This window comes from Oryctolagus cuniculus, chromosome 5 (assembly GCF_051225735.1).
Source record: "Oryctolagus cuniculus isolate XC-2025 breed Fujian yellow rabbit chromosome 5, ASM5122573v1, whole genome shotgun sequence".
Taxonomy (NCBI): Eukaryota; Metazoa; Chordata; class Mammalia; order Lagomorpha; family Leporidae; genus Oryctolagus; species Oryctolagus cuniculus.
This window is the reverse complement of record NC_142871.1, coordinates 139,606,308-139,739,650: the sequence shown is the minus strand read 5'-3', so window position 1 is coordinate 139,739,650 and position 133,343 is coordinate 139,606,308. Positions and strand designations below refer to the sequence as shown.

At 55.7% G+C, this 133,343-nt stretch overlaps 6 protein-coding genes, 1 long non-coding RNA gene, 1 other non-coding gene and 1 pseudogene across 25 annotated transcripts; 7 read left to right on the top strand and 2 right to left on the bottom strand.

Moving 5' to 3' along the window:
* Positions 1-15,486: 15,486 nt before the first annotated feature.
* Positions 15,487-15,647, top strand: LOC127493392 (U2 spliceosomal RNA; annotated as a pseudogene).
* Positions 15,648-20,318: 4,671 nt separating this feature from the next.
* LOC138849819 (uncharacterized) lies at positions 20,319-22,591 on the bottom strand. 2 transcript variants are annotated; one of them, XR_016234707.1, is made up of 3 exons: positions 22,374-22,571; positions 22,034-22,176; positions 20,319-20,688 (listed from the first exon to the last, which is right to left on the bottom strand). It is a non-coding gene; the product is annotated as an uncharacterized LOC138849819 (long non-coding RNA). The 2 variants fall into 2 exon arrangements; XR_011389034.2 differs by lacking the exon at positions 22,034-22,176 and having other exon boundaries at positions 22,374-22,591.
* Positions 22,592-23,729: 1,138 nt separating this feature from the next.
* DDR1 (discoidin domain receptor tyrosine kinase 1) lies at positions 23,730-40,737 on the top strand. Of its 11 annotated transcripts, none has more exons than XM_008262692.5 (20): positions 25,746-26,087; positions 26,657-26,822; positions 27,318-27,396; positions 30,416-30,545; positions 30,639-30,741; positions 30,903-31,131; positions 33,100-33,247; positions 33,381-33,480; positions 33,849-34,035; positions 34,128-34,374; positions 34,817-34,912; positions 35,044-35,195; positions 35,794-35,959; positions 36,589-36,699; positions 37,690-37,934; positions 38,021-38,148; positions 38,278-38,496; positions 38,917-39,151; positions 39,579-39,728; positions 39,839-40,737. In XM_008262692.5, the coding sequence occupies exons 3-20, from the start codon at positions 27,340-27,342 to the stop codon at positions 39,977-39,979; spliced, it is 2,844 nt and encodes a 947-aa protein (XP_008260914.4). In that variant the 5' UTR covers positions 25,746-26,087; positions 26,657-26,822; positions 27,318-27,339; the 3' UTR covers positions 39,980-40,737. The 11 variants fall into 11 exon arrangements, with proteins under 11 accessions (XP_051710843.3, XP_051710839.3, XP_008260914.4 ...); XM_051854881.3 differs by having other exon boundaries at positions 27,301-27,396; XM_070074823.2 differs by lacking the exon at positions 27,318-27,396.
* A 6,204-nt stretch (positions 40,738-46,941) lies between these two features.
* Positions 46,942-52,413, top strand: GTF2H4 (general transcription factor IIH subunit 4). 6 transcript variants are annotated; one of them, XM_051854876.3, is made up of 14 exons: positions 46,942-47,160; positions 47,830-47,916; positions 48,216-48,320; positions 48,944-49,075; positions 49,384-49,480; positions 49,582-49,670; positions 49,885-49,996; positions 50,120-50,188; positions 50,371-50,454; positions 50,673-50,805; positions 50,975-51,105; positions 51,632-51,679; positions 51,798-51,876; positions 52,138-52,413. In XM_051854876.3, the coding sequence occupies exons 3-14, from the start codon at positions 48,247-48,249 to the stop codon at positions 52,308-52,310; spliced, it is 1,221 nt and encodes a 406-aa protein (XP_051710836.1). In that variant the 5' UTR covers positions 46,942-47,160; positions 47,830-47,916; positions 48,216-48,246; the 3' UTR covers positions 52,311-52,413. The 6 variants fall into 6 exon arrangements, with proteins under 6 accessions (XP_051710836.1, XP_089190449.1, XP_089190447.1 ...); XM_089334323.1 differs by having other exon boundaries at positions 48,216-48,417; XM_089334321.1 differs by having other exon boundaries at positions 47,774-47,916; positions 48,944-49,071.
* Positions 52,414-52,518: 105 nt separating this feature from the next.
* On the top strand, positions 52,519-63,057 carry VARS2 (valyl-tRNA synthetase 2, mitochondrial). The gene is made up of 30 exons (XM_051854872.3): positions 52,519-52,671; positions 53,114-53,345; positions 53,448-53,529; positions 53,626-53,726; positions 53,989-54,110; positions 54,192-54,258; positions 54,347-54,444; positions 55,007-55,088; positions 55,224-55,343; positions 55,707-55,818; positions 56,211-56,299; positions 57,100-57,190; positions 57,411-57,538; positions 57,648-57,751; positions 57,874-57,955; positions 58,193-58,269; positions 58,358-58,433; positions 58,677-58,782; positions 58,912-58,982; positions 59,107-59,232; positions 59,389-59,493; positions 59,620-59,688; positions 59,770-59,848; positions 59,989-60,116; positions 60,231-60,383; positions 61,105-61,311; positions 61,998-62,109; positions 62,208-62,383; positions 62,537-62,665; positions 62,751-63,057. The coding sequence occupies exons 2-30, from the start codon at positions 53,142-53,144 to the stop codon at positions 62,850-62,852; spliced, it is 3,198 nt and encodes a 1,065-aa protein (XP_051710832.3). The 5' UTR covers positions 52,519-52,671; positions 53,114-53,141; the 3' UTR covers positions 62,853-63,057.
* Positions 63,058-66,140: 3,083 nt separating this feature from the next.
* On the bottom strand, positions 66,141-67,040 carry SFTA2 (surfactant associated 2). Its single transcript, XM_008262695.5, has 3 exons — positions 66,811-67,040; positions 66,472-66,560; positions 66,141-66,359 (listed from the first exon to the last, which is right to left on the bottom strand). Exons 1-3 carry the CDS (start codon positions 66,995-66,997, stop codon positions 66,273-66,275), a joined length of 363 nt encoding a protein of 120 aa, XP_008260917.4. The 5' UTR covers positions 66,998-67,040; the 3' UTR covers positions 66,141-66,272.
* A 2,649-nt stretch (positions 67,041-69,689) lies between these two features.
* On the top strand, positions 69,690-73,622 carry LOC108177416 (uncharacterized). The gene is made up of 4 exons (XR_016234706.1): positions 69,690-69,892; positions 70,544-70,666; positions 71,947-72,047; positions 73,131-73,622. It is a non-coding gene; the product is annotated as an uncharacterized LOC108177416 (transcript).
* A 2,428-nt stretch (positions 73,623-76,050) lies between these two features.
* Positions 76,051-86,452, top strand: MUCL3 (mucin like 3). The gene is made up of 3 exons (XM_089334319.1): positions 76,051-76,171; positions 83,187-85,687; positions 86,306-86,452. The coding sequence occupies exons 1-3, from the start codon at positions 76,090-76,092 to the stop codon at positions 86,450-86,452; spliced, it is 2,730 nt and encodes a 909-aa protein (XP_089190445.1). The 5' UTR covers positions 76,051-76,089.
* Positions 86,453-99,017: 12,565 nt separating this feature from the next.
* MUC21 (mucin 21, cell surface associated) lies at positions 99,018-103,889 on the top strand. Of its 2 annotated transcripts, none has more exons than XM_070074818.2 (3): positions 99,018-99,485; positions 101,211-102,958; positions 103,541-103,889. In XM_070074818.2, exons 1-3 carry the CDS (start codon positions 99,416-99,418, stop codon positions 103,556-103,558), a joined length of 1,836 nt encoding a protein of 611 aa, XP_069930919.2. In that variant the 5' UTR covers positions 99,018-99,415; the 3' UTR covers positions 103,559-103,889. The 2 variants fall into 2 exon arrangements, with proteins under 2 accessions (XP_069930919.2, XP_069930918.2); XM_070074817.2 differs by having other exon boundaries at positions 99,066-99,485; positions 103,230-103,889.
* The last annotated feature ends 29,454 nt before the right edge of the window (positions 103,890-133,343 follow it).

Genomic DNA, 133,343 nt, shown 5'->3' with positions numbered 1-133,343 from the left:
CCCACCTGCTGGTTCATCCCCTAAATGCACACAATAGCTGGGTCTGGGCCAGGGCAGAAGCTGGGAACCCAGAGGCAGCAACTCAATCCAGGTCTCCCATGGGAGTGGCAGGGACTTGAGCCATTGCCCTTGCTTCCCAAGGCCTGCATTATCAGCAGGAAGCTGGGAACAGGAGCCACGAGGAGGTGCTGACCCCGGCCTCTGATCTGTGACCTGACACCAGACGCCTCCCTCGCGCCCTTTGAATCATCTCCAGTTTCCCACCACGCGGAGTGCGCCGTAACTGCTCTGTAAACGGTAGTTATCCTGCCTCGTCTCGGAAATAATCACAAGGAGAAAGGTCTCGGCGTGTTCCGTCCAGACGCGTTTTCCCCTTTGAGTATGGTCTGGGGTTTGTGGGATCCACACCCGAGGGTCCCGGAGGGCTGAGTGCATTTCCCAGGAGTTGGCTCATGCGGTTCCTGAGGCCAAGAAGTCGCCGAGCTGCCGCTTGCAGGCTGGGAAGCAGCAAAGCCGGTGGTGTCTGAAGGCCTGAGGCCCGAGGGAGGGACAGGGAGGACCCGGCCCCTCTGTTTCTCTCAGCCCTCAGCTGGAGGGCGCCCACCCACAGAGGGGAGGGCGGGCTGCTTTCCTCAGCCCACAGATTCTGCTGCACGAATCTTCCAGAAACACCCTCGCGGGTCACCCTCACATAAATGGTGCTTTATCGGGCAACCTTGCGCTTCACAGGGAGTAACAGCCGGGTGTGAAACCCACCAGATGGAAGGACATGGGTGAGGACGCTGGGTCATCCTTGGTGCTGACAAACCGCGGCTGGGGGTCCTACTTAACGCATAGTGTAGTGCGTGTGTGTTTAAAGATTTATTTATTTACTCATTTGTAGGCAGTTATAGTATCTGGCCTCAACAGCGGGGGCTGGGCTGGCTCAAAACCGGCAGCCAGAGCTGCATCTGATCTCCCCTGGGACTCAAGCACTTGCTCCATCACCCGCTGCTTCCCAGGTGCGTTCGCAGGGAGCTGGGTTGGAAGTGGAGCAGCCAGGACTCAGACTGGCGCTTCAGTAAGGGATGCAGGCCGCTAGGAAAATGGCACAGTGTTATCTGTGGCGCGATCTACACCCTGACTCCATCCTAGGCTCTAGCCCCCACTGCCATTGCTGGAAGCCAGGTGGCCACATGGCCCAACCACCGGTGTCAAGCTCCACCCACCGGTGTCAAGCTCCACCCACATCCTAATGGGATTCGCTGCTCCTGCTTCCCAGCCCGCCCTCTGGCAAAGTTTTAAAAGGACCTGTTCCTGAACACATGGCTCTCTCTCCCTTCCTCTCTCTTGCTCGCTCTCCCCTCTCTCTAGTCTTGCACACTCTCTTCTCTCTGCTCTCTGCTCTCTCTCCTCTCCTCTATCTCTCTCTCTTACTCTCTCTTTTTCCTTCCTCGCCCCTTCCCCCTGGCCTGCTGGGTTTTCCCCAGTAAACCCTTTCCCTTACTCCGGTGTTTGGTGTGTTTTGTGACGATCTTACACAGGTCTCCCAAATGGTGGCTTAGCCCCCTGCTCTGCAACGCCTGGTATGCAGTGAACAATAAAGAGGAAAATCAGAATACGGTTGTAAGATAAGAGTTAACAATAACAAACCCAATAATAGATCCAAGATATGGTCGGGCCGGCGCCGCTGCTCAATAGGCTAATCCTCTGCCTTGCGGCACCGGCACACCGGGTTCTAGTCCCAGTTGGGGCGCCGGATTCTGTCCCGGTTGCCCCTCTTCCAGGCCAGTTCTCTGCTGTGGCCAGGGAGTGCAGTAGAGGATGGCCCAAGTGCTTGGGCCCTGCACCCCATGGGAGACCAGGAGAAGCACCTGGCTCCTGCCATCGGATCAGTGCGGTGCGCCGGCTGCAGCAGCCATTGGAGGGTGAACCAACGGCAAAGAAAGGCCTTTCTCTCTGTCTCTCTCTCTCACTGTCCACTCTGCCTGTCCAAAAAAAAAAAAAAAAAGGATATGGTCGTAAGATAACAGTGAAGACACATTTCGGTCAACCTAGTTCCTGGGAATTTGGGCCCACATAGTTTCACAAGATACACCCTTAGTCGTTAGCAAGCAAAGCTAATATGTGCAGAAGCAAGAGGTCTGCAATTAGCTTTTAGCCACACTCACTCCATTTTGATTTTGATTCTACAGGACCCTGCACCCACATGGAAGACCTGGAAGAAGCTCCAGGCTCCTGGCTTTGGATCGGCTCAGTTCCAGCTATTGCAGCCATTTGGGGAGTGAACCAGGAGATGGAGGACCTCTCTCTCTCTCTCTCTCTCTCTCTGCCTCTCAAATTTTGTTTGGGTCTGGTGGGCAGCTTTTCTGGGATGAGTTGGTGGGTCCAGGAGGGAACAGGACGGCCAGCAAATAGAAGAGATGCAGGAGGCGGGCTGGGTGCCAGTGCGGCACCAGCGCCCATCTCTGCAGTCCTGGGAGCAGGCTCTCGGTGAGTTCCTGTCAGCAGGATCCCTTTGGAGCGAATCCCAGGATGTGAACGGATGCTTCCCTTCCCCGCTAACGGCGACCCGGCATCTCCAAATTGGCTCAGAAGGACACTTACCAAGGCTGGCCCTTTTTCGTCGAAGACCCCATAAAATCAGATGAGGCGGCTACAACTCCTCTCCGAGAGCTGGAGGTAGCAATCGCTTTGCTCCCAAATGAGCTGAAATGCGGTTGGAAATGTGGCTGAGAAGCGCGCGGTGGGTGGCAAATGCCTCCCTGCACAGCATCCTGGAGCCAAGGAGCCAGCTGTCAACCAGAGCCTGCAAAGGGTTCTGGGAGGCCCAGGTGGAGGCTGTGTTGAGAAGGAAGTGTCCCAGGCCGTGACCCACACTGAGAATGAGCAGGCAAGACAGAATGTTCCAGAAACACAGGGACCCTCGCTGCAAGGAGAAGCCCATGGGTGCGTGGGCAGCTCGAGGCATTTGCAGCTCAGGTGTCCCCTAGCACAAAAAGAACTGTCCTCCCCACTCCCCAGGCTAGGGCACCCGCCCAACAAGACTGTCCTTGGTTCAGATCTCAGCCCCCCTGCATCGGGGTCCTCAGACCACTTGCTCCTCTGACCAACTGGCTACAGATGCGGGAGGGGTTCCCAGGGCCTGCTCGGGTTCAGTCATTAGCTTGCTGATGACTCATAGGACTCAAGAGAGCACGGTATGAGTACCTGCGATTGCAGGGTATCAATGAGGAAGGCCAGCCAAAGGGAGACACCTGTAGAGTGAGGTCCAGGGGGGCTGCAAACACAGAGCTCGCACCTCCTCTCGCTCTGGAGTCAGCGTGTCACCCAGGTGTGTTCACCAACAAGGAGGTGCCAGCAGCCCTCGGCGTCCAGTCGGCCACTTGCCACCTCACTGACTCCGTCTCCAGACCCCCAACGCCCCCTGGAGGCTGGGCTGCACAGAGCCCCAAGCCTTTCCTCACAAGCTTGGTCTTTCCAGTGACGGCCCCTGTCCTGGCTCAGCGTCCCCCAAGGCGTGACGGAAGGGGCCTGAGAAACACAGATGTCAGGAAACCCCAAGGCGTTAGTGTCGCTGTCCTAGCTCAGGGGCAGAGGCCGGCAAGTTCATTACGATGCACCCCAGGGACACAATAACACCACACTCCAGGGACATGATAACGCCACACCCCAGGGACACCATGCCGCCATGCCGTTGCTGGGGCTTGGAAATCCACACCCTGCGTGAAGGCCTTGGAAGCTCTCCTCTCTGCTGCCTCCCAGCTCGCACTGTCCCCCAACGCAGGGTGCAAATACTTAATTCCTCTTCCCCAAGGCGGGTCCCACAAAGCAGAGCCTGTGTCTCCCCAAGTCAGCCCCAAAACCTGAGTACACACACGTGTATTCAGAGAGACAGAGATCTTCCATCTGTTGGTTTATCCTCCAAATGACACAACCAGGGCTAGGCTAGGCTAAAGCCAGGAGCCAGGAACTCCATCCAGGCCTTGCCCCTGGCACATTAGCAGGAAGCTGGATCAGAAGTGGAGTAGCTGGGACTCCACCCAGCACTCAGATATGGGATGCATCACACTTGGCTGCTGAACCCACTGCACCACACCGCCCCAAAGCCTAGAAATATTACTCTAATTTGCCCCCTTATTTCTGTGTAAAAAAATTAAGATCCTCATTCTGGAAAGGTCTTGGAAGAAACACTGCACAGGGAGGCCAAGAAGAAGCTGGACAGGGGGCCGGCGCTGTGGCATAGCAGATAAAGCCACTGCCTGCAGTGCAGGCATCGCATATGGGCGCTGGTTCGAGTCCCAGCTGCTCCACTTCCGATCCAGCTCTCTGCTGTGGTCTGGGAAAGCAGTGGAAGATGGCCCAAGTGCTTGGGTCCCTGCGCCCGCGTGGGAAACCCGGAAGAACCTCCTGGCTCCTGGTTTTGGATCAGCCCAGCTCTGGCCATTTGCCAGAGAGATGGGAGATGTGTCCGTGTCTTGAGCAGCCTAAGCCAAGAGCCTGACAGAAGTCACACCCCGGTACCTAGTGCTGGGACACTGAAGGAAATCAGCCATACACGGCACACGGGGTGGGGGGTGGGGGTGCGGGCAGGGGACTAGGGAAGGTGTGAGGCTGGAAGGATGGCCCCAGTTTGCTTCTTTTCTGCTTTCTCTTAGGGAGGGATGAGGTCAAAGGTCAAGCCAGGAAGTGAATCTTGAAGTCCTCTTCCTCCCCAGTTCTATCCACATGTAAATTTTTCCATGCTCATATTCTTTTGGGATTGATGTTGGGTGTAGAGAAATAAGTCTACTCATTAATGGTTCAAAAATGATTAGCCAGGGGCTGGTGCTGTGGTGTAGCAGGTAAGGCCGCCGCCTGTAGTGCCGGCATCTCATATGGGCGCTGGTTCAAGTCCCAATTGCTCCACTTCTGATCCAGCTCTCTGCTATGGCCTGGGGAAGCAGTGGAAGATGGCCCAAGTCCTTGGGCCCCTGCACCTGTGTGGGAGACCTGGAAGAAGCTCCTGGCTCCTGGCTTCGGATCGGCACAGCTCTAGCCATTGTGGCCAACTGGGGAGTGAACCAGCGGAGGGAAGACCTCTCTCTGCCTCTGCCTCTCCTTCTCTCTGTGTGTAACTCTGCCTTTCAAATAAATAAATAAGTCTTTAAATAAAAACGGTCAGCCGGGATAAGCATCAGGCACAGTGGCTGAGATGCCAGTTTGGATGCCGGCGTCCCGTACTGGGGTGCATAGGCTCAGGCCCCAGCTCTGTTTTCTGTGCCAGCTTCCTCCTACTGTGACCCTGAACGGCAGCACTCAGGCTCCTGCCGCCCACGTGGGAGACCTGGACTGAGTCCTCAGCTCCTGGCTTTGGCCTGGCCCAGCCCCAGCTGTTATGGGCATTTGGAGAGTGGGCCAGCAGATGGAAGACTCTCTCTCGATTTCTCTCATCTCTGCTTTTCAAACAAATAAAAAACAAGAAAACGGTTTACAAAGTGGTTAGCTGATTGAACTAATACCATTCATTTATTTTTTAGACGATTTTTTATTTTTATTTAAAGATTTATTTTATTAAAATAAATATTAATTAAAATAAATAAAATATTACAGAGAGAGGTGGAAACAAAAAGAGAGGTCTTCCATCCGCTGGTTCACTCCCCAGATAGCCGCAATGGCTGGAACTGCGCCGATCCAAAACAAGGAGCCAGGAGCTTCTTCTGGGTCTCCCACATGTGTGCAGGGGCCCAGAAACTTGGGCCATCCTCTACTGTTTTCCCAGGCCATAGCAGAGGATCAGAAGAGGAACAGCCGGGATTAGAACCAACGCCCTTATGGGATGCCGGCATTGCAGGCCAGGGTTTAACCTGCTACACCACAGCGCCGGGCCCAACTAATAGCATTTATATAATAAAGCATTCTTTTCCCAGTGGTTTGTGATGCACATTTTACTATATGGCAGACTCTTACACATTAGGTCTGTTTGAGGGTTTTATGTTTTGTTTCACTGATGCAGTTCTTAAATCGGTAGCGCATGACTGTAATTATTGGGACTTTCCAATAAAATTGTAAAAGATAATTTTAGAGGCAGAGAGACAGAGAAAGACAGACTGAGAGGGAGCGAGCTGCTATCTGCTGGTTCACTCCCCAGATGCCGGCAAGAGTCCCAGGGTGGGTCCAAAGCTGAGATCCAGGAACGTAATCCAGGTTTCCACAGAGTGGCAGGGCCCAGCTACTTCAGTCATCAGTGCTGCCTTCTGGGGTCTGCAACAGCAGCAATCGGGAGCAGAGCCAGGAGTGACCCGGGCACTCTGATAAGGGACACGAGTGTGCTTTCTTTCTTTCTTTCTTTTTATTTTTAAATATTTATTTATTTGAAAGGCAGAGGTACAGAAAGAGAGGGAGAGAAAGAGGAACAGAGAGAGAGAGAGAGAGAGAGAGAGAGAGAGAGAGAGAGTCTTTCATCTGCTGGTTCACTCCCCAAACAGCCGGAGCTGGGCCCATCTGAAGCCAGGAGCCAGGAGCTTCTTCTGGGTCTCTCAGGTAGGTGCAGGGGCCCAAGAACTAGGGCCACTTTCCACTGCTTTCCCAGGCCATGAGCAGGAAGAAGATGTCAGAAGAGGAGCAGCTAGGACTCGAACCAGCACCCATAGGGGTTGCTGGCATTGCAGGCAGAGGCTTAGCCCACTATGCCACAGCACCAGCCCCTCTGGAAATATTTTAAAACAAATTCTAGATACAATACCATTTTATCCATAAATTATTCAGCATTCCATTCAATTATTTTTTGAGAGGCAGAGACAGAGACAGACAGACAGACAGACAGAAGGCTCCCGTTTGCTGATTTGCTCTCCAAGGACACACAATGGCCAAGTGACAGTGAAAGGGGAGACAGAAAGAGAGAGAAGGAGGGACAAATCTTATATCTGCTGGTTCACTCCCCAAATGCCACGGTGAGGCCAGGCTGAGCCAGGAGCCAAGAACTTCATCAGGGTCTCTTATGTGGGTGTCAGGGACGCAAGTATTTAGCCATCTTCTGTTGCTTTCCCAGGAGCATTAGCAGGGATCTGGATCAAAAGTGGAGCAGCCAGGACTCTGATAAGGTGTGCCAGCATGACCTGCTACACCAGGACACTCCCCTCAAATACAATTCCGTTTAAATTTTTATTAATTTACTTGAGAGATAGAGTTACAGACAGAGAGGGAGAGACACAGAGAGAGGTCTTCCGTCTGCTGGTTCACTCCCCAAATGGCTGCAACAGCCAGAGCTGCGTTGAACTGAAGCCAGTAGCCAGGAGCTTCTTCTGGGTCTCCCATGTGGGTGCAGGGGCCCAAGCACTTGGGCCGTCTTCTACTGCTTTCCCAGGCCTTAGCAGAGGGCTGGATTGGAAGTAGAGCCGCAGGGACTTGAACCAGCACCCATATGGATGCCGGCCGCAAATGGAGGCTTAGCCTACTACACCACAGCACCCGCCCCTCAAATCCAATTCTTACTGAGTTCCTAGGAGCTGAGAGCATAGCACCAAAGCGTAGTTGCTGTAAGGGATTCCTTAGAGGTTTAAACAGCAACCCAGGGCACAGCAGGTTAAGCTGCCTCATGTGATCCCATATGGGTGCTGTTGTGGCCATCTGGGGAGTGAAGCAGCATGGGGGATCTCTCTCTCTGTCTCTCCCTCTCTTTCACTAACCCTGCTTTTCAAATAAATAAATATATCTTAAAAAAAAAAAGCAAACCACAGCCCCAATTCACAGCGATGTGAATGCCTGTGACAGCATATGCAGAGAGCCAGAGGGACTGGAGTCCTCTGAGTTCTGCTTCCCCTGCACTGAGTTTTGCTAAGAATGGGGATGGGGGGTGGGGAGGAACTGAGATTCACGATTATATCTTTGGTAAAAAAAATTAAGAGTACAAATTATTCTTCTTTCTGATTAAGAGAGACCCATGAACCAGGCAGTAAACTTGGCATCCTTGGAGGAAAATGAAACGGCTCAGCAAGAATTCGTGACGCCCAGTTGCTGCAGAGGCCAGCAGAGCCAGCTAAGGGCAGGACCACCCCCCCAGCTCCCCCCCCCGACCCCCGCAGCTCTCTTGAAAGAAGACAGCCAGCGTGGAAGAAGGGAAGAAGCCAGCCAACATGAGTTCACTTAGATGAAACCCGAGAGAATGCAAACTCATCTACAAGGGCAGGAAGCAGCTCAGGCAGGGGAGGGGGAGGGAGGATAAGAGGGAGGAAATTGCCAAGGGCAGGAGAAATCCCTTGCGGGTGGTGGATGTGCTCCTCACCTTCACTGTGATGATGTTCTTGTGGGATGCGCGGCTGACAAACCCACCCCGGCACAGGCTTTAACTCTGTCTGGTTTGTTGTTGCATCTCCAGGTGTCAGCTTTGCACTACAGTGAAGCACCTGAGGCAACCACTAACCTCAGAAAGAGAACAGGTTGACTTAACTCACAGTTTTGGAAGGTCAAGTCCAAGATCCAGTGGTCTCATTGGCTTGGCCCCTGGTGAGGGTGGCAGATGGCAATGGCAGAGCATGAGCAGAGGAAGGTGAGCCTGGAAACAGAGAAAGAGAGAGAGAGAGAGAGAGAGAGAGAGAGAGAAGCAGAGAGATCTTCCAGCTGCTGATTTACTCCCTGAATGGCTGCCATGGCCAGGATTGGGCCAGGCCAAAGCCAGGAGCTAGGAGCTTCTTCCAGGTCTCCCACACGGGTACAGGGGCCCAAACACTTGGGCCATCTGCTGCTACTTTTTCTAGGCCATTAGCAGGAGGCAGGACCAGAAGTGGAGCAGCTGGGACACAGGAGTGCACAAATCCCTGGGTGTGGAGTCCTAGCCACTGGCTGGCTGAAACCTCAAAGCCAGCCTAGCCTAACCTAAGCGGTAGAAGGTGGCATCTATGTTGGGGTCTTAAGCCTGAGACTGTCCCTTGACCAGCAGGAGACAGTACAAGCACTCCCCGACAAGCTGAACAGGAGAGGTAAGGTTGACGGGTCAAGCAAACCGCAGCAAGCACCCGTGAGTTCTGTCGAAGCAGGAACTACTTTATTGAGGAAGTGTACAGGCTTATAGAGCTTACGAAGGACATCCCTGCAGGTGATCAGATCTTACGTGGTTTAACCGCAGTGGCCATAGACACGCCCCCCGAACATCCACCAGGCACCATGTTGTTAGGGACTATTTTAGGCAATGCCCTAAAAAGGTGGAATCTCCTTCTTCTTCTCCTTCTTCTTCTCCTTCCTCTTCCTTCTCCTCCTCCTCTTCCTCCTTTTCCTCCTCCTCCCCCTTCCTTCTCCTCCTCCCCCTTCTTCCTCCTCCTCTTCCTCTTCTCCTTCTTCTTTTAAAGATGTATTATTTATTTGAGAGGCAGAGTTACAGACAGAGAGGGAGAGACAGAAAGGTCTTCCATCTGCTGGTTCTGTTAGTAAAATGGCGCAGTCTTATCTACGCCCTGGACACCATCCTAGGCTCTAGCCCCCCCCTCCCCCACCCCCGCGATTGCTGGAAGCCAGGTGACACCAAGGCCCAACCACAGGTGTGAGCTCCACCCCCACCCTAATGGGATTCACTGCTCCTGCTTCCCTGCCTGCTCCGCCCCACCCCCACCCCCAAAGGTTTAACAGGAGCTGTTCTGGAACACATGCTCTCTCTCTCTCTAGATCTCTCTCTTCCTTCTTTACGCTCTCTCTTGTTGATCTTTCTCTCTCAACACCCCCCCCCCACCTTCTTCGCCCCTTCCCTCCGATCTGATTTCCCCTGTCAATAATCTCTTTTCCTTACTCCGGTGTTTGGTGTGTTTTGTGGCAGCCTTACAGGTTTACTCCCCCAGTGGACGCAATGGCCAGAGCTGATTGGATCTGAAGACAGGAGCCAGGAGCTTTTTCGGGGTCTCCCATGTGGGTACAGGGGCCCAAACACTTGGGCCATCTTCCACTGCTTTCCCAGATTTAGCAGGGATCTGGATTGGAAGTGGAGCAACTGGGACTTGAACCGGGGCCCACTTGGGATGCCGGCACTGCAGGTGGATGCTTAACCTACTATGCCAAATACCAACCCCCCTGAAACTATTTTTTAAAATGTAATTATAGGTCGGCGTTGCGGCTCAATAGGCTAATCCTCTGCCTGCAGCGCCGGCACCCCGGGTTCTATTCCCGGACAGGGCGCCGGATTCTGTCCCGGTTGCCCCTCTTCCAGGCCAGCTCTCTGCTGTGGCCCGGGAGTGTAGTGAAGTCCTTGGGCCCTGCACCCGCATGGGAGACCAGGAGAGGCACCTGGCTCCTGCCTTCAGATCAACAAGGTGCACCAGCCACAGTGGCCATTGGAGGAAGCCCTTTCTCTCTGTCTCTCTCACAGTTCACTTTGCCTGTCAAAAAAAATGTAATTATAATAGTTTATTTTTTCAGCAACTGCTTTTACATATGGTTGTCATTTTAAAAAAAAGGTGTGTTTATTTATTTGAAAGGCAGAGTAACAGAGAGGGGAAGAGAGAGAGATATCTTTTTATTTTTTTAAGATTTTATTTGTTTATTTGAGATAGAAAGAGAGGCAGAGAGAGAGAGAGAGAGAGAGAGAAAGGTCTTCCATTTGCTGCTTCATTCCCCAAATGGCTGCAACAGCCAGAGCTGGGCTGATCCGATGCCAGGAGCCAGGAGCCAGGAGCTTCTTCCGGGTCTCCCACGTGGGTGCAGGGGCCCAAGCACTTGGTACATCTGCTTCTGAAAGTATTACATGATTAATAAATTAACTTTCTTAAAAACAGTCTTTCTCGTGGCACTTGAACCTGTATACTAACTTTACAAGTGCATTTTGTAATACGTGATTCTATTCTTTCTCCATCGTCTTGCTAACTCAGACGCTGGACTGCCCCAGGGCTGGAGCAGTGAGAGGCTGCGGCTACAGTGAGATGGCATGAGCGCTGCCTGCGTGGAGAGGCACAGCGGTCTTCCTGCCCTTAGCCCCGTGGTGATGTTCCCGAGATAAAGCCCTAGCTTCGCTAGGATTTCTCATCTCTGGTTCCTTGCTGTGGGCCGATGCGTTTTTTTGGGCTGGCCAACTATGTTTGTTTCTCTCTGCAGCTTTGAAGCATCTGGCAACTGACGCCTTGGATAGGATCACCAAACCCCTCCCGTGCCCTTGTGAGCAGGATCCAACACAAGCCTGCGGCAGCTCGCTCTCACGCTGACCTGAAAGCAAACATTGTGAATTAGTGCTTGCTCCAGTCTGGCCGGGTCGGCTCCCTGCTCCACTGTTGGGGCAGCTAACCAGCCTCTTGTTCGTCCATTTATGCGACCTAGCCAGCTGCCAGCTCGGATGCCCTCCAGATGAAAGTGGACACACAGGAAACTGCCCCTGGGGTGTCCCTGAGCGCCCCACCACCACGGTCGGGGGCCCCGCTGTGAGATTCCCTCCTCTTTAGCTGGGTACCTCCCCTTCCGGCTCCAGGGGGATGGTCCCTCCTGGGACACTCCTGCGCCGGGGAGTGTGTGAGCGGGAAGGGGTGGGGGGCTTTAGGGAAACAGCCCAGGTTCCAGTGGCTTTCCTCAACCCCTGCCAAGGCCCCTTCTCGGAGACCTGGGCTGCAGGCTGCACTCCATCTCCCGCGGCTGAACATCGCTCCTGACCATGGAGGCCTGCAGGTCGCAGCTCTGCACTGGGCGGGAAGCGGCGGCGCCTGCCCTCCAGTCTGTGCCCTGCCCAGGCGCGGGCCTTGCTCCCGGCACTGGCAGGGCCTGTGCAGGCACAGCTTTCCCGCGGGCCTGTGGCCGTCTCCAGGCTTACTGCAGAGGCAGGCCTGGACTCGACGCGGGACAAGCCCTGCGCCCTTCTCTGCCGCGCGGCCAAGGCTTCCCGAGTTCCTCATTCCCGTTAGCCACACGGTGCATGGGATAAACGTGGTCTCTGTTCCCTCGGAGTTTACAGTCTGGGGCAAGGCTGGAAAGCAACACACACACACACACACACACACACACAGGCACTTAGGATTTAAGGTCCAGGACTCTGTTACTGGGTCAAGTTCATCATGCCTGGCTGCTTCTTCCGCTTGGGTGAGTTTTGAGCGAGCAGCCTGTGGACTCTCAGGCAAATGGAGCCTGACAGTGGGCCCTGGGGCTGCAGGCTGCCCCTGCCCACCCACTGCTCTGGGTGCCTGGGGCCTGGGGTGGGAGATTAACTCTTGCTGTGCTGTGCGGAGTGTGGAGTATCGGATATGTTTCATTTCTCCTGTCTCCCACAGGGCTTCCTTCTTCCCCGCCCCACACCATGGGTTCCAGACTGTCTGTGCCCAGCCCCATAAGTGGGTGATGAAGAGACTGGCCCAGCCCCCTGATAACTTCACACACGTGAGGGGGTCTGTGATTTGCTAATCTTGGGGGGGTGGGGGGGCACTCAGCGCAGGAACAGGAGGAGGTGGGTGAGGCCGTCCAGTGGGGCTGAGTCCGTGGGTCCTGCAGACACAGGTAGGATGTCCTTCACAAGCGGGCTGTCAGCGGTGGCTGGAAAGCCTGTCTCCAGACCCACCGGCCTCTCCCCCACTGACAGCTTCTTGTGCTGCTTGTGTGGCCTCGCGGCTTTAAATCACACCCCAGGGTGGCTGCCATCTTTCAGCCAGAGCTGGCAGGGGATGGGGCTGAGCCCTTGGGGAGAGTCAGACTGGTCCCAGAGATCCAGGCGAACTTGCGTGACTTGCAGCCTTCAATCACACCTTCAGGGTGGCTGCACTCTTTCACATAGAGCTGGGCAGGGGAGGCTGAGCCCCTAAGGAGACGGACAGTTCCCAGGAGACCCCCACTATCTCCATGAGCCCCAAGCCAATCAACATATGTATGTGAACCCCCCTGTCCAGTGGGCACCCCCAATAGGATGACCCAATGAACAGACAGTAACGCCTGAAAAACCCGGGATACTTCCTTAAAGCAGTGCCCCTCTTGGGCACTCCAGCTGGTCTCGTCTTGGACTAGACGCTTCCTCTGTCACTTTCTCTGTTGCTCTTTGCAAATTCTTGGCTGGCTTTTTATTTCTATACTAAGCTAAGGAAAAGAACCCATGAAAGTCGCTCCAGCAACCGCCCTCCCCAGGTCTCCCTTGAGGGTCGTGGCGGGTGTAGTGACAGCAGAAGGGGGGACCCAGGTAGTTCAGAACTTGGTGTGTGGGCTGCCAGAACAGCAGGTGACCCTGGTCCCTGGGTGGGGGCAGGGCATCGTGGAGGCCTTGCTAATGGTCTCCTGCAGGCTAGGCGAGAAGTTCATATGACACCCTTGGGCACCTGCACCACGCCCAGCTGTGTTCCAAAGACAACATCAGGCCAGCAGCAGTCTTGGGTTGAGACTTGAAAGGGACACAGAGATCTGTTGGGGAACAGCTCTGTGGGAGCCTCCTTTGATTGACGGGTTGTCAGCCCCCTCCCACCCCGACCTCTGAAACGTCAAGATCCCCCCCACACTGCCCTCCACCACCTGGCATCTCTGGATTCCCGGCAGGCGCAAGGAGGCCGTTGTGTGTGGTTGGGTCAGCACCACCCACGGCTCCACAGCGGTGAGGGTCGCGGTGGAGGGGCAGTTACCGCTGCTCCTGCAATCCAGCAGGCGTAGCAGTTACCCATCTGCCTGCCAATTCTGGTTTCCTAGCAGGCCTATGCTGTAGAATTACTTAAGAAACAACCTTTTTCCTGGCACCCCGCCTCTAATCTCACTTTCCCTTCATATCAGCCTTTATAGCATTAAGTAAATCTGATCATGCCCAGGCTCAATTTTTTTTTTAAGGCCTTCCAGAACCTACTGGATAAGATCCAAACACCTTGGCAGGGCAGACAAGTCACTGGAAGAAAAAAAGCCTGTCCAATCCCATGCAAGCATTTTGCTGAAGATGCATTTAGAACTGGCAAAACTGCCAGCCCCAGCTTCCTGCTGGCAAGGCCATCACACATTTTGTTTCTTTATTGTTTCTTTACTGGGCACCCACACACTCGGAGAAGGGAGTCCCTCCACGGCCCAGGAGGCGGGCGTGCTGCTCTGCTGAGACTGGTGGAAGCCTGCTGTGCCATTTTTCATTCCTGCTGCCATGGCAGGCTGGCGGGGCGGCCGGGAGGGGCTCCAGGCATCGAGGTTTTGTGTCAGGGAAAGTGTGCAGCTGCTGCCCCCAACTCAGGTCTACAAAAGCAAATATGGACACGTGGAGGGAAGCACTGGAAGGTGGGGAGCAGCTGGGTCCCTGCTGTAGTTTGCATGGTGTTTGGATGTGTTCCCCAAGGACATGTGTGTTGGAGGCCGGCCCCCTGGGTTGATGTTGCTGAGGGGCAGTGGGGCCTCACAGGGTGGGAGGTGTTTGCTTGTTGTTGGGGCCTGGGTCCTTGGAAGGGATTAATGTAGTTCTCAGGGGCTCCACTTCCTGTCTGCAGAGTAGTTACAAAATAGCAGGACTGCTCTGCTCTGTGCTCCCTGCCTCAGGAGGCGGGCTCTCCCTTCCCTGTGCACTCCCATCGTGATCCCACTGTTCTGTGTCAGCCGATGGAGCCCTCAGCCCTCTCCAGAGGCTGAACACATGGGGCTGCTCCCATTTTGGATTTTCAACCTTCAAAACTGCGAGAGGCCAACACTGTGGCCCAGGCATCCCACATCAGAGGGCTGGTTGGAAGCCTGGTTGCTCAGCTTCCAATCCAGCTCCCTGCTAATGTGCCTGGGAAAGAAGCAGAGGATGGCCCAAGTGCTTGGGCCCCTGCCACCTACATGGAAGACCAAGATGGAGTTCTAGGCTCCTGGCTTTGGCTTGGCCCAGCCCAGGCCGTTGCAGCCATGTGAGGAGTCAACCAGCAAGTGCAAGATATCAAGATATCTCTGTCTCTGCCTCTGCCTCTCTCTCTCTCCCTGTCTCTGCCTGCAAATATATATATATATATATATATATATATATATATAAATATATATAAATAAAAGAATTTCCAACCTTATCTTATCAAAACCCATTTCTCTCCAAACCTCTTTTCACTAATCTATTTAATGGGCAAATTCTAGGGATTTATTATTTTGGGGGACAGATGAGCTTGTCAAATACTTAAAATTTTTCATTGAAAAGCCTTTCTAGTATGGAAAATTTCAAACATACTTTAAAAGGGAGGGGATGTGGGAATACCAGCTGGAGTTCATGACCCTAGGGCTGTTGGGGGCTCCTCCATTCTCAGCCCCACCTGCTCTGTTGCCTTGGGGGAACCTCAAACATGATGTCATTTCATCCATTAGTGTTTTACTCTGGATCGCTAAGTGTAGTCTCTCTCCCCCTCCCTCCTTTTAAAAATGGAGCTGCAATGTCATTATCACACTCAAAAAAAAAAAAAAAAAGCAACAAGAATCCATTCATAATATCCTTACATGTCCAAGGTTAAAGGATTAATTCTCTTCTGCTTTCTCTCTCTCACATACCCGCCCTCCCTATGAAGTTTCTTAAAAAGAAAATCAGCATCCAAGTAAGAGCTGTCCATTGCCACTCACTGACATGTCTCTTAAGGCCCTTTTCAAAATCATGTTTAAAAACCCTTGTGAATCGCTTCTCGGCCTTTTGGCTAAGATCAAGTGTAGTATCTGTTCTTATCAGTTCAAAAATCCTTGTGCTCCACTTTGCACTATGCTTTCTCCTTTAGTAGAATGCTTTCTTCCCAGTGTTCCTGATGGGTTCAGAAGTGGAAGGAGAGGTCCCACACTTGCCCAAACTGGGGTGAGGTGGGGGTGGGGAATACAGGGGGTGGGCTGCTGTGGCCCTGATCTAAGGATGGTGGTCAGGAAAAGCCTCTCTCGTGGAGCAAGCGGCAAGCAGCTCCATAGTTCTGCACACACCAAAGGGTGCTTTTGGTCTTCCTAGTGGCAGTACCTCTGACTGTACCTTAGTTTCTCACCTTAATTTCTCCAGACTACTTATGGGGGCAAATGCTGTCTATCAAAAGCTAGACCAAGAAGACCCTTCTGCATTATGGCATTGAGTATATGTTGGTTCCACTTCCGTGGAAGGCAACTGGCCAATCCATGAAAATTACCAATGCCCTTGAACTCAGCAAGCCTACCTCTATGAATTTTTCCTGCAGGCAAGCTCACTGTGTGCAACATGAACCCCAAGCAAGGCGATTTGCTGCAGTATTGTTTGTGCACAAGTTTGGAATGAATTCAAATAGGCGTTAACGAGGAGGCTGGTTAGATAAAATCATTTCTGTGTGATGGAGCACTATGCAGCTATAAAAAGGCAAGCATGATCTTTATATACAGATATCAAACAATGCCCAAATTACTCTGATAAATGCAAATAGTGAGGAAAAAGATAGCATATATAGAGGCCAGTGCTGTGTCACAGCAGGTTAAACCATCACTTGTATATGCCAGCATCCCATATGGGAGTGCCAGTTTGAGTCCTGGCCACTCCACTTCCAATCCAGCTCCCTGATAATGCACCCGGGAAATAGCAGATGATGGTTCAAATACTTGGGCCCCTCCCACCCATGTAGGAGACCCAGATGGAGCTCCTGGCTCTTGGCTTCAGCTTGGCCCAACCCTAGTTGTCGCGACCATTTGGGGAGTGAACCAGTAGATGGAAGGTCTCTTTCTTTATCATCTCTCCCACTTTCTGTGTTGCTCTGCCTTTCAAATAAATAAATCATTGGAGAAAAAAAGGACAGCATATATAACTTGCTTCTTTTTGTTTAAAAAGAGAGAATGTATGTGTTTCTGTACGTGTATTATAAATTTACTTGTATATACATAGCAGGATATAAAGAATATAAGCTGATACAAAAAGCCATTTGTACCAATGCTTTGGGAGACCAGAGTGGCCTGAAGCTGAGGCGGGAGGGAAGCCATTGCCTCCCAGGTAAATACCTAAGTCCTCCAAGTAAATAAATCAATCTTTAAAAAAAAATATTTTCGGCCGGCGCCACGGCTCACTAGGCTAATCCTCCACCTTGCGGCGCCAGCACACCGGGTTCTAGTCCCGGTCGGGGCGCCGGATTCTGTCCCGGTTGCCCCTCTTCCAGCCCAGCTCTCTGCTGTGGCCAGGGAGTGCAGTGGAGGATGGCCCAAGTGCTTGGGCCCTGCACCCCATGGGAGACCAGGAAAAGCACCTGGCTCCTGGCTCCTGCCATCGGATCAGCGCGGTGTGCCGGCCGCAGCGCACCGGCCGCGGCGGCCATTGGAGGGTGAACCAACGGCAAAAGGAAGACCTTTCTCTCTGTCTCTCTCTCTCACTGTCCACTCTGCCTGTCAAAAAAAAAATTTTTTTTTTCTCGCTGCTGTTCAGATCAGATGATTGCTGTCTTCAGGTTCACTGGTTCCCCCTCTGTCCCCTCTCTGCTGCTGTTCTCACTCAGATAAATTTCAATTTTGGTGATGGTATTCTTCAGTTCTAAAATTTCTATTTGTGGTGGGTAGAAGGGGTTAAGCTGCCATTTGGAATGCCCACATCCCATGTCCTGTGCACGTTCCAGTCCTGGCTGCTCTGTGTTCCCAGTCTAGCTTCCTGCCTAACGCTCCTGGGTGAGGACTCAAGTGCTTGGGCCCCTGTCACCCAGGTGGGAGACCCAGATGGAGTTCCTGGTTCCTGGCCTTGGCCTGGTCAGGTCCTGACTGTCGTTGGCATATGGGGAGTGAACCAGTGGATGGAAGAGCTCTCTCTCTCTTCCTGATAAAATAACTAAATCTTAAAAAAAATACTTTCCATCTTTTTTTATATCTTCTATTTCTTTTCTGAGACTTCCTATCTTTTCATGTTTCAGTTGTATTTACAGCGGCTTATTGAAGCATTTTTGTAACGATGGATAATTTAGACATCTGTGTCTTCTTGGTGTGGCATCTCTTGATTGTCTTTTCTTATTCAAGTAGAGATTATCCTGATTCTTGATATGGCAAGTGATTTTCAGGCGCATCCTGAAATTTGGATTTTTTAAAATATATATTTTATTTATTTATTTGAGTGATTGAGTTATAGTTAGAAGGTGAGACAGAAAGAGAGAGAAAGAGGTCTTCCATCTGCTGGTTCACTCCCCAGATGGCCACAAGGGCCGGAGCTGGGCTGATCCCAAGTCAGGAGCCAGGAGCTTCTTCATGTGGGTGAGGGGCTCAAGCTCTTGGGCCATCTTCCACTGCTTTCCCAGGCCATAACAGAGAGCTGGATCAGAAGAGGAGCAGCCGGGACTAGAACCGGCACCCATATGGGATGCTGGCGCCGCAGGTGGAGGCTTAGTCTGCTACGTCACAGCGCCAGCCCCGGAATCTGGGTATTATGGGACTCTGGAGCCTATTGAATCTCTGGTAGCAGGCTGTCAGGAGGCAGAGGGAGGGCAAGCCCAGTGTTCCTCACTTGCTCCCTTTGGGGGAGGGGCACTGCTGGGGGAGGTGGGATTTCTGGCTTCTCTCTAGGCCACCACTGCCATCACCCTAGTTGCTGCTGGTGGTGGGGGGGGGAGGGGGAACACCACTATCCACACAGCCTGTACTGAGATGGGCATAGGGGGAGATGATGGTGTTTTAGCTTCCCACTTGGCTTCCTCTGCCTTGGGAGGACTGGGAGGTGCCTCTCGCCCCTCGCTGCTGCTGGGGAAGGGGTAGAGACCTGGGGGTCCCAGGTTACCTCTGTGCAGGGGGAGGGGCTGCCCTGGAGGTGCCTGGCTATGGGCAGGTGCTGGTGGAAGCCTAGGCTCCTCTTTCTGGGGTGGAGCTAGGTTTATTACCATGGTGTTTGATGGAAGTAGTTTTTAGCTCTGTCTCCGTTCTTCCATCCGTCCATATTTCTTTCTTCCTTTTTTTCTTTCTCCCCTCCCTCCCTTCCTTTCCTCCTTCTCTCCATCTCTCTTTTTCTTTCTTTCTGTCATCTATTTCAAACAAGGCAATGGACTCCTCTATATACATCTTTTCTGGGGGTATCTATTGGAAAAACCCAATCATCAAAGGTAGAAGGTATAGAAAGACCAAAGAAAGAGACAGACAACCCAAGTTTACACAAGTTGTAACTTATTGGGAGGAGTGATGGACAGAAGTGTATCAGGGAGCAGGGGGTGGGGAACTAATGGAGAGAAGCATGGTTTGGGCAGTTGGAAGACAATGGGTCCTTGTGCCAACCGGCAGGAGAGACAGGGTTTCGTACACCAAGGTGGCCTGTGGCTTACTGGATTGCACCTGGTGGCAGGTGATGCTAATGACTGTCTATCCTATAAGGTTTGAGATGATTGTCCTGGTTACCTCCAAGGCATAGTGGCAGCTATGTCCAAGACAGCTAGGGTCACGTCAAGCTGAATCCCCACAGGGTAGGGGTGTCAGGAAAAAGTATTATGCAAGGGGCCAGTGCTGTGGTGCAGTGGGTAAAGCTGCCACTTGCAGGGCCGGCATCCCATATGGGCACCGATTTGAGACCCTGGCTACTCTACTTCTGATCCAGCTCTCTGTTGTGGCCTGGGAAAGCAGCAGGAGATGGCACAAGTGCTTGGGCCCCTGCACCCACGTTGGAGACCTGGAAGAAGCTCCTGGCTCCTGGCTTCGGAGCTCTGGCCATTGTGGTCATTTGGGGAGTGAACCAGTGGATAGAAGACTTCTCTCTCTTTCTCTCTCTCTCTCTCCCTCCCTCTCCCTCTGTCTGTAACTCTATCTCTCAAATAAATAAATACATGAATCTTTTCAAAAATTATTATGCAAAACTAACACTTTCATAGACACCATAATTTCCATCACAATTCTGTATATAATTGGGAAAAATTCTAAACATTCTCTCTAGTTTTAATTTTATCCTATTTATTTGTTTATTTATTTGAAAGGCAGAGTTACAGAGAGGCAGAGGCAGAGAAAGAAAGGTCTTCCATTCACTGGTTCACTCCCCAGGTAGCTGCAAGGGCTGGAGCTGCACTGATCCAAAGCCAGGAGCCAGGAGCTTCCTCTGGGTCTCCCATGTGGGTGAAGGGGCCCAAGGACTAGGGCCACTTTCCATTGCTTTCCCAGGCCATTAGCAGGGAGCTGGATCAGAAGTGGAGCAGCTGGAACTTGAACTGGCCCCCATATGGGATGCTGGCGCTGCAGACCGGGGCTTTAACCCGCTGGCCACAGCACCAGCCCCTTGCCTATCCATTTCCTTGGCGTTTCCCCAGATGCCTCCCCATCGCCCCCTCACTTTGTGAATCACTCCTCTGCTCCCTCAGTCTCTAGCCCAGAAGCTCCAGCTTCTAACTTCTCTGTGCTGGATCTTGAGGATGGGGAGAGTTTTGACCTTGAACAAGGATTCCATCGGTGTGGGTTTTCCTTGGGGATTCCTGAAGCCATTTAAGGGTTTAGTTTAGCCTTGCTGTAAGGGCTAGAACTTGAGTAATGGGTGGATGGATGCTTTGGGAAAGAAAACAATTTTCAAGGACTTGACTTAAATGGTTTTTTATAACATAAATGTGTGCAAACATAACCAACTATGAATGGTTTAGGGTTCAGTACTTCAACAGTCATAAAACGAAAACAAAGTAGCGATTAGCGTAAACAAAAGTAGAAGGGACAATGTAAAAGTGGGCATTCACTGGCTGTGATGAGCAGTGTTGTTTTTCTGGAAGGAAGCTGCTGCTGGCAACATGAGCACGCTCTGTGAGTGCAGGTTCCTCTGAGCTCAGCACCGTCATCGTCCACCAAGCGCCCGGCGATGACTCAATTCTTCCCCTCCTCACGCTGGTTCCACTGCTAAGAAATCTTTGTTAGCACTTGTCTTATGGCCTCACTTTGCTATCGAAACAATGAGATCTAGAGACAGGAGAATACAAGCATGCTTATAACAGTTTTTTGAAAATTGCCAAGGAAATGAAAATACGCAATGTCATCATTTTTAACAAGGCATTCCTGGGTACCCGGGAGGCCAGGGAGTGGAGTTTGAGAGCCGCTATCCTGGCACTGATTTTCATTTCTGGTGTGACCGAGAGCAGATTGTTTCTCTACGCCCTCTGTACACGAACAAGAATGGTTTGGGGCCGTGGTGTTCCTGGCACGTGAAGGAAGTCAGAGGAATGAAAGACAATGCCCTCAGCCCTGCAAGGACTGGGAGGGAAGAGAGGGCAGCCCACAGGCGACCTCAGGAGGTGGACAACCAGTGGTGGCCGCCACTTGCCAGACCAGCTGTGGCTCCGGAGCCCGGAGCTGGTGGTTGGAATTCCAGATCTCCCAGTAACTCTGGGCTGCTGCGGCGGGGCACAGCTTCCTGACTGTGTGGATCCGGGCTTTCTGCCCCTGGACAGTGGGCATATTACAAAACGCTGTGAGCACCGAATGGGATGACCCTGGAAAGCGCTGGCAGTAGAGCCTGGCTCGCAGCAGGCTCAGTCATGCTGACAGACTGCTGAGTGAGCCACAGGCTTTTCCCGCCGCAAGGGACAGTAGGAGAAAGTGAAGATTCTAGGATTCTGTCTGCGAACGACCATCTCTCTGATATGTGGATCTTAGGGTTTTGCACCCTAATTAGCCCCACGGATACTCTCAGCTTGCATTCAGCCTCTCGCTTCTCTGTCCCTATGGGCTCCTGGGGGACCTTCCAGGCCATGGCACCCCTGGCCCTGTCCACTTTTCCTTCCTCCGTACTTGGCATTGGTGGCCTGTGCAGCAGGCGCCCCCATGTGGCCTTCCTGGTCATTGTCGCGGTTGTGAGGGCTGCAGGAGAAGCATAAGCCTTCCAAAGGCGGGACTCCCGGGGCAGGAGCTAGCTCATAGGTGTGTCCGGTCCTGTGACCCAAGGGGCCAGTCTGGATTTCCCTCCCCTCTCAGGAAGAGTGGAGGGGAAGGGAAGTAGTAGCAATGCTGGGTGGGAGCCAGCAACTTTTTACAGATCTAAAGCAAGCTGTGACCTCTCTGGATCTGGTTTTATTTTTAAACATTTAAATACATGTTAATTGTTTTCATTTGAAAAGCAGAGACTGAGAGAGACAGACATAGGGAGAGAGACAGACACACACATACACATATAGTCTTCCATCCACTGGTTCGCTCCCCAAATGCCCATAAGCTGAGGCTAGGACTGGCTGAGGCTGGGAGCTGGGAACTCGGTCCTGGGTCTCACATGTGCGTGCTGGGAGCGACCCAAGTACTTGAGCCATCTCACCTGCTGCTTCCCCAGGTGCAGATCAGCAGGCAGGGCCAGAACTTGAACCCAGGCACTCCTGTGTGGGACCCAGGCATCTCAGGCCGCGTCTTAAGTGCTGTGCCAATCCAATGCTCATCCCCTGGCTTCCTTTTTAGAGGGCCCTGAGGCACACGTGATAGATGACAATGCTGGGAAAACACCTAGTGCGGACTAGGCTTTCCAGAGGCTCCTGCCGTGCCCCCCCGCCCCCCCCCCAAGCTCTGAACTAGCTAAGAGAGCGCCTGACCCAGCGTGGCCAGGAGCCACTTGTAGAACAGAGCTCCGAGCAGCCCCCCAGAGCCGGCCTCCGCCTCCTCACCTGCAGAGCCATGCCCTGCACAGGTCCCAGATCTGCTCTCCTGGCTCGTGTCGCGGGACAGACCCTTCGCCCAGTCCCAGCTGCGTGCCTGCTTCTGGCAACATCTGAGCCTCCCTTCCTGTGTTCCTTCAGCTTCTGCAGCCAAGAGCAGCCTCGCCTAGTTGGCAAATCAGAGCCTGACCTCAGGCCCACTCCTAGCTCCAGCCTGCCTGTCCCCCTACCGCGGGCGCCCTTCCCACTCTCTCTGTGGGGGTGCAGCCCATCTTCCAGGAGCTTGCCTGACTCCGCTCTTGCTCTGGGGCTGTGAGTGCCCAGGGGCCAGGGAGTGGGTCCTAGTCCTGTGTTGCACGCAGCATGGAGGCCAGGGCCCTGCCCTGCGCAGACTCAGAGTGACTGTGTGCAGATCGGACTGGGAGGTGGAACTCGGCGCTCCCCATGACACAGGGGAGGCCATGCTGCTGGAGTTTGGTCCTTTACAGGTGACCATCCCAACAGGCCCCTGAGGGGGAGGGGGCTACCATGGTCTCCACCTCGTGACAGGGACCTGGATGGGGGCACGACTCAGCCTAGAGGACCAGCCAGTGGGTGGCAGTTACACGGAGCATGGCTGTCTCTCCCCTCCCTGACCCCATGGGAGGGGGCACCGGGCTTGCTCTCCAGTGTTGAGAGAGGCATCGCCATTCTCTCCCTCCCTGCACACCCCCCAGCCCCACCCCTGCAATTCTAATCACCTTCCATTCTGGGGAACCAGTTTGCAAACCAAGAGTTGGACCGCATTGTGTGATGATGCCACTGTGTTTGAGAGACGATGGCTCAGGGTGGTTTTTGAAGTTGGGGTTGTCCTTGAAAACTTGCCTCTTGAGAGTGCTGTTTTGGCTGTGCCCCTGTGGCCATCGGGGCAGCATCGGGGCTGGGGACTCCTCTGTGGAGTACTTAGGGAGCAGCCAACTATGATACTGGGGTTCAGGATCTTCCCAGAAGGCGGAAGTGAATTGTCAGGGACCCAGAAGGAGGTCCCCACAGGACCACTGCCGTGAACTCTAAACCCTTTTCTCCCACCTCCAGTCTCCTAGCCTTGCTCCTGGGTTCTTCCCCCTCAACAGGGCTCCCCTGCCACCGCCAACCGCCACCGCAGCCACTGCGGCTTTCTGCCTCCCTTCCTCTCCCTTTGTCTGGGGTCTCTTTGTCTGGGGTCTCCCTTTGGTTCAGTTTCACAGTTCTCAGCCAGCCCTCCCTTTCTCTCGGGCCAGGCTGTCCCCTCCCTCTCTGCGGGGGCCGGGAGGCTCGGCGAGGGGAGCGGGCTAGGTTGCCATGGCCACGTCGAAGCCAGCCGCAGCTGGCCCGGGCAGCTGCTCCTGAGCCCCGGGGCCCCGGCCGTTCGGACAAAGCCAGGCGGCGGCGGCGGCAGCCCCGGATCTGGAACCCCAGGGGCCCGAGACCGGGGAAACTGGGACCCAGGAGAACCCCAGGCTGGAGGTGAGAGGGAGGAAGCCAGCGCAGAACTGGGAAGCCAGGAGTAGGCACTGGAGCTGGGCCCTCCCCTTGTGGGGAGGGGCCGGGAGGGCCTGGCTGGAGGTTTGGAGGGAGGAGGGGAAGGATGGGGACTGGGGCTGGGGGCCTGGGGTGGCTGGGAGACCGGGCTTGAGCCCACCTCTGGGCCTCCCTCTTGCCCTCTCTGTGACACAGGTGCCCTTCCTTTCTCAGTCTCATCTCCTTAGGCCCTTACGCCTCAAGTCCCGTGCCTCAGTTTCCCCCATTTCTGTTCCATCCCACCCCCCATCTCCCTTTGTCCTCCACCCTGGTGCCCTTGGTTTGCTTGCTTCCCTCCTGGGCTCCGGGCTTTCCTCCCTTCCTGGCTGGGGGTCTTGGGCCCTCCCACTCCCTGCGGCCACTGCAGTTCCCCACCTGGCCCAGCTCTTCCTCCTTTGAGGTTCCTGTCTGCCCCTTTCCTTCACCTTGACCTCCAGATTCCCCCGCCTTGGCCTCAGACCCATCAGCATCATCCCCACGCCACCACCACTTTCCTGCCCCTTCTGTCTCCCCTTCCTTCTCCCCCAGGCCTTGGCTCCCCAATTACACTTGGTGGCATCCAGGTCCGACTCACCCCCAGGGCCTCGCGCACCCCCTCTCCCCAGCTGCTGACCCAGCCTGCCCCCCAGGGGCAGCTGCATCTCAGAGAAGGGGGCTGCAGTGTGTGCACGCGTGTGTGTAGGATATAGTCCATCTTCCTCTCCCCTGTTCCTGCTGGGTGTGCCTGCGGTGGCCAGGTGGGCGGCAAGCCCCCAAGCCACTCTCCTCTCTCCTCCGGCCTCTCCTCACATTTTTCAGCTGTTTCCCCTCCTCTCCTTCCCGGGCAGCAGGAGGCCACTGGCTAGAAGGGGAGGGAAGCCCCTAACAAGAAGGCACAGATGGGGGGAGGGGAGAAGGGCCCTTGGGGGTCCTGAGGACTGGGGGTGTGTGGGAGATGAGGGATGGGCTTTGGGAGCCGCGGACAGCAGGCCGGCACTCTTGGTGTCTGGCGATGCTCTGTGGGCCCCTGGATGGCCGGGATTTCCCTCCCTGGCCGCTGGGAATCTCGGCTCCGGCCCCGCATTCCAGCCGGCTCCAGCCCCCTTCCCGTGTCACTTGACTCCGCCCGGCCCCAGCTCCGGGCTGGGGTGAGGTGGGCATCACCAACTAGGAATTCCTCCTGGGGGAGGGGCAGAGGCTCCAGGATTCCCCCGTCTTCCTCTACTGTCCCCGGTGTCTGGCACAGCCATGCCACCTGGCCCGGGCCAGTGCGGGCCTGGGCTGTGGAATGTCCCAGCAAGGGGCTTCAGCGCGCCTTGGCTTCCCGGGGCCAGAGCTCCAGGAAGGAGGGGCCGAGAGGCGCCCAGGTGAGCTTTACTGGGGAAGCCTTGGCCACACCCCGCGCCTGGCTCCACCCCAGGCCCAGCCTGGGCAGGGCCCAAACTCCGCAGTGGCCGTCTCCGAAGGGGTAGGTGCTCTGGGGGCTCCCAGGGGCTTCGGAGGGAGGGAAGGGTGGGAAAGAGGCAGTTGGTGACCTGGGGTGAGCTGCGTGTTAGCACGCCCCTCCGCAGTTTGTGAACTTGTGCCCGTGTGGGCCTCGGCCTCTCCCAGGGGGCTGGTCTCTTCCTGGTAGTGCGCTGGTGTGCTTGCCTGGTGGGGACTTGGAGTTTCTTCCTGGGGACCGCTGGCGGCTGCACACACGGTGTGTGTCTGTGTCTATTGAAGTGCAATGGAGCGGGAGACCTTGCCGTGACACTGCGAGGTTGTCCAGGTGGTTGGCAGGTGTGGGGGGTGTGGAGAGAGGCGGGGCTGCCGGCAGCTAGGAGCTGAGCAGGCGAAACAACTCCCACTCCAGGTCCATCTGTCTCCCACCTCGGCGCCCAGCCCAGCTGTTCTGTCTGCCCAAGCGCTCCACTCTGTCTCCTGGGGGTCTCGCTCCCCTTCCGTCTTGGCTGTGCCCCTATCCTGGCCCCCCTCCAGCACCACCCACCTCTCCTGGGTCCATTTCCAGCCTCCTCTGCCAGAGGCCAGACACCCCCACCCCTCCAGGGCTAAAGCCTGCTCGGAGGCGGTCCCAAGGGAACCAGGCAACACCCGAAGAGTGCGCCGGCCTTTAGGCTCGGTGGCGACCCAGGCTGGAAAAGCAGAGAAGGGAGCCCAGACAGTACCAGGAAGGAGGTGTGAGAAGCAGGGCTGGCTAGACAGGTGAGCCCTGCTCCCTTCCCCCTCCCCGGCACCAGCGGCTGGGCCTGGCGCGGGCCTGTGGGAACCTGCTGCTCCCTCCCCTGGGCCCCGCGGCTGCTCCCCTTCGTTCCCAGCTCTCTCCAGGAACAGGGCCCCGAGGAGGGGGAGCCAGGAGGGGCGCTATCCCCTCGTGGCCCACGTGCGTGGGACGCTATCCCCTCGTGGCCCACGTGCGTGGGACGCCCCCCCCCGGGGGGGAGGTTCTCGGCTGCGGGTGGCGGCGGGGGAAGGGCTCGGCGCCTGGCGCACCGCGCGGCGGTTGCGGCGCCCGTGCGGGCACCGTGGCCCGGGAAGGACCTGGGGGAGGCGCCCGCGCGGGCACCGTGGCCCGGGAAGGACCTGGAGGAGGCGCGTGCGCGCGCGGGGCAGCGCGGGTGGGCGGGGCGCTCGGGCGTGGGAGCCGCGGGGCGGCGCGGGCGGCGCGAAGGCCGAGGGGTGGGAGCGGCTGCGGCGGCGGCGGTGGCGGCGGCGCGGGGGAGGCGGCGCCTGGGCCTGAGCCGCCCCAGCGCTGGCTCCTCTCCCCGGAACAGGCCCCCGACAGCTGCTCGCGGGAGCCGCCTCCCGACACCCGAGCCCCGCCGGCGCCTCTCGCTCCCGGCTCCTGGCTGCCTCCGCCTCCCCCTCCCCTCGCCCCGCCGCCGCGGAGGCCCCTGTGTGGGGCCGGACGCCTGGGTTTGCCGGGAAGAGCGATGAGAGGTAGGGAGAGCGCGGGAGGACGCCGGGGCTGGGGGCGAGGGCCGGCGGGGAGGCGGGACACCCGGCGGCTCGGCTCCGGCTCTACTAAGTCTGCTGGCTGAAAACGGCGAGGGCTCACCCCCGACCTCCGAGAAAGAGGACGGTCCAGCGTTGAGGAAAGATCCCTTTACTCAGAGTGGAGGCACCGAACCCCAGCGGGGACAGGTGCGCCTGGGCAGCCCGCAGGGCCGGACTCCACCCGGCCAGTCCTGGGGGGCATCTAATAACTGGGACCGCCCCCCAACGCAACTTCCAGCTGGACAGTCTGACTACAGCCCACACTCGATCTAGGAGCCCCCTCATCCCCTCCGGGTGGCCCGCTGGTCCGCGGGTTCTTCCTTGAGCTTACGTCACCGCCCAGTGAGCTCCGCCCCTTCCCCTCCCCCACGCCCTCAGCCGTCACCCCTCTGATCCCCTCTGGCTGGACCTTCTTAACCAGCACCGCCCCCCATCCAGCGGCTGGTGCCGGGACCCACTGATGCCCGGGGGCTGTAGATGTGTGCAGATCCGAGCGCTGCGGAGGAGACAGGTGGAGGTAGAGACGGGACTCTGCCCTTACCTGCCATTCTTCCCTCCCTCCCAGCTTTCCACCTGTTCCCCACCCCTTTGACTTCCCCTGGGCTCGTTGGCGCGTGGTGGTTGGATCTCTGTTCTCCTGGGGTGCTGTGCACGAGGGCCTGAGTATGTGCCTTCCACTGTCTCGGGATCACAGGAGCATGTGCTGTCTGTCATTTCATCGCACCAGCGTCTGAAGGTGGCTATTCACGAAGCGACGGGGTTGGACTTTGAATAAGGCCAAGGCGTGGGTGGGTGGAGGGTTGGGCAGCGCCTGTGTTTGCCCTGTCTCTGAAAGTCCTGCAGTGGAGGAGAGAGGTGTGTGTGTTCGGCCCCAGTGTTTACAGCGGGCTCAGCTGGTGTCTGACGGCATGTGTGCACATGTGTACATGTATGTACCAAGCCGAGCGGCTGGTGCTGACTAGGGTGGGCGGTAGGGGTTGTGAGAGGCGAGGGGTGAAGGGGCTGAAGTCGGGGGCCCTGGCCTCTGGCTTGTGTGGGTAGTGGGACAAGGGGGCGGGCGTGTCCTGGATCTGACTGTGGGGTGAGACCTGTGGAGAGAGACAGGGGGATTGGGGATGTTGGGGGACCTGTTGCCGCTTGCTGCGCCGGGTTTCTGTGCCTGGCTCTGCGCCCTGTGTTTCTGAGCCTGCTCTATTTACCTCCTGCTCTGCGTTCCCCCTGCGCCTCCCCCTGCCTGCTATCCTCTGCCTGTCTTTGTATCTCTGCCCGGGGCTCCTCTCGCTCTGTCTGGCTCCAGTGAGTCATCTGGGATAGGCATGAAGGTTACCCAGGAGAACAAGAGCCCGCTGTTTCCGAGGGAGGTGGGGGTGGAGAGTGGCACCCAGGAATTTGTGCTGGTCCCCTGCACCCGGCGCCTGGACCCCCAGGGAACCAGGTGTGCAGCCTCTCCCTTCATGACCGAGTGCCCCCCACAACTCACTCATCCACCTCAGCTGCTGCTCCGCAGCCCTGGGGTCTCAGCTGCCCCTTACATTCCTGCCCTAGAGCATTGTGGGAGCAGCTGGAGGAGGACAAAGGGATGGGGGAGTATCCCCCCACTCCTACCTCCTGGGGTGACCTGGCTTCTCTGTCTTTAGACCCGCCCCCATCTCCAAGGCAACTCAGCCTTTTCTGCAGCTCCAGGCTCTTCCTTCGGAGGCCAACCGCCCCACAGAAAGTGGGGTTGGGGGAAGGGGATGTCTGGGTCCGGCAGGGAGAGCTGCGGATGCTTTGAAGGAGGTGCTGGCAGAGGTGGCCCTGGGCCGCAGCAGGTAGCGCGCTTGGATTCCTTCCAGATTCCAGGGCCCAGAGCATTCAGTGCAGGGCGGGGGACTGGCTCAGACTGGGATAGCAGTCCTGCAGCCTGGATTCCTGGGAGATGCCAGTTGCTGTGGTTTAGGTGGGGTCAGCTACCTGGGAGGGACAGAGTTGGGATTCTTGAACTTTAGTGGGCACAGGTCACCTAGCACTGTGTGTATACGGATTCTGATCTGGCAGGGCTGAGATTCTGTGTCACCGAGGTGTTGCGTGGCTGCTGGTTCGGTGGCTACACTGAGTCCTGAGTGCCCCAGAGGGCAGTGAGGCTGGGCGGCCCTGGGGTCCCCCACTCCCTCTAGGTGGGAGGGGACCAGGACCAGCTGCTCCAGGTTTTTCTGATGTTTAATTCTATCGTAGACTCAACAAGTAGTTGCCTAACCTTTTTGGAGACACCTTTATTTTTTAAAAATAAACTGATTTTTGTATTCTTTTATATATCATGTAACTTTACACAAAGGCATGGCAGCTACCATTATTATATATTTTAGAAAAATAGTACAGTCTGCCTGTCTTTTCCTTTTCTGTTTGCTTTTCCTTCTTTCACCTCATTCACGTTGTTAATTTGTGTTTTATTGTAATACGTATCCTCTCAACACACATACAAGTACACATACAAACACCGGGATTCTTTTCCCAAAGGATGGGGTAATTTTTCATGTTTCTGTATCCAGCGGTTGCATAAAGGAATCACCCCAGCTGGAGATTTGTGTGCTGTTTTGTTACTTCTCATAGCCACACGGGAGTCCACGGACCTTCTTTTCTGGCCCCCCCCCCCCCCCCGCAGCTGGTCCCCTCTGGGCATGCACAGGGCTTGTGACCATGAATGTGGGTCCTTACAAACAGGACCACAATAAGCATCTCTGTGTTCTTCCCTCTGTGGCTTCACCCACTCCCTCTGGTTACATCATGGGGTGGGGGGGTGCTGGGTGCAGAGGATGTGTCTTCGATTAGGAGAGACCTCACTGGAATGCCTTCCCAATAGCTCCCAGCACCACGGTCCTGCCATCAACTCTGTGCCACCTTTTTTGTCTCTGCCACCTGTAAGATGCTACAGCCTTAAAAGATATGTTGCCAATCTGATATGTATTTCCCTGACGCTACTGAATGGACTATTTAAAACAAAAATGGTTTGTTAGTAATTTGGCTTTGTTTGTCTATGAAATGATTGTTCAGATCCTTTGGCTATTTTTCCATTGGGTCGTTTGTGTCTTCTCCTTGTCAGTTTGCGAGAGGCCTTAGTTTATTCTAATCATGAACCCTTTTTCTGTCCTGTGTGTTATAAGCACTCTTTGTGTGGATTTGCTATTGGTGTGAAGCCGGTGTGCATGAGGCTGTTTGCCCTTTGCTTTTCTGGGAAATGGGGCTCTAGACAAGTTATGTAACTGAGGGCTGCTGGGCCCCATGTGGGTAGTAATAGCCTCAACCTTGCAAAGTGAGTGTGGGGATAAAATTATGGATTCTGTTTAAGGGCCTGCCCTGGTGTCTGGCACCAGGGAGCTTCCTAAAAATATTGCTGCTGCTGCTGTCACAGTGACCCTCACTGTCGTTTTACTGCTCTTACTCCCAGAGCAGCCTATCCTGTCTCTGTCTATTGCTGTCGGCTGTGAGTCAGTCCTGCCCACCCCCCGCCTCCCCCCCACAATTTACTTACTGCCTGCTGTCTACTTTGTACCCTGCAGAGATGCTGCCCCCACCCCCGTAGGCCCGAGGCATCAGGAGCTATGGGGCCAGGGGCCCTGTCCTCTCTACTGGTCTTGCTGCTCCTGGTGGCGACTGGAGATGCTGACATGAAGGGCCATTTTGACCCTGGTGAGGAGACTGCCTCTCAGGGCCCTGAGGGGTGGGGACTTGGGAGGCAGAGAGCCAGGGGCGCTGACCTGTTGCACGCCTCTGTTCATGCAGCCAAGTGCCGCTACGCCCTGGGCATGCAGGACCGCACCATCCCCGACAGCGACATTTCTGTCTCCAGCTCCTGGTCTGACTCCACTGCTGCCCGCCACAGCAGGTACCCAGCACACTTGGCATTGCCCTAGGGGAACTGCCACCAGCCCTTCCGGCCCCTCTGCCCAAACCTAGAGGCTTTGGCAAGGGCTCATGCCAGTGAAACCCCCGCAGTCCGTGGGGGTGGGGGGTTAGTTGTTCCGCTGACCTCTTTCTCCCTCCCAGGCTAGAGAGCAGCGACGGGGACGGGGCGTGGTGCCCTGCAGGGCCGGTGTTCCCCAAGGAGGAGGAGTACCTGCAGGTGGACCTTCGGCGGCTGCACCTGGTGGCTCTGGTGGGCACCCAGGGGCGCCATGCCGGGGGCCTGGGCAAGGAGTTCTCCCGCAGCTACCGGTTGCGTTACTCCCGGGATGGCCACCGCTGGATGGACTGGAAGGACCGCTGGGGTCAGGAGGTGAGACTGGCAAGGGCAGTGCACGGGAAGGTTGGCTCCCCTCTCCTCCAGCTATGCCGTAGACGCCACCTGCCCCACCCCCCCGCTGTCGGCGCCACCTTGTCTCACAAGCCTGCCTGCCTCCTGCCCCTCTTCGCCTGGATGGCTGATGGGTGGCTCACCCTTGCGTTCACTTCCAGGCTGAGCTCCGTTCCCACGCCAAGTGTGCCCCTTCCCCAGCATTCCCCAGCTCAGGACGCGGCACCACTGTTGCCCAGTAGCTGGGCCGCAAGCTGCGATGACGTCACTGGTTCCTCTTTTTCTCTCGCCTCCTCTTGCGAGGCATCAGTAGGGCCAGTGTGTTCTGCCTGCATGCTGCTCTCCGAGTCCCTTCACTTTTTTTTCTTTTTAAATTTTTAAAAATTTATTTGAAAGGCAGAGTTATAGAGGCAGAGAGAGAGAGAGGTCTTCCATCTGCTGGTTCACTCCCTAAATGGCCACAGTGGCCGGAGCTGGGCCAATCCAAAGCCAGGAGCCAGGAGCTTCTTCTGGATCTCCTGTGTGGGTGCAGGGGCCCAAGGACTTGGGCCATCTCCCACTGCTTTCCCAGGCCATAGCAGAGAGCTGGATCGGAAAAGGAGCAGCCGGGACTTGAACCGGTGCCCATGTGGGATGCCAGCGATGCTGCAGGCAGAGGCTTAACCCATTATACCCCAGCAGCAGTCCTGAGTCCCTTTGCTTCCGCCCTTCCACTCTTGCGGCCCCAGCCTCTCTGCTTAGATGGAAGCGGTAGTTTCCAGACCGTCTACCTGCCCCTGCGCTTTGTGGCCTCAGCCTACAGACTGTATCTCATCTCAGACTGCATCAGATCGGTCACACCTGCGTCACCCCGCCTGCTTGCCACTCTGCGGGGGAGGGGGTGCAGGCTGCTTGGCCCGTGTGGCCCTGCTTGCCCTTTCTTCCTTGGCCACACTGCCTCCCTGGGTGTTCCTGGAACGAGCCAGGGCTCCTGGCCACACCGTCAGGATGTGTCACTCGCTGTTCTTCCCCACGCCCAGTCCTTGCTGCACTGGGCTTTCCCCTGTGACGTCGCCTTCTAGCAGAGTCTTTCCCGACCACGCCCCTCACTGCTCTGTCCCTACTTCCCGCCTCTGCTCATCACAGCTGTTTCTCCTCCTGGACTTGCCGTCCCACCAGGGCTGGGGCTGGGCCCGCCCCTGAGGACATGGCCGGCATTGGGTGGGCACCCAGCCAGCCGCTGCTGAATGAACAGAGGGAAATGGGGTGGCGCTGGGGCAGGGGTGCAGGGCTTGGGGGGGCACAGGGTGAACGACTCCTCCCAAGCGGTGGGATGTGGGGCTTGGATAGAAGAGGATGGAGCCAGCAAGGAGATGGGGGAGCCGAGACTAGAGTTTGAGAACAGACGGTCAGGACGAGTGAGGCAACCAGGGACCCTGCCACAGGCCTTCGTTTTTAGGATGCCTGGCTGCACCCACAGTGCTGTGTGCTTGGTGCCACCCGTCATGGGTCTCTTGGTGGCTGGGCCAGGTGGGGGTCTGGGCCAGGGAGTGGCTGGTGGCTAGGAAGTTAGAACTGACCTTGTGGCCGGCGCCGCGGCTCAATAGGCTAATCCTCCACCTTGCAGCACCGGCACACCAGGTTCTAGTCCCAGTCGGGGCGCCGGATTCTGTCCCGGTCGCTCCTCTTCCAGGCCAGCTCTCTGCTGTGGCCCGGGAGTACAGTAGAGGATGGCCCAAGTGCTTGGGCCCTGCACCCGCATGGGAGACCAGGAGGAAGCACCTGGCTCCTGGCTTCGGATCAGCGTGGTGCACTGGCCGCAGCGGCCATTGAGGGTGAACCAACAGTAAAGGAAGACCTTTCTCTCTGTCTCTCTCTCACTATCCACTCTGCCTGTCAAAAAAAAAAAAAAAAAAACCTGACCTTGACCTGGAGCCCCTTTGACCTCGCCCCATTTCCTGACCCCCCTAGATTATCTCAGGCAACGAGGACCCTGAAGGCGTGGTGCTGAAGGACCTAGGGCCCCCCATGGTGGCCCGGCTGGTCCGCTTCTACCCCCGGGCTGACCGGGTCATGAGCGTCTGCCTGCGGGTGGAGCTCTACGGCTGCCTCTGGAGGGGTGAGTCAGTTGGCGCCCCTTCCCCTGGGAGCCCCGTGCCTGGCCTGAGAACTGGGGCCTGGGACCCTCGCAGGCCTCGGATGCAGGGTGGGGACGGCGGCTTTGTGCCTCTGACACCCCTTCCCTATCCCAGATGGCCTCCTGTCTTACACGGCCCCTGTGGGGCAGACGATGTACTTGTCTGAGGCCGTGCACCTCAATGACTCCACCTACGATGGCTACACTGTCAGCGGGTGAGACAGTTGGGCCCGGGGCCTGGTGGTGCGGGAGGGCGAAGGGTGGGGGCTGGTAGGGGGTCGAGAGCAGGACCAGGGACGGAGGGTAGCAGGGTGACCACTGGCCCACAGGACACTGTGTGTGCGGAGTAGAAGAAGGAACCCCTTTACTAAGAATGTCTGTTGGCAATCGTCACGGTACATAGCTAGAGACTGTAGGGCCCGCCCTAGGCGCGCTGCCTTGGCGCAGTACCTGTGACTTCCTGGGGCCCAGGAGGGGAGGAGAGGCTATACGGGGTTGGAGCAGGATGGGCTGAGTGGGACAGGACCCACTGCAGGGGCAGGGGTTACTTCTGAGCCCCTTCTCTGCCACCCTTGCTCTGCAGGTTGCAGTACGGAGGCCTGGGCCAGCTGGCGGATGGCGTGGTGGGACTAGATGACTTCAGGCAGAGCCAGGAGCTGCGGGTGTGGCCAGGCTATGACTACGTGGGATGGAGCAACCAGAGCTTCCCTGGTGGCTACGTGGAGATGGAGTTTGAGTTTGACCGGCTGCGGGCCTTCCAGGCCATGCAGGTGAGGGCTCCGCAGCCAGGGTGGGGGCTGAGAGGGTGCCCCCCCCACCGGCTCTTCTGCCCTTGACCCTTGTCCCTTGTCCCCTGTCGCAGGTCCACTGTAACAACATGCACACGCTGGGAGCCCGCCTGCCAGGCGGGGTGGAATGTCGTTTCAGGCGGGGCCCTGCAGTGGCCTGGGAGGGGGAGCCGGTGCGCCACGCCCTGGGGGGCAGCCTGGGGGACCCCAGAGCCCGGGCCGTGTCCGTGCCCCTGGGCGGCCGCGTGGGGCGCTTTCTGCAGTGCCGTTTCCTCTTTGGGGGGCCGTGGCTGCTCTTCAGCGAAATCTCCTTCATCTCGGGTAAGCCCCTGGGTTCCCGGCTGACTCCGTTCCCGACCCCGCAGTGCCCTCGCGGGTCCCTTACTGGTGTGCTGTTCACCCGGGGGTACCCAGAGTCCCGGGAGCTCCACTCCCCCTTTGCGCGTGGCTGCCTCTGGCGGTGAGCAGCGTGCAGACTGGTTGTAAAACATGGCAGCCCGTCCGTGTCAGCTCAGCTTCTTCCAGAGCTTCCTGTGCCCGGGGCCCTTGGCCTGGCTTCCCCTCCTTTGCCCGTAATTCAGCAAGGGAAGAGTTAACATCCACGGCAGCCAGGGACTCCCAGGACCCTGCCAGCGGCGCCTGTCTGGTCAGCAGGCCAGTCTGAGCTTGTGTGCGCTGAGTGTCACCCTGTGTCTGTCTCCTGCACGGAGTGCTTGCCTCCCTGGGGCTCCTCTGACACCCCCCTTCCCTCCCTTCTCCCCAGATGTGGTGAATGACTCCTCCCAGGCCCTGGGAGGCACCTTCCCGCCCGCCCCCTGGTGGCCACCGGGCCCACCGCCCACCAACTTCAGCAGCCTGGGTGAGCACCACGGGCCAGATGGGCCCCGCAAACCTCCCCCGGGGGCAGGTGCTGCTCCTCCCCGGGGCCTCCCCTCTGTGGGGGTGGGGAGCCTCCCGCGCTGCTGGCACTGACCCTTCTGCCTCTGCCAGAGCTGGAGCCGCGGGGCCAGCAGCCCGTGGCCAAGGCGGAGGGGAGCCCCACCGCCATCCTCATCGGCTGCCTGGTGGCCATCATCCTGCTGCTGCTGCTCATCATCGCCCTAATGCTGTGGCGGCTGCACTGGCGCAGGCTCCTGGGCAAGGTGGGCGCGGCCTGCGGGCAGGGCCGGGGGCGGGGGCAGGGGGATCCCAGGGAGGTCGCTGGCTTCCCATCCTTAGGCCTGCAAGGAGAGGCAGGGGCAGTGGATCCCAGGAGGAGGGGCCTGGAAAGGGCAGCCTGGCAGGGACAGGGACCCCAGATGCAGCTGGTCTGGGGCTGCTGGGGGAAGGCAGGGGAAGGGCTGGGACAGTGAGCCTCCCACCCTCCCCTCTGCCAGGTCCCCTCTGGCCAGCCCCTGCTGAATCTGTTGTCGCCTGCTGAGTGTGGTGGGAGAAGGGCCAATGGGAGCCGCCTGGCGTTCCCAGGCCTGTGTGTTCTGGGCGGGGTTCAGCGCTGGCCACGGCATTAAGGCTGCTACTTAGGGCGGTCAGATTTGGGTCGGAATCGCGTCGTGAGACATCAGGGAACTTGCGTCAGTGCCCTCGAGCTTCAGTTGCTTTACCCGTGAGGTGGGAGCCCATGGGAGCTACAGCTGTAGGCTTTCTGGGGAGGACTAAACACAGGTGCAGCACTCAGCAGAGAGTCAGGAGGTGCGTGCTGAGCAGTGGCTGTGGTTGACACGTCCCGTTCCCTGTACCAAGGCCGAGCGGCGGGTGTTAGAGGAGGAGCTGACGGTCCACCTCTCAGTCCCTGGCGACACCATCCTCATCAACAACCGCCCAGGGCCTCGGGAGCCACCCCCTTACCAGGAGCCCCGGCCGCGTGGGAATCCACCCCACTCTGCCCCCTGTGTCCCCAATGGCTCTGGTAAGACCCACCTGTTCCAGTCCCAGCTCTGCCCTCCCCTCTCCTCTCCCATTCTCTTCTTTCTGTGTCTTCCCTAGTTTCAACTCCGTATTTCTGTGACCCTGGTCATCTCTGTCACTCCATGTCCCCACCACGGAGTCACCCTGTGTTACCCGTCGTCCCTAGTGGTCTCATCCTGTCTCTGTCTCCTATGTTTCTGTCTTCTCTGCTGTGCCCTCTTGTGTCTTCTCGGCCCCTCTTTTACCCAGACTCACTGTATTTATTCTGTCCGTTCCTCTGTCCATCCTCCGTCATCCATCCATCTACGCTCATATATCATCTGTCCATCTGTCCATCATCCACGCACCCATCCATCACCCGCTTACCCACGCACCCATCCACATTCCAGGCATCTACCCATTCTCCCCATCCATCCGTTTAGCACCCACTGATTCCTCCATCGGTCTACGTTTCCATCGGTCATCCATCCAGCTGCCCCCCCCTGCAGGTTCCCCTGTTATCCTGTCTTGGTCGCTGTCCCTTAGGGCATTCTTTCCATGAGCCCGGGTCTTGCCCTATCCCAGGTCTTCCTGTCTGTCTGGCCTCGAGTCTCATCCCTTCCCCGTGTCTCCCCCCCCTTCTCCCGACAGCGTTGCTGCTCTCCAATCCAGCCTACCGCCTCCTTCTGGCCACTTACGCCCGTCCCCCTCGAGGCCCGGGCCCCCCCACACCCGCCTGGGCCAAACCCACCAACACCCAGGGTAAGCCCCTCTGCCCCGGGCTCTGCCAGGCTCCCCATCCCTCTGATGGGGCCGGGAAAAGCCCGCAGCGCGCATTGCCTCTCCACTGTGGCCTCTTCTGCTCTCCCGAGCTCCGGGGCAGGAAGCTCTCGTCCCCTGAGCTCGCCACCCCCGCCTCTTGCTGCTTTGCAAGGCCTCCCTAGAAAGCTTACGGGTCTCGGCTCCGTCCTGTCCTGCCCCCTGCCCGTCTCTGCGGCCCTCCTGAGCTAGAGATGAGGCTGCCGCGTGGCCCCAGGCTCTCTCGTAACTCCCCGTTTATTCTCCCCTCTCTCTAGCGCTGCGAGGAGGAGGGCCTCCCACCCTGGGCACTTGCCCTCTCCCCCCGTGTGTCCTCTCTCTGCAGGCCCAGAGGTGAAGGCTCACGCCCCCACCCTTCTCTCTGTCCCTCCTCTCCTCTGTGTTGCCTTCTCCCCGCGGCCACTCCCCAGGGCTAAGAGGGGACGGCTCTGCTTCATTCCTGTCTGTGACCCACTTGTCGTGGGGGCCGTGAGGACCTGTTCCCCTCCCCCTCCCTGTGTGCCCTGTCTCTGCTTGTCTTTGAGCTTGGTGTGTGGGGTCGGGAGGGCCTGGGTAACTGGGGCAGATACAACCAGGATGCAGGGGCAGGGAGCAGGGGTGTGGCGGGGTGGAGGGGAGAGGTGGGTGGGGAGCGGGACAGGGGTGTGGAAGGAGGGTTGGGGATGGCTGGGCCGCACTTCTTCTGCGGTGGGGGCGGGATTCCTCCGCCAGCCAGGCTGTGCTGGGAGAGCCCGGAGAGTAAGATGTGGAAGCGTTGGCTGCACCCTTTCTGTTGCCATGAACACTTTCTCTGGCATAGCTAACTTGCTCTGTGCCAGGGCCTTCTGTGGCTCGAGGTGTTGGGGAAGAGGCAGGCGGGCCCAGCCTGCGGGTGGAGAGCTGCGCCCGGCCTCAGGGCCCGTCCTGATGCCTTCTCTCCCCTCGCTCCTGCAGCCTGCACCGGCCACTACATGGAGCCCGAGAAGCCGGGTGCCCCGCTTCTGCCCCCGCCCCCCCAGAACAGCGTCCCCCATTACGCTGAGGCCGACATCGTCACCCTGCAGGGCGTCACCGGGGGCAACACGTACGCGGTGCCCGCGCTGCCACCAGGGGCAGCTGCAGACGGGCCCCCCCGCGTGGATTTCCCCCGGTCACGGCTCCGTTTCAAGGAGAAGCTTGGCGAGGGCCAGTTTGGGGAGGTAAGGGGGACTCTGGCCCGGCCGCCGCCTGCCTGTGACCCGGTGCCCGTGCAGACCTCGTGAGCCTGGTGACCCCCGTTCCCCAGGTGCACCTCTGTGAGGTGGAGAGCCCCCAGGACCTGGTCAGTCTCGATTTCCCCCTTCACGTGCGCAAGGGGCACCCCCTGCTGGTGGCTGTCAAGATCCTCCGGCCAGATGCCACCAAGAATGCCAGGTGAGGACCCGGTGTCCGGGGAAGGAGGTGTGCGCACTGGGCCTGGGGTGCGCGGCCTTTGTGAGTGGAGTGCGGGGGGAGGTTCGGGCCAGCCCTCGGCACTGCCCCCACCATCTGACTGTTCTCTAGGAATGACTTCCTGAAGGAGGTGAAAATCATGTCTCGGCTCAAGGACCCAAACATCATCCGGCTGCTGGGCGTGTGTGTGCAGGACGACCCACTCTGCATGATAACCGACTACATGGAGAACGGGGACCTGAACCAGTTCCTCAGTGCCCACCAGCTGGAGGACAAGGCGGCCGAGGGAGCCCCCGTGGATGGGGAGGCCGCCCAGGGGCCCACCATCAGGTGCGGCCCTTTCCTGACACTACCTCCCAAGTGGACCTCCTTGCCCCTCATCCAGCCTTGGCAGGGGGTGGGGGGAGCCGGGGAGAGTCTTCCGGAAGGGGCCTGGAATAGGAACATGTGGCCACCTTGGTCCAGGAAGTCCAGGAACTCAGCCAGCAAGGTTGCAGATTCCCGTGGGGGAGGGGGACATGCCACGAATCCCTCTGCCCTCTCTCACCCTTGCTCCTGGGCCCAGGTCGATGAACTCCTTGGGGTTGGTTGGCCCAGAGGGGTTGAGTTGGGAGCCTGCCTCTGGGTTTCCCTGGTGCTCCCCCAGTCTGGGGAGCGAGCCCCCCTCGCTCTCCTAGACAGGAATCTGTGAAGCAGGGAGAAGGCTGGGCTGCTCCCAAGTGACCCTCTGTCGTCGGCTCCCTTCCCCAGCTACCCGATGCTGCTGCACGTGGCGGCCCAGATCGCCTCGGGCATGCGCTATCTGGCCACCCTCAACTTTGTGCACCGCGACCTGGCCACGCGGAACTGCCTGGTTGGGGAAAATTTCACCATCAAAATCGCCGACTTTGGCATGAGCCGGAACCTCTACGCCGGGGACTATTACCGCGTGCAGGGCCGGGCGGTGCTGCCCATCCGGTGGATGGCCTGGGAGTGCATCCTCATGGTGAGAGGGGCAGGGGCGGGGTGCATGCATGAAGGCGCTGGCGGCTACTCACGGCTCCCTGTGTCCCTCGGTCTCTGCCTGCTCTGGGCTGGGGTTTCCTATCCTGCACAACGAGTTAGTTTCCCTCTGGCTCAGGACCGGAGCAGGCGGGAGGGAAGCTGGGCCCAAGAATGGTGAGGGGCACAGAGTCAGGGTGGCAGAGAGATTAGGGGGTCGAAGGGGGCAGATGGGGAGACCGAGTCAGAACCAGAAAATGGGGGGCCGGCAGAGAGCAAGGGTGGGCCAGGGCCTGGGAGAGTGCACCGGGACTCGGGGAAAGAAGGTGGGTGGGGAGGGGAGAGGAGCAGGCTCCCCAGGGAGCTGCGGATGGGCTGGGTGGACTGGACGGGCGCTTCTCGCAGCCTGACGTTGCCTTCTCCGTGGGCAGGGCAAGTTCACGACAGCGAGTGACGTGTGGGCCTTTGGGGTGACGCTGTGGGAGGTGCTGATGCTCTGCAGGGCCCAGCCCTTCGGGCAGCTCACAGATGAGCAGGTCATCGAGAATGCGGGCGAGTTCTTCCGGGACCAGGGCCGGCAGGTGAGCCACCTGGTGTGGAGGGAGGAGGGGAGCAGGGGTGCAGGGCAGGCCGGGTGGAGACTAAAGCCCGCCCGCTCTCTGCCCCTCGGCCTTGCTGCCGCCCCATGCAGGTGTACCTGTCCCGGCCGCCTGCCTGCCCGCAGGGCCTGTACGAGCTGATGCTCCAGTGCTGGAGCCGGGAGCCCGAGCAGCGACCACCCTTTGCCCAGCTGCATCGCTTCCTGGCCGAGGATGCGCTCAACACTGTGTGAACGCGTGCGGCAACATCCAGCCGCCCCTGCCGGCAGGGCGCCGCCCCGCCCCGCCCCGCCCCGCCCCGCCTCCGAGAGGCAGTGTGGCCGCAGCGGGGCTGGGCCTGCCCTTCCCCAGCCGGCCCCTCCTTCCCTAACGGCCTCTGTCGCCCACCCAGCTGGCCCTGACCACTTCCAGCCACCGTTGGGGGAGCGGTGGGGCAGAGGTAGGGCAGACACTGGACATGGCCGTTGGAGCACCTGGGCCGCACTGGACAACACTGGTTCTGGGGAGGTGGCTGTGCCCCCCAGCTTCTCTCTTCCTGTCACACACTGGACCCCTCTGGCTGAGAATTTGGGGCAGGCGGTGAGGAGGACGAGAAGGGAAGACGATGGTCCCTTGAGCCCAATCCCGGAGGTGCCCTCGGCTCTGGCTTCTTCCTCCTCCATCCCCTGCGACACTGGAGCTGGGGGTGACCCCTGCCCCGGCCCTCAGTCCTCCCCCTTCCCACCTGCCGTGTTGTAGCTAGAACTTCCCTACGCCTGTCCGTTTCTGTGGAGTAAATATTGGGGTTAGGGGGAAAGAGGAAGCGATGGCCTGTGGCCTTTCGGGTTGGACATCTCTGTTGTAGTTGCCACATTGGTTTTTCTATAATCACTTGGGGTTTGTACATTTCTGGGGGGAGAGACACAGATTTTTACACTAATATATGAACCTAGCTGAGGCAGTTTTAATCCCCTGCACTAGGCAGGTAATAATAAAGGTTGAGTTTTCCAGAGCTGTGAGTGAATTTCTGGGACTGTTGGTAAGATCCGCCTCCTGCCCCTCCCTCCCAACGCCTATCCTTTCTTCCCTCCCCTCCCCTCCCCTCCCCTCCCCTCCCCTCCCCTCCCCTCCCCTCCCCTCCTCTCCTCTCCCCATTCCATTTCCCATGCCTGTTTTGCCCAGCAGAGGGGTCTGTTTCTACAGAAATCATACATCCTTGCAAAGGAAGCCTTTTTTTTAACAGCTTACCAAAATGATAAGAAATTATGAGAGTAACACGCTTCTGTTTAGTAGCAAGATCTTGCAGCAGGTGTAATAACTACTGACATTTTCCAGATGGTAGTGAGCACGAATGGTATTCCGAGATTCCCACAATGAGGGAAGTGGCGTGTAAAAATCGCTATGGCATTTCTTAAGGACAAGTCACAGGAACCAGGGACAATACTGGGGTTTTGCCGCTATGCATAGTAGAAGGAAATGCTGGATTTCAGGCGAAGGTTAGTAAAAACCGGGGCATGTTTTATTTTTTCTTGCCTCTCCGAGGGCCCTGGAGGCCAGGTGGAAGGTCCCTGGATCAGGCTAATTAGGTGCAGGTGACCCAAGGACTGAGGGGAGGAGGGAAGCAGACTTGGAAGGAAGAGCCCCAGCCACCACGAGAGGCTTCCACAAGTTCAGTTTGGTTGGGAAAAGCCAGCGGAAGTCTCGGCCAAGGCAGAGCTGCCTTGCTGGCAGTTCATGTGAAATGAAGACGCTGGGGTTTCCGTGGGGGAAGTCACAGCTGGAAGACGAGGGTAAGCACAGAGATCATTTAACCCGAGGCTGAATTAGTAGGCCCTCGGGGCCCAGGTCGTGGACTTGAGTCCAGCTCAAACCTCCCGAGGTCAGACCACTGCGCCCTGTGGGCGCCCACACGGGTTAGAGTCCAGAGTAGTGAGCCTGCCCCTGCCAGGTCCTGCAAGCTCTAGGCCTGTGCAAGCCCCAGAGGCTCATCTGAACCTCAGTCTTCACAGGGCCAAAGCCGCTCCTGCAGGGTCTCCTGACAGTGGCAGCAGCGTGCACCCAGCTGCACAAGCCGCCATCCACGACATCCTGCTCCCTACCCCCACTCAGCAGCACCAGCTCTGCCGATTCTCTCCCCCGGTCTCCCCAGAGCTCACCCCCCAAGCCTTCCTGGCACGTGGCCCCTGTTATGCCTGGACCACTGCAGTGTCCTAGCTGGTCACTCTGGATCTGCTCCTGCTCCTCTGGTTTGTTCTTGGCCCTGCAACCAAAGCGATTTTTAAGTTTTATTTGAAAGAGGCAACACACACACACACACACACACACACCCCCACACACACACACGCACACGCACACGGTGGGGGTTGGGGGAGTAACCTCCCATCTGGTTCACTCCCCAAATGCCTACAACAGCTGGGGCTGGGCCTCGTAGAAACCAAGAGGCCAGAAATCCATCTGGGTGTCCTATGTGCATGGCAGGGACCCAAAGACTTGAGCCATCACTTGCTGCTCCCGGGGTACCCATGAGCAGGAAGCTGGTGCCCGTGGGCGGGGGTGACTCAGGTCCAGGCGCTCCAAAGCCACATCCTAGCTGCTGTGCTACAGCCCCTGTTCCCAGAGTGATTTTTTAAAACATAGAAATCTGATCCCACTCCTTTATTGGGACCCCTTTAATAACTTCTCGGTCTTAAAGAGCAGACTCTTCCTGGCCAGGCTGGTTCCCAGGCTCCTCTCCCACATCCTCCACCCTCTCCCTCTTCGCTACACACCACTGACCTCTGAGTGACCCCCAACAGGCCTCGTGGACTGACCCCCCACTGGGAACAGTGCCCCCTGCAGTCTCCACCTGGTTAACTCCCGCTTGCCCTTCAGTCTCCCTGGTCCAGGTCCCCTCCCCCACTGATGCTCTGAGCACAACCACCGATGGCTTCTGTGTAGCTCTCACTGGGGGGCAATCGCACATCTGCTTGTCTATGCACCTTCCTCTCCCACACAAGGGCAAGTCCCTGGAACACAGGGCTCGGTAAATACTGGCTGAGAGAAGGACTGGATCAGCTGTCTGCAGGGCTAACCTAAGAGCGCCTGTGCAGAGAACTGGGATTAATGCTTGGGAGTTCCAGAAGATGGAACAAGGACTGCGCCCACCACGGGCCAGACATTGCACTGACATATCCAGTACCATGGAGCACAGCGGTACAGGAAGTAGTTCCAATTGTCAGCCATTCGCAGAGAAGAAAGCCGTGAGGCTGAGCGAAACTCGTGCGGAGCGGGCAGCTCCTGGCCCCCTGCTTCCTTCTCCAGGATGCTGCCGCAGAGAGGAGATGGGGAGCTCGCTCTCTCCCAGGAAGCTTGCAAGCACAGGTGGGACAACCTCAGGCTTCTTCCACTGCGTCAGCTCCCAGAGCCCCTCCGTAGGCAGGCTGGCCCATCCCGTGGGTTTTCTTCCTGCAGGCCGGTCCCTGGGGCTCAGCCACTGCACCCCTCACTAGCAGAGCTCTCTGGGACTCTGGCCATGGGGACAGTTGCCATCCACCCGGCCCAACAGGTAGCCGCTGGCCACCATGGCTCTTGAGCGCTCGACAGGGCTGGTGGGCTGAGGACTGGCATTAAAGGTTTTATTTGAGTGATTGTAAATATAAATGGCCACAGGCTGGCACCGGCACCGCGGCTCAATAGGCTAATCTTCCGCCTGTGGCACCGGCACCCCGGGTTCTAGTCCCGGTCGGGGCGCCAGATTCTGTCCCAGTTGCTCCTCTTCCAGTCAAGCTCTCTGCTGTGGCCCGGGAGTGCAGTGGAGGATGGCCCAAGTGCTTGGGCCCTGCACCTGCATGGGAGACCAGAAGAAGCACCTGGCTCCTAGCTTTGGATCAGCGCGGTGCGCCGGCCGCAGTGCGCCAGCCACAGCGGCCATTGGAGAGTGAACCAACGGTAAAGGAAGACGTTTCTCTCTCTGTCTCTCTGTCTCACTGTCAACTCTGCCTGTAAAAAAAAAAAAAAATGTAAATGGCCACAGGCGACCAGTGGCTGCCATCCTGGACAGTGCGGCCTTGTGGTGGATGGAGTGCAACACGGTAAGATATTGAGAAAGCGAGCGAGAGCATGTAAATAGCTTTTATTACAGTGTATTGCTATAACAGGCTATTTTATTGTTCACTTCTTATTGTGCCTAATGTACACATTACACTTTATAATAGATGTGTACATATAGGAAAACGTACACAGGGTTCGGTACTATGCAGAACAGGCAGTGCTCCCTGGATGCCTCCAGCGGGCCCTCTCAGGGTTGCCCGGTACTTTACACTGGTGCAATATTTTCTCTAGACAACCCCCAAAGATAGACATTTGAGTTGTTTCCTCTTTTTCTTTCTTTTTTTAAATATTTATTTATTTATTGGAAAGACAGAGTTACAGAGAGGCAGAGAGAGAGAGAGAGAGAGAGATCAGTCTTCCACCTGCTGGTTCACTCCTCAGATGGCCACAATGGCCGGAGCTGTGCCGATTAGAACCCTGGAGCTTCTTCTGGATCTCCCACGTGGGTGCAGGGGCCCAAGGACTTGGACCATCTTCCACTGCTTTCCTAAGTCATAGCAGAGAGCTGGATCGGAAGTGGAGCAGCTGGGACTTGAACCGGGCCCACATATGGGATGCCGGCACCGCAGGGGCAGCTTCACCCGCTATGCCACAGCCCAGCCCCTCCCCTGTTTTCATACACACTTCAGTAAGTATCTTTGCATGTGCATGTATCTCTGCCCATGTGCAGACTTTCAGTGTCACACATTCCTAAAGATGGAGTTGCTAGGTCAAATGGTAGTGCCATCAAAATGCTTGGTAGAAGGGTTCGTGCTGCGGCACAGGATGAAGCTGCCCATTGGAACGTCTGCATCCGACACTGCAGCGCTGGTTTGAGTCCTCCAATCCAGCTTCCGGCTAATGGGTCTGGGAAGACAGCAGATGATGGCCCAAAACTTTGGGTTCCTGCCACCCATGTGGGAGACCTGGATGGAGCTCCTGGTTCTTGGCTTCAGCTTGGCCCAGTCCTTTCTGTTGTGGGCATTTGGGGAGTGAAGCTGTAAATGGAACTATCTCTCTGTCTGTCTCTGTCACCCAGCCTTTCAAATAAATAAATTAAAAAAAAAAAAAAAGGCTGATGCTATCGGAGATGCTGGTACAAGTCCTGGCTCCACTTCTGATCAGGTTTCCTGCTAATGTGCCTGGGAAGGCAATGGGTCATGGCCCGAGTACCTGAGTTTTTGTCACCCACACGGGACCCTGGATGGAGTTCTTGGCTCCTGGCTGGCTGTTGCAGGTGTTTGAGAAGTGAACCGGTGAATAGACGGTGTCTCTCTGTCACTCTGCCTTTCAAATAAATAAGCAAATCTTAAAAAAAAAAAAAAAGTTGTTGTTGGTAAATACTGCCAAACTGACCTTAAATAGGTGTGCCTGTGTCACCCTCCAAGGAGAGTATGATATGCTTGTACACCTTGACAACACTGAAGCTGTCAAGTCTTAATTTCTTTAACATTTTATCATTTCTTTAATTTCTGAAGTTTTCTTTTTTAAAATTTATTTTATTTATTTGAAAGACAGAGTTACAGAGAGAGGTAGAGACAGAGACAGAGAGAGGTCTTCCATCCACTGGTTCACTCCCCAGATGGCTGCAATAGCTGGAGCTGCGCCGATCCGAAGCCAGAGAGCTGGATTGGAGGTGGAGCAGCCGGGACTAGAATCGGTGCCCATATGGGATGCCAGTGCTTCAGGTCAGGGCTTTAACCTGCTGTGCCACAGCACTGGCCCCATGTTCTGTTTCTTTGACTTTTCCTTAACTACTAGTGCGGTTCATGGTTTTCCAACTCTTCACAAGGCTTTGTATTTTTCCTGCTTATTGCTTGTGATCTCTTTTGCCAATCTTTTTTTTTTTTTGTCTTTTTGCTTTGGAAGAGCCTTTTGCATTCTGTCTACTTCATCGAACATTTCTCCCCAAGCTTTATCTTTTTATTTTTGAAGTTTAACAGGCAGAGACAGACAGATGTTCCACCCACTGTTTCATTCCCCCAAATGCTCTCAATGACCTTGGGGGGTGGGAGTTTGAAATCTGGAGTCAGGAACCCCATCCAGGTCTCCCAAGTACCTGAGCCATCACCACCTGGTCCCATGGTCTGCTTTAGCAGGAGCCAGAGAAGGGTACGGAGCTCAGGCACCTTTATATGAAACAGAGAGAGAGAGAGGGATCTTTCATCTGCTGATTCACTCCCCAAATGGCCGCAACCACCCAGGCTGGGCCAGGCCAAAGCCAGGAGCCAGGAGCCAGGAGCCAGGAGCTTCATTCAGGTCTCCCACATGCTCCCCTGCTCGCCCAGGCACATTAGCAGAGACCTGGACCGGAAGTGGAGCAGCCAGGACTGGAACTGGCGCACATATGGGATGTCGGCACTGTAGGTCGTGGCTTAACCTGCTATGTTTAAAACTATTTATTAAAGGGGCCGGCACCCCATATGGATGCCAGTTTGTGTCCCAGCTGCTTCTGGTCCAATCCAGCTCTCTGCTATGGCCTGGGAAAGCAGTGGAAGATGGTCCAAGTCCTTGGGAACCCTGTACCCATGTGGGAGACTCGGAAGAAGCTCTTGGCTCCTGGCTTTGGATTAGCATAGCTCCAGCCATTGTGGCCAACTGGGGGAGTGAACCAGCAGATGGAAGACCTCTCTCCTTATCTCTCCTTCTCTCTCTCTGTGACTCCGCTTCTCAAATAAATAAATAAATCTTAAAAAACCAGCCTATTTATTAAGGTCTTCTAACTAAACAGGGATTGGAAGCATGCTGAAAGACACTAAGACTTGTTGAATGCCCGCGAGTCAAGGCGCGTGGGGCAGTCAACTCGCGAAAGCGCTTACGCGGGGGACCTCTGAACTCAAACAATCTAGTTTTGTGCTCTCCAAGTGCCTCCCCACCCTGCCTTTTGGCGCCCTTCCACCAAAAAGCCCTCGGGGCATTTCTCTCCAGGTCCCGCCTCGGTCCACGCCGTTTAGAAGCGCCGTTAGCAGTGTGGGCGGAGAGAGGCGCGGAACAAAATGGTCCGACTTCTGGCGGCCCGGCTCTCTCAAGGGCCAGCTTGTCTCCGCCCGGCTTCCTCGCGCTGCCTTTCGGGAGTTGTAGTCAGAATAGCTTCAGTTTGCTCCGAGGTGCGTAGGGACAGGACTCCAACTCCCAGTACGCCCCGCGGCCCCCGAGTGCAGCGCCTATTTTCATCCTCCCCACTTTTCCACTCCTCTTCCTTTCCTTCTCTTCTGTTTTCCCCATTCTGGGCTGCTGTGAAATCCCTCGTTGCTCTCCATCTTTTTCTCTCATTTCCTGACCATCCTTTCCCCCATCTCCGGGACATCGGCTCCGTTTAAGCGACGGCTGGAGACTCGGGGCGAGTGAGGGGGGTCGGCACAGAGTGGTGAGCGGGCCCGGGAGGGCGGGTAGACGGAGGTAGAAGAGAGCAGAGAGGGGTGGGGAGTGGCAGAAAAGTCGGGGAGAAGAAGTCGGGGAGAAGTTAGGGGATGGGACGGTGTGGATCGGGGTGGACGCAGTGAGGTAGACTTGGGGGAGGTGGAAGTGGTGGGTCTGGATTTGAGCAGCGTGGAGAGCAGAGGTAGTTTGTTTTGCCGTACCTCGCAGAAGAGGGGTGCGAAGTAGAGGATGGGGAAGACGGACAGAGTTGGAGCTTGCAGACTGCTCTGCAGGAGGGGCGGAGGGAGAGAGTGGGCGCAGACAAGGTTCTTTGCTACCGCTTAGCTAAAGAAGACAGGTCGTTGCAACCAAAATGACTTTTGCAAGTAGAGGCCAGTTAGTAACTTGGAAATTGAGGGAAGTCTGGAGTGGTGGGCAGAAGTGGGATGAGGAGGCAGGAAAGAGGGGAGGCTGGTCAGGTTTGGAGAGACAGCAGGAGATAAATGACCTGGGAACGGACACCACGGGTATTACTGTGGGGACTGATGGATCTGGAGTCAGAGGTCAGGGGTGACCCTGGTGTGGATCGCGGGGGTGTGCGGCTAACACTTGTCTCTCAGGTGATGGAGAGTGCCCCTTCTAGGGGTGGACTGAACCGGGTGCATCTACAATGCAGGAATCTGCAGGAATTCTTAGGGAGCCTAAGCCCTGGGGTTTTGGATCGATTGTATGGGCACCCTGCCACCTGTCTGGCTGTCTTCAGGTGAGGAGTTCCCTTCACGGCAGCAACTGTGGTGGAGAAATGTGGTAGGGCTGGCAGACGGCAATGAGTTATCCTGGGTAGAACCGTAGCAGCCTGGCACGGCTTGGGAATTACTCCAAATTGATGCAGACGGAACAGATGGGGGTTCTGGGGACAGCAGGACTGGTTAAGATACGTGTGTGTGTGTGTGTGTGTGTGTGTGTGTTTCTGGTGAGATGAGATGTTTGAGAGGCATGTCAGGCAGAGATAGAGATAGAAGGCAGCTTCTGGTTTTGATTTCTGACCTCTACCCTCTGCAGAGAGCTCCCATCTTTGGCTAAGAACTGGGTGATGCGGATGCTCTTTCTGGAGCAGCCTTTGCCGCAAGCTGCCGTAGCCCTGTGGGTGAAGAAGGAGTTCAGCAAGTGAGTCTCGACGGCACTCTCAGCCAGATACAAATTTCTCAGCAGCTAGATTTCTTAAACTGCTGTTCTTTGGCACACTCTCAGGAAATACTAATAGGTACACCACAAAGCTTGCATGCTGTGTTTTCCTTCTTGGAGAGTTGTGATGTCTGTAGCAAGGTTCTGAAATTTGTGTTTAGGGGCTGGCTCTGTGGCGTAGTGGGTAAAGCCACCGCCTGCAGTGCCGGCATCCCATATGGGCTCCACTTCCGATCCAGCTCTCTGCTATGGCCTGGGAAAACAGTGGAAGACGGCCCAAGCGCTTGGGCCCCTGCACCCACGTGGGAGACCCGGAAGAAGCTCCTGGCTCCTGGCTTCAGATTGGCCCAGTTCTGGCCATTGAGGCCATCTGGGGAGTGAACCAGCGGATGGAAGATCTGTCTCTGTCTCTGCTTCTGCCTCTCTGTATCTTTGCCTTTCAAATAAATAAGTAAATCTTTTTTTAAAAAAGAAGAAATTTGTGTTTAGGAGACAGTGACTTCACTCTGAAATGGTTCGGAAGAGGCAGAAGTGGAGCCTGTGTGGGCCTCCTTCGTTTTGTTCTCGGGACACCCACTTAGCACTCATCTCGGCTTCTGTTCCAGGGCTCAGGAGCAAAGTACGGGGCTGCTGAGCGGCCTCCGGATCTGGCACACGCAGCTGCTCCCTGGAGGCCTCCAGGGCCTCATCCTCAACCCCGTCTTCCGCCAGAACCTCCGCGTCGCCCTTCTCGGTGGGTATGTCACTTCCATCTCTTCCTAAGCCAGCCCAGGGGACAGGTAGTTCAGCTGCCGGAGGGGGAGCTCCTGGGGGGAGAGGGAACTCCTGGAGGGGAGAGGAGACTCCTGGCGGGGAATGGGGCTCCTTGGAGCCTTGCGGGGCCCACCTTTGAGAACTCCTTTAGGGAGAAGTTGAATCAGATACAGCTGCATGGTGTAGGAAGTGTCCCCTATGCATAGCCCTTGGGGTAAGGGTGGAGAGGGGGCAGATGGGCAGCAGGGAACAGAGCCAAGGTTCCTCACCTCTTGGTGCGTCCTGGCCTTAGGGGGAAGGCCTGGTCTGATGACACAAGTCAGCTGGGACCCGACAAGCATGCCCGGGATGTCCCCTCCCTCGACAAGTACGCAGAGGAGCGATGGGAGGTGAGGCCCCTGGGGTTCTGCGGTTCTGCGGGTCTGCGCTCACGCCGCTGCATCCGTGGCTCGCAGAGGCATCAGCCTCTGTGTTGTCTTCTGCTCTGCAGGTGGTCTTGCACTTCATGGTGGGCTCCCCGAGTGCGGCCGTCAGCCAGGACTTGGCCCAGCTCCTCAGTCAGGCTGGGCTCATGAAGAGGTGAGCAAGCTGGAGGTAACGCGACTCCCTGCTCTGCCGTCTCTTTGGGCCCTTGGTAAACGGTGTCTGGAGTGGGACCGGGTTCGAGGGAGTTGACTGCAAAAGCAGAGCTGGGTCCAGCAGAGCCTAAAGACACCAGGCGGGAACCGGAGAGCGCTGCTGGCAGTGACAGTCCTTCCCTGCCTGTCCCCATCACTGCCCCCCGCGTCTCTAGTGCCGAGCCAGGAGAGCCCCCCTGCATTACCTCCGCCGGCTTCCAGTTCCTGCTGCTGGACACGCCCGCCCAGCTCTGGTACTTTATGCTGCAGTATCTGCAGACCGCCCAGGTGAGGAGGCCTGGGGCCCACCCCCCGCTCGCTCTGCCCAAGAGTCTGCCGCCCACACCGGTCTTCCCCTGCTCACACCTGCTCCCTCCCAGCTCTCTTCCTTGTCCCCCCTCCTCTCCCTAGAGCCGGGGCATGGACCTCGTGGAGATTCTCTCCTTCCTGTTCCAGCTCAGCTTCTCTACTCTGGGCAAGGTAAGCCAGGGGCCGAGGCGGGGAGGCGGGGGTGGCAGCAGGCTGTGGGCCGTGCAGCGAGAGCATAAGAAGCAGAGTGCACGCCGGGTGACCAGACGTGGGGCAAGGAAGGAGGAGGAAGGGTGACGGGCTGGGCTGGGAAGGGTGCTGTGGACGCCGCCGGCCACTGTCTTTTCCTCCAGGATTACTCTGTGGAGGGTATGAGTGACTCCCTGCTGAACTTCCTGCAACATCTGCGTGAATTTGGCCTCGTCTTCCAGAGAAAGGTGTGAGCACCCCGGCCCAGGCCTTCTAGGGAGGAAGCAGGGTGCTGCGTCGCCTTGGCCTGCGAGAAGAAGCGGGGGTTCCAGGGCAGAGGCTGCAAGCAGTTGGGTCCCTTGGGGGAGAGGAGTTGGGCCTTGAGATTCTGTGTACAGATGGGAGCTGACGTCTCAGAGCAGGAAGTGGGGCAGCGACACCTGACACAGGGCCTCTGCCTTTCCAGAGGAAGTCCCGGCGCTACTACCCGACACGCCTGGCCATCAATCTCTCATCTGGCGTCTCTGGGGCTGGGGGCACTGTGCACCAGCCGGGCTTCATTGTTGTGGAAACCAACTACCGGCTGTATGCCTACACGGGTGAGGTTGGGCGAGGGCCCCTGGAGAGCAGGCTGGGAGGGTGCAGGAATGCGTCTGTGTTCACGGTCACTGGGCAGTGCACGGAGCTCTCTGCCACGTCTTGTCACACTGGAGGGACGTGCGTGCCCGGGAGCCGGGGCCTCACCCGCTTGTCCTCTCCCTGCGTCAGAGTCGGAGCTGCAGATCGCGCTGATCGCCCTCTTCTCCGAGATGCTCTATCGCTTCCCCAACATGGTGGTGGCGCAGGTGACCCGGGAGAGCGTGCAGCAGGCCATTGCCAGCGGCATCACGGCCCAGCAGGTATCCCCGGCACTGGGTCTGGGACAACAGGCAGTGGTGCGGTGTGTGAGCAGAGCGCTGGGCACGCGAGGCGAAGTCCAGCCTGCAGGAGTGGAACGGGCAGACCCCTCGGGGGAGAACACAGAGGGACTTGTGTCTCGGCACCACTGCCTGGCCTCGGGGGCTGGGCTTGCTCTCTCCTCCCTGATTCCTCTTCTGGTGAGTGACAGCTCTCACCTCCCTGGGCTGCTGGGAGCACTCAGCGGGAGAGCAGAGCTAAAGCATTAAGCTCAGAGCCTGCCTAGCAGTAAGTTGATCAAAAAGTAGTAGCTGTGGCTATTTTAAAGAAAAAAACAAGTTAATGGAAAGGGCAGACTGCAGACTTGACCAATAGAGAGGCTGTGGGCGGTGCAGTAAGGGTAACAACAGGTGAACAGGGGTGGGCGGAGCCGACAACAGGGAGGTGGCCCTGGGGCTTTCTAGAGAGAGCGGCTGTGCTCTGGCGACAGTAGGTTCAAGCCCTCTCGCCATTCTTGTCTGTTCTCAGATAATCCACTTCCTAAGGACAAGGGCCCACCCAGTGATGCTCAAACAGGTAAACACAGGCACCCTGGGCACTTGGCAGTGAGATGGCGGGAGAAGTCCCCCCAACCTGGGGACCAAGTGCAGGGCCAGTGTCCCTGAAACCCCTCAGCCAACCGTTGTCCCCGCAGACCCCCGTGCTGCCCCCCACCATCACGGACCAGATTCGCCTGTGGGAGCTGGAAAGGGACAGGCTGCGGTTCACGGAGGGTGAGTGGCGCTGGGCACCGGCATGAGGGACGGCAGGCAGTTCAGCCTTGACGGGCTGAAGAGTTCTCCACGCATGTCACCTTGTGTTTCCTGCACGGAAAGCTGGCAGGCCACTTGATTTTGGGGCGAGCGGGCAGCAGTCAGTAGACGTCCCCAGTCAGGGCAGTCTGGATTTTGTGGGAGCTGGGCACACACTAGTGTCAGGCTGCCACGGGGGGACCCCCGCCTCACGTGCTCGCCCTCCGCTCCTGCGCACCCCAGGCGTCCTGTACAACCAGTTCCTGTCGCAAGTGGACTTCGAGCTGCTGCTGGCCCACGCGCGGGAGCTGGGCGTGCTGGTTTTCGAGAACTCGGCCAAGCGGCTCATGGTGGTGACCCCGGCCGGGCACAGCGACGTCAAGCGCTTCTGGAAGCGGCAGAAGCACAGCTCCTGACCGGACGCGGGCGGGCGGCGGGCGGGGCGGCCCCACAACTCAGGTGTTTTTTTTTTTATTTATGCATCGGGACTTTTCTTGTTCAATAAAATCGTGAAAGTGAGCCCCTTGGTCCCGCGCGCCTCTCTGCAAGCCTTCGCCTGTTCCCGGCGGCGAACTCGCTCCTCTCGCGCCGGCAGCCATTGGACGCGGCGGCGGCGGGGGGTGGGGCCGAGGGAGTGGCCGCGCACGCGCAGTGCGTGAGGGGCGGGCGGTCTCTGCGCGCAGCGTGATCGCCGGCCTGCTTCCAGGGCCGGCTTCGCTGGTGCCCCGCGTCCCTGCCGCCGCCGCGGGGCGCCCTGGGATAGCGGCGGGGTCGCTGGTGAGCGCGCGCCGGGGCGGCCCGGGGGAGGTGGGAGGGGCTGCGGGGCCGGGGCTCACGGGGAGGGGTGGCCGGGCCGCGCGGGCCGGGGACGCTGCGGGCGGAGACCGCGGTGGGCCCCCTAGGGCGGCTTGTAGGCGCTGCTGGCCATCGTCTCCCCGAATCCCCGAGTCTTGCCCCTCCGCCATGTCGCAGAGAGGCGTGGGCGCGGGGAGAGAGACTCAGACCTTGCCCGACACGAGCCCGGGTCTCCGGGGGCCAGGCCGCTGGCCCTGTCTATACCACGCGCTCTCGTCCACCGGCGGGAGGCGTGGTGTTGGAAAATACTTAGGAAAACTGGTGCGAGCGCGAGGCTTGCAGTGAGGGCTGGGGGCGTGGCCCGGGGGCTGTGCCGCTCCCCGACTCCCGCACCCTCTTCACGTGCGCCGTCTCTCCGGAACAGATCTTGACCCCTCTCCAGACAACTCCCGATGCCTCATTTGCCTCTGGCCTCTCTGAGACCCTCGTTCTGGGGTCTGAGGCCCCCACGGGGCCTCCGCAGCCTCCATCCCCTTTCTACACAGTCAGAGCCCCATCATGGACCTCCCGTCTCCCGGAGGAACCGAGAGGCCAAACAGAAGCGCCTGCGGGAGAGGCAGGCGGCGCTGGAGGCCGGGACAGCCGGGAAGGGCCAGGTTAGGGGTGGAGCACCTTGACCCCAGGCCCCTGAGAGGGGTGGGAGGGGGCTAGAGGAGGCTGGGCCGGGATTCCAAGCCCCTCCTGCTGCCTCCTTTCAGTCACCTGCAGAACCCAGGAAGGCCTGGAGCCCTAAGGAGGTGGTGCTGTATGAAGTCCCTACGGAGCCCGGGGAGAAGAAAGGTAACGGTGGCGTGCAGATTCGGCTCTCCCGCTGTCGCCAAGGTGCAGCCGGGAAGGAAGTTCAGGAGGTAGTGGAGCTCTCCTCTGCTTCCACAGATGTGTCGGGGCCCCTGCCTGCTGCCTACAGCCCTCGCTACGTCGAGGCTGCCTGGTACTCGTGGTGGGAGCGAGAGGGCTTCTTCAAACCAGAATATCAGGTGAATACCTGGGAGGGAGTGGTGCTCAGTGGTCCCTGAGCAGGACAGGAGCCTCTGAGTCCCGCTCGCCCCGTCCAGCTTGTCTGCTTCAAGCCTGTGGTGTCCTGCAGATTTCCCTTGGTAGGTTCCTCCTCCCTTCCCCGTCTTTCCTGTTAGCTGCAGGGCAGTTCTCTAAGATGCTGTCTGCCTTGAAGACGCCAGAGGGTGCTGTTCCCCCAGCGAACGGCCACCCTCTCTTGCCTTTGCCTCTGCCTCCTCCTAGGCCCAGATGCCCCAGACCACAGGGGAGACGTTTTCCATGTGTATCCCGCCCCCCAATGTCACTGGGTCCCTGCACATCGGCCACGCACTCACGGTGGCCATAGAGGATGCCCTCGTGCGCTGGTGAGAGGGGCGTTCCCGGAGGGGCTGTGGACCGTGGGCGGATGGGTGCCCAGGGCTCAGGCCAGGATGCTTCTGTTGCAGGCACCGCATGCGAGGGGATCGGGTGCTCTGGGTCCCTGGCTCCGATCACGCAGGAATTGCTACACAAGTAGGCCCTGTCCCCGCTCCCTTCTCGGGTGAAGACGGTCTCTTCCCCGCAGAGGAGCCTCATTCTGTACCTGCTCCTGATCCTGCAGGCTGTGGTGGAGAAGCGGCTGTGGACGGAGCGGGGAGTGAGGAGACACGAGCTGGGCCGGGAGGACTTCCTCAAGGCCGTGTGGCAGTGGAAGGCAGCGTGAGTGCCAGGCAGGGCTGCAGGGGCTGGGATGCCAGGCTGGGGCCCTGCTTCCCGTCGCTTACTCTCTTACCTTAGAGTTCTCAGCTCGTCCCAGGGCGGCCCCACCCTCCCTGGGGACAGACGCGCTGGAGCCCCTTAGCACGTGGTGGTGTCTGCAGGCCTCGTACGAGTGTGTGTGCACGCTGCGTGTCAGAATGTCTGCTCCTGTATGTGTGCGTACACGTGGACGCCTTTTCCTCTGCTCATCCCTTTCCCTCGCCTGGACTTCAGTGTCCTCACCTCCCCTGCTTGCGCATTCCCACCTGCCAGTCCCCGTGTGATCACCTCCGTGCCCCCACGCCGTGCTCGCCTGGCGCCTTCTCCACGCTGCTTTCTTGGACTTGCACGTTGGCTGCCGCCGCGCAGGGGATCCTGTGGGTGCTTACGCCTCTCTCGGTGTCACAGAAAGCCCCCTCCTGGGTCTGTCTCCATTAGCTTTATTTTTGACAGCGCCTGGCACTGCTGGGGGCATGGCCGGGCCCGGGGCTTGGGAGATGCTGACAGGGCTGTCTGGGCACAGGAAAGGTGGCGAGATCTGTGAGCAGCTGCGTGCTCTGGGCGCCTCCCTGGACTGGGACCGAGAGTGCTTTACCATGGATGCCGTGAGTGTCCCACACGTGTCCCTGGGGGTTGTGGGTGTTTGGAGGTCTTCAGACGTGGGAGCTGGGGACGCCTGGGTCCCGGGATGGGCAATGGGCTGAGGAGGGCTTTTGAGGTGGACACTCAGGTCATTCCAGGGCTTCTCGGTGGCTGTGACCGAAGCTTTCGTGCGGCTCTACGAGGCAGGGTTGCTGTACCGAGGCCGTCAGCTCGTCAACTGGTCGTGCGCCTTACGATCAGCCATCTCTGATATTGAGGTGAGACGGGGAGAGGAGCAGGTGGTAAGAACTCTCAGGCCGGGTCATGGAGCGGTTAAGATTCCACGGGCGGACTGCTTGGATTTGAACCTGAGTGCTGCCACCCACGGCCGAGTGGCTTTGGGCCGGCTGTTCAGTCTGTTTGAGCCTCAGCTTCCTTGGTCCGTAAGTTAGAGATGATGGCTCGCATGTGTCCGTTCCTGACTGTGTCTGAGTGCCTACGGAACACTTGCTCTTCTGGTGGGGTGGGGGAGGGGCGGCGGTGGAGGTGGCTCCTGAGCGATCCGGATGTGACCAGTGCAGATGTGGCTGTGAGCTTTGCAGAGAGGCTGCTGCGTCACCCGGCCTCTCTGACCCCTCCAGGTGGACAGCCGGGCCTTGCCTGGCCGCACCGAGCTGCAGCTGCCCGGCTGCCCCAGCCCTGTGTCTTTTGGCCTGCTCTTTTCTGTTGCCTTCCCCGTGGATGGAGAACCTGGTGAGTGAGGCTCGCCCGGGCGGCCGCTGTTGATTGGCACCTGTCTGTGTCCCATGGGAACCTTGGCAGCGGGTGTGAGGTCCTGGGCACTTAGCTTGGGTGTCCCGGGAGAGGCAGGAACGACACACCTGGTCGGCGCCCTTTGGGAGCTTAGTGTAGTTCTGCAGGCGTGTGCTACCCGGGAGAGACGGCCGGTGCTAGCCCGTGTGCTCTGGGCACCCAGCAGAGTTCTCCTTCTGTGCTTGTCCTGTGCGTGTCATCTAGGCGTTCCTTGGCACCGCTGCCTCTCGGGCCTCTGGTCATGAGCTTCAGGAAAGCCCGAGTCACCCGAGGGCCTGCTCCGTCCTGCGAGGGTGGTGGCCGGCCCTGAGCACCTGAATGTTTCTCTCCAGACGCCGAGGTTGTGGTGGGAACCACGAGGCCGGAGACGTTGCCCGGAGACGTGGCCGTGGCTGTTCATCCCGACGACTCCCGATACACAGTAAACACAGAGCGGGCTCCCCGTGACCATCGTCCCCAACTCCTAACTTCTACCCTGCCAGCTCCTGCTCTCCCGCTTCTGCATTTTCCTGAGGCCTTCTGCGTCTCGGCTCTGCCTCTGGCTCTGATGCTGCTCCCTCCTCTTCCTGGTGACTCTCTAGCTCAGTGGGTAACCAGCTGTGACCCGTACACCAGACCCAGCCCGGTGCCTGCTTCTGAGTGAGCTGTGCTCATTAGTTTGTGCCATCTACGGCTGCTGTTATCTATGTAATCTTTTTGACTTTTAATTCCATTAATGATTGCTTCGTTCATTCAAAAGGCAGAGCAACGGGGAGAGAGATTGTTAGATTTTTTGCCTTCACCTGGTTCACTCCTCAGATGGCTACAATAGCCGGGGCCGGGCCAGGCTGAAGCCAGGAACTCGATTCGGGTCTCCCACATGAGTGACAAGGACCCAAGCACCTAGGCCCTCCTCTGCTGCCTTCCCAGGTGCATTAGCAGGGAGCTGGATTGGAAGTGGGGCAGGTGTTGAGAGCGCTGGCGGAACCCGCGGAGCCCCACTCACCTGTTCTCTTTAACTGGTGTGGTAGCAGAGTGGAGTAATTACGCGGAGGCTGGATTTGTCTCTTGGTCCCAAAGCCTGAAATATTTCCCTTCTGGCCCCTTAAGGAAAATTTTACTGATCCGATTGTAGCTCTTTACCTTCCGGTTTCTACCTCCTGTACCCAGGGTTCTCACACCCCAGCCCAGACCTCTCACCCCCCACACAGGCTGGCCCTGAGCCTTCTTCCCTCCCTCCAGCACCTGCACGGGCGACGGCTTCGTCACCCCTTGACCGGAGAGCTTCTGCCGCTCATCACCGACCCTGCGGTTCAGCCGCACGTGGGCACCGGTGAGTGCAGGTCAGGCGCTGGCGGGGGGAGAAAGTGTGCACGGAGAGGGGGGGAACTGGGAGGAGGAGGAGAGGGTGGGAGGATGTCTGAGCAGGTAGTGGGGCAGGAAGGGAGGCAGAGACAGAGGAGAGGGGCGTGGAGGGGTGGGCCATGAGCACGCATCGGGAACTGCACACGCCAGGCTCAGTTCCCGCGCTCATCACCGGTGTGCTTCCCCAGGGGCAGTGAAGGTGACGCCAGCCCACAGTCCCGCCGACACCGAGATGGGCGCCCGGCATGGCTTGAGCGCCCCGAGTGTCATCGCGGAGGACGGGACCATGACCCCCCTCTGCGGGGACTGGCTGCAGGTGGTACCCGCCTGAGAGCTGCCCCACCCTTTGGGGGAGGGGCGCCTCTGCCCTCCTCCCCTCTCCCACATGAGGCCTTCATCTCAGCAACTGCCACTTCCTCTCCAAGGGTCTTCACCGCTTCGTGGCCCGGGAAAAGATTGTGTGTGCGCTGCGGGAGCGGGGCCTGCTCCGCGGCCTCCAGAGCCACGCCATGGTGCTGCCCATCTGCAGGTACCCCCCCCCACCCTGAAGAGAATGGCGCAGCCTCGGAGTGGCAGTGGGAAGGGAGTGCAAGCCCCGGGGGGAGGCACAGGGCCTGGGGGAGCTCCAGGCCCAGCGCGTCCCCCTTTCAGCCGGTCCGGGGACGTGGTGGAATACCTGCTCAAGAGCCAGTGGTTTGTCCGCTGCCGGGAGATGGCCGACCGAGCTGCCAAGGTGAGGCTGCCTGCAGGAAGGCCCCTGGGAACTGGAGTGGAGAAGCTGGGGAAGCTGAGGGGAGCTGTGGGGGCGGGGACAGGCTGCCTCGGCCCCCCCACTCAAGCCCAGACTCTTCTCAGGAGGCTTGGGAGTCCCTTTCTGAGTCTTACGGCCGCCTCAGAGGCTGCCCGTCCCAGCGCCAGCGGGTGGGTGGCTGCGGGAAGGGAAGCCTGGCTGAAGGCCCTCTCCCTGCAGGCCGTGGAGTCCGGGGCCCTGGAGCTCTGGCCTGCCTTCCACCGGAAGAACTGGCAGCACTGGTTTGCCCACATCGGGTAAGGGTGGAGGGAGCGGCCATGGAGATGGGGTGGTGGTGGGGGAATCCCTGGTCACGCCGAGGTGTCACGGCTGTCCTCCCGGCAGGGACTGGTGTGTCTCCCGGCAGCTGTGGTGGGGCCATCAGATTCCAGCCTACCAGGTCATGGAGGAGCACCCCAGGGTCAGTAGGAGGAAGCTGGCGGGAGGGCTGGTGGCTGGGCTCAGCGGGAGGGCCTCCACCCTTTCCTTTTGGAGCTGCCCTTGGTGCTCTGTTATGTAACCTGGGTGACTGCGGGGCGGAGCCCGAGGGGCTGCAGCTCACCAACCCCACCCAGGGGCTGCCATGCTGAGACCATGTGCAAGCCAGCGGGCGCCTACCCCTGGTGGTTCGGTCTCCTCACTGCCTAACCTGTGGCTTTTGCAGGGTGACGGGCAGGACTGTTGGGTGGTCGGGCGGTCAGAGGCCGAGGCCAGAGCGCTGGCAGCAGCCCTGACCGGGAGACCGGGTGCGGAGCTGACTCTGGAGAGGGGTGAGTGCCTGGGTCTTTGAGGGGCGCGGATACTGAGCTGGGGGGAGCTAGGGCTGGAGCGGAAGGTGAGCTCGCTGGGCCCTGCGCATCCGAGGTCCAGCCGTCCCCCTTGCCTGCTGTCTTTCCCAGACCCTGATGTCCTGGACACGTGGTTCTCTTCGGCGCTCTTCCCCTTTTCTGCCCTGGGCTGGCCCCAGGAGGTGAGTGGGCCGGGAGGGAGAGCCTGGAGGTGGGGTGAAGAGGGAGGAGGAGGGCTGGGCCCCTGAGGCTCAGGAAGAGCTGAGGCTGGGGCTCGGCCTCTGACCGCCTGTCTCTTCCTTCCAGACCCCAGACCTGGCTCGCTTCTACCCCCTGTCGCTTCTGGAAACGGGCAGTGACCTTCTGCTGTTCTGGGTGGGCCGCATGGTCATGCTGGGCACTCAGCTCACAGGGCAGCTCCCCTTCAGCAAGGTGCCAGCCCCGCCTCCCGGCTTCCTACACTGGGGTTCTGATTCCCTTCCCACCCTAACCCCTTCCTGTATGGAAGCCCGAGAACCCAAGGGACCCTCCAAGGCACGGCTTGCCCAGCCCCCTCAGCTGACCCCGTTCTTGCCCCCCCCCCCCCAGGTGCTTCTTCACTCCATGGTTCGGGACAGGCAGGGCCGGAAGATGAGCAAGTCCCTGGGGAATGTGCTGGACCCACGGGACATCATCAGCGGAGTGGGGCTGCAGGTGAGGACCAGGGCTCTGGCTTGAGAGGTGGGGGCGTGTAGGGAGAGGAGCAGGCTGGGGGACAGCCCGTGACCCTCGTGGAGGCGGGGCGCCCGCCGGGGCCAGTGACTTCCTTCCCAACCCCAGGTGCTGCAGGAGAAGCTGAGAGATGGGAACTTGGACCCCGGGGAGCTGGCCTTTGCAGCCGCAGCGCAGGTGGGGCTGCCCCTCCTCTGGAACCCCGGTGTAGGCCCTGTGGCTGCCTAAGCGCTGCCACCCTTCTTCGTCTGGTTGCAGAAAAAGGACTTCCCTCACGGGATCCCCGAGTGTGGGACGGATGCCCTGCGCTTCACGCTGTGTTCCCACGGGGGCCTGGGTAAGCTCCCCTGAGAGGTGCGGGGGGGGGGGGGCAGGGCAGGGGGAGCCGAGGCCGCCCCCTGTTGTGCAGGGGTCGCAGCGGGAGCCCGGACTTCCCATGCCGCCGCCCATGCACAGACCCCCTGCTCTCCCCTTCAGGGGGCGACTTGCACCTGTCTGTCTCTGAGGTCCTGAGCTGCCGCCATTTCTGCAACAAGATCTGGAACGCCCTGCGCTTTATCCTCAATGTCCTGGGGGAGAAATTCACCCCCCAGCCCGTGGAGGAGGTAACAGGAAAGCTGGGGGCTGGAGGGGCGGGTGATCGTAGGCCTGTGGGCTGGAGAAGGGAGGCAGGGGCGGGGGCGTCGGGCCCCTCAGCGCTGCCGCCCGCCCTGCCACAGCTGTGCCCCTCCTCGCCCATGGACGCCTGGATCCTGAGCCGCCTCGCCGGCGCCGCACAGGAGTGTGAGCGCGGCTTCCTCACGCGGGAGCTCTCGCTCGCCACCCGCGCCCTGCACCACTTCTGGCTCCACAGCCTCTGCGACGTCTACCTCGTAAGTGGGTGTTTCCGCCTCGGTCCGCTGCTTCCAGCTCGCCTTGAAATGGGGCCCTGGGCAGAGCGCGCCTGAGTGCTCCACAGTGACTGTGTGTGCGCGCAAGCGCGATCAGGAAAAGACCGGTGACGTCTCAGTCCCCTCTTCCAGGCACTGTTGGCTCCCCGTCACCTGGGGAGATGGGGGACGGGCTTCTGGAAAGCAGTGCGACAGCGTCAGGTTGGAAGGCACCGTCGGGATGGGTGCTGTGCGGGGCCTGCCGAGGAGAGAGCAGCGCTCTGGAGAGCAGGGCTTCTCACACGGGCCTGCGGCAGAATCACCCAGAGGGACCATCGCTGGCGACTGCCCCCCCCCCCCCCCGCCAGGGCAGCCCAGGCAGCCCTGAGAACGTTCACTTCTTGTCCCTGGTGACCTGGATGCCACTGGCTCTGGGCCGTCGCCTTGGCTTACCGGATCTCCATCATATTAAAAACCCTGTCCCCTTTGATAAGTAAAACATACGCGTTTTTCCTAAATTGCACATGCCTCTGGAAATCTGATTCTCACTTCCCTCTGGGTGTCGCTGCCCCAAACTTTCCCTCCTGGTGTGTTGGGGGTGTGTTGTCCATTCCCTCCCTCTAGGACCTGCCCCCTGGACCTGGCGCACCACACTGGCAGGGCAGCCACGCAAGGGGAAAGGGTGTGGCCGTGGCCCCCTCTGACCGGCTGGCTCTCTCTTTAGGAGGCCGTGAAGCCCCTACTGTCACACTCGCCCCGGCCGCAGGGGCCCCCTCAGGTCCTGTTCTCCTGCGCTGACCTGGGGCTCCGCCTCCTCGCCCCGCTAATGCCCTTCCTGGCCGAGGAGCTCTGGCAGAGGCTGCCCCCCAGGCCTGGCGGCCCGCCTGCCCCCAGCATCTCCGTGGCCCCCTACCCCAGTGGCCACAGCCTGGTGAGTGATGCGCACCATACATGGGGCAGGGCTGCGGGTGGAGGGTCTGGGGCTGGGAGGTCGTTGTCTGGTGGTTTGTGCCCTGCTGTCAGCCAGCGGGAGGGCGGGGTGCTCCTGCAGGGTCGCTGGGGTCACTCCAGGGCCTTGGGGGCAGTGTCAGCCGAGGGGTCTCCATTGCTACAGTGGTGCTTAGCGCCTGTGTGACTGCCTCGGTTTGTCCCGTCTGCAAACAGGGAGCAGTGGGAGTCCGTGTCATGGCTGCGACAGGTCAGGGGAATTAGTAGCAGGGTGCCCCAGAAATCTCAGTGTGGCTTTGATCCCTGCAGGATACACACTGTCAAGGCTCCCTAGTGTTATTGGGAGTTACAACTGTTGACCTTTCTTTTATACTTACTTGGCTTGGTGAATTTGGAATGATACATTTTAAATTTGAATTTAGTGTGGTTGTCAGACTGTGTTCGGTCAGAGCAACTGAGCAGACAGCCACTGCCGCACACCAAACCTGCTTAGAGGACTCCCTGACCCTCCCGTGTGGCCATGGCCCTTGGTTGCCCCTGGTGTGTGGGTCGAGGACTGACCGTGGCCCCGAGGAGGCGGGGGATGGGCCGAGGGCAGGGCCAGGAGAATGGCCACCATGTCTCCCAGGAGCCCCTTGGCCAACTCTGGGCCCGTCCCCCTGCCCCCAGGAGCACTGGCGCCAGCCCGAGCTAGAGCGGCGCTTCTCCCACGTCCAGGAGGCCGTGCAGGCGCTCCGGGGGCTCCGTGCCACGTACCAGCTCACCAAAGCCCGGCCCCGAGGTGAGGCGGGTCCCCGCCCCTGGCTGCCTGCAGGAAGGAGGGGGTACAGGGGAGGCGGGTGCCAGTGCCAGGCCCTGACACTTTGCCTGCCTTCCCAGTGCTGCTGCACAGCTCGGAGCCTGAAGAGCGGGGCCTCTTCCAGGCCTTCCTGGAGCCCCTGGGCACCCTGGCTCACTGTGGAGCCGTAGCCCTCCTGCCCCCAGGTGCCGCAGCTCCCTCTGGCTGGGCCCAGGCCCCTCTTGGTGACACCGTTCAGGTCTACATGGAGCTGCAGGTGACCCAGGGGACTAGGGTGTGCGGTGGGGGGAGGGGGCACTGGGAAGAAAGGGTGGGGCAGGGTCTGCGAGGGCGGAGGAGGGGCCTTCCGATGGCCAGGAGAGGCCTGGGTGGGCTTCAGCTGTCCCAGCCTCTGCCTGGTCTTCCCTAGGGCCTGGTAGACCCTGGGGCCCATCTACCTCTGCTGGCCGCCCGAAGGCACAAGCTGCAGAAACAGCTTGATGGCCTCACAGCCCGGACCCCATCAGAAGGGGAGGCAGAGACCCAGAGGCAGCAACGGGTGAGGCTTGGGGAGGCCACCCTGGGAGCTGACTCCCGCGGGAATGGGGCTTACAGGGTGCTCACCTGCTTCTCGCCTCCCCCAGCTTTCTTCCCTCCGGTTGGAACTGGCGAAGCTGGACCAGGCGGCCTCTCACCTCCGGCAGCTGATGCCAGAGACGCCCAGCTCCCGGAGCGCTGGGCCCTAAGTCACCTCCCAGACCTGCCCTCGGGGGCAGACGGATTTGTCCACTGCCGGGGGACCTCACAGACTGTGGTCCTGTCTCCTCATCTTGTGAACGGGAAGCAGGCTGCCGGGTCAGGGTGGCCGTGAGCTCCCTGAGCTGTCGCGTCCCTGCCCAGCCTCTCCTAAGTGCAGGAGTGAGGAGAGTCAGATAAAACTTTGAAAACCTCCATCATGTCTGCCTGTGGTCCTTTTATCCCCTCTGCTCAGCCGTGACCCCTGTGCCTCTGTGGGTCTTCCCCTGGGAGCCTGGCCCAGGGGAACAGGAGGCTGCCTCTTAGCTTCAGGCCCTCGGCCGCGCGGGGTGTGGTGCTGGGCTGTGCCTGCCCCGTGGCAGGAAGGAAGTGCTTTCTAGTGAGGCTGGGCATGGGCGCGTGACCCGGGCTCCACCTGCTTCTGGGATTTGCTGACGATGCCCCAGTGCTGCAGGCGCTTCTGCCTCTGTTGCTCACCGGACCGAAGCTTCTCTGCTTCCCATCCCCGTCCCCGTCCCCGTCCCCGTCCCCGGAGGTGCTGAGAGAAGCAGGGACTCCCTCCACGAGGAGGACTCCCTCCACGAGGAGGACTCCCTCCATGAGGAGGACTCTGGGCGGGCGCACCGGACTTGTGTGCTGTGCCGCCATCTGTGCACCTGAGATCTGAGTGCCAGAGACGCCGCCCAGCTCCCGACGGAGCTGCACACTCGCCTCCCTGCCCCAAACACCTCGTCTCACTCTGGTGGCGTTCAGGGGCTGACCTCGCCGTGCCCAAGTTAACATCCTGTCCAGAGCTCTCAGTAGCTCTTCTGGATGGAGCCACCCTGGACTGGGTTCCCCGTGTCCTGGGGGTCAATGCCATTTAATCCTACCAGGGGCCTCTCGAGGTGGGTGTCAGCTCCAATAGAGATTGAGAAAGAAGCTCGGAGAGGTAGCAGCTGGGATTTACCCAATTTCACTTGGTAAATGAGGTGCAGGATCTTTCTGGCAGCTGTAACGGAACTTCGGAGATAATGCTCTTAGATACGATGTGTTGCTTTGTTTGGCTGGGCATAAGCAGTGCAAGGCTCTGAGTAGTGGGCCCCCATGCACACCCCCTTAATCCCTCTGGGCCCAAGATCTGTAGCTCTGGCCACCCTGTCTGCAGTCCCACGTAGAAGGAGGAGGAGAGGAAAGGGAGTGGACAATTCTCCCCCAAGGTCAACAGGTATTTCTAGAACACTTGCTATGTGCTGTGCCCTGTTCCAGACACTTGGATTCATCAGTGATTGAAACAGAGCTCTCTGCCTTCTGCCCCTGTGGTACTTTCATTCTTGCAAGGTGCTCAGAAATAACCTACAAATAAATAAACGACATACAGTCGTCCCCCCCCCCCCATATCCGCAGGACCTCCATGGGTACTAGATCTTTAGACACGTACATAAAGTGGCATAGCATTTGCCTATGGCCTGCTTACGTCTTCCTGTATAGATATAAAGTTAAAAAATTAAAATTTATTTTTGCTTGAGAAGCAGAAAGAGAGATGGAGAGAGAGATCTTCCATTCGCTGGTTCATTCCTCAAATGCCCACAATAGCCGGGGTTGGGCCAGGCTGAAGCCAGGAGCCTGGAACTTAGTAGGCATCTCCTTTGTGGTGGCAGGGACCCACGTTCTGGTCAGATCACCTCGAGATCACTGACTAGTGCCGAGTGAGGGGAGTTCAGCTGGGTTAGTAAGGAAACAGTGACAAGCTGTACATGTTCAGTACAGTCTTTTTTTCCCCTAATATTTTCCATCCATGGTTGCTACAATCTGTAGGTGCAGAAAACGCTGAGGGCCAGGTCACAACTGCTGAGGGGAAAAGAAGGGTAGAACAGTGTAAGGGAACTTGACAGGGGGGGTAGGGGGCAGGTTGTGGTATCTAACAGGGGTCAGGGGAGAACCCATTGTAAAAAGATGAGGTTTAATCAGGCCGATGTGGTGGCGTGGTAGGCTAAGCCTTGGTCTGCAGTGCCGGCATCTCATATGGGTACCAGTTTGTGTCCTGGCTGCTCCTCTTCCGATCCAGCTCTCTGGCGTGGCCTGGGAAAGCAGTGGAAGATGGCCCAAATGCTTGGGCCCCTGCACCCATGTGGGAGACCCAGATCCTGGCTTCAGATTGGCCCAGCTCTGGTTGTCACAGCCATTTGGGGAGTGAACCAGTGGATAGAAGACCTTTCTCTCTGTCTCTCCCTCTGTCTGTAACTCTGCCTCTCAAATGAACAAATGAAATTAAAAAGAAAAAAGGAGGGTTAAGCAAAGGCTGCAGGAGGCGCAGAAGTAGCCAGCTACTGTCTGGGAGGAGAGCTGCCTGTAGAGCGAGGCTGAGATGGAACAGCAAGCAGGCCGGTGTGGGTGGCCGAGGGAGGGAGGGAGGGATGGGGAAGATGTAAGGGTGAGGAGTGGAGGGGGGATGGGGAGGCTCCTCTAGGACTGTGCTAAGATGATCGTTTAAAGAAAATGAAACGTTGAGTGCCTTAGCCACACTGCCCACACCCAGCGTCCGATGGCCACGTGTGGCCAGCACAGTTACAAAGTCTTCCCATCATCACGGAAAGTTCCATCGGAAGGCACTCGTTTAAGACCCTGTAGCTGGTTTAAGGACTTGGGCTTCTGTCCCCTGCAAGGGAAGCTCTTTTCCTTCCTAGGCAGCTGCACTTCTTTCTACTTGCTTCCTGCCACCCACAGCCTAATCACGTGGCCACACCTAGCTGCAAGGGAGGCTGGGACATGCAATGGGCCATGTGCTCAGCGGGAACTTAGAAGGCTATCCAAAAGGAAGAGAATGGCGCTCAGGGGACTGATGAGCCCCTAGCTCTGCCAGCCCCCAGCTCTGGTGAAACCCAAAGCATGAGTCTTGGTAGACAGTTCTTTGAGAAAAGAATCTGGAAACGACCCCGTAGTGATCTCAGGCCTTGAGATCTAGGAACCAGGGTGAGGAGCAGTCAGTTCTCTGCTCCCCCAGCCTCGTGGGGATCCAGGCATCCAGTCCTCAACTTGTCTGGAGGTCTAGAGAGCTTGACCTGTGGCTGTCACCCACCCATTTGTTTCCCTGGGGGCTCCCGGCTACCTGTCCTCAGGGCTAATGAGCAGTCTCCCACGTTCTTGTCCACTTTCTGTGCTCCCCCTTGTCTTCAGGGGCGTGCCTAATGAACCCTCGCTCCCTCCACTTCTCTGAAGGAATAGCCTGTAACTTCGTGCGGTGGTGGTGGTCGCTGAGGGGGTCTGGTAGGCAGGGGTAGGTGCCGCGGAGAACAGAAGGCGATGGATTATAGCAGCAGCAGGTCACTGGTTCTGCAGGTTTATTGGCACTCAGGAGGGCAAGGACCTGATGGAACACAGGGCCGGGGCTCCCACACCTTGGCTGAGAGGGGCACAGGCTCTGGGGGCACTCAGGTTCTGCAGATGGTGTGGCGAGGGGGTCCTGCGTGATGGAGGGTGATGTTGGTCCCCGGTGGGAGCCGGAGGAGGAGGCAGAGCTGGCAACAGAGAGGCTGGTGGGTGAAGTGCTGGCTGGCTCCCCGCTCCCACCCTGGGCCGGCCCTGACGTGGAGACACGCGGCCCCGTGCCCTCCCCTCCCGCAGAACTACCTCCTCAAGCCGTGCGGGGAAGCCGGAGCCGTAGGAGCCGTTTGCCAGGGAAGACTCTTTCAGTTTCAGCCGCAAAGTCAGACCTGGGCCTGGGACACAAAAGTGCAGCTTAACACCCGGCGATCGGGGCTGGGTTCCCCCAGGGCCCCAGGAACTGTCCTGCCCCAGGTTCACTGCACCCCCCGCCAGTCCCGCTGCCTCCGCAGCCCCTGGGCAGCACCGCTCAGATGCAGGGGTGCAGCGGCGAATCCTCAGGAGCACAGCCCTGGAGCGCCTCCCGCTCCCTTCTCTGGCCTCTCCTTGCTCTGAGGACCCAGGCGTGCCCCCTCCAGCCCTCACCCGTTCCGTCAGCGCTGCTGAGGAGGCTCAGGAGGAGGAAGAGGGGCAGCCCGCGCGCCATGGTGGCCACCTTCCTTCTCGGTGAGCCCAGAGAGATCGGAAGCCTGGGTGGCCAGGCTTTCTCCTCCCCATCGGTCCTTAGCAGAGGAGTCTGGGGGAACTGGTGGGGGTCGGGGCGCGGGGCCATGGCGGGCAACCGGACTTTCAGGTTCTCCCAGGCTGGTTTTGAGTGCAGGGAGAGAGCTGTTTGCTGGGCTCTTGGGGAAAGTAAAGGGGGCCCCCTCTGTTTACTCAATTCTGTGTCCACCCTTCTCCAAGGCACTCCAAGAGGGGTGGTGCCTGGTCCTGTGGGGAGGGAAGCAGAAAGAGAAGTGGGGACCAGGGAGGGGTCCTGCCCACTGGCGTTTGGACCCCACCCAGGCCTGGGCCTCTTGTGGCTCTTTGGGGATTAATTATTAACTGCTATTAATTTTCAGCATTCTTGCCACCCAAGGGCTCAGGAATGTGGGCCCAAAAGGGAGGGGTGCTTTACACCAAACCCAGGTGTCGTGGCCTCCCCCACCCCCACCCCAGCCTCAGTGGCTCTCCAGGCGACAGAGCTGGCTTGTGGGCGCTTTCATCTTTGCCTACTTCGCCACACAGGTGCAGGCCTGGGTTTCATTCACTCTCCTGGGCCCCTGCCCGGCACGCACACTCCCTACACGTGGGCAAGCTCAGAGCGAGTCTGGGACCCATTGAGTTGTTTGCTGCCCAGAGAGGGTCAGCCGCACAGACACAGGAACCCAGCCTCAGGATGCCACATGGGTGTTCAGCAGAGGGTCCCTCGGTTCCCGAGAGCTGCTTGATGGAGCCCCCCACCCCCACCCCCGGGACCTGCACCACTTCCTCCCTCTTCCCTGAGCACCGTCTCCCTCCCCCAGACCCAGTGACACTGAATGAGGAGGGAGGGACCCCGGCAGTGGTGGGGTGGGGTCGTCGAGGAGGGGTACCAGGCAAGTCAGGGAGAGAAACCAAAAGCAAAGGCAGGGAGTTGGGGGCAGCACCTGCAGCCTGGATGTCAAGTGAGACGACTGGAGAGCCCCAGGCTTGGCTAAGAGGACAGGGAGGCCACAGTGGTGGGGAGAATGGGCCAGAAGCGCTGCAGAGCCAGGAGGCCGAGGCAGGGTGAGGGCAGCGGCTGGCCTATGAGAACAGTGGGAGCTCCCCCACCTGTTTCCTCGCTGGCGCCGCCCACTCTGTAACCATGGCCGCTGCAGCCATGTGCCAGGCTCCTTACCAATGGGACTTCCGCTACTGCCCAGGAAGACCCTTCAGGTCCCTTCACAAGTACAGAAATGCAGATGTGGCCAGCACCGGCCCGAGAACACACAGCCCTGCGCAGAGCTTTGGGCATCTGGGAGTCTGCACTGTCCTCGAGCCCTCTTCTGCCCTCACCACTCCCTGCCAAGGAAGGAAAGCTTTGTGGGCTGCAGCGTCCAGGTAGGAGATTGGCTTGGGCGTCCAGCACCCCCTGTCCAGCCCCAGCTCTCCTGTAGCTCAGGTGCACAGACTTCAGGCCTGACCATCTCCCCCCAAGCCCAGCTCCAAATGCTGCTTCCTCAAGGGCCCGCATGTCCCAGTCCCCAGCGGTTGTCTTAGCAGAAGGACGATCTTGGGGGAGGACAGCAGGGTCTCTCTGTTCCGAGCACTGGCTCAGACCCGGGGAGTGGGGCCCCTGTCCGAGAAAAGCCCAAGGGCCAGGTGGGGGAGTCCTCAGACTCTTACTCATTCTCCTCGCTGGTGCTTCCTGGGATCAGGCTGGGACAGCTTAATCCCTGAGGACGGCTTGGTGGCCTCTCCCTGGGGATGGCGATCCTCTTGTTGATGGAAGCCCTGGCACGCCTGGCTTTCCCGGGACTCGTAATAGGCTCCGGACCCTTTAAAAAGCTGGGGCGATGAGCCTGGCCAGGCACATCCGCCAGCACCATGGACGCCACGCTAGTGCTGCTCCTGGGCCTGCAGGCCTTGGCTGTACACGGTCAGACGTGGGCTCGGACGGGAGGTCTGGGGTGGGGATGAGGACGTGGCACCCGGGGAGACAGTCGGCTCTTGTAACCCCATGCTGTTTTTTCTTCTTTGCCAACAGCACAACTGATCCCAGGGGAGAACTTTGATGCAGTATCTGGACACCTTCCCTCCGTCTCTGGGGGTCTCCCCTCCATCTCTGGGGGTGTCCCCTCCGTCTCTGGGGGCCTCCCTTCTGTCTCTGGGGGTCTCCCTTCCACCTCTGGGAGTGTCTCCTCCATCTCTGGGGATCTCCCCTCTGCCTCTGGGGGTCTCCCCTCCACCTCTGGGAGTGTCTCCTCCATCTCTGGGGGTCTCCCCTCTGTCTCTGGGGGTGTCCCCTCCATCTCTGGGGGTCTCCCCGTCTCTGGGGGTGTCCCCTCCATCTCTGGAGGTCTCTCCTCTGCCTCTGGGGGTGTCCCCTCCATCTCTGGGGGTCTCCCCTCTGCCTCTGGGGGTCTCCCTTCCACCTCTGGGAGTGTCTCCTCCGTCTCTGGGGATCTCCCCTCCGTCTCTGGAGGTCTCCCCTCTGTCTCTGGGAGCCTCCCCACTGTGTCTGGAGGTCTCCCCTCCGCATCTGGGGGTCTCCCCTCCGTCTCTGGGGGCCTCCCCTCTGTCTCTGGAGGTCTCCCCTCCATCTCTGGGGGCCTCCCCTCTGTCTCTGGGGGTGTCCCCTCCGTCTCTGGGGGTGTTCCCTCCGTCTCTGGGGGTCTCCCCTCCACCTCTGGGGGCCTCCCCTCCGTCTCTGGAGGTCTCCCCTCCACCTCTGGGGGCCTCCCCTCTTTCTCTGGAGGTCTCCCCTCTGTCTCTGGGAGCCTCCCCACTGTCTCTGGGGGTCTCCCTTCTGTCTCTGGGGGTGTCCCCTCCGTCTCTGGGAGCCTCCCCTCTGTCTCTGGGAGCCTCCCCACTGTCTCTGGGGGTCTCCCCTCTGTCTCTGGAGGTCTCCCCTCCATCTCTGGGAGCCTCCCCACTGTGTCTGGGGGTCTCCCCTCCATCTCTGGAAGCTTCCCAACAGTTTCTCCCCCCTCCGTGGCACCAGGTGAGATTTCTGTCGCCCTGTCTGTCTCCAGAGAGCCGTGGGGCCCGTAGCTCAGGTCGGGGCTGCCTGTGCCAAGTGAGAGCCCTGAAGTTTCCTGGGTGTCACCGGGCGGCTTCCTCGCGTGGCTGCCCAAGGGTCCCTCCTTCTGGTTTTCAGTCGATTGACCTTTGTTCCCACCTGAGGTTTTTTTTCTTTCTTTTTTTGCCTACTTTGAGGTCATGACAATATTCCCCATTCCAGGAACTTCATCCACTTAGCTTCTGACTCATCCTAGGTTCTGTGTGTGCAGTGAGGCAGAGGTCAAAGTGCACTTTCCCCCCTTATAGATATCCTGTTAGGCCAGACCCGTTTATTTCAAAGACCCAAGGACCTTCCTGGTGTGGGTCCCGTTCTGGGCTGCGATCTCTGCTTCTGTTTGTCAGCTCTCCCCGGTGCCCGGCGCTTGGCGGCTACCTGGGAGCCAGCCTGCGGTCTGAGGCTGGGCGCCCTCCACTTTTGCCTTTCCTTCACATCGTCTTGGCTAAGCTCAGGCCTTCGGTTTTCAGGGAATCCGTTCATCAGTTTCTACCAAGAACTCACTGGGCCTTGGCTGTGATTCCCCCTTGCTCTGGTGTGCGTCTCTTCCAGCCACTTCCCTCTCTGCCCTCCTAGGAACTATCTCCCCCATCACGGCCCCTGGCGGTGCTCTGACAGTGCCTGGGACATCTGGATCCAATGTGGCTGGGCCAGCTACGGGAGTGCCCACCTCCTCCCCCGGGCTCAGCCCCGGGACAGGTGAGGTGCTCTTCGGTTCAGGCCTTGCTTAGTGATGGGGACACGCCGTGAGAACCCTGTAGGTGATTCCATCGTTGTAAGACTTGTCTTAGAGTGGCTTGCACGAGGCTGGATGGGGTAGGGCAATCCCTCGACGTGACCTCCGGATGCAGCTGGAGACGTGCGGGTGGAGGGCTGCTCCCGGGGTGACGGGACATGGTGTTCTACATCAAACTTCCTTCTTACGAGTAGGAGCGCCCTTTACGATAATGACAGAAAGCATAGCACAGTAAATGTCTAGACCGGTCCCTTAGCCATTGACCATCACTGTCAAGTGCTGGGTCCCGTGCGTAGCTGTATGTACTGTGCTTTCACGCAAGTGTCTACCCCGGCGTCACCACCGTGGAATGCCCAGTGCTGTGATGTTATGACAGGCCCACAAGGTTGCTGAGGTGACAGGAGTGTTCCTGGTAATCTCAGAGGACCACCCTCGTGCCTAGGGCCCACCATCACCCAAGATGCCATCATGTGACCCGGCACGTGTTTGTGTGGTCATTTACCAGGGAGATGGTGGAAGGGCCGGTTCTCTTCTGCTCTCCATCACCCTCCCCTGCCCCTGGGAGGGCTACAGGGGCAGTCATGCTTCCAAAAGTGGCTTGGGTCTTTGGGAGGTGTCTCTGTGTCTTAAGGGGGTTGTGCTGGCCTCTTGGGCTGGTCAGACCAACAGCCAGATGTCTGGTACCAGATCACCTCCTCGAATGGTTTTCATCTTTCTCTTGGTGGCCCAATCCGTCTGTCCAGAGCAGGAGGCATCCCCTCCAGAGCAGGCCCTGCCCCACTTCTCCCTTTGCCTGCTCCAACCCCCTACTCATTCCTGGTGGGAGGAAGTGGGCATGGCTCTCCCCAGGCGGAAAGTGCGGGAAGCTGGAACAGCAGGTTCTGGTTCTCCCTAGGGACCAGAACCAGGGAGGATCGTGGGAGGAGGACTGGGGCTCAGGGGTGCCCCCAGGAGCCTTCACAGTGCAGAGGCATCGCAGAAGGAGACAGGTGCACAGTGGAGCCTGAGCTCAGAGAGAGGAGGGCTGTGGGTGTCAGAGGAGTTGGGGTCCAGGAGTTGGAGAGGAGGTGACTGGGTCTCCGCGGAGATCCTACTCTCCAGGGGATGGGACAAGCGCAGAGAGATGAGGACTTAGAGCCACAGGGACAGCAGAGTCGCAGGAAGACAGTCGTGGCGGTCCGTGGGGCCGTGGGGGGCAGGAGACGTCACTGCCCCGCCCACCCGTCCCCCCTTTGCTCCTCAGCCCTGAAGCCTCAGAAGGGCTCCGTCCCAGACTGGGCCATCGTGCTGATCACTATCACGCTGGTGGCCGCAATCGTCAGCCTGATGTATGGAGTCAAGATGGTGAGTGAAGCTGATGCCCAAATCTGTGGGTCCCCGAGGCCCGCGGGGGTGGCCCTGGGCCCCTAGGACTCTGAGGAAGGCAGGGCTCGGGGCGGCAGCCACAGCCAGCGGTGCTGAGTGACAGGGAGTAGCGGGGTGGGGGGGGAGCCCCGTGTGACTGGCTGAGGGACTTGGGCCTGGAGGGGATGGTGAGCTGCCTCTGGGAGAGGGGCCGGGGCTGGGCAGCCTGCGAACCTGATGGAGCTCGCTCGGGGCGAGGCAGGGTCAGGCCTTGGAGTCCCGGCTCTGCCATGAGGACTGTGTGGCCTGGTACAAGTTACTTAATCTCTCTGTGCTCAGGGTCTCTATTAACAGGGATAACGAGAGCGCACACAGCACTTGGTTTGTGCTAGGAGCCGTGTAGGTCACAGGTCACGGCAGCTGTGCGTCCGGGGAGATGGCAGGATCCCTCATGTCACAGACAGGGCCGCCGAGGCCTGGATGAAACGCAAAGGGTGACGCCTGCCTCACAGGGCTGTTGGAGGCTCCTGCAGCCTCCCGCGTGTAGAGCACTCCAGGAGCGGCGCTGAGACCCTGGGTGGCTGGGGCTGGGGCTGGGGCTGGGGCAGTAGTCCACGGCACCAGTGTAAATAGGGAAACCATCAGAGAGATTCTCCTGTGCCGGCTTGGGGACAGCCGCGCATGGCGCCGGGAAGAGGCACAGCAACAGTAAGAATGGGCGTTCTCCAAGGGTCCGAAGGCAGAACTGCATCAGGTGCCTCTGGCCACAGTGGCGATAACCCGGGTGAGGCTGACCCAGGGCTGGACTGACAGCGGTGGGCAGATGTGTGCAGAAGTCCTTCGCATGAGGCTGCAATGGCCTCTGGGAAGGCACGTGGTTCTGGAAAAGTCTTTGTGGGCGTCCTGTTACGCACCCATGGACGAAAACCCTTCCTTCATAACCTCCCTGCTTGATTTTTTGGTGACGGTTGACGCAAGGGACTCCATGTTGATTCTGACAATTTTCACAGTGGAGGAGCTGAGGGCTGGGCAGTGGGGTCCCGGCCCCCTTGCTCAACCCGTCCTCAACGTCTTGTCTCACAGGCCTGCCAGCTCCGGAGGGAAGTGAACATGGGCTGCGGCTGCACTTCCGTGACCCCTTACAGCTGTCACCAGGAGGCCAGCAGGCAGCACTACTCTGTCAAGTGAAGGGGCGGGACCAGGACAACCACGCACCCCTACCCCTTTGGTCCTCCTCTGCTGTCAGACCCGTCTCCAGGTCCACCTATCCCATTCACCCTGGCTGAGGCCATTTCCTGAGGGTGGATTCTGGGGGTCACCGCCTCCCCCACCCCACCCCTGCCAGGTGTCCCCCACCGAAGGTGTAAGGAGAATCCCCACTCCCGGAGAAGCCCCTTAGCTGAGGAAGCTTCTCTTGGCCACAGGAGCAAGAAGGGGGGTTCCCCTTCACACCCCCTCCATAGTGAGCCCCACAGGACCCTCTGATTCATTCCCATCAGGCAGATGGAGGAATCCCCCAAGACCACCCCGGGATGGTGGTGGACACAATTCCTGCTTAATAAACTGGTACCCTCCCTCGCCACAGTCTCCCGGCTGCTATGTGTTTGCCCGGCGCAGGGCTTCCTCATTGGTCTGGTCCCTGCCACTCACCAGTTGAGTGACCTTGGGAAAGTCGCTTCCCCACTCTACGGCTTGCTTGTCCTCACCCTTGAGGTGAGGAGGGCACTGCCAGCCTCAGGCTGGGCCTCCTGGGTGAGGCGCGTAGCACATTCTTCAGCTCCCAAAATGCGCACACCTCTGTGGTCAGCGGGGCTGCTTCCTGGCCGGGCCCTCCGCCTCCCGCTCAGACGAAACAGCCTCTGCTGGCTCTCAGAGACCAGTCTGGGTCTCCACCTGCTCCCAGCTCCGTCCACCCTGGGTGCCGGGCCCTCTGGGTAGAGTTGTGGCTGCAAAAGGCGGGGTGGGGGAGGCGGGGGGAGTAGCATGCTCATTCACAAACACTTATTCCAGGGGCAGGCGTTTGGTGCAGCGGTTGGAGAGGCCTGCATTCCATATCCGAGTGCTGGTTCCAGTCCTGGCTGTGCCCCTGATTCCAGCTCCCTGCTCATGTGCACCTTGGGAGGCACAAGGGGTAGATGATGGCTCAAGGGGTTGGGTCCCTGCCACCCACATGGGAGACCCAGATTACCTTCTGGACTCCCGGCTTGGTCTGCTCCCGGCTGGGCCATGGCAGGCATTCAGGGAGTGAACCAGCACATGGGAGCGCTCCTTCGCCCTCTCCTTCTCTCTCAAATAAATAACTCAAAATAATTCTTACAAAAGCTTATGCCAAAGTGGAGATTTGCACCTGTGACGGGACCGGCATCCTGGGCTGTCACTGTCGGTTGAGGAGGCTGTTCTGGGCATTCTAGGGGTTAGCAGCACCCCTGGCCTCCATCCACCAGATGCCAAGAGCACCCCCCTGGAAGGTGTGACAAGAAGGTCTCCAGAAACTTCCAGGTTTCCCTTGGGGAGCTACAATTGCCCTCCCCTGTAGACAGCCATTGTCCTGGGGGCCTAGGTCCCTGGGGAGAGGCTGGGGCTAGGGGGTAGAGGAGCTGTCAGGAAGCCCTGGGCACCGGTGGAGTTGCAGGGGAAGGCCTGCCTCTGCCTCAGTTTCCTCGTCCTGCAGGACGCCATGCCTGGTAGGCAGCATGTCCGGTTCTGAGGAGTCAGGTCTTGGCCTGACTCTGTGGAGTCTCATTAATCTCCCATCAATTGCATTAATGAGCACTTGGCCTCTTCCCACCCATTCCAGCCCTGCCTAGGGCTTAGGGACAAGTTACACCAAGCGATGAGAGCAAGCCATGGGTTCAGTCCTATAAACCTTGTAGGAGCCCCAGCTGGCCCGGGGCCTGGCCTCTCTACACGCCTTGCTGCCCCCCCTTTCCTTAGCCCTACCTCCACTCCATCACCAGAAGGAAGCACCTGTGAGCTCCTACTGTGGGCCAGGCACCCCATCCCTCCCCCACCCACCGCCCCAGGGGATAAAGACAAAGCCCAGTCCCTGGGGAGCTCACTCTCCATCAGGGAGACCAGGAACAAGCCATGAGCCAGCAACAGAGGGGGGGTGGGGCCTCCTTGAGACCCCTCTGTCCCAGCCCCAGGCACCCTTCTGGGGAGACCAGTGACCGCCTCTGAGCTAATGCTTATTTTGGGCAGGGAGAGAGGAGGAAGGGAAGCAGACGGGGGAGGAGGGGTGGAGAGGGTGTCAGGAGCTCTGAGAAGTGAGATGTCTGGGTGACTGTTGGGAAGTTGGGATGAGGGCTTCAAGGCAAAGAAATGGCCATTGGGAATAGGGAGCTGGGAGCAGGACAGGGCAGGAGCCCCGAATGCCCAGTGACTCGGCAGACTCAGTCTTTCTGGATGGGGGGAGGTGTTTGTCCCCTCAGGGAAGTGTGTGATGATGGCCCCTGGACTCATGCTTGCTGGACCTCGCTGTTCCCACGGCTTGTGCTGCGGGGGCACATCTGGAAGCACCTGCCTCTGGCTTCTCCCTCCTCTGCTCTTTCACCTGATCCCCTGTGGCCAGCTCCACCCAGGGCAGGAAGAGTGGCCGTGTGTGAGTAAGGGGTGTGGAGGGCTCAGCTGACGCGAGAGGCTGGAGGAGGGCGAAGTGTGAAGCTGGTGATGGATTAGAATGGGCACTTCCACCCAGAGCCCCCGCCTGGCCAGCCTCAGCCAGCTCCCAGTCTTCTAGAACCTGCCAGCTGGGGGCCACCCCTGCCCAACCCTTCCAGCCACTGGGGGTGGGTCAAGAGCCTGCCCCCTCCTGGTTCTCTTTCCCTGCCCCAAATCCCACCCCTTACGCAAGCATGCAGGTACCTGGCTCATGACGCGGCACCTGCGGTCTCGTGTTATCAGGGCAGCCCCGTGGGGTGGGGTGGCTCCATTTGCTTAAGACTTAGTCCCAAGGGGCCCCAGGCCCCGTGACGTCAAACCCCGCTCCATATAAGACGCGGGGTCCTCAGCCCACGTCCCCAAGCTGCCACCCAGCTCTGACATGGCGCAGCCAGCCTGCGGACTCCGTTCCACCTTTGGCTTCCAGTGCTGCCTCCTCCTCCTTCTGGTTTCTTGGGAGGCAGGTAAGATGCTTCAGGGGCAGAGGGACCGTCAGCGCACAGGGGTGCAGACTTCAGAAGAGGCTTATGTCTCGGTGTTCGTGGAGCGGGATGGCCAATCCCAGAAATGAGTGACAGGGAGCTCCCCTGCTCTCTCTGCTCCTTAAGCCAAGGCCCTTAAGGCTGCACCCACCCAGAGGGGCTTCTCCAAGTTTGCATCGGGTGGGCAGGGCTGGGGACCTCCTTCCTCTGAGCACGCTGCATGCGACAAATTCCGAGACCCACGGTTCTTTGTCTCATTTCATCTCCGCATCCCTGGATGGTGATTGGCACTCCCATCTTGTACATGAGAGGAGGGAGACCAGAGATCACGTGGGGGTGGGGGCACAGGGGGAGCGAGACGCCCTCTGCCCCCCGCCTCCCCGAGGGTGGCTGTGGGCAAGCTTTTTCCCCTGGGAACCCCGTGCTGTGCAGACCCAGCTGCTAGAGCTGACTCGGACCCTCTGACGTCTACCCCCCCGTGAGATGGGGAGGATGCTGCTGAGCGTTGTTGCTCCCTGGGCATTTGCGGTGCACCGGACTGTGTTCTGGGTGCCCCCTCTCTCCTCGCGGCAGCTCATTTCACAGCTGGGAGGCAGCCCAGGGCTTTGGGGAGAAAGTGAGTGCGAAGAGTTGATGGGTGCAACAGACTCCACAGACGGGGTGAAATTGCAGGCTTAGTGCATGGTGACTGGACCAGGAGCAGCGGTGCAAGCACAGGGCCAGTGTGCAGGGGGCCTGGGCAACAGGGGGCAGGGGTTTTCATAAGGGCGACACGCAGTGGTGGGCTCGGGGGGGGGAGGTAGGGTCACTCACGGCAGTGGTGCCGGCAATCTCAGCCAGAGCACAGAAGCTCCTGGCAGTGTCTTCCGGTCGTGTCTGAGCGAGGGTGATGGGTTAGGAGGGTGTGCTCCTCTGAGCGCAGGGTCATGCTGGGATCAGAGGGGACAGGGGCTTTGAGCTGCCTGAGATCTGTCTCTGCAGTGCATCGCGTCTGAGGCTGACTTGATGCTGCCTCCCCCTGCGCGGAGGGTCTGCGGACAGCAGAGCACCAGAGCTGCCCCCAGCCTCCTTGCCCATCCTCTCTGGCTCTTCCTGTCCGTCCCCCTTCCCTCTGGCTGCAGCTCGGGAAGGAGCGGCCAGCAGGGGGCAGAAGGGACTGCATCGTGAATCACCGCCAGGCATAGCCATCGGGAAGGAGGTTTGCTTTAGGCCAGAGGGCAATGGCTCTGAAGGGCCCTGTGGGTGTGGCCTCGCCAGAGCCAGGCTGGGTGGGATGGAGGGAGAGGGTGGGATAAGGACAAGAGGAGCCGGATGCTTGGATCCTGTAGAAAAGAGTGAGTGGGGCCGGCGCCGCGGCTCAGTAGGCTAATCCTCCGCCTAGCGGCGCCGGCACACCGGGTTCTAGTCCCGGTTGGGGCGCCAGATTCTGTCCCGGTTGCCCCTCTTCCAGGCCAGCTCTCTGCTGTGGCCAGGGAGTGCAGTGGAGGATGGCCCAGGTGCTTGGGCCCTGCACCCCATGGGAGACCAGGAAAAGCACCTGGCTCCTGGCTCCTGCCATCGGATCAGCGCGGTGCGCCGGCCGCGGTGGCCATTGGAGGGTGAACCAACGGCAAAGGAAGACCTTTCTCTCTGTCTCTCTCTCTCACTGTCCACTCTGCCTGTCAAAAAAAAAAAAAAAAAAAAAAAAAGAGTGAGTGGGTGAGAGCGGGGAGGAGTTGAGGCTGGGCTGGGGTGGATGGGTCAGGGCTAGGCACGCACCTGTGTCCATAGTGAGGCCAGCAGGGAGGGATGAGGTGTGACTGGATGGAGGAAGCCCCTTAGCCCACAGTTTAGGGGAACCCCTTTTAGCCCATGCTTCTGGGGTACCCCCCTTATTCCACAAAAATGGTTTGTCCTGTCTTGCCTGTAGGAAGTCATTCCTAGTGCTTGGTGCTGGAACCCCAGGGCCAGTGTCACACAGCCTGGGTGGCACAGGTGCAGAGTCCACCTTACGTCAGCTTGGAGGGCGGCACAGGTGGGGCTGGGGTCCTGAGAGAATCCCGCAAGGACATTTTCCTGCAACGAGTGCTATTCGAGTTTCTTTCTTTTCTTTCTTTCTTTCTTTCTTTCTTTCTTTCTTTCTTTCTTTCTTTCTTTCTTTCTTTCTTTCTTTCTTTCTTTCTTCCTTCCTTCCTTCCTTCCTTCCTTCCTTCCTTCCTTCCTTCCTTCCTTCCTTCTTTTTTTTTTTTTTTTTTGACAGGCAGAGTGGACAGTGAGAGAGACAGAGAGAAAGGTCTTCCTTTGCTGTTGGTTCACCCTCCAATGGCCGCCGCGGCCGTCGCGCTGCGGCCGGTGCACCGCACTGATCCGAAGGCAGGAGCCAGGTACTTATCCTGGTCTCCCATAGGGTGCAGGGCCCAAGCACTTGGGCCATCCTCCACTGCACTCCCGGGCCACAGCAGAGAGCTGGCCTGGAAGAGGGGCAACCGGGACAGAATCTGGCGCCCCAACCAGCACTAGAACCCGGTGTGCCAGTGCCGCAAGGTGGAGGATTAGCCTAGTGAGCCGCGGCGCCAGCCTCGAGTTCATTTCTATGATAACGATAACGTGTGCTCATTATGGAAAGTGGGGAATGGAAAGATAAGTTCCCTCTGACCGCCCTAGAGAACCTAGACAACCAGCTGAGTCTGTATCCCTTGAGTGCTCCTTTTTTTGTTTCTGTGCCTAAGTTTTAGATCGCACCTTGAGCTCCTACTGTATACACATTTTAAGGAGCATTTACCTACATTACTGTAAATGGAGTAAGCCATTTTGGGGGGTAGAACCCCAAGAAACACTAGGAAATGCCTTTCCGGGAGAGGCCCTCTGACCTCTGCCACAAGGCGTGAGTGGCTTAGCCAATGTTCTCCCTTTCAAACAGGAGGAAGCTGATGGGAGAGGCCTTTGGAGATCTATGTAGTTTGATGTTCTGGGGTTTCCCTACCCCAAGGCTGAGCGTCCACCTACAGTGTCTTAGCCAAAGCCAGATTTTCCTCTCTGCACTCTGCCTATGCGCAGTGACCCAGGCCATCGGTGTAGTAAGTGAAATGACTATCTCACGGTGGAAACCTCTCAGGGAGATAAAGTTGCACTCCTGGGAGACCTGGAGAGAAGGGATGGTCCTCTCATCCTGGGAGCGTGGCCCTGCTTTGCTGCCTGGGTGGGCTCAGGACCAAGGCCCCGCCAGAGCTTCACCCCAGATTTTACTAGCACAGGCCCACAGCTGTGCAATGAGGAGGTGGAATTCCAAGACCTGGTTCTGTGCATCTGGTTCCTGACGGTGCCTGTTAGTTGAATGACCACCAGCATTGCACACCTGCAGGCTGGAGGCCTTCTCTCCACATCATTTGTCTCAGGGCCTCAGTGACTTAACAGAGCTGAAGTCATCGCTTAGCCTCCCAATTTTTGGAGGTTACCAATACGTGTGTTTCTTACCTGATGTGCATAACGAAAGGTTACCAGCGAGACTTCTAAAGAGTTCTCATCAGTTTTAAAGTATTCTTTCTGTTTTAAAATTTGTGTTTATTTTATTTGAGAGATTTACAGAGAGAGAGAGGGAGATACAGAGAGATCTTCCATCCCCAGATTCCCTTCCCAGATGGCTGCAACAGCCAGGGCTGAGCCAGGCCAAAGCCAGGAGCCTGGAACTCCATCTGGGTTTTCCACATTGGGTGGCAGTGGCCCAAGCACTTGGGCCATCTTATGCTGCCTTCCCAGGCGCATTAGCGGGGAGCTGGATTGGAAGTGGAGCAGCCAGGACTTGAACCAGTGCCCATACGGGATGCTGGTGTCCCAGGCAGAGGCTTAACCAGCTTGTGCCTCGATGCCGGCCCCTAGTCTTGAAGTTTTCTTTTATTCTTCATCTAGTGCATATTTGGGAAGGGCCCTCCTATGGGCCAGACACGGTTCTGGGCTGCAGACATAGGGTTGAACAAGACAAAAGCGCCCACTGTTGGGCTACGAAGCAATGGATGTTGATAAGACATGGCAGGAGAAGTGGCCCAGGAGTGCAGGGGCTGCCTACTGACAGAGCTGGAGGGAGCAGGTGGGACAGGAGCGACCCCTGGGCTGCTCCAGGCAGGAGGGCAGGTGGTGGGTTCAGGCTGCCCTTAGAGCCGTGAGGAGGGCAGCACAAAGCATGGGCCAATTCAGACTGCAGCTGGGATCAGCAGTGCTTCCCAGAGCCCTCTGCGCACCCCGCGTCTGACTCCTCCCACTGAGCTGCTGTGGGCGGCATCCTTGCTCCTCTTCACGGTTGAGGACAAGAGCGGCAGAGCGTTTAACCACCCCGGGGCAAGGCTGCAGAGCTGGTGACGGACACAGTCCTGGACTCCAGCCTCGTCCTCCGTCTCTCCAGCCCGGCCGAGTCACCACTCTGGACTGCTGTCCGCTCCTTTGGTCACTTGGTCTCTTGTCACGTCACCAGGCATTTACCTGGGCAGGAATCCTGACTTGGCCAATTCCTTGACCTTGTTCATTCTCCTTCCCACGTGTACAATGGAGTGACCATTGTTTGGACTTCATGGTTTCCCATGGACCTGGAATACAGGAGTTTCACAAGTGTCACTGTCCTTCTTTCCCCAAGAGACAGAGCATCCCTGAGGTGGTGTGCTGTGGTCCTAACCAGGAACGTCTGGGCCCTACAACCCAGAATGTGCGTTCCGAGCCTGGCTCAACTTCTTCCTTGCTGGGTGTTCTCGAGAAGATTGCTTAACGTCTCTGAGCCTTGCTTCCTCCTGCGTGCAGTTGGCAAGGCCACGAGTAGTTCTCAGCCTCAAAGGGTTCTTGTGGAAAGTTAGAGTGAGTGTGTGTCCTGTGTCTCCGTGAGTGCTCGGGGCGGGGGGGGGGGGAGGGGGTTGGCCGTCCCACTGCTGTGTGGTACGTTCCTTCCTGAAACTCAGGTTCTTCAGTTGTGCAATAGGACAGGTGGGCAGGGTCTCAGGAGCCTGATGGGAGGGGAGAGAGCAGTCACGGTGGAAGAGAATCCTGGAAGACCACGTCTACGGGGCAAGCAGCAGGTGCCAGAGCCCAGCGGATGCCAGTCGCGGGAATCAGAGCATGGGATTGGCATGTCAGAGCCGGGGCGGAAGTGCAGGCCCCTCCCTTCCCCCCACCTCAGTTCCCTGAAGGCACCCAGGGTTCTTTACCACCCCACTCTTGGCCCACCCAGATTCATCCCAGGATGGAGCTCCCCAGCCCCCACTGCTGCTTGCCAGCCGGCAGCTGGGTGGATTGGTTCCCGTGATTGGGAGCAGGTGCAGGTTCTGGTTGCCGCCTTGAGCTAACAGCCTGGAAATTTCAGCCACTCTCTTGGGTGATCTCCTGATTCCCGCTGTCCCGGCTAGATAGCAGAGACAGCTCCTCTGGCCCCATCTGCTTGTTTCCCCATGGAATTAAGACCTGTCTCTGTCCACGGACGGGCTGTCCCCCCTCCACACACACACACGCTGTCCTGACATGCAGCCAGTCCCTCCCAGGATCTGCTGCCTTGTTTGCTGCTGTTGGAACCTCTAAGACAAATGTCTTTTCCTTTTTTTTTTTTTTTTTTTTGATAGGCAGAGTGGACAGTGAGAGAGAGAGACAGAGAGAAAGGTCTTCCTTTACCGTTGGTTCACCCTCCAATGGCCGCTGCGGCCGGTGCACCACGCTGATCCGAAGGCAGGAGCCAGGTGCTTCTCCTGGTCTCCCATGGGGGTGCAGGGCCCAAGCACTTGGGCCATCCTCCACTGCACTCCCTGGCCACAGCAGAGAGCTGGCCTGGAAGAGGGGCAACCGGGACAGAATCCTGCACCCTGACGGCTACTAGAAACCAGTGTGCCAGCACCACAGGCGGAGGATTAGCCTAGTGAGCCGCGCGCCGGCCCAAATGTCTTTTCCTTTCAAGAGGGCACCTTCATCCACCGACAGGAGGCTTTTGGGACATAAAGAGGGGGCTCCAGAGGCCTGGGGGTGCCGCAGGGCTGGGTCGGCTCTTGTTCTCCCTCACCTCCTGATGTGAACACTTCCCATCTCCCTCTGCTCCTCCTCCTCGCCGCTTCTTACACTTACTGCTCTCACTCACAGCCTGCTAACCTTGTGGGAAGTTCTCCCAGAGGTCTCACCTCAGTCCCTCACCCTGTTACCTGTAGGGTAGAGTTGGGATGTTATGGAAAGATGAGGTTCTGGTTATTTCTTTTCCTCTGAGCGCTGTCCTGCAAAGGGGATTCCACGTCACTGGTGAAGCAAAATGCAAGTCCACACCTGCTCCCACAGCCTACCAACCCACAGGCATGGAGGGGGACATGGATGTCAACCGGCCCCCACATGACAGTAGTGTCGTGTTGAAGACAACGGGAAAGAGTGATTAGCAGAGAATTTGTTGAGCTCGGAGATGAAGCTAGATCTTATCTGCTTGGGAGAATGCGGAAGTTTAATCCCTGAGATTAAAAGTTGAGGAGTAGGGGCTGGCGCTGTGGTGTAGTGGGTAAAGCCACTGCCTGTAGTGCCGGCATCCTATATGGGCACCAGTTCGAGTCCCAGATGCTCCACTTCCAATCCAGTTCCCTGCTATGGCCTGCGAAAGCAGTAGAAGATGGCCCAGTCCTTGGGTCCCTGCACCTGCATGGGAGACCCGGATGAATCTCCTGGCTTCTGGCTTCGGATTGGCCCAGCTCTGGCCATTGAAGCCATTTGGGGAGTGAACCAGTGGATGGAAGACCTCTCTCTCTCTCTCTCTCTAACTCTGCCTTTCATATAATAAATACATAAACCTTTGGAAAAAAAAAGAGTTGAGGGGTAGATGTGGGAAATGAGGCAGCATTTTTGCTGCAGGCAGAGTCTGAGCAAGGGTCCAGAAGCTTGAAGCGAGGTGGGGATTTGATCTCATGGCACTCAGAGAAGACTGGCTCGGGAGAGGATCTAGGGGAACACGGACTCCTAGCGAGGGGGGAGGCAGGGAAGAACACGGGGTCGGTGTCTTACCTGCTGTTTCCCTCCACAGGTGCTGCTACCTCTCAAGAACTTCAGAGAACGGGTGAATCCCCGACGTCGGGTCACTTGCTCCCCCTCACTCCAGCCCTTGCTGGCAGTGCTGCCTCTGAGCAGTCTGTTCTGCACTCGGGACAAAGACCTACAGACCCCCCGAAACCTACCGAGACCCAAAAGCCAAAACGCCGCTGCACCACCACTCACCGTTCCAGTGCAGTCCACAAACCTCTAGACAACTCCACCGCCTCAGACCGCGAAAGCTCTACCGCTCGGCCTGAAGCTCCTCCCACTTCCAAGCAGAGCCCCAGCCATCAAGGGCAAACCCCGGTGATCCGGAACGGACGCTCTGCCGATAATGCTAGCTCTGCTGAGGCACACAGAGGATCAGCCGACTTGGGACCTCCAACCCCAACAACCAAGAGCAAGACAACTTGTCTCAAGTCTACAGCAAGCAGGTCAACAGCAACCAAAAGGCCAGCTACAAGTGTAAGGCCATCGGAAAAGGCGAGCACTGTTTTAGGGAACAAGAGCAGCGCCTCACGCAGGACCACAAATCCTTTCCATGACTCCGTCAGTTCAGAGGTCAACAGGGAAACCACACCTTCCTCAGAAAAAACCACAGAAGCCTCAAGGTCATCAGACAAAGCTACTGGGACCCCCAAGAAGTCAGAAGGAACTACAGATTATGGAAATACACATATGTCAGACACGACCCTGAGGACTGCCCAACACATGAAGACCACATCAGCTGCCAAGACCACAGCACCCCTGGTAAAGCCTACAAGGCCTGGAGACTTGACCACATTCTCCAACAAGAAGATTGTAAGTACTCAAGAAACCCCCACAGGTGCCCAAGACACACCTGTCCCTCCAGAACATGAAGGAAAGATCACAGTGGTCAGTGAGGTCACGGGTGTACAGGGACAGCCCACAGGACATAAAGAAGAGACCACGCTAACTGATGGGAAGATCATGAATACCCAAGAAGCCCCTACAGGGCATGGACAGAAGACCACAGCAGCCAACGAGAAGACTACAGATGACCAAGAAACCCCTACAGGGCATGGACAGAAGACCACAGCAGCCAATGAGAAGACTACAGATGACCAAGACGCCCCTACAGGGCATGGACAGAAGACCACAGCAGCCAACGAGAAGACTACAGATGACCAAGACGCCCCTACAGGGCATGGACAGAAGACCACAGCAGCCAACGAGAAGACTACAGATGACCAAGAAGCCCCTACAGGGCATGGACAGAAGACCACACCAGCCAACGAGAAGACTACAGATGACCAAGACGCCCCTACAGGGCATGGACAGAAGACCACATCAGCCAACGAGAAGACTACAGATGACCAAGAAGCCCCTACAGGACATGGACAGAAGACCACAGCAGCCAATGAGAAGACTACAGATGACCAGGAAATCCCTACAGGGCATGGACAGAAGACCACAGCAGCCAATGAGAAGACTACAGATGACCAAGAAGCCCCTACAGGGCATGGACAGAAGACCACACCAGCCAACGAGAAGACTACAGATGACCAAGACGCCCCTACAGGGCATGGACAGAAGACCACATCAGCCAACAAGAAGACTACAGATGACCAAGAAGCCCCTACAGGGCATGGACAGAAGACCACACCAGCCAACGAGAAGACTACAGATGACCAGGAAACCCCTGCAGGACAAGAAGAGACCACATCAGCCAACAAGGAGACCGTAAGTACTCAAGAAGCATCTACAGGACATGAGGAAGAGCCCACATTGGCCAACGAGAAGGTCACAGGTGCCCAAGGGAAGCCCACAGGACATGAGGAAAAGACCACACCAGGCCATAGGACAATCACACGTACCCAAGAAACCCCTACAGGGCATGAAGAAGAGCCCACGTTGGCCAATGCAAACAGCATAAGTACCCAAGAAACCCCTATGGAACACGAAAGGACCACATTAGTCAGTGAGAAGACCACACCATTCCCAGTAGAGCCTACAGGACATGAAGCAAAGATCACATCAGTGCACGGGACTATGACGCAAGTCCTAACAAAGTCCACAGAAAACCCGGAAAAGACCACATCAGCCACAAGTGCCTCCCAAAAGCATACAGGACACCCAAAGAATACCACACTGGCCACTGAGACCGGAAAATCCTCAATACAGTCCACGGAAAACCCAGCAAAAACAGCAGCCGCCACAGAAAGCACACGACCTGTAGGCAGGATTACAACAAAGAGATCCATCACTACTTCCTGTTTAAATAAAACTGCAGTCACCCATCAGGTACCCACTGGGTCCTCTACAAACACCACAGCTAGACTGGACCCAGGTTCTGTTATGTCAGAAGTTCCAGGCAACAAGAGCCATGGCCATCAGGATAAAGACGTCACCCAGGAAGGTGCCCACGCTGGAGAAACGGGAGGGAACGATCCCTTCCCTGCGTGGGCCATAGTCATTGTGGTCCTGGTGGCTGTGATCCTCTTCCTGATGTTCCTCGGCCTGATCTTCCTGGTAAGGGACAGGGGTGCCCCAGAGGAATGAAACTATGAGACAGGGAAGCTGGGAGGAGGGCTCAGGGTTACAGGGGAGAGCCTGGGAGAAGAGGGGTGGTGGGGGAGGCGATGGCAAGAGAGGGGTCGTGGTGGTGAAACCGAAGGGCAGGCAATCAACCAACAGGAAGTGGAAGCTTTCACTGGGGAGAAAGAGGGAGTGGCCATGGCCAAGAGGGAAGGGGTGTGGCCAAGAGGGAAGGGGCATGGCCCAGAGGGAAGGGGTGTGGCCCAGAGGAAGGGGCGTGGCTAAGAGGGAAAGGGCGTGGCTAAGAGGGAAAGGCGTGGCTAAGAAGGAAAGGGTGTGAAAGAGAACATTTAGGGGTTGAAAATAGAAGTGGGGGTGTGTGAGGATAGAGGGTATCAAGGTGAGAAGGACAGGACAGAGGGGGCTGAAGTTGGGGTCTGGGACTCAGTGCATTGGATCTGGGGCTGGAATGAAGATCAAGGTTTGCGGAAGAAGGAAACCGAAGGTTCAGGATTGGACAGGACAGGAGAGAGGGCCTGGGATGCGGGGAGCCGAGGGAGGCAGATGGTGAGGCAGACGCTTCTCATTCCCCGCTTCTCGTCCCAACCGCAGGTCTCCTATCTGACTCGAACGCGCCGTGTACGGACCCAGGACGCCGAGGACAACGAGCCGGACGACGAGGGGGGCCCCAACTCCTACCCGGTCTACCTGATGGAGCAGCAGACTCTCGGCACCGGCCAGATCCCCTTCCCACGGTGACGGCTGAGGAGCTGCCACGCCCACATCTTCCACGCGCTTCCGTCTTGGACGACGACTGAGACTCAACATGTCGATTTCGTGGACTCCAGGAAGGGCAGAAAGGACGGACAGCATGAACTCTCCATCTGCTGCTGCTTCTCCGCTGAGACCTGCTGGGAGGAGGTGATTAGCAAGAAGGCTTTAGACTGGGAGGCAAGAGAAGAAAGAATGAACAACACAGGCTAGCGCTCTCTGTAGGAGGCGATGGCCGGAGGATGAAGAGGGACCTGTGGGGTGAAGACCAACGCAGGACACTGGGACCTGGGCCACACCTGATGGAGGGAGCCGCAGAAAGGCCACGCCCTCACTGTCTTGGTGGGTGGGGGCCGCGGGAAGTGGGGACCACGAGGGCAGAGCCCGCAATTCGTGACTGATGTAGAAACAGACTTGTCTCTGACTTCCCTGGACCCTTGCTTTTCTTTCTCTTTTTAATGAAAATACAAAAAGCAGAACAACAAAAGAAGCTATGAAGAAAAGAGGATTTCTTTCCTTCTCCCTCCTCTCCATGCCCTGGAGCGAGGAAGATTCCAGAGAGAAGACCACGGACCTTGCACCCGGGGTTCTTCACTCTTGCTCCGCGCAAGCCTTCTCCGCGGCCTCCTCCCTGGGTTGGCTCGCTGGGCTGTGGGGCTGCACAAGGAGGGGATTTCTGCTCACACTGCAGCCTCGGCCGCCTGGGAGCACGCCACGCCCTCCCAGATGGCGCTCCCCGCTCAGCTTGTTTTTCTGTCTCTTTCTGTGCAAAAGTCATTGGTGGCTTTATCTCGTAGGACTCATCTGTGTTCCCTGCTGCCCCTGTCCTCCTACACCTTCACCCCAAATGCTGGCTCTCCTGCTTGCTGGCCTCCATCTGCACGTGCCTTCTGGATTTTTCTCTGCCCCTCCACCTGTCACTGAGAGGGCAAAGGGGGCCGAGCAGAGTGGACAGATCACAGCACCTCTTTATCTATTGGTCTTTTTTATAATAAAGTGTAATGTGTTTATACAGCAAGGACATGGTCGTTCTGTCTGGGTCTCTGGCTCTGGCCGTGACCTCACAGATGGCTCTGAGCAGGAGCTGCGCTGGCTTTACCTAAGAGCCAGCCTCAGTTCATGCTGTGTTGTTTGCCCGGTGACAGAATGAGGAGAAAACACACCAACTGATGAGCCAGCACACTCTGTTGAGGATATAAAGAAGGGTAAGCTAGGGTTCCCACCTGACACAAACTTGAGACAATTAAAATGAGATGCTATCACAAGGCAGGGCTCTACCCACTGAAACACCCACGCAGTGAGCGTGCGTCACAGCCACGCTTACGTGAGGACCGCAGCCTTGCTCTGGGGAGCCTGTCCATGCCCAGCGTCAGTCTCCACACAGCCCTGGCCCTGGCTCTCCCAGGAGACGCGCCGCTGGCACTGGGGCTGGTGCCAGCACCGAGAAGAAAGGCACTGTAGTGTGCCGCAGGCCGTCCAGCCTGAACCCCACCCGGAACCCAACAGCAGGGCGAGTGTGTGTGTGTGTGTGTGTGTGTGTGACTAAATGTGTGCTTTTCTGTGTGTGTCTGTTTGTGTCTCTGTGTGACTGTATGTGTGTGTCTCTCTGTTTATCTGTGTGTGTCTGTATGTGTTTGTGTGTATGTCTCTGTGTATCTCTGTGTCTGTGTGTGTGACCATATGTGTGCTTGTGTCTGTGTATGTTTGTGTGTGTCTGTATGTGTCTGTGTATGTCTCTGTGTGTGTCTCTGTATGTGTGTGTGTGTCTCTGTATGTGTGTCTGTGTCTGGGTTTGGGTCTGTGTGTCTCTGTGTGTCTTTCTGTATGTGTATCTGTATGTGTGTATCTGTGTGTGTGTATCTGTATGTGTGTATCTGTGTGTGTATCTGTATGTTTGTATCTGTGTATCTGTGTTTGTATGTGTATATCTGTGTGTGTATCTGTGTGCATGTATCTGTGTGTGAGTGTATCTGCGTGGGTGTATCTGTGTATGTATTCGTATGTGTATCTGTATGTGTGTATCTGTATGTGTGTATATGCATGTGTGTATCTGTGTGTGTATATGCGTGTGTGTATCTGTATGTGTGTATCTGTGTATATATCTGTATGTGTGTATCTCTGTGTGTGTATCTGTATGTGTGTATATGCATGTGTGTATCTGTGTGTGTATCTGCGTGTGTGTATCTGTATGTGTGTATCTGTGTGTGTGTTTTGGGGGGTGACCATTTCCTGCTTTCAAGGCGGCCCCACTCTAGAAGCTGGAAGCTTACGGCACACAGCAATCCCACCCCCGACACTGACGTCGCTGTCACCTGGGCCTGGCTGGCCGATCTCTCAGGCTCGCTGGGAATCTGCCCGGGGAGGCCTTTGCTGAGGGTGGAACTGAAGCTTAGGTCTCAGAGAGGAGGCACGTGGGGTGCAGGGGACCCAGACTCGGGGGCTTGGAGAAAGCCTGAGGCAGGGGGTCCTTCCAGAAGAGGGGGAAGATGCTGGCCTTCAGCGGTCCGGGCCGTGGCGAGCCTGGGACAGGGTGTGGAAGTCCTGGAGGGGCACAGAGGCCCACTCACCGCAGCCTCTGACATGGACGCTCTGTCCGAACCCCACTCAACTCAGAGTCTTGAACATCCACCCAGACTGACCCCTCCCCCGCCAAGGCACAGCGTGGGGCCCTGGGGCTGTCCGCCCCCCCCCCCCTTCCCCTGGATGATCACGTTGAGATCCAGGGGAAATCCTTGGGCAGGCTCCTGCTGGTCCCTTGCTAGCGACAGTTACTCTTGATGAGCAGGAGGTGGGGCGGGGCTTGGTGTGGGCGGGGTGAAGTGGGTGTGACTGGCTCCCCTCCCACTGCCCATCTTCCCGCTACCAGGGAAGTCACCTCTGGGTAGCCAGGCGGGCTGGGTGGGCCAGGCTCGGGAGTGGGGCAGCAGAGGCTACAGTGCCTGCGGGGAGAGGTCAGGCAGCGGCTGGTCTCACTGGCAGAGCGATTCCTGGCTCCTGTCAGCCCGAATCTGGATCCATGGGAGCCGTGTGGGAAATCAGTCTGCAGACAAATAAAATCTGAGCTCCTGCGGTCGCCTGACCCTTCTCCGACACCCCTTCAGAATTTGGAGTGTCCCTGCTCAGTTACTAAAGCCCCCTGCTAGGCAGCGCATGAGGCCGCTGCACTCCCAGCGCAGGCTGGAGCGCGGCGCACAGGGGCACAGAGAGCAGGCGCGGTGGCAGAAGCAGGTTGAACGAGCACGGGGACATTGTGTGTGCCTTTTCTTTTCCCTCTGCGGTCTCTTCCATGAATCCTTCCTCCGGCCCATCCCAGCGACTCTGCCCGGACACTGCCCTGCAGTCCGGTCCTCCCCTCCCTGCTGCTCTGTGCCCCCATCCGCCTAGACCCAGTGTTCAGCTGTTGTCACAATGGATGCCGCCCACACCCAGCTGTGCCTGCTCGCGCTTTGAAATTCAGGCCTCTAGCTCCAGCTAGCCTTTTTAAAGAATCCTGTCTAGATGCTGTGTCCTGTTGAATGTAACATTCACATGTTCGTTTGGGAAACATTTTTTTTTAAGAGTTGTTTTATTTATTTGAAAGGCAGAGTGACACACAGATTTTCCATCTGCTGGCTCACTCCCCAGATGGTCATCACGGCCAGGACTGGGCCAGGTTGAAAACAGAAACAAGGAATTCCATCCAGGCCTCCCATGGAGGCGGCAGGGACTCAAGTGCTTGGACCATTTTCCGCTGCTTTCCCAAGCGCATTAGCAGGGAGCTGGGTCTGAAGTGGAGCAGCCGGAACTCGAACCAGTGCTCTGATGTGGGATGCCGGCATCGCAGGTGGCCGCTTAACCTGCTGCGTCACCACGCCGGCCCCTCAGTAAATGTTTTTGGACCATCTACTGTGTGCTGGGTGTGAAGACACATCTGTGAGCAAAGCAGCAACTTCAGAGTCCACCATCTCCTGGGAAAGGCAGGTCGTTCGCAAAGGAGACGCCTAAGAAGAAAGAGTCCCAGGTGGACAGAAATGCCAGCAGGCCTCGCCTTGCTTTCCCACTGTGGGCCTGCAGAGCCACCTGGTTAGCACCCGTGCTTGCCACCTCCACTGCAGGAGAGTCCCTCCTCCAGGCTCGGGTTCCCAGCCCACCCCACTACCTTCCCAGGGGTTTCTCCCCTCACCCCTACAGTTCTCACCTCTGCTCCTCCTCCAGGGCCTGTCCCATCAAAAGCCAAACAAGATCTAAATAGTGCACAGGAAGTACCTGCAGGGGATCACCTACAACATGTAGGTGCTGAGCTGCGCCCCTGGGTTCCTGGGTCACAGAGGGTCAGGGCTGCATCTGGGTGTCTCCAAGATGTGTTACCTGGGGGTCCAAACTCAAATGCTGTTAGTATGCAAGGCCTGAAGAGGACCAACTCTTATTCTTCTTGATAATATCTGTTCTGAGTGAAGTGACAGCTCATTATGATTTTGATTTGCATTTCCCTGATGGTTAGAAATGTTGAGCATTTTTCTTTTTCTTTCTTTTTTTTTTAAGTTTTATTTGCTTACTTGAAATGCAGAGAGAGAGAGAGAGAGAGAGAGAAAGTGAGCTTCCATCTGCTGGTTCACTTCCCAAATGGTTGCAACTGAAGCCAGAAGCCAGGAGCTTCTTCGGAGTCTCCCACGTGGGTGCAGGGGTCTAAGCACTTGGGCCATCTTCCACTGCTTTCCCAGGTGCATTAGCAGGGAGCTGGATCAGAAGTGGAGCAGCTGGGACTTGAACTGGTATCCATATAGGATGCCGGCACCCTAGGCAGCAGCTTTAGCCGCTACACCATAGTGTCAGCCCCACAACTCTTACTCTTTTACTGTTATTAACTGTTTGAGAGACAGAGAGAAAGACAGCATTCCCATCTGTTGACTCAGCCTTCAAGCGCCTGCAAAGGCCTCAGCTGGGCTGGGGCTGGGAGCCAGAAACTCAATCCAGGTCTCTTGTGAGGGTTTCAGGGACCCAGTGACTTGCGCCACCACCTGCTGCCTCCCAGGGTCTGCACTGGCAGGAAGCTGGAGTCGAGTCAGAGCTGGGGCGTGGCCATGTTAACCAGTGGGCTCAATGGCTGCTGGTCTGCACTTCAGCAGGCTCCCGAGGCTCTCCTGACGCCTGTGGTCCAGGCAGACACCTGGAATACACTGCTCTTCCAGCACCCCCGTCCATCCTAACAACCCTCCCACCCCACCCTGCCCAGGCTTTCTCATCTCTGCCCCTCTGAACTCGCCTTTGTCATCGAGCCCCTTGACATAATTCCATATAAACACCATGTCCTCACCTCTTGCTCACTGTGGAGGTATTTTCCCCACAAGTCCAACCCAAGTAATCCACTGTAAATAGTTCAAAATGTCCAAGAGTCCTACAGGCTTGTCGTGAAAACTGCTCGCGGGAGATGCATATTGGGCACAAAACTGTGGGTTTCAAAAATGCTTGCACCAAAAGACACTTATCTTTTAAAAGCTGTCTTTTGAAGATTGATTGACTGATTTAAAAGGCAGAGTCACAGACAGAGCGGGAGAGAGAGAGAGAGAGAGAGAGAGAGAGATCTTCTATGCGATGGTTCACTCCCCAAATGGCCACAATAACCAGGGCTGGGCCAGGCTGAAGCCAGGAGCCCATGCCCTTAGACACAGAGTTTTCTAGACAGTTCCTCAAGCCTCAGTTCTTTCTGGGATCTCCCTTATTTGCTTTTTTAACAATTGGAGTACAATTCTCACCACGAAAAATGACGTGTGTGATGTGGTGGCTATGTCAACTGCTTGATCTAATTGCTTCACCAGGCACGCCTGTAGCAAACATCACGTTCACCATAGACAGATAAAGTGTTTATTTCCCCACTATACCAGCTTTATTAAGCTGAGAGGAAAGTAGAAATTAAATTTAGAATAAAAGGAACAACATTAACTTAATTTAGTTACTTAATTCAGTTTTTAAAAAGATTTATTTATTTGTTTGGAAGTCAGAGTCACAGAGAGAGGGAGAGACAGAGAGAGAAGTCTTCTATCCACTGGTTCACTCCTCAAATCGCTGCACTGGCCAGGGCTGAACCAAGCCAAAGCCAGGAACCAGGAGCTTCTTCCAGGTCTCCCACATGGATGCAGGGGCCCAAGGACTTGGGCCATCTTCTACTGCTTTCCCAGGTGCATCAGCAGGGAGTTAGGTTGGAAGTGGAGCAGCTGGGACTCAAACAGGTTTCCCTATGGATGCTGGCACTTTAGGCAGTGGCTTCACTTGCTATGGCCATAGCACCAGTCCCCGGAACAACACTAATTTAAAAAAATACTGCTCACAGCTAAAAAGTATTGAAATATGATTTACAAGAGGTGTCCAAGTCTTATCACACAGCTGATTAACTGTAAAATGTGCATCCCACCCAGCTAGGGTATAGAATATTTCTCCCATCTCAGTCATTCCCTTTGGGTCCCATTCCAGTCAGCACCCAGCCCACCAATGCCGGCCATTTTTCTGGTCTTTATTTTGTGATCTTTCATGTATGTCTCACCTGTCTCTTAGCTATGCAACCTTCTTGGTTAACACGATTGGTATAGGGCGTCTTGAAGTTTCCGTGATGTGTGTCCTCCTCCAGTGCCCGAGCAATGGTCAAAGCAATTGTGTATAGAATATGCAAGTACAGTAGTTAAAATGCTGTTTTCTGGGCTGGTGCTGTGGCATAGTGGGTAAAGCCACTGCCTGCAGTGCTGGCATCCCATATGAGCACCAGTTTGAGTCCTGGCTGCTCCACTTCCGATCCAGCTCTCTGCCATGGCCTGGGAAAGCAGTAGAAGATGGCTCAAGTGCTTGGACCCCTGCACCCACGTGAGAGACCCAGAAGAATCTCCTGGCTCCTGGCTTTGGATTGGCTCAGCTCCAGCTGTTGCGGCCACTTGAGGAGTGAACCAGTGGATAGAAGACCTCTCTCTCTCTGCCTCTCCTTCTCTCTTTGTGTAACGCTGCCTTTCAAATAAATAAATAAATCTTAAAAAAAAGAAACACTGTTTTCTCAAAGAAACATAAATGAGAGGAAAATTACTAATATCACACACACATATAAGATGAGAAATAGTATTGAAAAGCAAAAATTTGTGAGTTTGACAATCCAAGAAGGTTTAAGTGATATGGATATAAAATACTTCTTTAAAAATATTAACAATATTGTTTTCTCTCTTAGGAGGCTTTTTCTTTTTCCTTGATAAATAGAGGCCCATATAACCCCCACAACCACAGACGTGCCTTGGTCTGGACCTGGACACAGGCCTAGGCTCTGGAATGTTCCACAGCCTGGGAAGTGAACTGGGTCCCTGAAGGCAGACTTGACACTGGGCATGGTGGAGTACAGGACGAGGACACGCAGTGGGTCAGGAACTGGGCCACGATCTTGGAGGAGGTTCTGGAGTGAATCACGGCAGGAGTCACGGACGTGGGGGAGGCCATCAGGACAGCCTTGGCGTGGGTGGTACAGGAGGCCACCTGGGGGGCCACGGAGGAAAAGCAGAGGGTGGACATCAGCTGAGCCATGCAAGAAGCTGTGGTCAGTACATCTTGCGGGAGAAGCAGATCCTGGAGGAGAAGCAGTGACCATGATAACACGGGCTGGGCTGGGCTTCCCCAAGGTCCCCAGGAAATTGTCCATAGAGATGGCCATGGTCAAGGTTGAGAGAAGAACCAGAAAAAAAGATCCCAGAGAGTCTGGCCAACAGGGCAGCCAGAAAAACAGCCAGTGGTTCTGGGGCGACCTGCAGTGTTGTCGGGTCTGGACGGGAGGGCAAGGAAAGGTGTTCCCTGACCTTAACTGGGGCTCAGAACCCCTGGGAGCAGGCAAAACCCTCAGCGATCGAGCTCAGAACAAGATCTCTCTGGGTTCCCTCATGCAAGCCAGAACCTGTACCCCCTAGGCTTTGGGTGCCTCCTCTTTTGTTTCTTTAGGAAGCATCATGATCCCCGGGAGGAAGGAAAGAATTATTACAGCTTAACGAGCCCAAAGCTGCAGTGTTTGCAACAGCCGGGTGACGCGCCTGCTTGTTTATCTGTTTGGACAGGCGTTCCGTTGCCTTTCTCCTTTGTTAGTGAGTGCTTCCCAGGCGCTAAGCCTCGTGCTATTTGACTTCGAATAAACTAGCACTGAATGATCCAAATAGCCCTCCGAGAACTGCTTTTCTGGCCATAAAATGGACAAGGTACAGTCCTCAGTCCTATCAAGAGAAGCAGCAGATGTTTCTGGGTCAGATACTGAAAGCACTTTCTAGTTGTCTTCATCAGTGGGCTCGACGGTGGGTAATATCTAAATCGACAACTGGGCAGAGGGAGGAGACTGGAGGAGCCTTGAGAGCATCCGCCGGACCTGCTGAACTTGAGCTTGGGGTGTCTTCTCCCAGCTTCTTAGCGCTGAGGCTTTCAGGGACAAAGGGCGGGGCTTGCACGGAGTGGAGACCAACAGAGACTCTGAATACATCTGAGACCTAAAAGGGCTTAGCATTCATGGTATGGTACGACTAAAAGAGCACACTGCCCACCTCGCACGCTGGGAAAATGTCTCGCAGCTCGGAGCTGAGTACTGGGGGGCGGGGGGCTACACGATCCCCTCCCATGGGGATTTTGAGTTGCAAGATCTTCTTCATCTGGGTTCACAGCTTCAGGCCACACACCCTGAGTGGCTCTGACTTGGATATGTCTGTCCCCTGGTGGGAGATGGGGCTTATGCTGGGTGTTTAGGCCGCAAGGGCTCCACTCGTTCAAGGCACCGACTTGGAAGCGGAGCCCCGGACCCTGATCTTGCACTTCTCAGCCTCCAGAATCCTGAGAAAACACATTTTCTGTTCTTTGCAACTGCGCAGTTTGTGGGATTCTGCTATTAGCAGCACAGAGCCCAGGAAGGCAGGTGGAGAGCAGAAAACCATTGTGCCCCTGCTGAGTGCCCGCCGGGCCTCCTTCAGCTTGCTTTTTTCTTTTTTCTCTTTCTTTCTTTCTTTTTTTTTAAATTTTATTTATTTATTTGAGAGGTAGAGTTACAGTGAGAGAGAGAGAGAGAGAGAGAGAGAGAGAGAAAGTCTTCCATCTGCTGGTTCACTCCCCAAATGGCCACAACGGCTGGAGCTGTACCAATCCGAAGTCAGGAGTCAGGTCTCCCATGTGGGTGCAGGGTCACGGCTTTCCCAGGCCATAGCAGAGAGCTGGATCGGAAATGGAGCAGCCAGGACTAGAACCGAGCCCACATGGGATGCTGGCGCTCTAGGCGGGAGCTTTATCTGCTACACCACAGGGCCAGCTCTTCCTTTCTCTCTCTCTCTCTCTCTCTCTTTCTTTTCTTTCCTCCCTCCCTCCCTCCCTCCCTCCCTCCTTCCTTCCTTCCTTTTCTTTCTCTTTCTTTCTTTCTTTCTTTCTTTCTTTCTTTCTTTCTTTCTTTCTTTCTTTCTTTCTTTCTTTCTTTCTCTATTTGAAAGGCAGAGAGAGAGAGAGAGAGAGAGAGAGAGAGAGAGAGAAAGAGAGAAAGAGAGAGAGAGAGATCTTCCATCCACTGGTTCACTCCCCAAATGCCTGCAGTACCTAAGGTTAGGCCAATCTGAAGCCAGGAGCCAGGAATTTCATTGGGGTCTCCCAAGTGGAGGTGGGAGGGACAGGGACAGATATACTTGGGCCACCATCTGCCTCCCTGACATCTTAACAGGAAGCTGGCTCAGCAGCATGGGTGGTGGCGACACACGCCAGGCACTGTGGGCGTCCCAAGAAGTGACTTAGCCCACTGCGCCACAACGCCTGCCCCGCCTTCATCTTTGGGAAGAAATTTCCTCCACATTTTTTGGTCCCTTCCAAATGCTCTGGGATGAGTGAGGAGAAATCTGCCAGGATGGTGCTACAAGCTCAAATGTTAACATTCACTGGACTGAGGCTGGCACTGTGGCATAGTGGGTAAAGCCACTGCCTGTAGTGCTGGCATCCCATATGGGTGATGGTTCGAGTCCCTGCTGCTCCACTTCCAATCCAGCTCTCTGTTATGGCCTGGAAAAGCAGTAGAAGATGACCCAAGTGCTTGGGCCCCTGAATCTGCATGGAAGACCTGGATGAATCTCCTGGCTCCTGGCTTCAGATTGGCACAGCTCTGGCCATTGCGGTCATCTGGGGGAGTGAACCGGTGGATGGAAGATGTCTCTCTCTCTCTGCCTCTGCCTCTGCCCTTCTGTAATTCTCCCTCTCAAATAAATAAATAAATCTTTAGGGGCTGGTGCTGTGGTGCAGTGGGTTTAACGCCCTGGCCTGAAGCGCCAGCATCCCATATGGGTGCCGGTTCTAGTTCTGGCTGCTCCACTTCTGATCCGGCTCTCTGCTATGGCCTGGGAAAAGCAATAGAGGATGGCCCAAGTCCTTGGGCCCCTGCACCCGTGTGGGAGACCCAGAAGAAGCTCCTGGCTCCTGGCTCCTAGCTTTGGATTGGCACAGCTCCGGCCGTTGTGGCCAATTGGGGAGGGAACCATTGGATGGAAGATCTCTCTCTCTGCCCCTCCTCTCTCTGTGTAACTCTGACTCTCAAGTAAAAAATAAATAAATCTTTAAAAAAAGACTTTGGGAACCGGAGTTAATAAATACACAATATGAAGTAAGTAGATTCAATGAGTTTCATAGCTTGATGATTCCACGGACACCCTCTCTCCAGCTTCAGCAACACACACTCAAGTTTTCACAAAGCACATACATCCACCCACCTAGAGGTGATGCTTGCTAGCCTCCCTTGCAGCTAACATAGCCAATGATAATATTTCTTATGGCTACAACTTGGAAGTCAAGACAGAATTGAAATGCTTGATGACAGCAGTCTGAGTCGGGAGATGGGTTATAAGAATTAAATTATTCTGGGGTCCTTCTATTGTGTTGAAGGAGAGTAAATATATTAATGACATTTACAGTCTAGTAAACACACATGCTATAATTATTTAGAATAGCTCCTAACAGGTGCAACCTGGACTTGAATTCAGGATGTCTGCCTCCAAGTAATTCTAAAGGAGAGAATGAGGGTCTCTCCTAGCATTTAGCTACAGAATAGGACTTCTGGGAGACCAGGACCCAATGCATCACTGGCTGCGTCCTCAGCTCTCAGCCGCAGCAAAGAGCTGTCCGTCACAGCCTCCAGACTGACCCTCCCCTGAGCCTGTCCCCGTGCACCCGACCCCTTCCTGTTTCTGAGGCTCGCTCGCTCCACATCCCCTCCTGTGTCCATCCACCTGCTGCTCGCTGGCTCCCTTCAAACAGCTTGTGCATGGCAGAACTGCGCTCGCTCACCTGCAAATAGAGGAAATGATCTGGCTTCTCCTCTTTGGCAAGGAGGAGGAAAGGACCCCTCAGGTCTGCAGAATGAGCCTCAGAGCCCCAAGACACCCATCACGGGCTCCCCAGAACCCCAGCTCGTTTGGGTCTGTTAAGTCACGCTCAGTTGGCTGACTGCGTGTCCTTTCTGGGGACCACAGCCAAGTGTCCGGCCAATCTGGAAGCTCTTGGAGGTCTCAGACTACACAGCTCCTTCCTCCTGTTGAGGTGCTCTGCCCTCCTGGTAGGGCACCCTACTGGGAGATGCTTCGTTAAGACTGAGGGACAGACACAGCTGGAGAATCCTAGGGTTCAAAAACTCCTTCGGGAGCCCTCTGAAAACAAAAAGAGAGAGAATTCCTATGGTTGAGGGTCGGAAGGAGCTCTGCACCCCTTCACCTGCTGTGAGTCTGGGGATGGCTTGTTCCCGTATGCTCAACACCCTCCCCGTGCCTGCAGCCCCAGAGACCTTGGCCTGGCTTCCAGATGGTTCTTCCCCCAGAGGCACGTGTGCTGGGGGCGTTTGTCTTCAGAGCAGTGAATTTGAGGGGAGCTGGCACCTTTAAGGGGAGGGGCCTCGTGAGTGGTGATTAGGCTTTGTGCTCTGCTCCAGAGGCATGTTCTTGCTGTCAGGAGAGCAGTGGTGGTGCGGGCAGCTGTCCCTCGCCTGACCCTCTCTCTTGCTTCCTGGATCACTGGGTGACCCCTCCCTCTGGCACATGCAGCTGCCATGAAGCTGTGCACCAGGGCCGAGCAGACGGGCTGCCCAGGTTCCGGGCTTGCAGCCTCCTCGACTGTAGATTGGCCTGCTCCGGGGACTTCATCGCAGAAACACAAAATGGACCAAGACCCCAAAGATAGCTTCATTGTGCCTACTTCTGTCTTCCTCTGTTCACTCCACATGCACAGCTGAGTGCCTACTGCATACTGAGAAACGCCCCATTTGTCTTCTGCTCCTTACCCGGGAGCTCAGATCCGCAGCTACTCTTCATTTTTGAATCTCATATCCCTATTAGTTCCGGAGCTATGGGGTCCTTGCCCCCGCAGCTGAGTTCATGAGTGCTTCGTCCACACTGACGCAGCTCCTCGGGGCTTCCTGCCCGGACAGCAGTCTTGAGCTAGAGCAGGTTTCTAACCCCCTCCCCGCCTCCGAGGGTGGGTCCTCTCCACTCTGAAAAACTTGATCTCCTCATTTCTTTCTACTTCCTGCTGCAGCCCAGCCCAGTGCCCCGCCTAACGTGCTCATGTCATTCTCCTTTCTCACCTTCCTCTTGACCCCCTGTCTATTCCTTGCCAGGCTCAGTACTCCTTTGTCACCTGCTCACAGCCGGGAAACTGGCAGGTCATCTGCCCAACCCCTCCCCAGCCCGTGGGAAGCTATAAAGGCCCCTGAGTTCCTCCACAGTTCGGCAAGAGGCACAGCCTTGCATGGAGGAAGCTTGAGGAAGCCAGGCATCAGTCCCTCGCCAGCCCCCACCCCCGCCCCCAGCTCAGAGTTTTTCCAAGGACATAGCCTTAGGAGACTCAAGCTCCTGGGAGCTCCAGCCTGTATCTTTTCACCTTGAACTCACTTTCTCAAGACCCTGAAGGTCTTGGCCACACCTGGGATCCAAGCATCTTTGCTTTGCAGCCATAAAGAGGCAAATGAAGAGGCAGAAAGGAAACAGCTTTCTTATGTATTGGTTACTATGGCACCTCCTACCGTTAGCAGCTGGTGAGTAATTGTATTGAAAAGTGGGTGGTCGGAGAACCTTGGCAGAGTTGCTGGAGGGAGGTGTGGTCTCTACGGGGACTAGCTCTGCCTCGCCTCCCCTCCCCTCGCTCGCATCATTGCGGTGTCACAATGCGCGTCACCCAGGAACACAGTAGTTATAACTGTGGGCTCGGGTCTCAGACTGCCCAGGTGCAGGGCTCACGGCTCCACCTGTTAACTGTGTACTTTGAGGGAATCGCCTCTCTGCACCTGAGTTTCTGCACCCTGCAATGTGTGATATGGCTTGGGCATTTAAATAAAAAGAGTTGGCTGTTTGCAACCATCACTCTTTTCTATTCTACAAACTCAGTCTCCCTCCTTAACCCTGAGTCAGCCTCAGACCAAGCAGAAAAGAATCTAAGAATCAAAATCGCTGCCCCCCCTCCCCGCCCCGCTCCATTTCCACAGTGCGGCACCGGTGCATGGCTTTGTGGGCCATTGCCCATGGCACAGATGGAAAGCATGGCATTTTAAAGAATGCATCATTGCGAGCCATGATTAGCCCTCCTGGAATTGTGCCTCATTAATCTTGTCCACCCTATCTTCCCAGATTAGCTCTACTCCCTCTTCCCCTTGTCCCTCCTACTTCCGGTTATCCTAGTTTCTTGTAGAGTTTTACTCACGATTCTGACCTTAATGCCAATTGTACCATATCACATTGCAGATTTTTGGAGGGCCCTGCCCAAAACAGGGCTAAACTCTAATCCCATTAGTTCAAATAAGACTAAGGAAAAAAAATGGATGTTGGCCGCTTGGGGGCTGGGGCAAGGTTAGCAGTGAAGTGAGCCGCAGAAGAGATGAGACGGCACAGGCTGGGGCAGCCAAGTGCCCTCACCCTTCTGGACGGTGAGAGGCAAAAACGAGGCGCAACGTTAACTCCTGCTGAGCCTCCAAGACTCTGAAAACCTTCCCTCCGCCTGCAGGCCCGGGTTTGCAGCTCTTAATCCTGGAAGATCATAGGCATGTGAGCTACTTCTAACTTGTTCTTCTGCCTTTGCCGTAGTTGTTAGGAGCCCTGGGAACCCCAGCGCATTTGGAACCACCTGGGCCTGGGAAATCCCTGGGCCCCACCTCAAACTCCGATTCGTGTAATTGGGAGCCTGGGAATCTGTGTTTTCCATGAGCTCCCCAAAGTGATTCTGATGCAGGTGTTTTCTGAACAACATTCTAAGAAGTATTTCTAAGGAGCAGTACTACTTAATCAGTGCCTATTAGTCTCACCTGTTGCTGTGATACTTTATGATACCTTTATGTGTATGGATCTTGGACAGCAGAACATGGAATAAGCTCATCTACCAGTAAAACCAGGCCACGGAGCTTTGGCATTGGACTGTGTGGGAGAGTGACTTAGCTTAGTCTCTGAAAGTGCAAATTCAACGGCTGGATTCAATTTCCTGTTCCCCTACTTACTGGCTGTATGAATTTACGCAAACATCAACATTTATCATCCTCAATTTCATCATTTTTCTTGGTGATAACATATCTATGTGATAGGGTTAAAGCTGGACTAAATAGCACTATTCATGTCATACATTATTCATATAATGAATTTTAACTAAACATTGAAAATATACTCAATATAATTAGTCACTTATATGATTATCTTCAAAATTAACTTCTTTGAGGATAGAACATTTACAAACACTGGGGCAACTTCCACTACCTTTGGCATATCCATTCCTTTAGGAACCAGTCCAACGTCCAGTGTGGCAATCACATCGGCCAGTGCTGTAGCCAGTGCAATCTCCGGTGAAACCAGCACATCCTCTAATGCCACATCCAGAGAGATGTCCAGCGGGATCAGCACCACCCCAGATGCAGCACCTGGTACAACCTCGGGGGGGACCAGCACAACCTCCAACCCCACCTCCACTGCGGTCCCCAGTGAACCCAGCACAACCTCCAACCCCACCTCTACTGAAGTCTCCAGTGAGCCCAGCACACCCTCCTACACTGCCTCCACTGTAACCTACAGTGAATCCAGCACAACCTCTTACACTGTCTCCACTGCGGTCTCCAATGAGCCCAGCGTGACCTCCAACTTTGCCTCCACTGTAACCTACAGTGAGCCCAGGACACCCTCCAGCCCTGCCTCCACTGTGGTCCCCAGTGAACCCAGCACAACCTCCAACCCCACCTCTACTGAGGTCTCCAGTGTGCCCAGCACAACCTTCAACACTGCCTCCACTGTAACCTCCAGTGAATCCAGCACACCCTCCTACACTGTCTCCATTGTAACCTCCAGTGAACCCAGCACACCCTCTAACACTGTCTCTACTGCCATTTCCAGTGAATCCAGCATGACCTCCTACACTGTTTCAACTGCGATCCCCAGTGAATCCAGCACACCCTCCTACACTGTCTCCACTGCCATCTCCAATGAGCCCAGCATGACCTCCAACTTTGCCTCTACTGTAACCTCCAGTGAGCCCAGGACACCCTCCAGCCCTGCCTCCACTGTGGTCTCCAGTGAAGCCAGCACACCCCCCTACACTCTCATTCCCAGTGAACCCAGCACACCCTCTAACACTGTTTTAACTGCCACCTCCAGTGAAGCCAGCACAACCCTCTACACTGTCTCCAGTGAGCCCAGCGTGACCTCCAACTTTGCCTCCACTGTAACCTCCAGTGAACCCAGGACACCCTCCAGCCCTGCCTCCACTGTGACCTGCGGTGAACCCACCACAACCTCCAGCCCTGCCTCCACTGCGGTCTCCAGTGAACCCAGCATGACCTCCAACACTGTCCTCACTGTGACCTCCAGTGATCCCAGCACACCCTCCTACACTGTCTCCACTGTGGTCTCCAGTGAGCCCAGCATGACCTCCAACTTTGCCTCTACTGTAACCTACAGTGAGCCCAGGACACCCTCCAGCCCTGCCTCCACTGTGGTCCCCAGTGAAGCCAGCACACCCCCCTACACTCTCATCCCCAGTGAATCCAGCACACCTTCCTACACTGCCTCCACTGTAACCTCCAGTGAACCCAGGACACCCTCCAGCCCTGCCTCCACTGTGACCTGCGGTGAACCCACCACAACCTCCAGCCCTGCCTCCACTGCGGTCTCCAGTGAAGCCAGCACACCCCCCTACACTCTCTCCACTGTGATCCCCGGCGAAACCAGCACACCCTCCTACGCTGGACCCAGTGAAAACTCCAGTGGGGCCAGCACAGTTGTCAACACTGGACCCAGCACGATTTCTGGTGGGGCCACTACTACCCCCAACTCTGGATCCGGTGCAAGCTCTGGCAATTCTGGCACACCTGCTCCCACTGGAACACAAACAAGCCCCAACAGAATTAGCACAAGTGTTGCTACTCCAGTGAGTGGGGTGAAACCTAGTGGTTCCTTGGAGCCATGGGAAATCTTCCTCATCACCCTGTTCACAGTGGTGGTGTCTGTGGGACTCCTTGCTGCTCTCTTCTTCTGTGTGGTGAGTGCCTAGTACGTCAGCAAATGTGTGGGGGAGGAGCAGAAGGAACCTACAGAAAGGGGGTCCAAATAGTCAGGGTATGGGTAGGAAAGGGAGACCAGGAGACAGTTACAAAGAGGAAGCCGCTGGCCCATGGGGAAAGGAGCAAGGACTGGAGGGAGGACTGTTGAATGAGGGTACGGTTGGAAGGGTGAGAAGATTCTAGAAAAGTCCATGGTGAAGCCTTGGGAGGGAAAGATCCAGTACTGAGACTTGAATCTTCTTTTTCTAGAGAAAGTGCCTGTCCCGGGAGAGCACCTCTGACACAGCTCTCTACCGCCCCCATTTCCCGAGCCTTGGCTGGGACACGTACAGGGTCAGCCATGGACCTTGGTGGAGCCTTGACAGCGTCTGGAGGAAGCCAGGCTCCACTGTAGCCTTGGAGATGGATGGGGCACGCGGTGGACCCTGAGGGTCCCACTCTCTGCCGAGGACGCTCACCTGGGGGACCAGCGACCTGATTTTCCTTTTGTTCAGCCCAGAAGATTCCTCTGAGTGTTGTTTGGGTCCCTGATGCTTCCTCCCTTCTCTTTCCTTTACCAGAAACTGAAAAGAGGATAATAGGTTGGTCACTGAGCTAAAGAATAAATGTGGCCGGGGCCGGCACTGTGGCGTAGCGGGTAAAGCTGCCGCCTGCGGTGCTGGCATCCCATATGAGTGCTGGTTCAAGACCTGGCTGCTCCACTTCCCATCCAGCTCTCTGCTATGGCCTGGGAAAGCACTAGAAGATGGCCCAAGTCCTTGGGCCCCTGCACCCACGTGGGAGACCTGGAAGAAGCTCCTGGCTCCTGGCTTTGGATCATTGTAGCTCCAGCCGTTGCAGCCATCTGGGGAGTGAATCAACGGATGGAAGACCTCTCTCTCTCTCTCTCTCTCTCTCTCTCTCTCTCTGCCTCTCCTTCTCTCTGTGTAATTTTGTCTTTCAAATAAATAAATCTTAAAGAATAAATGCAGCCAAGATAATCTGTGTGTGCACAGAGTGGGTATCTACAGATGTGAGTTAAATATCTCAGTTTTCTACGAGAACCCCATGCTCAAATCCACCTGGCAACCCAAACCTCCATAGTGAAACTCAGCAAAAAAAAAAAACAAAAACAAAAAGCCAAGCTCGCTCATATCAGTGCATCCCCATTTTCTAATCCTTCTTTCCCCAAGCAGGACTCTGCACCCCCAAGGCTCGGCAGGAGCACTGAACAGGGGGAGATGAGAAGGGAGGGCAAGGGGCGAGGCTCCACACATTCTTGGCTGAGGCCCATGGTACCCAGAGATGTAGGCGTGGTGCAAAGACAGCCAAGAGCCCTGCAAGGTGGAGGCAGCGCAGTTCCAGAGTCTGAGGGCATGGGGTGTGTCCACCCAAGGTCACGGTTCCCAGGGCATGCACTTGTGCCGCAGACCCAGGCTGCTCGTCGGGAGGCAGGTGATAGCTGACACTCGTCTCTCCCTTGCTTCCCCGAGGGAAAGACTTTCTGGCCTGCTAAGGTTTAACCTCCAAGAGATATGGGCGAGACCACTGGGCGGGGGGATGCCTGAGTCTCGTGAGCCCCCTCCTGTGGCTCCCCGTCGTGGGTCTGGGGAGGTGGCTGTCTGATCTTCCCTGTCTCGGAGGACACAGGACAGCTGCTTTGTGGAGGAAGCTCCTCTGACTCCACCAAGGGGCACGATGGCTCCTACCTGGGACGGAGCCCTCAGGGGACAACTCACAGTTTGTTGGTGGCTTCACCCCAGCATGCAGCAGTGGGACCTGCTCAGCTTCCCCCCACTCACTGGGCTTTCCTAGGGTCAGCAAAACCCAACAGTTGGAGCTTCCCATGGAGGCCATGTTGTTGGCAACCATCATCCTCACCATCACCATCTCAGCAACCAGAAAGGGAAGACAAACTGAACACCTGAAAAGGTGCCGCCCATTAGTGGGAACCGTGGGAAGCAGTATGTGAAAGATACGAAAATAAATAGGATCAGGCAAGGGAATCCAATTAGATCGCTAAAATAGGCATGCAACATGGATATGCAAGTTTCAAGTTTTAATAGACAAATGGAAGGAGGCTGGCCACAGCTGAGAATATTAGCACCTAATCTGGAAGAGCAAGTGGGAGAGAGAACTCAGCTAGCCACATCAACACGGGGCTGAAAATCACCTAGAAAACCTAAGACACAGGGGTGGGCATGGGGGTGGGGTGAGCCCAGGAGATCTGAGTGTAAGGCTCAAAGCTGGGGAGAAGAGAGGCAATAGAAGTAAAGGAACCTAGAGAAGAGATGCGGGTCTACAGGCTGAAAGGTACAGCTCTGTAAATATACTAAAAAGCACGAGTCATCCATTTTAGACAGGTGAGCTACACGGTATGTAAATCGTATCTCAAGAAAGCTGTTAAAAATAGGACCAGATGCACCATAAGGTAAAAATTCTGATTCTCAAAGAAAAACAAGTACCTCAAGGGAATGGGTGCTTTGAGAAAGGGGGTGTAATCTGAGATGGGGAACCCCCCCTCCTTTGAAACAGGCACCAGCGACTGTGGGGAGGATGGGAAGCAGTTTGCTCACGCCAGCAGGCCCAGTGGAATTGTCTCCAACAAGACTGAGCCCCGGCCCAAGGGTTTCTTACGTTTGTGGGTTCATTGGCATCACACTGTAACCGTCACAGCATTGGTGGGTTCAAGTTGTAGCCCACGTGACTTAGGACCACGTGTGGGGAATGGTCTATGTGCCTTGTGACCACACTTGGGGTATTTCCCCAAGGTTAGTTGCTAATTGCAAGCAGCCATTCTTCAAGTTTGTCTCAGTGGTCCTGTTTTTTAAAATTTTTTTACCTTTGCCACGGTAGTTTTGTTTCCCCTTCAGGGGAATCCCAGGTGAGCACTACAGCTCACCGATCATTCATGGGGCCACACTCATGACTGCAAACAGCTCGTCACTCACGCAACTGGGGCGTGTGTGCTGAGTTGGAAAGCACCACTGTGCCGCTTGCATCATGGAAGGCACTTACTCCTCTAACCTGGCAAAGCCCCAGCCCACCAAGCACATTTTTAAAATATTTAGTAAATATAAATTTCCAAAGTACAGTTTATGGATTACAATGGCTCTCCCCCCCATAATTTCCCTCCCCCTTGCACCCCTCCCATCTCCCGCTCCCTCTCCCATTCCATTCACATCAAGATTCATTTTCAATTATCTTTATATACAGAAGATTGATTTAGTATATATTAAGTAAAGATTTCATCAGTTTGCACCCACACAGAAACACAAAGTGTAAAATACTGTTTCAGTACTAGTTATAGCATTACTTCACATTGGACAACACATTAAGGACAGATCCCACATGAGAAGTAAGTACACAGTGACTCCTGTTGTTGACTTAACAATTTGACACTCTTGTTTATGGCATCGGTAATCTCTCTAGGCTCTAGTCATGAGTTGCCAAGGCTATGGAAGCCTTTTGAGTTCGCCAACTTCAATCTTATTTCGAGAGGGTCATAGTTAAAGTGGAAGTTCTCTCCTCCCTTCAGAGAAAGGTACCTTCTTTGATGGCCCCGTTTTTTCCACTGGGATCTCACTCGCAGAGATCTTTCATTTAGGTCTTCTTTTTTTTTTTCCCCCAAGAGTGTCTTGGCTTTCCATGCCTAAAATACTCTCATGGGCTCTTCAGCCATATCCGAATGCCTTAAGGGCTGATTCTGAGGCCAGAGTGCTGTTTAGGACATCTGTCATTCTATGAGTCTGCTGTGTATCCCGCTTACCACGATGGATCGTTCTCTCCCTTTTTGATTCTATCAGTTAGTATTAGCAGACACTAGTCTTGTTTGTGTGATCCCTTTGACTCTTAGACCCATCAGTGTGATCAATTGTGTTTCCAAATATGTATTTTTTTTTTTTGATAGGCAGAGTGGACAGTGAGAGAGAGAGAAACAGAGAGAAAGGTCTTCCTTTTGCTGTTGGTTCACCCTCCAATGGCTGACGCAGCCGGCACGCTGCGGCCGGCGCATCGCGCTGATCCGAAGCCAGGAGCCAGGTGCTTTTCCTGGTCTCCCATGCGGGTGCAGGGCCCAAGGACTTGGGCCATCCTCCACTGCACTCCCGGGCCACAGCAGAGAGCTGGCCTGGAAGAGGGGCAACCGGGACAGAATCCGGCGCCCTGACTGGGACTAGAACCCGGTGTGCCGGCGCCGCAAGGCGGAGGATTAGCCTATTGAGCCACTGCACCGACCCCAAATTTGTATTTTTAATATTTATGGAAGGCATTGGCCCTTCTGGTAAATGTTTTCTTAAGTTGTTATCTAATGGTTGAAACTGTTTGCTAAGTTTTCATGTGATATTGCTATTGTCAGTAAGCGATCTGGGACTTGTTCCCTCATTTCTCTATTCTAAGCCCAACTTGTTCTCTCATTTCTCTGTTCTCTTCGAGGTAGGAAACTATTTCTATTATGAAGGAATCTCCAGATTCAAAATTTGATTTTAGATCTTATAAAAGAGATGGCTAACATTTTTCTGCAATAGCATAGCCAAAATAAGAGCTTAAATTATAATTTCTTAGCTAGATTTACTTCGCCATCGGTGAGGTAAACAGTAAACAGGAAAGACCTCCCTTTCAGAACAAAGGGAAAGAAAGTTTTAAAGTGAGAATATAGCTTTCCTGACGGGGCATTATCTGCCTCAACATAAACTATATCAGAACATGCCTGTAACTATAGACTTCTAGTTTAGGCCACCGAAGATTAGAGATGGGACTTGAGCACCCCCTTGACTTGCATCCTCTTGTCTGCTTTGGAAGAACCCAGGGGGAGAAGAAAGCTAGGTATCAGAAGCAATGGGTGGCAGGCCTATTGATGGTTGTTCTGTGCAGTGATCTGCCCTCAAGGAGACCCAACAGGCCAGTCCACTGCAGTGGCTTTCGGTGTGGTAAGCCTGGGCTTCAGCAGAAATCAGCTTGTGAAGAGCCCTGGCAGCTCTGCCAGCTGAGAGTTGGATCACTGGAAATGGACCTGCCCTGGAGTCGAAGGACTTCAGGTCAGAGCCACAGATCTTATTGGCTCTAAGCTGAAAAGCCCTTCACTCAGCCCAGCTTCCAAAGTGACCACTGCAGCTGAGGGGACAGCCAACCAGGGTCAGCAACACTGCAGGCAGAACTGTAAATTTCCTGTTAGAGATGCCACCTGCCTTTACCTGGCCAGCTCTCCTCCCAGGCCAGCTAGGTAATGGAAGTCAACAGGGTGCCTTCCCCAAGGAGGTTCACACCTCCCTTAGGATGTAGGCTATATGAAGAGATAGATGAGTCTGAGCCTCATAATTTACAAGGCTCTAAAGCCCACCAGATTATTATCAAGCCCCTTCTGTCAGGTTCTATTTGCCTCTCAATCAGAAAACTTATTTGTAGCTTAGACAGCACCTTTCTTAGGTTCTCTAACAACAACTCTGTCCTCTGTATCTAGCCCACTTGGGCCCCGTTCCTTTGTAACCATAACCTCTACTCTACCACCAATGGCTCTACTCCCAACCTGTGTGTACTGATGGTCCTCTCCTCCACTTAATATTGTATGATTGTTCACAATTTCTCTACAAACCCTGCTACCTGCAAAAGTTAAGTGGCTTTTCTCCCAGTCTTGGCTGGAATCAGCTTAAAGCACATCCTGTCCCCATAAGGGTCCAGAGACACCCCCCCCCATTTCCTCTCTATGAAATCCTCTCATTACCTGGTTAATGCTACTCTTAGGGTCATATATTACTATTCTCACCCTGTCTTTTATACTACAGTGTCTAAGTGTCTACAGCAGGTTATACTGGAACAAACGAAGGCCTTCAACAACCAGGCAGTCAACCAAATGCTGCTAAAAGGATTTACTCGGCTCCCACCCAGGAGACACGGCCTGAGACATTGCCCCATGCCAGCGAAGAGTACATCATCGCCCCATGTCAGCAGGAAGTAGCTCTAAAGACAGATCATCGTCCCTCTACCCCTCCTGGACTTTTGGGACTAATGTAAGCCCATACAAACCCTGCTTTATAAAAACAAAAGGGGGGAATGTTAGGAAACTGGTGCAGTTTTAGCCAGGTGGCTGCATGGCCCAGCTACCTGAGCCAGGCTCCACCCCCATCCTAATGGGATTCGCTGCTCCTGCTTCCCTCCCACCCTCAGGTGAAGTTTTAAAAGGGCCTGTTCCTGAACACGTGCTCTCTTGGCTCTTGGTTCTTCTCTCTTGGCTCTGCTCTCCTCTTCTCTGCTCTATCTTCTCTCCTTGCTAGCTCCTCTCCTCTCTGTTTCTCTCTTATATTCTCTTTCTCTTTTTTCCTTCGCCACCCCTTCACTCTGGTCTGTTGGGTGTTCCCCAATAAACCCTTTCCCTTAAAAAAATTTAATTTCCTTTGGGTAAATTCCAAGGAGTGGTATGGCTGGGTTGTATGGCAGGGTTATATTCAGGTTTCTGAGGAATCTCCAAACTGACTTCCATAGTGGCTTAACCAGTTTGGATTCCCACCAACAGTGGGTTAGTGTCCCTTTTTCCCCACATCCTCTCCAACATCTATTGTTGGTAGATTTCTGAATGTGGTCTCTCTCTCTCTCTCTCTCTCTCTCTCTCTCTCTCTCATTTATTTGAAGGGTGGAGAGAGAGAGAGAGAGAGGGACATCTTCTATCTGTTGGCTGCAATGGCCGGGACTGGTCTAGGTTGAAGCCAACAACCCAGAACTCCATCCAGGTCTCCCATGTGGGTGCAGGGGCCCAGGTACTTGATCCACCCTCTGCTACTTTCTCAGGTGCATTAGCAGGGAGTTGGATCAGAAGCAGAGCAGCTTGGACTCGAACCAGCACTCTGATCTGGGATGCTAGCATTGCAGGCAGCAGCTTAGCTCGCTATGCCACAATGCAGCCCCATCGCAGCCCCCTTGCAGACCTCCTAAGGAGCATTAAGGAGATGTGGGCTGTTCTGTGGGAATTGTCTTCCAGGCCTTCGACTTCCATATATGCTTTGTGTCCAAAACCAATCTACGTGAGGGGGCCTCTGTGGTCAGGTCGTTAGGCTAAAGATACTTTCTGAGGCTCCCTTTATAAGCACCCGACTTTTGCTTCCTAGCTCCTGTGTACTGTGGTTTATTTCCCCAGCATGGAGAAAGTTCCAAGACGTCATTTCAGCACCTCCTTGTTTTCCCCAGCCACATCTGCATTCGTGCTAAGGCCCAGACAGAGTTTGACACATGGATGGCTTTAGTATGTGTTAAGGTGTCGTGGGAGCTGTGTGGTGCAGCAGGTTAAGCTGCCGCTTGCACTGCAGGTCCCCTATCAGTGTGCTGCTTGGAGTCCCAGCTGCTCCACTTCCAATCCAGCTTCCTGCTCATGGGCCTGGGAAAGAAGCAGATAACGGCTCAAGCCACCCGCTTGGGAGACCCAGATGAAGTTCCTCTTTCTTGGCTTTGATCTGTTTCAGTTCCAGCTGTATGGGTGTTTGGGGAATGAATCAGTGGATGGAAGATTCTCTCTCACGCTCCCCTTCAAATAAATAAATCTTTTTTAAAAGAAGATTTTTATCTATTTATTTATTTGAAAGGCAGAATTACAGAGAGAGGGAGAGACAGAGAGAAAGGTCTTCCATCTGCTAGTTCACTCTCCAAATGGCGCAGCTGAGCTGATCCAAAACCAGGAGCCAGGAGCTTCTTCTGGGTCTCCCATGTGGGTGGCAGGGTCCCAAGCACTAGGGCCATCTTTTGCTGCCCTCCCATGCCATAAGCAGAGAGCTGGATTGGAAGAGGAGCAGCCAGGACACTAGCTTTGTCCATATGGGATACTGGCATAGCAAGTGGAGACTTAGCCTACTATACTACAGCACCAGCCAGCCCACCACTCCTCCCCCCACCCCAATCGATAACCTTTAAAAAGACGTTGCTTATTCAGACTCACTATAGAGGGAAGTGGCAGGGTTAATAAAGATTTCTGTTTAACAATCTTCTCCTGTCTGTTTACTGTCAAAGAAGGCATCCTCCAAGGGGCCATCTGCGAGAGCAGAGCTAGGGCAGAACCAGCGCCTCTGAAACCTTGGGGAAGACCCTATGTCAAGTCCACTCATCTGTCTGCCTATTTTAGAACACTCCAGACTCCTAAGAACGTGCTGGGACGTAGCCATGGGTGTGGAAGGACACTTCCCTGAGTGGGACGCGTTCTCTGTAAGGAGGAAGAGCTCTGGGTCATCAGTCTCTCGGTCTAGGTCGCACTTGTATATTTTGAGTGATTTCAAGGAGGAAGAAATCACAGGCTGCACATTTACGTCCCCTGACTGCGAGAGGCGCACGGACCTGCAGCCAGGGCTCTGGTTTCCAATCAAAGCCAGCACGCTCTCGCACACACTTTCCTTAACTCTCCTAGGTCCCGGCTTCCTGGTTTGTGCAAATGAGGGTGACTGAAGCACCCCCTTCCTGGGCTCACTGTGAAGCCTGTAGGGTAGTCTTGGATTTAGTAAGCACTCTACAAATTTTATAATTTTTTAGTAGTTAACTGCTCACATTTTCCTGGAAATATGGAAAAACATTTCACCAGAAAAACAATCTCATTTCAATTTTCACCAAAAGGTAATTGGGGGCTATACATTTAACACACAGAGTCAGGGGCTGGCGCTGTGGTGTAGCAGGTAAGGCTGCCGCCTGCAGTGCCGGCATCCCATATGGGGGCCAGTTCAAGTCCCAGCTGCTCCACTTCCAATCCAGCTCGCAGCTATGGCCTGGGAAAGCAGTACAAGATGGCCCAAGTCCTTGGGCCCCTGCACCCACATGGGAGACCTGGAAGAAGTTCCTGGCTCCTGGCTTCAAATTGGCACAGCTCCAGGCACTGTGGCTATCTGGGGAGTGAACCAGCGGATGGAAGACCTCTCTCTCTCTCTCCCTCTCTCTCTCTCTCTCTGCCTCTCTGTAACTCTCTATAGTTCAAATAAATAAAAAATCAATCTTTAAAAAATAGTAGAATGTTTACATAATCATATATATGTGTGTGTGTGTGTGTATAACAGTAGGAAAAAAGTGGAGAAAATGAAACGAAACTGAATTCACAAAGCAGGAGGAATAATGTAAAGAGCTGGGCTGTTCGGGGAAAGCTGTGAGTGTTATTAACAAGGCTGACGGTGGGGATGGAGCTCCTGCAGAGTTCCGAGTGTACTGGCAACACTTTGAAGAGCAGAGAGACAAGGTGGGGGCGTTCGGCACAGCAGTTAGGGCGCTGCCTGGGATGCCTTCATCCCGCATGGGAGGATTTGGTTCTAGTTCTGGCTCTGCCTCTGAGTCCAGCCTCCTGCTCCTGTGTGTCCAGGGAGGCAGCAGCTGATGATGGTTCAAGTACTTGGGTCCCTGCCACGCATGTGAGAGGCCTGGAGGGAGTTCCAGCTCCTGGCTTCAGACTGGCCCAGCCCTGGCTATTATGAATATTTGGGGCGTGAACAAGTGGATGGAAGAGCTCTCTGTCTGATTCCATCTGTCTCTTCCTCTGTCTTTTGAATAAATAGATAAATTTTACTAAAAGTAGTGAAAGTTTTATTATCTCAATGTCTATATTTAACATTCAGCAGAAATTACAGTCTTGCAATTATTCAACTTAGGATAAAAACTTGGATGCATGTGAACAGGTTGGGGGAGTTCCGAGTTTTTCCAACATTCTGAGTGTGCACGGAAGAGGAGAAGACCCCAGCTCATGCACACACAGGGACACTTCCTCACCGCCGGGCGTTCCAGATATTTGATGCATTCTAAGCAGCCTCATAAGAGGTCTCCAAAGCCAAGGACATCTCCCTCTGTCAGGGACTGGAGGGCAAAGCCTCGGCCACATTGGTTGCATTTCACAGAAAATCTTCCTTCTTTTTATTTATTTTCTGATCATACAGGGAGGCACCTTTGAGACTCCTAATAAAGAGAGTTCTGCTTAAACTGGGGATAAATGAAAGTAAGAAGGACAAAGCTGTGGCTCAGTAGGTGAAAGCCCCGGCCTGCAGCGCTGGCATCCCATATGGGTGCTGGTTCGAGTCCTGGCTGCTCCATTTCCAATCCAGATCCCTGCTAATGTGCCTGGGAAAGCAGAGGAGGATGGCCCAAGTGCTTGGGCCCCTGCACCTGTGTGGCAGACCTGGAAGAAGCTTCTGGCTTCAGCCTGGCTTAGTCCTGGTTGTTGTGGCCATTTGAGGAGTGAACCAGTGGATGGAAGATCTTTCTCTCTCCCTCTCTCTCTGTAACTCTGCCTTTCAAATAAATAAATAAATAAAAATCTTTGAACAACATGGAGCAGGACAAAGCTGACCTCTTGTGCAGCCGGGCTGAGAGCTGGGCAGGGCAAGGTGAGGCTGGGAGATGCGGCAGGGAGGGTCCAGGCCGCAGGCTGTTCTTCCATGGCACGTTCAGTACAGGTCATACCGGGGTGAGCCTCAGACCTGCATGCGGCTTTCTAAATTGCCTACATCGTGCAGGTGCTTGGTTCCTGGAATTCCTCCCACTGTGACAAACTGCCCTCTAAAGCAAACACAGGGCTAAGCTCTTGCTCCACATGTTCCTTCCTTCACAGTCACTGAGCAGGCACTCAAAAAATCATCTCTGACCTGTCCATCTCACCCGGCTGCCTGCCCCCGACTAATTAACTCTCCTGACCTGCCCCTTCTGATGACCGTCTCACCTTTTTTTCAAGCCCCAACTGACAGGGCCTCCTCCACTTCTGTCTTAATGTTCTAGAGCTTTCCAGCATTTCTATCTAGGGCGATCCGGCTGGGAGGAGATGGGTAGGGGCCAGATCGAGAGCCCTGTTTGCATGTGATGCTGGCTTAAGGGCAGACGCTGGACTGCTGGTCTACCTCCCGATTCTGCCACTTCGTAGCTTTGTGGGTCTGGCCAGCCCCTTGAGCTCTCTGTGACTTAGTCTCTTCTTTTAGGAACAGCGGGTCTCAGCGCTGCTGGGCATCAGTGCAGGCTCCCGGGGACCAGGTGGGATGAGGGGAGGCACAGGACTTAGAGGCTGGAAGAACTTGAGTCCTTTTCCCACATCACCAGAGGAGGCATCACCTCCCGCCCCCCCCCCCCCATCAGAGGAGACCCAATTCTTAGTGGAGGGGAGACCCCTGGAAAGGAAAAACGCAGGGCCTGGCGTTGTGGTGTGACTGGTAAAGCCACTACCTGCGATGCTGCCATCTAGTATCAGAGAGCTGGCTGGAGTCCCTGCTGCTCTACTTCCAATCCAGCTCCCTGCTTAATGCGCCTGGGGAACAGCAGGAGACGGCCCGAGTGCTTGGGCCCCTGCGTGCACATAGGAGACCTAAAAGCTCCTGGCTCCTGGCTTCAGCCAGGTCCAACCCCAGACATTATACAGTCATCTGGGGAGTGAACCAGCAGATGGAAGACTCCTCTCTCTCTCTCTCTCTCTCTCCCCCCCCCACCTCTCTGCACCTTTTTCAAATAAATAAGTTACTTAAAAAAAAAAGATGTTGCTTGGGATGGCAGCATTCCCTATTAAAAAAAAAAAAGAAAGAAAATAAAAGAAAAAAGCAGCCCTGAGAGGGGGCATTGAACTTGATATGGTCTTAATACTTACCTAAAACTAAAAATTTTGTGCTGCCTTTCATTTTTAAATTGCAGTTTACAATAGGTACAAATAGGAGGTGTAAGACGTGCACAGTGGGCAAAGGTGTGGAAGACACTGAATTTTTTTTAATTTATTTTATTTTATTTATTTATTTTTTGACAGGCAGAGTGGACAGTGAGAGAGAGAGACAGAGAGAAAGGTCTTCCTTTGCCGTTGGTTCACCCTCCAATGGCCGCCGCGGCCGGCACACCGCGCTGATCCGATGGCAGGAGCCAGGAGCCAGGTGCTTTTCCTGGTCTCCCATGGGGTGCAGGGCCCAAGCACCTGGGCCATCCTCCACTGCACTCCCTGGCCACAGCAGAGAGCTGGCCTGGAAGAGGGGCAACCGGGACAGACTCCGGCACACCGACCGGGACTAGAACCCGGTGTGCCGGCGCCGCTAGGCGGAGGATTAGCCTAGTGAGCCGCGGCGCCGGCGGAAGACACTGAATTTTAACCCGTGCACCTTCCAGATCAGGACGTGCAGCGTTCTGGTCACCCAGGTCACTGCCCCCAGAAGCAGCCGCTGCCTTGGCCTCCAGCGTCATCAATGTTTTCCCCGCTCTCCCCTGCAAATGGAACCACGTATTGTGCACTCCAAAACTATCCTTCCCCGGGAAAATGCCATAGGAGCACCATGAAGCTTGGCAAGCTTAAATCCGTACCCCCCCCCCCCCCCGCTCTCCCTCCAGGGTGAGAACAAGAGCTCTGGACGAGTGAGCTCAGTGATTGCACGTCAAGCGATATTTTTCCTTTGCATCTCTGAGTTGCCTGCAGTCTGTGGCCGGTGGTGAGGCCCAGAGAGCAGGATCCAGAGATCACCCCAGGCTGGAGAGAGACCCAGGAAAACTGGCAGTCTGCACCCCATCCCCTGCCCACTCACCTGCACTTGACCTTGGGGTGAGACTCTCCCAGGGTCCCCCTTCCCGGTCCTCAGAGGATGCGGAGTGAGCAAAGTCTGTCTCTCACACAGTCCTGTGCTAGTCTGCGCCTGGGGAGGAACATTCTGGAGAAACCCCGTGTGTTCCCGGTACTCCTCAACCCGACTCCCCACAAATGGACACCGATTGACCTTTCACATCCCTTTGCTTCCTTCTCGCCTTTCTTCTTTCTTCCGCAAAAGCCTCCTGCTCTGAAAGTGAGGCATAGCCAGGGAAAACAGGTTTCAGATCACCTGGGGTTCAAAGGGTGGCTCCCTGCCACGCTGACAAGTTTATCCCTCAGTCTGCTTCCCTCCCTGTACCCTTTGATCGCGCGGACCTGCCCTCCGCTCCTGCAGGGTACCTCTTTCTCAGCTGCAGAACGCACTGGGCAAAGATGCCCCTCCCTGGGGAGGGAGGGCCCAAAGTTTTGGTTGCCCCCACCCAGGAGCAGCTATATAAAGGCCATAGCTATGCCCATGGAGGGGAAAATAAAGAAGAAAAACAAGAAGTCAAACGGTGGAGCTATTCGTGAGGTCCCCACACGCCCACGAGGCTGAGCCTGGCACCAGCCGGCCTTTTCCTTTCGTGCACCTGGGAGTTCTGCCCAGGCCCCGGGGGTGTGCGGCCCCCTGGCTCTCCGCCTCTGCGTCCTCTTCTCTCCAAACGCAGACACTCCGATGATGGCCTCCACTGTGGACCCCTCCAGCAGGAGAGGGACACCTTCTGCTGCCATCTGCTTCCTGTGCCTATTCCTCTTTGGACCCCTGCAACCCAGTAAGTGACTTACCAGTGAACCAGGGAGCGGGGTGGAGGCCGCAGAGGGTCTGCAGGAGACGGTGGTCGCCTGCCCAGGCATAACTCTTCTTCCAGAAGCCAAGGTCATTCACCGCCTTGTCCATTTCCGCAAAGCCCGGTACTGATTCCAACTCCATTGGCAAGACTCGGAAGCTACCTGGGTGGCGAGTTTACACCCAGTTCCCCCAGCTGCGCGTGTGAGCACAGACGGTGGGGTGGGGAGGGGGCTTGTCTCACTTTCTTTTGCATCTTGAACAAGTGTGAGGTTTCAATCGGAAAATTCAGGTTCCAATAACAGACTTAATGTCGAGCTGGAACCAGGTTCTGAGTCTGAGATCAAGTCTGCCTGATTTCAAATCCATGTCTCATCTCAGAATTCCCCTGCTGGAAACAACACCTCCCTCCAGTGGAATGGCTATTATGAAAAAGATAAAAAATAATAAAAGTGTTGGTGAAGTGTGGAGAAAAGGGAACTCTAATGACTGTTGGTGAGGATGCAAGCTAGTCCAGCCATCGCTGGACCGTGTAGGGGCCCCTCAAAACACTACCAACAGGCCTACCGTCCACCCAGCTACCCCACTTCTAGAAATACGTCCAAAGGCAATGCAGCCAGCATTCCTTTGAGAGAGATCCTTACATTCCCGTGCACACATCACTGCTCATAGTGGCAGAGACGGATCAACCTAGATGTCCATTAATGGGTGGATGGATAGGGAGAGTGTAATATGCGCATACACAATCGATTATTGCTCAGTCACAAGAAGAATGAAATCCTGACATTTGTAAGGAAATTCTGGAACTGGAGATCGTTATGCCAAGTGAAATAAGACAGACACAGAAAGACAAATACCGCATGTTTTCTCTCATATGTGGTAGTAAAATATAAATATACATGTATTTAGTATATATAGATACGTATATTTAGTAAAAATTATATATATATATAGTTTAAAAAGTGGATGCTGTGTTATTTGGTACATAGATATTCATAAATACTCTCTTTACTGGATTATGTCCCTTATATAATAATATATGTAATCACATAATAATGTACCCTTCTTCCCGCATTTTAAGAACTACGTCTGGGTGTTTTGGGTGGGGTGGGGAGAAGCAAAGAGCGCCGCGAAGGATTCTGGGTGTTTTGACGCAGGGCGAGCGGCAAGGACTTCCCTGACGCACTCCCGCGGTTCCCCATCTTCTGCCGCACCGGCCTGCTGCGTGCATCCCGTTGGGTTCACTTCCTCCCTGTTTCGCGTCTGCCCCCTCAGCAGTCTTTTTCTTTCCTTTTCCTGAGGCCTTCATTCTGAGTGCTTCAACCATTCTCTGGCAAGCCCACCTCTCATCTGAGTGACTTCCAAGCCCACCTCTCACCTATGCTACGCCCTAAGTCCATTTGATTTTAAACCGTCACCTCCACCTTACGCGAAGCTATCATTCACGTAGTCATTCTGCAAACATTCATAGAGCTCCTCCCCTGGGCACAGAAAGCTACAGCCCCTTCCCTCCTGGCACTCTCCGTCTCCGGCGAAGAAGCAGCCCAGTTTCCCCAGAAATGGGGAAAGCCTAGCGACCACGGTGCTGGTGAGGAGGCCACAGCCCGCGCTGCAGTACCTGGGTTCACCGTCCGCCTCTGGCTCGGGCCCCAGCACCCGGCGAGGAAGAGGGGCTGGCTCCGTAGCTGGGCTCCCCCACCCTCGTGGGAGAGTTCCGGAACCGCAGCCTTGGCCCAGGCTGGGCTGTTGTAGGCATTTGTGGACACCCTCACCCCTGTCTACCCCTCAAATAAATAAATAAATATTAAAAAAAAAAGAGCAAGTTTTCGGGACACTGACAGGCACTTCCTCATCGCCCCTCACTGTGTCCCCTGCAGCCCCAGGACATCTGCGTGCTGGGTCCCCTCTCATACTGCCAGCCCGGAAGCCTTGCTCCCTGTGTCCCTCCCTCCCCTGCAATCTCCCCCCTATCCCCGCTACCTCTATTTCCATCGGCATCCAAACTAGCCCGGTGTGCACAGGTGTCACCCAGGGAGATAACAAATGCAGGGGGCTGGGTTCTGTCTCCCTCCCAGAGACCTCAGTGGGCTGTGCTGGGCTGAGACCTCTCTCTTAAACAAGCTCCTCAAGCAATGTGATGGCAGCACTCCCCTCCCCCCGGCCCGTGGCCCCCACTGTAGACAGAGTAGGATCCCCTCCACTCCCTGCCCTTCCCCACCTGCATGGCCCCCAGCTGCTGCCCCGCCCGCCAGGCACGCGCGCAGCCACCTGCAAAGCACGCCCTGCATTTGCCATTTCCACCTCTCACCTCCCATTCACCCATTTAGTTTATTTTAATAGACAATGCCTTGGCCAGCGCGACGCCTTGGCTCAGTAGGCTAATCCTCTGCCTTTCTAGTCCCAGTTGGGGCGCTGGATTCTGCCCCGGTTGCCTCTCTTCCAGGCCAGCTCTCTGCTCTGGCCCGGGAGTGCAGTGGAGGATGGCCCAAGTACTTGGGCCCTGCACCCGCATGGGAGAAAAAGCACCTGGCTCCTGGCTTTGGATCAGAGCGATGCGCCGGCTGTGGCGGCCATTGCGGGGTGAACCAACGGCAAAGGAAGACCTTTCTCTCCGTCTCTCTCTCTCTCACTGTCCACTCTGCCTGTCAAAAAAAAAAAAAAAAAAAAAAAAAGACAATGCCTGTAAAATAGCTTCGAGATATCCTAGGAGGCTTCAAGAAGCACCTTGCACTCCTTCCTCTGACGCCTTCTCACGGCAAGGCCTGCCCAGAGCTGCCTGCTCTTTGCTGGGTGGATTCCCTCCTGCTTTGTCGGCTTTCTTCTAATGAGGACGAAGGTTGAACTGAGACCCCTCCTCCTCAGATCTGCATTTCCTATTCTGTCTCGTAATTCTCTCCAAATGAGTACATCAGATTTTGAGTGGTAAATCCCTATTCACTGTTTACATATGGAGACTATGTAGTAACGCTGGTAGCTGGATCGTGCGCTGCTGCACGGCCATTTCCCTTTATTCTTGTACATTTTTGTTTTTCTAAGTATTAATGTAGACTTGCAGCATTAGCTTTAGCTTTCTTCATTTATGCATGTATAAATTACATATGAATTTAAAATGTTTTAGCTCTCTTCATTTATATATAAATTGTATATATAATATATATGCATGTGTATATATAATATACATAAATATATATATATATAAAAATCCATGCAAGTCACACACCAAGCCTTTGTTCAGTCTCACGCTCCCCCTTGAGAACCCATTTCAAAGTCGCTGTCCACCTTCAATCAGTCTGGTTGCCTCCTGCATCTTCTGTGCAGTCCTCATCCTACAATTTGCCTTCACGACCATTCTGGAGGTTTCCCTTCCCACCTTGCAGGTTCTCATCCTCGTTCTTGCTTTCTTTCCTCCTTGTGGAGCAGCGCTGTTTGCTAGAAGCTTCCTGAGCAAGGGCTCAGGGAAATTATTCTAAAACCTGTCGCAGTATCAGAGCAATAGTAAGATGCTGTGACAAAGAGAGTCCCAAGAGTGACTTTGAAAAGCAAACCAGGTTATTTTTCTGCCTCGCAACAGTGCCATTTGCTACCTCGAAGAATTGACTAGCCCAGGGCAGAGCAGTCTCACCCTGCCGGGAAAACTTGGGCGAATGTAGCTCAGGATAATGGAGAACATTCTGTTTAAAGTATATTCTGTATGAAGGCTCCGAATATACAGAAAAGACGTGGAAAGGTTAATTGCCTGGATCAGTTTAAGCCATATGCGTGTGTTGGAATGTTAGACTGCACCCCCATAAAATGTACATGTATTACATGTTATTCTAAAGCTTTCTTTTTTTAAAAAAAAAAGATTTATTTATTTGAAAGGCAGAGTTACAGAGAGGCAGAGGCAGGAGAAAGAGAGAGGTCTTCCATCCTCTGGTTCACTCCCCAGATGGCCGCAAAGGTCAGAACTGTGCCTATCTAAAGCCAGGAGCCAGGAGCTTCTTCTGGGTCTCCCACACAGGTGCAGGGGCCCAAGGACTTGGACCATCTTCCACTGCTTTCCCAGGCCATAGCAGAGAGCTGGATGGAAGTGGAGCAGCCAGGAATCAAACCAACACCCATATGGGATTGCAGGTAGTGGCTTTACCCCCCACACCACAGCGCCGGCCCCTCTAAAGCTTTTTTAAAAGGATGTCCAAACATCATAATATGTAGAATATAAAAATATGCAATAAAAACAGAAATCAAGAAATAAGATTGTGCCGTTAAGCAAATGAAGTTCTCTGCATTTCTCCCCTTTGTGGTACTGAGCTTGAGAGGCTGGGTAGTGTAGCCTTGTCCTGCCCCCAGGGCGAGGTAGAAAACAGGTCTAGCAGTCTGTAGCACTAGACCCTGAAAATGTCTTATCCCAAACTCACACTCGATCCACAGTATAGCTGGGTATCAAGCTCTAGGTGGCATATTATTTTCCCACAGAGTCTCGGCAATCTTGACTCATTGTTCTTAGATGCCAGATTGTGAAGTCGGAGATAATTTTGATCACTGATTTCTTGTAGCAGACCATTTTCTCTGAACAGTTCGGATTTTTTTTTTTTTTTGACAGGCAGAGTGGACAGTGAGAGAGAGAGACAGAGAGAAGGGTCTTCCTTTGCCGTTGGTTCACCTTCCAATGGCCGCCGCGGCCAGCGCGCTGCAGCCAGTGCACCGCGCTGATCCGATGGCAGGAGCCAGGTTTTTATCCTGGTCTCCCATGGGGTGCAGGGCCCAAGCAATTGGGCCATCCTCCACTGCACTCCCTGGCCACAGCAGAGAGCTGGCCTGGAAGAGGGGCAACCGGGACAGAATCCGGCGCCCCGACCGGGACTAGAACCCGGTGTGCCAGCGCCGCAAGGTGGAGGATTAGCCTAGTGAGCCGCGGCGCCGGCCAACAGTTCGGATTTTTAACAACTAGTGTTCTAAATTCTCATCATGGCAGTATGTATTCCTCCTTTGTTGTGTTAAGACCTTATTGTCAGGGCTGGTTCTGTGGTGTAGCATGTTAAAGCCCCAGCCTGCAGCGCTGACATCCCTTATGGGCACTGGTTCAAGTCCTGGCTGTTCCACTTCTGATTCAGCTCCCTGCTAATGCACCTGGGGAAGCAGCTAGGGCCCCTGCACCCATGTGGGAGACCTGGAAGAAGCTTCTGGCTCCTGGCTTCAGTCTGGCCCAGCCCTGGTCCTTGTGGCCATTTGGGGAATGAACTAGCAGATGGTAGATCACTCTCATTACCTCTACCTCTCTCTGTAACTGCCTTTCAAATAAATAAAACAAATCTTTAAGAAAAAAAAAAAAAGAACGTATCATGCAGAAAGTCACCTTGGCCAGTTCTGCGACATTTCCTTCCCTGTTTTTCTTTTTTCTATTTTTTAAGACTTTTTATTTATCTGTTTGAAAGTCAGCATTACACAGAGAAGAGGCAGAGCAAGAGTGAGAGAGAGAGAGAGAGAGGTCTTCCATCTGCTGGTTCACTCCCCAATTGGCCACAATGGCAGAGCTGCACTGATCTGAAGCCAGGAGGCAGGAGCTTCTTCCGGGTGTCCCACGCGGGTGCAGGGACCTAAGGACTTGGCCATCATCTACTGCTTTCTCAGGGCACAGCAGAGAGCTGGATGGGAAGTGGAGCAGCCGGGTCTCAAACCGATGCCCATATGGGATGCCGGCACTGCAGGCGGTGGCTTTACCCGCTACGCCACAGCACCAGCCCTCCTTTCCTCTTTTTTCTTTGGTGATTGCCTCCCAACCATTTTCCCTGCTCTGTGTCACTGAAAAAGTTTGTTATTTGGATGTTTGAACTGCCAGACTTACAGCCTAATTTTTAAAATATCTCTCTGTCTTTTAACTCTGTCGTTTTATTTTTCTACTGAAGAAATTTCCTCATCTTCTAAGGTTTTCCAGTCCCACTAGTGAATTTTTTTTTTTGACAGGCAGAGTGGACAGTGAGAGAGAGAGACAGAGAGAAAGGTCTTCCTTTTCCGTTGGTTCACCCTCAATGGCCGCTGCGGCTGGCGCACCGCGCTGATCCGAAGCCAGGAGCCAGGTGCTTCTCCTGGTCTCCCATGGGGTGCAGGGCCCAAGCACTTGGGCCATCCTCCACTGCACTCCCAGGCCACAGCAGAGAGCTGGACTGGAAGAGGAGCAACTGGGACAGAATCCGGCACCCCGACCGGGACTAGAACCTGGTGTGCCGGCGCCGCAAGGCAGAGGATTAGCCTAGTGAGCCACGGCACCAGTCACTAGTGAATTTTGAAGTTATGTTTTTCATTTTCATTTCCAAGATATCTCTTTTGCTCTCTGATCACTCTTCCTTGAAGTGGTATCTTTTTTTTACTTTTCGATTTACGTATGTAGAAACAGATCTATTTCTGAAGTTTCTATTTTCTGTTCATCTATGTTTATTATATTTCTTTTGTAAAAAGACTTATTTATTTATTTGAAAGTCAGAGCTACAGAGAGAGAGAGAGAGGCAGGGAGGGAGAGAGGTCTTCCATCCACTGGTTCACTCCCCAATTGGCCTTTGTGGCCGGAGCTGCACCAATCTGAAGCCAGGAGCCAGGAGCCTCCTCCGGGTCGCCCATGCAGATGCAGGGACCCAAGAACCTGGCCCGTCCTCTACTGCTTTCCCAGGCCACAGTAGAGAGCTGAATTGGAAGTGGAACTGTCGGGCCTCGAACGGGCACCCCCATGGGACACTGGCACCACAGGCAGCAGCTCTACCCACCACACCACAGCGCTGGCCCCTAAAGTGATATTCTTTTATTTGTTGTTTTACTCTATGGTTTCTATACTTTAATTTGCTGAGAAATTTGAATTTTTTTTTACATTTAATGAGCTAAGGAGTCTTTTTATTTTCAATTTCTAAAATTCATTGACTTAAGAGACAGAGAAGGAGAAACAGAGAGAGCCCACCCACTGGTTCACTCCCTAAATGCACCCAGCTCCTGGAACCATCGCTGCTGCCCATAAGGATCTGGATGCAGGGTCAGGAGACAGAGTCAGGAGTTGTGCCCACGCCCTGGGATGTGTGCTGTGGGCGTCTCAACTAGCATCTTCACCGTTCGGCGAAACTCCTGCCCTGAGTTGGTTTTGCTCTCTTACAGTGCCTTGGTTGCTGCCGAGTTTGCTTTGTAGGGATGTTTGTTTTGGTCTCTGTATTTCAAGTTGGGACTTTCCTCAACTATCTGGTGTTCCCAGAATTCCCTTTGCATTTGAGAGCGAGGCATCGAAGTGATGGCTAGGGGCTTTATGTGTGGGAGTGGACGGAGCCTTTACAGGTGGACCTGGCTCTCAGGTAAATTAGCAGAGACCTGGCGATTTTGATTGGGAAGACCTTCAATGTGCTAGCATCTGCAGGCCTTTATAAGTATGGGCTAATTTCTTTCTACAGAGGAATTCTCCAGATTCCTGCCTGGAGGCTGTAGGCATAGCCGCTAACATCCCGGAGGCTGGACAGGGAGAGAGGCTGCAGGTTTACAGTCCAGAGCGGAAGCTCTCACTCATTTGCAGTTTCAGGGAAGCCCCTCGATTCTGCTCCCTGCAGCGCTTAGCATTTCAGTGTCTCAGAGATAAAGCCCTCAGCAGATCTGAGGGAGGGAGCGGTGTAGTCACCCAACTCCGTGAGTTGGAGAGGGCTCTGCAGCTGAGGGATGGCACCGTCCCTGTTGTGTGCATCCACACACCACGCCTACATATTCAGAGGAATCCAGATCTTTCCCGGATTCCACAGAACGAACAACTGACCACTGGCCGACTCTCTCTCCCCTCAGTGGCTTTCCCCGTTCTGTTTGAGAGTTACACTCATCCTTCCGCTGTCTGGCATCTAAACAAAATTTTTCTATCTCCTCTGCTGTTGACATCTCTCCAGTTCACTGTCCTTGTTCCTTCTTTACTTTTAGTTTTTTAAAAGATTTATTTATTTATTCAAAAGTCAAAGTTACACACAGAGAAAGAGAGGCAGAGAGAGAGAGGTCTTCCATCCACCGGTTCACTCCCCAGTTGGCCGTAATGGTTGGAGCTGGGCTGATCTGAAGCCAGAAGCCAGGAGCTTCTCCCAGGTCTCCCATGTGGGCCCAAGGACTTGGGCCATCTTCTACTGCTTTCCCAGGCCATAGCAGAGAGCTGGAGGGGAAGTGGAGCGGCTGGGACTCAAACCAGCGCCCATATGGGATGCTGGTAATGCAGGCAGCAGCTTTACCCACCACGCCAAAGTGCCGGCCCCTGAGTGTGATCTTTTAAAAACATCAGTCAGATTTTCTTTGCTTTTTTCTCCCCTTCCTGAACAATGAAGCCCCCAGGTCACTAGGTGAGGCAGAGCAAAGCTAGCGTCAGGTGGAACGGACGGGCGGCAGCAGCGGCCCAGCGCAGGGTAAGGAGGCTGTTTCCAGGGAGGGGCGGCCTGGTGAGCAGTGTTCGAGCCTTCACGCAGGTGAAGAGGTTTTTCACTCAGTGAGGCGCAGGAGGCGTGGTGCACTAGGGGCAGCTGAAGGCAAAAGGAGAGGATCAGTGATTTACAGGACAGTATCAAGTATCTACAACACAGGTCACTGGGTTCTGGAAGAGGGCACAGGAAAATGTTTGAAGAGATAACGACTGAAAAATTTTCCAAGCTGATAAAAAAATATAAACGAACAGATCCCAAGAACTCAATGAATCTTAAGCAAAATCAACATTTTTTAAAAGATTTATGTATTTATTTGAAAATCAGAGTTAGACAGAGAGAGGAGAGGCAGAGAGAGAGAAGTCTTCCGTCCGATGGTTTACTCCCCAGATGGCTGCAATGGCCGGAGCTGCGCCCATCCAAAACCAGGAGCCAGGAGCTTCTTCCGGGTCTCCCACACTGGTGCAGGGGCCCAAGGACTTGGGCCATCTTCTACTGCTTCCCCAGGCCATAACAGAGAGCTGGATCACAAGAGGAGCAGCTGGGACTAGAACCGGCGCCCATATAGGATGCCGGTGCTTCAGGCCAGGGCGTTAACCACTGCACCACAGTGCCAGCCCTGCAAAAATCAACATTTAAGTAGTGCAGCAGGTTTAGCCACAGCTTGGGATGCCATTGTCCTATATCAGAGTGCCTGGGTTCGAGTCCCACCTCTGCTTGATATCCAACTTCCTTTTAACAACTCATATTCTGAGAGGCAGCAGGTGATGCTGGCGCAAGTACTTGGGTCCATAAATAAACAAATTCTTTATTTGAAAGACAGAGTTACAGAGAGAAAAGGAGAGACAGAGAGAAAACACTTACATCTGCTGCTTTACTTCCCAAATGGCCACAGCGGTTGAAACCAGGGGCCTGGAACTCCATCCGGGTTTCCCACATGGAATGCAAGCACTCATGCCATCTTCCACTGCCTTCCCAGAGGCACTAGCAAGGAGCTGGATCAAAAGCAGATCAACAGGGACTTGAACTGGCACCCATATATGAGGCTGGCATTGCAAGCAGCGGCTTAATATGTTGCACCACAGTGCCAGCCCCCTGCCTTTCAAATAAATAAATGTAAAAAATCATACCAAGGAACAATGGAGTCAAAACACTAAAAGTCAGTGATAAACCAGAAATATTACAAGCAGTTGGAGGAGAAATGACACATTACCTAGAGAGAAACAAAGGCAAAAATGATAGCAGAGACCTTGTAAGAAACCATGCCAACCAGAAAATGAGGAGCAACATTATTAAGCTATTGAAAGAAAAAAAAAACATCAACTTAGAATTATACAGAATAAATGTCTTTGTAAAGTGAAGGTGAGATAGAGGTTTTCTGTCAGACAAGCAAAATCTCAAAGACTTTATCTCCTGGAGACGGTTTTTACAGGATAGATTAAAGGAAGCTTTTCAGGAAGGAGCAATTTGGATTTATGCAAAAGAATGAAGCATGTTGAAAATGGGTAAAAATAAAATATTTTTTCTCATTTACATTCTCTGTAAAAGATAATAATGAATTATGGGTCTTATAAATATGCAGATATAAAATATGTGACAACAATGGCACAAGGAATAGAAGGATTTTCTTGTAGGATTGTTTTGCCTTGTGTGAAGAGATATTACAGAGGTAATTTTAAAAGTTTATGGAAAATAGAAGTAAAATATAAGTTTATTTTGATGAAAAAAATGTGAAATATATTCATAAAAAGGGTCTTCCAAAAGTTTGTGGAAATGAATATTACGAAAAAGCTATGCATGTATTTAGACTTTTTCACCAAAATAAATGTCTTTTAAATTCATTTCCCTTTAAAATTTTTTAAAGATTTATTTATTTGTTTGAAAAAGTTACACAGAGAGAGGAGGAACGACAGAGAGAGAGAGAGAGAGAGAGAGAGAGAGAGAGAGGTCTTCCACCTGCTGGTTCACTCTCCAATTGGTTGCACCAGCCAGAGCTGCACTTATCAGAAGCCAGGAGCCAGGAGCTTCTTCTGGGTCTCCCACGCAGGTGCAGGGGTCCAAGGACTTGGGCCATCCTCTACTGCTTTCCCAGGCCATAGCAGAGAGCTGGACGGAAGTGGAGCAGCCAGGATATGAACCAGCGCCCATATGGGATGCTGGCACTGCAGGCGGCGGCTTTACCTGCTACGCCACAGCGCCGGCTCCTCCCATGAAATTTTAAAATACTCTTGTACCATGAGATGTGATAAAATTTTCTCTGTGATAAGGCTGTATATTATAAACACTAAGAGCAATCACACACACACACACACACACGCATGCAAACACACACACATAAGAAGGATTTCTAAGAAGCCAGTAGTGAGAATAAAATGTGGTCATAAAAAATGCTTAGGGGCCAGCAATTATCTATAATTATACACATAAAAATGAAAGGAGAGGGACCAGCACTGTGGTTCAGTGGTTTGAGCCGCTGCTTACAATGCCAGCATCCTATATTGGAGCTCCCAACTGGCTTCCAATCCAGTTCACTGTTAATGTGCCTGGGAAGACAGCAAAGGATGATCCCAAGTACTTAGACCCCTACCATCCATGTGGGAGATCAGAATGGAATTCCAGGCTCCTGGCATTAGCCTAGCGCACAGCTGGCTGTCAACGGCCATTTTGGAAGTGAACCTGTGAATAGAAGCTCTCTTCCCTCTTTGTCATTCTGCTTTTCAAATAAAAAATATTTTTTAATTGAAAGGATAAAAATATGTTGACACTTTGTTAGCCATGATAGCACCAATTTTTAAAAACCTGAATGGCTATTTCAATATCAAGTAAAATAGATTTAAGAACAAGTAAATAAGTAGTAAAGAGGGATATTGTATAATTATAAAGTATGAATACTTACAAGCTACAAAAGGAGAACAACCAGCCAGAATACACCACCTTACTCCTGTGATCCCAGCGACCACCATCAGTGAGGCTGCGCCGAGCATCAGTGGTGTAACACTGGTATCCTCTGCCACCTGCTAGTACACAAAGAGAAAAACACAGTATCATTTCAATGACATTCTGTCACAGGTTAATTATGTCAACCTAATCATGAGAAAATATTGCACAGATCGATTTGAGGGACATTCTATAAAATAATGACCTGCAATCTTAAAAAGTCTTCATGAAGGGCCAGTGCTGTGGCATTAGCAGGTTAAGCCACTTTGAGATGCTAATGATAGCTTGGGAAAGCAGTGGAAGATGGCCCAAGTGCTTGGGACCCTGCCACGCATGTGGGAGACCCAGAAGAAGCTCCTGGTTACTGACTTTGGCTCAGCCCTAGCTGAAGTGGCTCTCTGGGAAGTGAACCAGTGGATGGAAGGCCTCTCTCTCTGTCTCTGTAACTTCACCTTTCAAATAAATAAATACATCTTAAAAATAAAAGTCTTCATGAATGTCAAAGGGACACTGAAGAACAGCACCAGTCTAAAGACCAGGGAGCCATGATCGAAACAACAGGAGTCTGAACTGAATCGATTTACTATGAAAGACATCATAGGACAACTGACAAAACTTGGAACAGATCTGGGATTGGGTGGTGGTAATGTGTCAGTGTGATTTCCTGGTTTTGAGGTTGTACGTGAGAATATATAAGATGTTAAAGGAGATGAGCTATTAGGTTACCAAAAGCTTACAAGTGATTCAGAGAGAAAAGCCCTTTGCATTATACTTATCACAAAAGAATTTGTGATATCTTCAGGATACGGAAGTGCCTGGTTCAAGTCCTGACTACTCCACTTCCAGTTCCCGCTTCCTGCTAAAGCAGAGCTTGGGAGGCAGCCTGTGATGAATCAAATACTTGGATCCCTTCCACCCACACGGGAGACCCAGACTGAGTTCCTGGCTCCTGGCTTCCACCTGGCCCAGCCCTGACTCTTTGGGCCTTCGGGGTGTGGACCAGCAGATGGGAGATCTCTAGCTAACTATCTATCATCTATCGTTTCTGCCTTTCAAATAAAATGAAATGAAATAAACAAATTGTTGAAAAAGTTTAAAGATGGCTTATGGTACTCCACAAAAACAAAGCAAAAAGGACATGGCTTTCAAAGCCCTCCACAATGTGGCCACACACAAACCACGGATCCTAAGGACTCGGGTTCTCCAATAGGATTGATAGGATTTTTTTTTTTTTTTGACAGGCAGAGTGGACAGTGAGAGAGAGAGACAGAGAGAAAGGTCTTCCTTTGCCGTTGGTTCACCTTCCAATGGCTGCCGCGGCCGGTGCACTGTGGCCAGCGCACCGCGCTGATCTGATGGCAGGAGCCAGGTACTTATCCTGGTCTCCCATGGGGTGCAGGGCCCAAGCACTTGGGCCATCCTCCACTGCACTCCCTGGCCACAGCAGAGAGCTGGCCTGGAAGAGGGGCAACTGGGACAGAATCCGGCGCCCCGACTGGGACTAGAACCCGGTGTGCCGGCGCTGCAAGGTGGAGGATTAGCCTAGTGAGCTGCGGCGCCAGCTGATTGATAGGATTTATAACATGAGACGGTCTGCTAAAAGCCTGTGAAAGTGACTCATTCCCAAATGCAAGTCTTGAAGCTGCTTGCATTTCCTAACTTAACTACAACTAATTAGAAATCCTAATTGTGGTAATCTTGAGAAGGTGCCATTATCTCTATGAAGCCTCCAGTAACCAAAACGTCTCCCTCCTCTGCACACTGCTGTCCACCACCAGGGAAAACACTGAGCCGAGGTGAATGATCTTTCTCTGTTACTTGCCTGACATGAATAGTTGTTGTATGAAGGTATAATCTACATACTTTCTGCTCTACATTTTGACAAATATTCATGAAAACACTATCATTGAAATACAGAACGTTTCCCAAATCCCCCCAAACAAGCACCCAGAAACCACTGATCATGTTTCTGTCCCAGCTGTTTTTCCTTTTCTGGAATGTCATGCAAATAGAATCCTCTAATATGCAGCCTTTTCAATCTGTCTTCTTTTTGCTGTCACCTAGCCACTATATGGATATACCATGGTTCACCAGCTAAAGTACAGTTGGAATGTTTCCAGGTATTCAATAAAACTTCTAAAAACCATTTGCTTATTTTTTAAAGATTTATTTATTTGAAAGAGTTACAAAGAGGCAGAGGCAGAGAGAGACAGAGGTCTTCTATCCACTGGGTCACTCCCCAAATGGCTGCAATGGTCGGAGCTGGGCCGATCCAAAGCCAGGAGCCAGGAGCTTCTTCCAGGTCTCTCACGTTGGTGTAGAGGCCCGAGCACTATGCTTTCACAGGCATAGCAGAGAGCTGGATCAGAAGTAGAGTGGCCAGGCTGAAATCAACGTCCATATGGAATGCTGGCACTGCAGGTGGCAGCTTTACCTACTACGCCACAGCGCCAGCCATGCTTTTGAGATTTTTGTTGCATGACATTTTAAGAATGGAGAGGAATAAAACAAAGAATTATTCTGAGAGAAAATAGAGAATCAAAGACATTGTGACCACTTGAAAAAGAATTTTTTAAAATAACTAATAAAGTGAACAGAAAACGGAGTCATACATGAAAGGGATAGAACGTGTTGAGGTGAAGTGGTAACCTGCGGATCTGAATAACAGGAAATAAAGGATATGTTGAATCAAAAAGTGGCAGCAATGTTGATTTTTAAATCCACAGAATCCCCAATGCTGGCTGAAACCATCACCATATCTGAGCCCACCATGGTCCCCACCACAACCCCCGAAACAACCACCAGCCCTAGGACTACTACATCATCCAACACAGCCCCTGAGACCACAACAGGGTCTGAATCCACAAGGAACTCTGACAAGACGACACCCTCTGGTACCACCACAGCTTCCACCGTGAGCTCTACCATAAGTCCTGATACCACAATGTCCACCACAGCTGCTGGCACCACCACGGCCTCTACAATAATCCTGAACAGCACCACTGTCTCCCCCATAGCCACAGGCACCAACACTGTCTCCACGACAGTACTTGACAACACCATCGTCTCCACTACACCTGATGACCATACCACAGCCTCTGACACAACCACGGTCTTGAACACAGACTCTGACAGCACAGCAGTCTACACCACGGTACCTAATGCCATCACGGTTTCCACTGCAACTTCCGACAGCACCACCATGGTCACCACCATTGCCACCACAGTCTCAGTGGAAGCCTCTGACATCAACACTGCCTCTACCACAGGCTCTGATACAACCACTGTCTCCACTACAACTGCTGACACCCCACTGGTCTCAACTGAAGTCTCTCTCACCACCGTGGACCCTGCCACAGTAGCTGACATGACAGTGGTCTCCACAGCCACCTCATCCACTGCTTCCGATACCACCGTGGTCTCCACCACAGTCCCTGATACCACTGTGATCTCTACCACGGCCTCTGACCTCACTACAGTATTAACGACAGTCCTGGATGCCACCAGTGTCTCCACCAGAGCTGCTGGCACGACTGTGGTCTCCAGCACAGTTCCTGACACCACTATGGTCTCCACTACCATATCTGACACCGCCACCACCTCCAACACAGCTGCCAGCGCCACTGTGGTCTCCACAGCAGTCCCAGACACCACCATGGTGACCACCACAACCAGTGACACCACCATGGTCTCTACCTCTGACACCAACACAGTCTTGACAACACGCCTGGACACTACCACTGTCGCTGACACAGCTGCTGGCACCACCACAGCCTCCACGAAGGCACCTGAAATTCCCGCGGTCTCCACTACTGCCTCTGATACCACCACCATCTCTACCACAGTAGTTGGTACCACCACGGTCTCTACCACAGCCACAGATACCACCACGGTCTCCACCACAGCCCCAGATACCAACACGGTCTCCAGCACAGTCCGAAAAACCACCACGGCCTCCACCACAGTACCAGTTACCACCATGGTCTCCACCACAGCCCCAGATACCACCACAGTCTCCAAAACAGCCCCAGTGACCACCATGGTCTCCACCGCAGTCCCAGATACCACCATGGTCTCCACAACAGCCCCAGATACCACCACAGTCTCCACCACAGCCCCAGTGACCACCACGGTCTCCACCACAGCCCCAGATACCACCATGGTCTCCACCACAGCCCCAGTTACCACCACAATCTCCACCACAGACTCAGATACCACCACGATGTCCACCACAGCCCCAGATACCATCACGGTCTCCACAACAGCCCCAGTGACCACCACAGTCTCCACCACAGCCCCATATACCACCACGGACTCCACCACAGACTCAGATACCACCACGATGTCCACCACAGCCCCAGATACCACCACAGTATCCAAAACAGCCCCAGTGACCACCACGGTCTCCACCGCAGTCCCAGATACCACCATGGTCTCCACAACAGCCCCAGATACCACCACGGTCTCCACCACAGCCCCAGTGACCACCACGGTCTCCACCACAGCCCCAGATACCACCATGGTCTCCACCACAGCCCCAGTTACCACCACAATCTCCACCACAGACTCAGATACCACCACGATGTCCACCACAGCCCCAGATACCATCACGGTCTCCACAACAGCCCCAGTGACCACCACAGTCTCCACCACAGCCCCACATACCACCATGGTCTCCACCACAGACTCAGATACCACCACGATGTCCACCACAGCCCCAGATACCACCACGATCTCCACTACAGCCCCTAACACCACCGCAGTCTCCACTACAGTACCAGCTACCACCACGGTCTCCATAATCTCCACTGCAGTCCCAGATACCACCACAGGATCCACCACAGCCCCAGATACCACCATGATCTCTACCACAGTCCCAGATACCACCACGATCACCACCACAGTCCCAGATACCACCACAATCTCCACCACAGCCACAGATACCACCATGATCTCCACCACAGCCGCAGATACCACAATGGTCTCCACCACAGCCACATATACCACCATGGTCTACACCACTTCCACAGATACCACCACGATCTCCACCATAGCAGTCCCAGATACCACCACGGTCTCCACCACAGCCACAGATACCACCATGGTCTACACCACAGCCCCAGTTACCACCACGATCTCTACCACAGCCCCAGTTACCACCACGATCTCCACCACAGCCTCAGATACCAGCACAGTCTCCACCACAGTCACAGATACCACCATGGTCTCCACCACAGCCCCAGATACCACCACGATCTCCACCACAGCCCCAGATACCACCACGGTCTCCACCACAGCCTCAGATACCACCACGGTCTCCTCCACAGCCTCAGTTACCACCACAATCTCCACCACAGCCCCAGATACCGCAACGGTCTCCACCACAGCCCCACAGACCACCACGGTCTCCACCACTGCCCCAGATACCACCACGGTCTCCACCACAGCCCCCAATACCACCACGGTCTCCAGCACAGCCCCCGATACCACCACAGTCTCCAGCACAGTCCCAGAAACCACCACGGCCTCCACCATAGTACCAGTTACCGCCATGGTCTCCACCACAGCCCCAGATACCACCACGGTCTCCACCACAGCCCCAGTGACCACCACAGTCTCCACCACAGCCTCAGTGACCACCACGGTCTCCACCGCAGTCCCAGATACCACCACGGTCTCCACCACATCCCCAGATACCACCATGGTCTCCACCACAGCCCCACTTACCACCACAATCTCCACCA

Bases quoted from the DNA above. Each gene is read 5' to 3' on its own strand.
- MUC21 (XM_070074817.2), top strand. From the start codon at position 99,416: ATGAAGAGGCAGAAAGGAAACAGCTTTCTTATGTATTGGTTACTATGG. The intron at 99,486-101,210 runs GTGAGTAATTGT...CCATTCCTTTAG, and splicing joins CCTCCTACCGTTAGCAGCTG to GAACCAGTCCAACGTCCAGT. The intron at 102,959-103,229 runs GTGAGTGCCTAG...TTCTTTTTCTAG, and splicing joins CTGCTCTCTTCTTCTGTGTG to AGAAAGTGCCTGTCCCGGGA.
- DDR1 (XM_008262692.5), top strand. From the start codon at position 27,340: ATGCCCGGGGGCTGTAGATGTGTGCAGATCCGAGCGCTGCGGAGGAGA. The intron at 33,481-33,848 runs GTGAGACAGTTG...CTTGCTCTGCAG, and splicing joins GATGGCTACACTGTCAGCGG to GTTGCAGTACGGAGGCCTGG. The intron at 34,913-35,043 runs GTGAGCACCACG...TGCCTCTGCCAG, and splicing joins CACCAACTTCAGCAGCCTGG to AGCTGGAGCCGCGGGGCCAG.
- MUCL3 (XM_089334319.1), top strand. From the start codon at position 76,090: ATGGCGCAGCCAGCCTGCGGACTCCGTTCCACCTTTGGCTTCCAGTGC. The intron at 76,172-83,186 runs GTAAGATGCTTC...TTCCCTCCACAG, and splicing joins TCTGGTTTCTTGGGAGGCAG to GTGCTGCTACCTCTCAAGAA. The intron at 85,688-86,305 runs GTAAGGGACAGG...TCCCAACCGCAG, and splicing joins TCCTCGGCCTGATCTTCCTG to GTCTCCTATCTGACTCGAAC.
- SFTA2 (XM_008262695.5), bottom strand. From the start codon at position 66,997: ATGGCCCCGCGCCCCGACCCCCACCAGTTCCCCCAGACTCCTCTGCTA. The intron at 66,561-66,810 runs GTGAGGGCTGGA...TTTGTGTCCCAG, and splicing joins CAGCAGCGCTGACGGAACGG to GCCCAGGTCTGACTTTGCGG. The intron at 66,360-66,471 runs GTAGTTCTGCGG...CTCTGTTGCCAG, and splicing joins TCCCCGCACGGCTTGAGGAG to CTCTGCCTCCTCCTCCGGCT.
- GTF2H4 (XM_051854875.3), top strand. From the start codon at position 47,777: ATGGAGAGTGCCCCTTCTAGGGGTGGACTGAACCGGGTGCATCTACAA. The intron at 49,076-49,383 runs GTATGTCACTTC...TCCTGGCCTTAG, and splicing joins CGCGTCGCCCTTCTCGGTGG to GGGGAAGGCCTGGTCTGATG. The intron at 49,481-49,581 runs GTGAGGCCCCTG...TCTGCTCTGCAG, and splicing joins ACGCAGAGGAGCGATGGGAG to GTGGTCTTGCACTTCATGGT.
- VARS2 (XM_051854872.3), top strand. From the start codon at position 53,142: ATGCCTCATTTGCCTCTGGCCTCTCTGAGACCCTCGTTCTGGGGTCTG. The intron at 53,530-53,625 runs GTAACGGTGGCG...CTGCTTCCACAG, and splicing joins GGAGCCCGGGGAGAAGAAAG to ATGTGTCGGGGCCCCTGCCT. The intron at 58,783-58,911 runs GTGAGTGCCTGG...TGTCTTTCCCAG, and splicing joins GGAGCTGACTCTGGAGAGGG to ACCCTGATGTCCTGGACACG.